We start from the raw sequence: 125,784 nt of genomic DNA on the forward strand, positions 1-125,784 counted from the left end.
AGCGCAGCACTCGGGGACAACCCCCTCTAAGGTATAGGGAGTCTACTGTATAAAGTAAAGAGTACTTATTAGAGTGTAAATAGTTATGCAAAATGTCTGTCATGTTGTGTACAAAATGTTTTCTTTTTCTTTGATTGCGAAAATGGACAATTGGGCCACTGGACTATGGGTGGCCAACACCTAAATTGTTCATAGTTAGCACCAGTGTGCTCAAACACCCCTGAAGGAAAACCCGTCCGGTGTGCATAGAGTGGGGTCATCAACGCTCTGACGCACGCCCAGAGCCTACGTTGGGGGTTTGATCGCGGCGGGTCCCCCATGGAGCAGTGTAATGGACACCCGGCAGGGAGCCACACTGGACTCTCATAGAAATGTTTAAGATTGTAACGTTAAAGAGAATGTGCCTCCCATATTGGGATGAAATGTATGACATGTTATGTTTTGTTTCTACAGTCCGGGAGTACTGAATTTAACTAAGGGGGAGTGTGGCGCCCTAGGACCTGGTCGCCACAACGGCATTGCCCTCCTGAGGGTTAATGCTGAGCCTGGAGGTAATGGGGAAATCTACTGGCCAGTAAGTTAACATCCACCGCAGTTTCTCCCTCAGGCCAGTAGGGGGAGCTCTGAACCTGAAGTTTCAGGGAGCTTCCTTAAGCCTGACCTGGGGGAGGAGTTAGTTAGTCTGTAGGGAGCAGTAGAAGTGAACAGACGCAGAGTGAGCTGTCCTGTGAATCTGGGGCCTAGAGCTGGAGCAGTTTGGCCCAGAGAAGCAGGAGTAGCTGAGAGGCAGCGGAGAGACTCAGACATCGGAGTCTGTGGTTGCCAGGGTATAAAATCCGTCCCTGGTAGCCGAATCCGAAGGGCAGGAGAGCTGCAAGCCCCTGGCCCAGACACATCCAAGGTACAGCTGCAGCCTCAGGGCCCGGTGTGGACCCCAGCGGGGAAGCACCAGAGAGTGGGCCTGCGCAGCCACCTACAGAGGGAAGGGACGTGCCGTTGGTCCCAGCAGCGAAGAGGGCCATTGCTGGATTCAGAGAAGCAGGGTCCTATCATCACCAAGAAAGGTACAGGAGTAGGCCTCATACTCAGCTGGCCAGAAAGATCACCCCAAGTACTTCCAGGCCGACTGGATCCCCATCACCACTGTGAGGTAGCGCGGTCGGCTGCGCAGCAGAAGACACGGGATCCAGGCATCAAGGTTCACAGCACACGGTGTTTAATGTCCAAACAAAAAGTCCATAACAAAATACATGTGCCTCTCCAGCAGAGGGCTCAGGAAGTTCTGGTCACTTCCCCCACACCCGGCACACCTGCCCTCGTTCCTGTTTCCTTTTAACCCTTCCTTAAGCCTGTAGGGAAACAGCATTAACCCTATAGTGGATTTACTTTCTATCATGGAGTGAGCACAACCTGGGCGAGACATACCGGCCGTCATAGATAACCCCGGTCACAGTCTCACATACCCCCCCCCTCAGTTCAAGCGTGCGGGGTTGAACTCCAGCCATCAAGCACGGGCCGCGGGACAAGGCATCGGCGTTGCCCTGCAACCTACCGGCCCGGTGTTCAACCGTAAACCGGAAGTTCTGCAGAGAAAGGAACCACCGGGTAACCCGGGCATTCCGTTCCTTGGCGGACCTCATCCAGACCAGTGGAGAGTGATCCGTCACCAAGCGAAACTGCCGTCCCAGCAGGTAATAGCGTAGGGACTCCAAGGCCCACTTGATCGCCAGGCACTCCTTCTCCACTACGCTATAATTCCGCTCGGGAGGGGTGAGCTTCCTACTCAAGAAGGTGACGGGGTGTTCCTCCCCCTGAACCACCTGAGACAGCACTGCCCCCAGGCCGACCTCCGAGGCGTCAGTCTGTACTATGAACTCTTTCCGGAAATCAGGGTGTACAAGAACGGGCTGTCCGCACAGGACCCCCTTCAGGGCCCGGAAGGAGTCCTCGGCCTGCGGAGTCCATCGCACCATGACGGACTTCTTGCCTTTGAGAAGGTCCGTCAAGGGGGCTGATAGTCCCGCAAAATCCTTTACAAACCTCCTGTAGTACCCCACGATACCCAGGAAGGCCCTAACCTGCTTCGTGGTCAGGGGTCTAGGCCACTTCTGGATCGCCTCAACCTTGTTAATTTGGGGCTTAATCACTCCTTGGCCTATCACGTAGCCCAAGTAGCGGGCTTCCGTGAGTCCCAATGCACATTTCTTGGGATTGGCTGTCAATCCGGCTGTTCGAAGCGCGTCCACCACCGCTTGTACCTGTTCCAAGTGGGTCTGCCAATCGGAGCTGTAAATAATGATGTCATCCAGGTACGCTGATGCATACGCCTGGTGGGGTTCCAGCACTAAGTCCATCAACCTCTGGAACGTGGCCGGAGCGCCATGTAACCCAAAAGGCAAGACAACATAGTGGAAGAGACCCTCCGGCGTAACAAAAGCTGTTTTCTCCTTGGCGGACTCCGTTAGTGGCACCTGCCAGTACCCTTTGGTCAGGTCGAGCGTGGTAAAATATCGCGCCTGTCCCAGCCTATCAATCAGCTCATCCACCCGGGGCATGGGGTAGAGATCAAACTTGGATATTTCGTTCAATCTCCTAAAGTCATTGCAGAACCTTAAGGAGCCATCGGGTTTTGGTATTAGGACAATCGGACTAGCCCATTCACTCCGGGATTTTTCGATGACCCCCAGGCGTAACATTGTCTTTACTTCCTCCGATATGGCTTGTCGTCGAGCCTCCGGCACCCGGTATGACTTCAGGCGTACCTTCAGGTGGGGTTCGGTGACAATATCATGTCGTATCAGACTGGTCCTACCGGGCAGCTCGGAGAAGACATCGGGGTTCTGCTGAACCAACCGTCTGGCCTCTCGCCTCTGTTGCTTAGTGAGGGCTTCTCCAATCCTTACTTCCGGTTCGTCCTCTCCGGAGGTCGCTGGAGCCGGATGTGCACGACCCGAAGAGGAGGGAGGTGGGGAAAAAACAGCCATCAGGCTTTCCCGTTCCTGCCAAGGTTTTAATAGGTTGACATGGTATATTTGTTCAGGTTTCCGCCTACCGGGCTGCAATACTTTATAGTTAAGCACCCCTACTCTTTCCTTTATCTCGTAGGGGCCTTGCCACTGAGCCAGGAATTTGCTCTCCGCCGTGGGGATCAATACCAACACCCGATCCCCGGGTTTAAAGGTCCGCACGGTGGCTTGTCTATTGTAGCGGCCGCTTTGCGCGGCCTGAGCCTCCTGTAAGTGCTCCTTCACAATTGGCATGACCGCGCTTATGCGGTTCTGCATACCCAAAATGTGTTCAATCACACTTTTATGGGGGGTGGGCTCTTGTTCCCATGTTTCCTTTGCCAGGTCCAACAATCCCCGGGGATGTCGCCCGTATAACAATTCAAAAGGCGAAAACCCCGTGGATGCCTGTGGCACCTCTCGTATGGCAAACATCAAATAGGGAAGCATCATATCCCAGTCTTTCCCGTCTTTGGAAATCACCCTTCTTAGCATGGTTTTCAGGGTTTTATTGAAACGCTCGACTAAACCGTCCGTTTGCGGATGATACACAGACGTACGCAACTGCTTGATCTGGAGTAGCCGGCATAGCTCTTTGGTCACTTTAGACATGAATGGGGTCCCCTGATCCGTAAGGATCTCCTTGGGCAATCCCACCCGGCAGAACACAGCAAACAACTCCCGAGCTATAAGCTTTGCTGCAGTATGTCTGAGAGGTATCGCCTCGGGATACCGGGTGGCATAGTCAACGATCACTAGGATGTGTTGGTGCCCTCGAGCGGACTTTACGAGGGGCCCCACCAGATCCATCCCTATCCGTTCAAAAGGGACTTCTATAATGGGTAACGGTACCAACGGACTGCGAAAATGGGTCAGGGGTGCAGTAAGCTGACACTCCGGGCAGGTTTCGCAGAACCGTTTTACCTCCCCAAAGACCCCGGGCCAATAGAACCTTTGCAATATTCGCTCCTGCGTTTTCTTGACCCCTAGGTGGCCACTCATCAGGTGTTTATGAGCCAAGTCGAGGACCCGCCGGCGATGCGGCTGGGGCACCACCAACTGTTCTACCCCTACGCCCCGTATTTCATCTACCCGGTAGAGTAAATCCTGCTTAAGAGCGAAATGGGGGTACCTTACCTGGGCACTGGGCAGCTGTGCCACCCCGTCAACTACTGTCACCCGACTCCGGGCATGTATTAACGTAGGGTCCTGGAGTTGGGCTGTCCCAAACGTATCCGGGGACGCCTCCAACTCCGGGATGGGCTCGACCGTCTCAGCCTCTCCTGCCAATACCTCTAGGGGTGACCTATCGGGTTCACACTCTGTCCCTATCATCGTGACCCCTACGGCAGGTGTCCCGGATTCAGGATTGTAGGGCTCAGGTCCCGGACCGACCAATATCTGAGGGGACGTAGGGGGTCCCCTCCATAAAGTCCAAAAATAGGGCAGATCCCTTCCTAGGATCACGTCATAAGGAAGAGTGTTAAGAAGTCCCACCTCATGTTGCACCTGACCGCAAGGTGCTGTGATGGTGACAATCCCCGTGGGATAGTCGTGGCGGTCCCCATGTATGCAAACCACCCCCACAGTGCGTCCTGTGGCCTTTACTTTAGCTCTCAAGGTGGATCGCACAAGGGTCACTAAGCTTCCGGAATCCAACAATCCTGTAACCGGACATCCATTCACCTGTATTTGGCACAAGTGGGGCTCTGTCTCTGGGGAGACCAGGTCAGCGGTACACACCACCTGAGCATACATTGAACCCCGCCGGGTAACCCCACAATCCATGGGCTCCGTGGTGAGTGGACACTGGGCTTCCATATGTCCCACCCGCTGGCACCGCCAACATCTAATAGGGAAGGAAACCCCCTTGACAAGTTGTCGTTTAGGGTACATGGCCTTCCGGACCTCAGGAATGGCGGGCGCGGCCTCAGCCAGGATGGTAGCGGACTCCTGTACCGGTGTCGGCGGTGGGTCCTTGGCCCTAGGCTTGGAGGGGCCGGACCGACGGGCGGTACGCAAAGTCTCAGTGTCCCGTATCAAGTCCTGCGTAGCCACATGCCGCTCTACCAGGGACACTAATTGGTCCAGGGTACTCGGGTCACCCTGTCCTACCCACCGTTGAACGGTGACGGGTAAAGTGCGCACAAAACGATCCACTACTACCCTTTCCACCATTTGCGCCGGGCTCAGAGTGTCAGGCTGCAACCACTTTTTTACAAGATGTAATAAGTCATAGGCCTGGGAGCGTACGGGTTTGGCTTCCTCATAGAACCACTGATTTACCCGCTGAGCCCGTACATAGGTATTCACCCCCAACCGAGCCAGTATTTCGGCTTTCAGGGTCACATAGTCAATGGCGTCCTCGGTACCGAGGTCCAGGTACGCTTTTTGGGGTTCCCCCGTCAGATAGGGCGACAATACCTCAGCCCACTGCGGGGTCGGCAGCTTTTCCCGCTCGGCCACCCGCTCAAACACCGCCAGGAACGCTTCCACATCATCACCCGGGGTCATCTTTTGCAACGCTTGTCTCACCGCTTTCCGGACGCTGCCGTCGTCACCCGGTCCCGGGGTTGTTGCTGCCGGTCCGGCACGGATCGACTTGGCCAGGAGAACCATCTGTTCTTGGTGCCTTTTTTCCTGCGCTTGTAAGGCTTGCTGCTGACGTGCATTGGCCTGCTCCATCTGTTCTTGGTGCATTTTGACCTGCACTTGCAAGGATTGCTGCTGACGTGCATTGGCCTGATCCAACTGTTCTTGGAGTTTTTTTTCCTGCACTTGCAAGGATTGGAGCAGGTGTGCATTGGTCTGTTGCTGCTGTGCATTAGCCTGAGCCAAATGCTTTAGTATGTCCTCCATGGCGTCGCCGGGTTTGGGCTGTAGTATAGCCGCTCGAATCCAGGACATGCGCAGCTGGGTCACCAGGGATGGATGCTACACCTCACCGGCTGTCATGCCCGCCGATTCTCCACCATATGTGAGGTAGCGCGGTCGGCTGCGCAGCAGAAGACACGGGATCCAGGCATCAAGGTTCACAGCACACGGTGTTTAATGTCCAAACAAAAAGTCCATAACAAAATACATGTGCCTCTCCAGCAGAGGGCTCAGGAAGTTCTGGTCACTTCCCCCACACCCGGCACACCTGCCCTCGTTCCTGTTTCCTTTTAACCCTTCCTTAAGCCTGTAGGGAAACAGCATTAACCCTATAGTGGATTTACTTTCTATCATGGAGTGAGCACAACCTGGGCGAGACATACCGGCCGTCATAGATAACCCCGGTCACAGTCTCACACCACCTGTAACGGTCTCCCAGGACTGGACTGTTCCCAGAGTAAAAGAGGAAAAGGTAAAGAGACTGTTGTTTGTGCCTGGTTCTTTCCTCGCCTGTCGGCCCTGCACCGTGTTAGTCACACAGCACCATAGACTTTCACAAGCACCAACTGTGCCCCGGGCATTGCTCCACCTGTGGGGAGCAGTACTACCATAGCTGCTATATCATCATCCCGGAGGCCTCACACAGCAGCGGCGGCTTAATAGCCGCATGCCACAGGTGGCGTCACGAACACAACCATTAACAAGCAAGCCACATAAGCTACTGACACCCACCAGGGCCACGGAGCCGGGCCCAGCCACCACTGACTACCACCGGACTAGTCCGGCCCGGCACCGGGTGTCCCATAGCCCTGGGGTGGGCGAGTCATGTGCCTGACAGGTGTGATGCAAGGTGTATCTAGGATTTGTGAATGCTGATGGAGGCAGTACTGCAGGATTGAGACCAGAACCATGGGAGGTTGAATCCTGCATGGGGAGGGCAGTTTGTGCAGTACCCTGTGATGACCTGAATAAACCAGGGGCGTCACAGCGACAAGGTGCACCCAATTCAGGACAGTACTTAACACTTTCTAGTATTAAAACCTTACTATGTGTCAAAACAGACCTCAATCTGAATAAGGGCAGAGAGTGACTGGGTCCCGACTATGGACACGCAGCCATGGGAGGCACTATAGATGAAATACCCATATCAGTGAAAAGAGGGCCACACCCTATATGTATTGGCACCACACCATCCCTTTAACACTGACAGTAACGACCAGGGGGAGTGGGGTGCGGGACATGGCCCTGCACTTTAAGCCAGAGTGCAGTACTCAGGTAACCGGAGGTAATGCCGTGGGAACCTGGATATAACCTCCGTGAACCGAGTGACGTCATTGCTTCCAGCTGGGTCCCCCTTGTCAGTGTTTCCCAGAGCCTAGAGAGATCAGACATGTTTTCGGTCTCCCCCAGGCTCAGATATAGCATAGCCAGGACCGTCGTGGGATATCGGGTGGATTACGGCGGAACTTCAAGAGTCTTTCCGGGGTTAATAAAGAGGGAAAAGTGGGTGCTGTATTTTATTTCAAATAAAGTATTTTTCTTTGTGTTTGTGTTTATTTCTTTTTACTTATAGGATTAGTGATGTGGGGTCTCATAATGACAGTTGTGCGCTGTCATTAACGTTTTATTACTCCGATTACCCCTGCACCAGGGCAATTGGTAAGAGCCGGGTAAAGCATTGGGATTGTCACATCTAATGGATACAACAATTCTGGGGCAGATGCAGTCTGCTATTCTTAGACTGGGCGATCCCAATAATCATGGGCTTCCCCAACTTGAGAATACGCGCCCCCAGCTGTTGGCTGTATCTTGGCTGAGCATCAACATTGGGGGGACCGCTCGTCTTTTTTTAAAAATGTATTTAAATCTTTTTTTAAAAAAAATCCTCATGTGGTTCCTCTTATTTTGATACACAGCCAAGATAAACCCACAGCTGGGGCTGGCAGCCTGTAGCCGTGGCTTTATCTATGCTGGTATCACTATAGTGGGGACCCTACGCCATTTTATTTATTTATTTTACACTCCACTATAAGCACGCAGACAGTGCCTGTGATTTCAACCAATCACAGGCGCTGCTAGAGGGGGTGGGGCATGGTCTACTGGTAGCAAACCAGAGCAGCTGGTGGGGGAAAAAGCAGTGAATATGTATGAGGACTGATGAGCGGACCAGGAGGTAGCGTTACAGCTGCTTGGGAGGCTCGATAAGTATATTCTCTAGCTTTAACCCTTTTTTTTTTTACAGGTAATGTTTGGGTCCCCATAGCCTTATATGGGGATCGGCATCTGGGCAGATGTTCAGGTTCAAGATTTAGACCAGACAACCCCTTTAAAGATAAGCACAGTATCAGATGGAAGGGAGAGTGAGTAATATGACTGCAGAAGAACGATATTGTAATGAACACTCTTAACAAAGTTAGTGAACTTTTTTTTCATTGAGATTCAATGAAATAATAAAAACTTATAAAAAAGCTTTATAAACTCCTTGCAGTTTTCAATAAATATAATAAATGGCCATGAAGTTTCTAGTATTCATCTAATGTCCATAAAACTTTCCTAACAGGTCAGCAATAAATTATTCCAGCCTTGCAGATAAATTGTGCTAAGTCTCCCCCTTTCCCTCCTCCTCTCCTATGAATCATCATCATCCTACTGCATCCCGTCTGACTCAGTTCCTGCTGCCTTTGCTTTATGAAATTTTAGAAGGGCAGATTATTTATTGTGAAATTAGTGAGTATAGTGGGAGGTGAAACAAGGATTAACTAATGGCCCTAGTTCTTTTTGGTCCAGTTGAATGCACTAGACTGCTAAGGACGTAAAAACTCCACAAATGCGCTTCTAAGTAGAGTTGAGTGAATCAAGTTTGAGTCAAATTTTATGAAATTCGAAGGTTCCCCTTGAATTATAAAAGTTTGCATTGAATTATTGAAAATAATGCCTCCACTTCTTTACACATTGCAGGATATTGCGTGAGCCACAGAACGCTGATGTCAGGCGCAAGGTTCACCATAGCCTGTCTAAAAGCCGAGGCAGGCTATGCAGAAGCCAAGTTATGGTGATTTAGAATAGTGATATGGCATTAGAGCTCACACTTCTGAAAATAGAGAGAGTGAGTAAAAGCCCTAAAACAGTGGACAAATACTCCACACAGTAATGTGTTGTATAACTGAAGCAGTGAAGAAAATGAGTGTAGTGGTCTGTGAATATTACTGTGATGACTTTCACAAGGTGGCACTAGACACTACTTATATGCAGTAAATGTAGAGGTAGATAGACAGGCCAAGATCATAAACCATGAGGTCACGACAGTACAGGGGGAGCAGATAGAGACGAGGTCAAGATACAAACCTTAAGGTCAGTGTTCCAGGAGAGTATGTAGAAAATATAGTGAGCAGGCGGGGACGTGGTCAGGAGGAAGTCCAAAATCAGAAGCCGTAAGTCACAACGGAAGCAGGGGAGGACAGGCAGAGATGGTAAACAGCAGTCCGGAGTCCAAGATCTGAACACTGAGCACCATGGGAGTTAATGGCACAAATGTAAACAAGAAGTACGACTGGCAGTGTCCTGAGCTAACACGCTCCTTAATGAAGCAGAGCAATCACCGGGAACGAGAAGCATCTGCAAGAGCACCTTCCAGGACCAGTGTGAAACCCAGTGCTTGTGAAAACAACCAGCAGAGCATTCATCCTGCAAAATGCTCTGCACTATAAGCAATACATACCAGCTCAGCAGGGGACCATAGCAGAACAATACAAAATGTTCTGCACATCGGAATCGCGACAAGTACAGTGTGACTTATCAGTGATATGATATAGCTGGCATCTATCCTGCTACATTTGAATTACACATTTTATCTTCTTTTTCTTAATGCACTGGAAAGCAACAGCAAGCCACAGAAAAAAATAAATCTGAAATTGGTGTTAGACAATGATAGTGTACGTACTTGAGTGAGACGTGTGCAAATGTCTTCCTCAAAAAATTTATGTGCAGCAAACTATTTTTTTCTGCACATATGTTTCACTAACCAAATTTTACCTCCATACATGCCACATAAATATGGTTACTGGTTGCAGTTGCTGCCTTTTGAGTGTTTACCTATATAGCAATTCTTATTTCCTTTGGGAAGGGGTTTGAATTTTGTTAAAAAAAAATGTTTAAAAATTGTAAACCTTTATCTGTGCATGTCTGTTATTGCACACATGTTTTACAATTCCAATTTCAAAACCATACATGCCACACCTATACTGCAGCCTTCCGTCACATTTTGCTTTGTATGCTTGTACCTACTTGCTTAGCATTCCCATAACTTTTTTGGCGAAGGTGAAAAAATTGGGGTTGAAAAGATTGTCAAACGTTAATTATAGTGTTATACAAAATGTATGGTTAAAATAAAGTGCCAACAGATATTGTAGGGTAGAAGAAAAAGAACCCCATGCCAAGACTAAGAATGTGCCTCACAGCCTAAGTACCCCACAATCACTGGGACCGGGCATCTGGGAAGAAATACTACATTGTGGAAGATATGGTACATCAATCTTCTCACTAACAGCAAGATGTTTCCTCTGACAGCAACACTGTGTGAGTTTTAGTTAGTGCTCTGCACAGAATGGTCTGTCTGGTCAGAAATTACTAAAGAGATAAGTTTTGGACCATGCGTGTCATCTGGCCTGCAATGCTCCCAGCTCTGGTCACTCCCACTGACCTGCAGTAGTCTAATTCTTGTCTGACCTTCCTGACAGTGTACGTTTTGAGGAATGTTTTCTTTGAAACCCGAAAAGTCACGTTGTACACCATTTTTGCCACATTGAAATTTTTGACTCACTTGTGCAAAATGTTAGTGCCGGATTCTTTGTTTTGTTTGTACTACGGAGTTGGATCCTATCCGGGCACCTCACAAAACCAGCAATGCCGTATTTTGTATTTGTACAAAGCTGTCTGTTACTGGAGGTGTATGATCTATGTATTTTATATGGGAAGCGCCTTGTGTATTGCTTTTTTTTCACCTTAAAGTTGACTTTTTCCAGGTTTAAAATGGACTTTTCATTGGGGTTTTTTAGTATAACATGAGTACGTCCTCCAACTGGGAGCTGCTCCATCTGTTCTGAAACCATTTTTCTTTTTCTTCTGTGTCCTCCATTCCATAGTTATGCCCCCTAATAATAAAGATGGATTTTTTTTCCTTCAACCAACTGGGTATACTGGGTATTCCTGAGGATATTATGATGAAACCTGTGGATAAGATATTGAAGTGTTCTTCTCACCTGAATGAGATATCCTCTAATCTGGCAAACAAATTGGCTTACAACTATTTACACTGTGTGCACAATTATTAGGCAAATGAGTATTTTGATCACATAATACTTTTTATACATGTTGTCCTACTCCAAGCTGTATAGGCTTGAGAGCCAACTACCAATTAAGTAAATCAGATGATGTGCATCTCTGTAATGAGGAGGGGTGTGGTGTAATGACATCAACACCCTATATAAGGTGTGCTTAATTATTAGACATCGTCCTTTCCTTTGGCAAAATGTGTCAGAAGAGAGATTTGACGGGCTCTGAAAAGTCCAAAATTGTGAGACGTCTTGCAGAGGGATGCAGCAATCTTGAAATTGCCAAACGTTTGAAGTGTGATCACCGAACAATCAAGCATTTCATGGCAAATAGCCAACAGGGTCGCAAGAAGCGTGTTGGGCAAAAAAGAAACAAAATAACTGCCCATGAATTGAGGAAAATCAAGCGTGAAGCTGCCGACTTGCCATTTGCCACCAGTTTAGCCATATTACAGATTTGCAACGTTACTGGAGTATCAAAAACCACAAGGTGTGCCATACTCAGGGACATGGCCAAGGTAAGGAAGGCTGAAAAACAACCACCTTTGAGCAAGAAACATAAGATAAAACGACAAGACTGGGCCAAGAAATATATTAAGACTGATTTTTCAAAAGATTTATGGACTGATGAAATGAGAGTGACTCTTGATGGGCCAGATGGATGGTCAGAGGCTGGATCAGTAAAGGGCAGAGAGCTCCACTCTGACTCAGATGCCAGCAAGGTGGTACTGGTATGGGCTGGTATCATCAAAGATGAACTTGTGGGACCTTTTTGGGTTGAAATGGAATGAAGCTCAACTCCCAGACCTACTGCCAGTTTCTGGAAGACAACTTCTTCAAGCAGCGGTACAGGAAGAAGTTGGTATCGTTCAAGAAAAACATGATTTTCATGCAAAACAATGCTCCATCACATGCATCCAACTACTCCACAGTGTGGCTGTCCAGTAAAGGTCTAAAAGATTACAAAATAATGACATGGCCCCCTTGTTCACCTGATCTGAACCCCATAGAGAACCTGTGGTCCCTCATAAAATGTGAGATCTACAAGAAGGGAAAACAGTACACCTCTCTGAACAGTGTCTGGGAGGCTGTGGTGGCTGCTGCACACAATGTTGATCGTAAACAGATCAAGCAACTGACAGAATCTATGGATGGTAGGTTGTTGAGTGTCATCATAAAGAAAGGTGGCTATATTGGTCATTAATGGGGTTTTGTTTTTGCATGTCAGAAATGTTTATTTGTAAATTTTGTGCGGTTATATTTGTTTACATGGTGAAAATAAAAAAAGTTAGATGGGAATATATTTGGTTTTTATTAAGTTGCCTAATAATTCTGCACTGTAATAGTTACCTGCACAAACAGATATCCTCCGAAGATAGCCAAATCGAAAAAAAAACCACTTCAACTTCCAAAAATATTAAGCTTTGATATTTATGAGTCTTTTGGGTTGATTGAGAACATAATTGTTGATCAATAATAAAAGAAATCCTCTAAAATACAACTTGCCTAACAATTCTGCACACGGTGTATTAACTTTTAGTATAGACATAGGTTTGGACTGGTGCTGATTGGAGAAGAAAAGTTTTTGTCACCTCGATGTGATGTATTGGGACCCCCCACTAATCAAACGTTAACGGCATTCCTAGCTAATCTGCTATCAATATTTGTGAATGTGAATCTATCCTAATGAGTAATTACACAAACACACACACACAGTCACAAATTATTTAATCATTAGAATTTGTACTGTATAAATTATATCCTGTTTGGACAATTATTTCTTCTCTGTTTGGTGACAATACGATATCCATCTGTTCTTTTGGCTAAAAACTGTGAACAGATGCCTTGTCAACTCCTCAGTAAGGATATTCATATGGGAATACATCACCACCAACGTACTTTTTCAAAAGCAGAACTGAACATTCCCCATTGATTGTGAGAGCAGCCCCTGCAGGCAAACACACTGCTGTGTGTGTTTCCCTGCAGTGACCTGGACCTCATAAGGTCAGCCCAGGTCACTGCAGGGGCACCCTCAGCAGTGTGTGTGTGGGCGCGGCAGTGAAATCATGGGTTCATCAGAGTATCCAAAGAACTTGGATGACCTCTTGATGACACCCCAGCAACACCCCCGCTACCGCAGGTGTCGTGGCAGTAACGTCACGAGTTCATCGGAGTTCCCAATGAAGTCTGATGAACCCTTAAAGTCACTGTCGCAACAGCCACGGTGTTGCAGGGGTGTTGTCAGGAGGTCACCTGAATTCATTGGATACTGTGATGACCTCCTGATGTCACTGCACACACACTGCTTGCTGGACACTCACCTGTGCCCGGTGCTGCTGACCCCGATGCTGATATCTCCGGCAATGCTGCTGCTTCCAGGTCCTTGGTGGAGTGAATATGCATGAGCATAATGAGCGGGGTTCGAAAGCAAGTGTCAGCTGTGCCAAAGACAGCAGCACTGGAGACAGGTGAGTATAGAAAATCATTTTATTACAAAGACAAGTTTTTTCTCCGGTACATGTCACACTGGTGTCACATGGATCACATCAGTGTGTGATCTGTGTGACACCGTGCTGCCGGAGAGAAAACGGACATGTCTCCGTGTGTATTTGCGGGGCCACACGGTCCATGTGAAAACACGGACGTGTGAGTTAGCCCATAGAATGACATGGGTATGTGTGGCATCCGTATAAAAAATGGATGTTACACATGCCAGAAACACGAACATCTGATAGGGGTCCAAGTTAATTTGATTTACCTTCTTATTGTGGTTGGAAAAGTATTTGAACCAAATACGTCAGTAAACGTTTCTGACAAATTTGGTGTTGGCTGCTTTCTTCGTTATAACCATGGCAGACCACCCCGGTACATCATTTACATTGATTCTATATACATATTTTGAGTAGGTTGCTATTCTTAGTAGTCTTGGGCTTGTATAAAAAATTTGGAAGTAATTACTTGGATATACAACATTTTATTTATGAGGCTGTTGTTGAGTGTATATACTGTGTATGGTACCTTCTTTGCCAATGATACGCTGTTTTAGGGTCCTTTCTTTATTCCCCTAACATAAATACATACTACTGCACTGATACGGATTGAGTTATGTAAAAAAAAATAAAATCCAATAACTCTGGAAACCTGGCTGCATTAGAAAGCGGCAACACTCTCTGGGTATTTTTCTTCCTAACAAGCGAATGCTAATATATGAAGATCCCAATACCCCCAAGGTAGACTGGGCATCTCCGATCTATACCAGGGACATCACATGGCACAATAGAAATCTCACATTGATCATATTCTGATTTCAAGATAATCAACAGACACATCTGTGATAGGTGACAAAATCACTTTTGTGGTTCCGAGCATCAGGGTACATCTTTTGCTTTAGGGAAAATAAATTTATTGTAGGATGGCGTGGTTGTGTCTTATTGGATTGGAAGCTTTTGAAGCACTATTTTCTTCTTTACTAAAGGGGGCGATATCGTTAATAATTTATCGTCGGGGTCACGTCGTAACTAGTGACGCACATCCGGCGTCATTAATGATATTGCAGCTTGTGACACTTATGTGTGACCTAAAACGATCGCAAAAGCGGCCAAAATCGTTTGCCGCAGAGAGGTCGTCCTAAAACAAAAAATTGTTTACCTCTCATTAGCGATGTTGTTCCTCGTTTCTGCGGCAGCACACATCGCAATATGTGACACCGCAGGAGCGAGGAACATCTCCTTACCTGCCTCCATCGGCAATTGCGGAAGGAAGGAGGTGGGCGGGATGTTATGTCCCGCTCATCTCCGCCCCTCCGCTTCTATTGGACGCCTGCCGTGTGACGTCACTGTGATGCCGAATGACCAGCTCCCTTAGAAAGGAGGCGGATCGCCGGCCAGAGTGATGTCGCAGGGCAGGTAAGTCGTGTGACAGGGGAGCATGATTTTGTGCGCGACGGGCAGCGATATGCCCGTGTCGCACAAACGATGGGGGAGGGTACGCACGCTAGCGATATCGGTACCGATATCGCTAGCGTGTAAAGCCCCCTTAAGGCACATGGATTTGATTGAAGTTGGCAGTATGTGTTTTTTAGTTTTTGATACAAATTAGTTTGATTATTTTTTTGTTTTTGCAGTGTAGTCTTGTTCCTCCCTCTCTCCTCAGGGCAGACGCTTCTCTGGGATTTTATCCCAGGTGGAGTTATGTCTTTTAGCATTGTCTGCCAATTCATGCAGCAATCTACATGACCATTGAGGAAGGATTCTCCAGTCGTGCTGTATGTGTGTTACCCACCAATACCATCTGTAAATAATACACGAACTGCATGTGACTTGGTTTAAAATTGGCCACAGCAGCCTTTATTACCTATTATTTACATACTAACACAAGGGGGCGCCGTCCAACGGGCGACCCCAACAAATAACAATAGGTAACACAGTAACCAATACAGTAAATATACAACCCTGAGTAGGCCCAGTCCAGGAACCACTTCTCACCCCAGTATCCCTGGCCGCAACACACCGACCCAGAGATGAGGTATTAATCACCTACGGATTAACCCTCCAACTTTGCAGAACCCCGTGCCTGCAACATCCCGGAACCTGGAGCCACCATACCAAGATGGTGTCTCTCTGTCCAGTTACCATTGCCTTCAACCGCCTCTGGACCAGACCTACCCCCCGCTGCTGTGACAAAGAAACAACCCAGACAAAATTCCCCTCGGTATTAAACACAAGGGAGGGTGGGCGGGGATCGTTCCATATCCGGAAGTCAAGAGAGAGGGGGTAAGTCAAAGTCCTTTACTTACACCCCTCAACTGTCCCACCTCTTCCTCCAGGGAACTCCTCCTACCCACCAATCCCTTTTATTCTGCCTTATAAACAAACCATTCCTGTTTCCATTAACCCCATCACTCCTTCCCTTCCCTCTAGTCATGTCGCCCCTCCACCCTATGGGTTCCATGGCTTTCTTGACCATTGAGGAAGGATTCTCCAGTCGTGCTGTATGTGTGTTACCCACCAATACCATCTGTAAATAATACACGAACTGCATGTGACTTGGTTTAAAATTGGCCACAGCAGCCTTTATTACCTATTATTTACATACTAACACAAGGGGGCGCCGTCCAACGGGCGACCCCAACAAATAACAATAGGTAACACAGTAACCAATACAGTAAATATACAACCCTGAGTAGGCCCAGTCCAGGAACCACTTCTCACCCCAGTATCCCTGGCCGCAACACACCGACCCAGAGATGAGGTATTAATCACCTACGGATTAACCCTCCAACTTTGCAGAACCCCGTGCCTGCAACATCCCGGAACCTGGAGCCACCATACCAAGATGGTGTCTCTCTGTCCAGTTACCATTGCCTTCAACCGCCTCTGGACCAGACCTACCCCCCGCCACAGGACAGGGCACGTGACTCCTTACGTGGCCTGGACCCGCCACACACCAAAAGCTTGTACCACACCTCCACGCAATCCCAGCGTCCACAAACAGCACCAAGAACGTTAAGATGCACCCCCATCGCATCACCAAAACCACCAGTTCAGCGCCACCAACTTTAGGCGCCGCCCCCCAATAAAGGCTCGATTGATACTGCCTACCGCACAAGCCACACGCCATTCCAAACCGGTCACACTATCAAAAACTACCCCACGATTAAGCCCGGGTATGTCTTCCACAATGCAACAAACCAACAATTTTTTTTATTTTTTTTTTTTTAAAACATTCATAAATAACTTCTCGAGATACCTAATCGCTGCCTCCCACTCACTGGACCAGTACCATCGACCCGTCCAGACCCCACTGGCAAAATTTGGGCGAGCCTCAGACCGTCGAGGCCCCGAGAACCAACGAATGCCCAAATATCCAAATGAGGCACACCCTCACCACAAAACCCAGAGGTTATAAACCCACAGATAACACCAACCTGTTACGCCAACCCATTCCACTCCCAAAAGACTCAAACGCCCCCATTGGCCTTAACCCGATAACAACTGAGGCCAACGTAACACCGAAACAAGAGGACTCCCACCTCCCAATACTTCTCACCACCCCTTTTCTGAGCCCACCGAGGGGCCTCCGTGGAAGCCCAATCCAGAAGGAAGACGACCCGTAGTATTCCGGGCGCCCACCCCCGCCACCTGCAATCCAGTCTGCAGCGCTGCCACAAAATGGTACCTTAACAAACGCGACACAATAATGATCCTGGGCGTCCTCACAACATAAATTCCGCACCCGGGACCGCGTATAACAACACCAACCTTCACCACCCGCCTAATCTGATTCGGTGAGCGACAAAGCCGGCGCTCAACCCACTGCACCACCTCGGACACATCCTCCAACATCCAACCTCCGCTCCTAACCGTAGATGGGCTGACCAACCCCACAATCTCAAAGCCTCCCAAAAGGCTAAGACAAACCGTTTTGGACAAGGGAAACAAAACCTGCTCGTGCTCAGATGAACATAGCCACCACAAACCACTCACCAAACGCTGCCACAAAACAACGGAGACGGACCCTTGTATCCCGCTGCCTCACACCCTTACGACCAAACCCTTCAAGGCCTGCCGCGCACTAAGATCCTGCGAAAACATCTCTCCACATCTAATCCTCAACAAGACAGCCACAGCCGCCACCCTCTGCTCCACTGCTGACGCCGGCCTAGCAGCCTGAAAACCGTTAATCACCACTGCCAACGCCCCCACCAAATACTCCACCGGGCCTTCCTCACACATTGTCCCAAACAACGTTATCCGCGCCACCCACACTTCTGGATATCAGCCCCAAATAACCTCAGTCACTGGGCACCGAGCCGCTCCCCAACACAGCCACACCAGACTCCACAAGCCCTCAGGACACACCGTGCCCACCTCGTCTGTTACGCGGCCTCAACTCCCGAGACCTGCAGAACTGGAAGGAAACAAAGCAGCTGCTATTCCCTTGGCGAACCCCAGTACTGGTTGCGCCACGCATACCATTTTTTTTTTAAACGCATACAATTGCGAAACCAACTGTCGCAAGTACGCCACCCTTGGCCCCAGGATTATCAAACCAACTATTAATCGAATTCTCCACCAACTGATAGTCAGAATGACAGCACACCTTCCTCTTGGAAAAACTGCCAACCTCCCCAACCCGACTACTACCACCGATTGGAAGCGCTACCCCACAATGCCCAACCAGAAAACCAACTGGACCCGCTGCATCCGAGTACCGCAGCTACGTTCCATCAGGCACCACCTTACCCAGCCACAATCCGCGGCCACTAAATCGCCGTAAGAAAAAACCTCCTACACCATCAGATCGTCATTGATCTCCTTCGTGACCACACACAAATGATCCGATGGCTGCACCCTTGGCGCAGCCATCGCCAGCCGTCCAGCAGACACGCCCCCCAGCGGCGTAACTCTGCACCCGTGGTTCGACCGCCCCTGCAAAGACTGCACCGCCTGAAACCGCACCGTCTTAGCTGACCTAACTGCCTCTATCGCAGCCCATAGGACCACACCATTACCCACGAATCCTACCTCTCTGACCATAACATCAAACTTTATCCCCCACAAACTGTATCACTGGCGTTGGACCCTCAGTCTTCGCCTGCGCCAACAGGCCCAAAAGAGTATCCACCACCATCTGCAATGAAATAAACAACCTTAACGAATCATCAACCCGCCAACCCGATGTAAAGAGAATCAACCTATAATGAATAAGAGGTGTAAGCTGGGACACACCACGCACAAACCACTCCACAAAGAAATAACCGCCCCCAACGGAACATAAAATGGGACAAAACCCATTAGCCCCCACCGATCAGCATAATAATAACTCCCCTCCCCACCGCAGCACCAGAACTGCTAGCTAGCAGGGTGGACCAGTAACAACCTAAATGCCGCCTCCAAATCCACCTTTGCCATCAATGCTCCACGGCTCACCGCCTTTACCAAATCCCACCCTCTGTCCAACGACACATAATAAACCGCCGACAATTCTGGAGCCAAGCAGGCATACACCGATGACTCCTCCAGATAAGATACGTTTTGAACAAGCCGAAATATATACATCTATATACAGCTCATTTCCGGCACTACCCACCAACAGAGAAACCCAATCATGACAAGGAGGGCCCCGAATGGCCCACCCATCCTGCCCAAAGCCACGTCCTGACCCCTCTTTCCACTGACAACCACCAGGTGTCCCCTAGCCCAGCACAAACTTCCAATAAGGAGGCAAAGATCCACCAATATAAATAGAAAGACGCAGAATTACTATGTTCCTTACCACAACCCAACACGTATGCTTAAGACAACCGTCCGCGCCAAATCTGCACCACCCATCATTCTATTCCCCCCAAAAAACCCTCATCGACCGTGTCGCCGGGGTTCCACGCCCCGAACAGCCAACTACCCCCCAAAAGGGGGGGGGGGCTGACTAGGAGCCGCCATCCACTGCAGCCATAAGGATGTGCCCGTATGCTCCTACCGCATACTGGCACGCAACACCTTCCCTTGCTGAAATTACACGGCGTACTGAAGCCAGACTAAACCGCCATATGACCTAAACAAGCCACCCCAAATGGATCCATATAACCGAACCATGCCGAACCAATTACCCAATTCCTTCCCCCGATACCCTTGCCAAAAACGCAAATGCCCGCAGCCACGTTGCAAATGTACGAGGGGTGAGCCTCCACCGGCGCTCCCCTCCCTCTACTTATCCTTCCTGGAATCACTTGGCTTAACCTAATCCAGGTGAAACTGTTCCAGGGGGAGCAGCGAAACTATTGCTAAATGTTCCCCCATTCAAATCTTATCCCTCACATCCTCCAGCAAGTGAGCCCCCCCCCAGCGGGCCTTTGAAGCACCCATAACTCTCACACTTGACCACTGTCAGCCCAATGCACCACCTCATCCCCCTCTTCGCTCCTCACCACTCACTCTGTCACAGCCCTTGCCGCCTCTGCCCGAAAATGCTCCCCTGCCGCCTCATGCGCCCTCACTCTGCCTGCCGCACCTGCGCCTACTAACCACCGATCCCGTCCATGCCGCCGGCGGTGCATGCGCACTCTCCACAACCGTATACACCACTGCAGTAAACCCCATACCTTGTCAAAACACAAACCCACTCGGCGCTGCCGTGTCCGCAGCCGCCCCCCCCACCAACTGCGCCCCAACCCTGCCAAATCCACGGCCGTCTCACCCGACCGCGACCCGGCGTATCCTGGAATAAAAGTCACGCCATCCAGACGTCTGATTCTTCCGTCGCTGCTTCCTCCTCCTCCTCGCTGGAGCCGACCGCCTCTGGCTCATGTAATGCAGACGCCGCCGAAGCGCTGCCACCACCACGGCCGTCCTCCTGGTACGCCGCGTGGGCACCATCCTCCACGCTCCATCTTCTGTCCCGCGGCGACAACCCCGGAAACCGTCCCGACCCATGGGCTGCCACCGCGGGCCTCATCTTCTGGCCCGACCCCCCCCTGCTGCCTGCAAGGACAGGGGGTACCTGTGGCCCGACCCGCTGCCAGCAGACTCCCATCCAGAGCCGCCAGCCTCCTGCCCACCTGGGCCCAGAAGGCATCCGTCCGCCGGGTCCTCGCCCCCCTGGGGGAGACCGCCGCTGCCGGGAGCTGCACGCCTGCTCTGGGTGACCAGGCGGGGACCGCAGGGTCCCCGCCGTCACCCCCACGTACCGACGCCTCCCGGGCATCCGTCGCACCAGGCTCGCCTGCCCTGGTGCCGGACCCCTTGCTGGCTGCAGCCCCCCGGCCACTCCCCCTCCACCCACGGGGGGGGGGGGGGTAACGCTGGCCTCCGTCCTCGCCGGGCGCTCTCCTGGCCAGGAGCCGCCGCATCCAGCCCTCCTGGGCCCCATGAAAGCCTCTGTCCGCTGGGCCCTCCCCCTCCTGGGGGAGACCGCCGCGGCCGGGAGCTGCAACCTGATCTGGGTGACCAAGCAGAAACCGCAGGGCCCCTGCCGTCACCCCCACTCACCGACACCTCCTGGGCACCCGTCGCCCCAGGCCCGCCTGCCCTGGTGCCGGACCCACCACTGGCTGCAGCTCCGCGGCCCCCCCCACCGTCCGCGAGGGGTAAAGCTGGCCTCTGTCACCGCCGGGCGCTCTCCCCGTCCGGGAGCCGCCGCATCCAGCAATCCAGGCCGCGGCTCGGACCGGAAATAGGCCGCAGACAAGCCACGCCCCCCTCCCGGCTGCCGCGGCCCGGACGGAGATTCCTCCCGCGGCCGGAGCAGCAGCTGAGTACTGCCCTGCCCACGTCCTACCGCGGAGGGTCCCCGAAGGGGCTCTCACATCTCCTCCTCGCTCCCCCCGCACACGGCAAGTACCTGAGATATGAGGGAGGGGGGACGCCGCCCGCAGCTGACAGGGGAGCGAGGGGAAAGTGCCAACGGGTTAACCCCCAGCAGCCAAGGCGTGGGACCGCGCTGCCAGGGGCCCGTGCACTGCCATGATGAATCCGCTGGTCCCGGGTAGCAGCCATCCTGTCGCACGTCCGGATCGTTCCATATCCGGAAGTCTGGTGATGTGAGGGGCTGGGGAACCTCCATTATGACGTCCTTGTACAGATCTTTGTGTCCTTCTAAATACTCCCACTCCTCCATGGAGAAATAGAAGGTGACGTCCTGACACCTTATAGGAACCTCTCCAGTCAGATCGTTCCATATCCGGAAGTCAAGAGAGAGGGGGTAAGTCAAAGTCCTTTACTTACACCCCTCAACTGTCCCACCTCTTCCTCCAGGGAACTCCTCCTACCCACCAATCCCTTTTATTCTGCCTTATAAACAAACCATTCCTGTTTCCATTAACCCCATCACTCCTTCCCTTCCCTCTAGTCATGTCGCCCCTCCACCCTATGGGTTCCATGGCTTTCTGGAATGTTACAAGTTTACTTGCTAGCACACATGTAACATTCAGGAAAATTGCTTTAGAAAATTTGTACTTGGAAATAAAATGTAATTTTTCTCATGGCTGATGACAGCTGACTTATATTTATTAACCAAAGATGCCAAATTGTGAAAAGTAGGTATTTATATGGCAACAGTGGAACCATGCACGGTAACTGGTTTGGCACTGACTAGTGTGAGTGTTAAAGGGAACCTGTCATCAGAAATTTAGCTTGAAACCTAAAAGTTTCCCCCTCTTCAGCTCCTGGGCTGGATTCTAGCAAGGTTCCTGTTGTTTATGTGCCCCCTTTATGACCAAAATAAAGACTTTGTAAAGTAGTACCTTTTCGTATTCAGATCTTGATAATGGTACACGGGGGCGGGCTCTCTGGTGGCCGTTAGTCTGCCTCCTGACGCTTTAGGCCGTCCCCCATCGCTCCATTCCATACTTCAGGACGCCGCCCACTGCGCCCGAGGTCCCGTGCACGCGAGGACTGCTGGTCACGTGTGCACAGGCATGAGGTTATGGGCGGTGCTGTGATTGCATCACAAGTGCCCGCCCATCATCTCGTGGCCACGCTCTCCCCTCTGCCTCCAGCGTTCTGCGCAAGCGCTGGCCAGATGACCCGACGTTGGAACGTTCTGCGCAGAATGCTGGAGGCAGAGAGGAAAGGGTGGGCACGAGATGATGGGCGGGCACTTGCGATGCAATCACAGCGCCGCCCATAGTCTCATGCCTGCGACACACGTGACCAGCAGTCCTTGCGTGCACGGGACCTCGGGCGCAGTGGGCGGCGTCCTGAAGTATGGAATGGAGCGATGGGGGACGGCCTAAAGCGACAGGAGACAGAATAACGGCCACCAGAGAGCCCGCCCCCGTGTACCATTATCAAGATCTGAATGCAAAAAGGTACCACCTTATAAAGTCTTTATTTTGGTCAGAAAGGTGGCACATAAACAACAGGAACATTGCTAGAATGCAGCCCAGGAGCTGCAGAGGGGGAAACTTTTAGGTTTCAAGCTAAATTTCTGATGACAGGTTCCCTTTAAGAGCCTGCCTACACATTAGATTAATGCAATCCAAACACATCGATATGGAGTGAGAGGCCGACAGTCTAATATGTATGTCCCAATATGTCCTCACTCTCCCCCTACACATGATCTTGAGGGACTCAAGGATTCAGTATTATGGATTTCCAAAGGTCGATACGTTTATGTTCCAATAGCTAAGACACTGTGAAATGAGTCTGGCATCGGCTCTCTCATGGAGAACACAGGAGAAATCACCAAGGAAAGTGTTTCCGGTTGTAGAGGACTGAAGAGAGATAGCTGTGGGACTAAAGTGTCATGGCGACTCCAGACTCTATTCACATTGCAGAGTCTGGCAGGCAACCCGATGCATCTTAGTTGCTCAGTCAGAGTCGTGTATCAACTGTTTTGTGCTCTCTGCTCTTTGATTAAGCAGGAGTTAATTCCTGCTGGCTGGTGAATGGCTGCTGGGGTCACAGGTTGCTGATGTCCTATCACAGCCGCCTCGCCATTTAAAAGATGGTGGAACCTAGCCTCACATGCTGAAGATAGCTCTAGCTTTGCTCCAGCATTATCAGTCTTTGTGGTAGTGACCCAGTTGTTGGTGAACGGTTGTATGCTATTTGGTGTGCTGTGGAAATATCCTTGTTGTTTGTTTATTTCCTCCTTGTACTTTATTTCTAACTGAAAACTTATTGTTGTTTCCCCTGTGTGTGCTTGCAGTGAGTTTGAGCTGTGGTTTTCTCCTCTCTTTTGGTATTTGTGGGATTCTTTGTCCAGGTCCCAGCCCTCCTCATGGGGTGTTAGACCAGGGCCACTCAGGAGTCATAGTCACATTGGCGGTCCAGACCTGGCTACCATTGAGCTTACCCCTGGAATCAGGAACAGTTTAGAGCCCCCTTGTCTGAGAGTCAGTCTAGGTACCCATACCATAGGTTACCATGTCATACACGTGACATAAAGGGATCCTCCAGATCTTCACTAGGAGACCATCATTCTATGAAAATACACTTCTGTTTTTGGATGTAATGTGAAAAAATGTGGAAATGTTTATGGGGTATTGAGGTATTAAAACGCTTTCAAGGCACTATATTTTGAACGTGAGGACCTGCAATGGAACGCATGGGGGATGTGAGGTGGAATGCATTGTTGCGTTCCACCGCAGGTCCTCTATGCGTTCCAAAGCAGGTCCTCGCTCCCCACTGCACTGCGTCCCAGTTTCCTCTGCCAGCCACAAGCAATAGATATCGCCAGATGTGGTGTGTGTGTAATTGTGTATGCAATCTGATGTGTGTGAGTATGATCTGATGTGTGTCGGCCAGAAGCAGGGGAGGACCACGTGAAGCATACGTGCTGAGAGCACCCACCGAACATCGAAGGAGGACCTGGGAGCGAAGTATATGCCCAGGGTCTGGTATGTATGATTCTCATGGGAAGTGAGGTCTGCATTTTTTGGGGGGTAAACTTTCCCCTAACCGTATTTCCCAAGAACAAATCCTACCCTGAAAATAAGCCCTAGTGCATTTTATGGGGCAAAAACTGAGATAAAACAGTGTTTTATTTTTGGGGAAACATGGTATTTCCATAATTTATCCTTGTACTGTCAACATATATATTTATTGTCAATGGTCAGTACAAGTTATTATTATTACACTAAAAATTGCATGTTTAATTAATGATTGGTTCATTCATCCATCATACTATACCTAATTATTGCTTGGAATATGTATCTAAATGCAAACTTTGCAAAACCATTTTTTAATTTGCTTAATTTGTTGCCGTCAACACATGACCCCACCATGCTCTTCTAAATGTATAACATAGACCATGGGTCCCTGTGAGGTAAATCCGGAGATATGACGATAAATCATGATATTCAAGTATGTCAGGAAGCCCTCTCCTGGTGTCACCCCCCCTTTCCTTCACACAACTGGTTTAGCAACAAATCCCATGGCCATGTCCTGTGATATGGAAATGAGGTGGTGTGGGAACAATGGACACAGGATGACTCCCTGCCGTCACCCTGTAGTAGGAGCTGCTAGCTAGTTAGCAAGGCTATGGAAATAGCCAGACAGAACGACTCCAGTAAAAAATGGTTCATATCTCGCAAGCCATATTTCCGATAAATATGGCAACCATAAAAATGGTGTCTCCGCATGTGGACGATGCCGGCACCCCCTTTTTATGGGGGCAGGACATTGGGAAATGCCCCAGGCGTGATATCAGCCAATGGGGAACTGGCAGACAGGTCATGAGTCCCCTCGTTCTGTAGCTAAATTCATAACTGTCACAATGAGAGCATTGGCGTCTGCCTACGACGCTCCCAGGCAAAGTTATGGCCAATATCCCCTTTGCTGGATAATTCTGATCCATGCAGGGGGAGTGGCAGTGCTTCCCTGTGAGGTCACTAAGGTAGGAGGGGACCTGGATCTGCCCAGGTTGATAACCCTACTTCGGCCATTTTCCAGCGTTCTTCTGCTCGGGGGCCTGGTTGGGAAAGACCTGTGAGGGAGTTCCTGGAAACCTGGTCTACAGCGCCCCCCTGTGGCCAGACGCAACAAGGTAACTGCTGGAACTGTGTATGCCTGTTTGTAACCCATGCTTTGATTGTAACTGTACTCTGACATATGTATATTCTGTAGATTCCCTATTGTATATATTGTAGTTTCTAGTGTGCTTTAGGCTGATTAAATTATATAATTAATCTTGGGCTGTTCTGTTATCTCGATCTTGAATCCCACGTCTGTGTGTTCGGCTAATAGTTACCGTGAAGCGGTTGGTGGCAGCGAGTTGTGCCAAGGATTATTGTGGGGAGGCCAGTGAGATTCAGGGAGGTTTTATATATTCCGCCCGCGGAGGTCGGGGGAATATATACCTTACTCTCACCGGGGACCCTTCAATAATCGGCATAAGTAGTATAGCGGCCTCCTTGCTTATTGTCGGGCAATTCCATAATTGGCCTGACTATAAGAGGGGCGCTAGAGAGCGCGTCACGTGCTCTGTCTGTCGGTCGGGAGGTATAAAGGAGGGGTGACCCCCACTTGTTACCCCCCGATTGTGACGTACTGGTAGCCAGCGCGGGGGATTTCTGAGTGACCCTCCGGTGGTTTGTGACATATTGGTGGCATAGCGGTGGGATCGAGATAATAGTGTGTGTGAGTGTGAGACCCATACTCCCAGACACTAAAGACTGCCTGCAGCAGCTGTGGCTGCTGGGGTCTTCAGACTAGCTCAACACTAGAGTGTCAGAGTGCAGATACTGTAAGGTGTGTGGAGGCATCAGGTGTCAGTTCTGTGTCAGTGACCAAAAGTCTGCAAGAATGGCTGATGGCACCAGGAGCAGAGCTATGCAACTGGCCAATGCTAAAGCAGGAGCCGAAGAGAGGGAGGACGGTGCTGTGGGCAGTAATGAGGAGGTTGCCCACGAGTCCTCCAGGAGCTCGACGCCAGAAAACCGTTCTGCAGAGGACAGCGCACAAGCTGGCAATTATGGACAAGATGAGGAGCAGCTCACCCAAGGGTCCTCAACGAGCCAGATGCCAGCCCTCCGCTCTGCAAGGGACAGTGAATCACCAGGCTCCGCAGCGGGCCGCAGATCACCACGTGCCATTCCACCGAGCCTGGGAGGCTCGGATAGCCTTCTTCAAATGGCTATGGCCCTTCTCCAGGCTGGAGACCAGGAGGGCTACAAGGGACTCCTGGCAGAGCGCAGGGCAGAGCGGCAAGCAGCGCGTGAGGCTGAGGCTGCGGAGCGGCAGGCAGCGCGTGAAGAGCGCCAGGCAGAGCGTGACTACCAGCTGCAGCTAGCTCAGCTCCGGCCCTCATCAGCCACACGTGACCTTCAAGACACCAAACTTCCAAAGGTCTGTGTTGAGGACTTCCCAGTGCTGGAGAAGGATGGAGACTTGGACTCTTTCTTGACTGCTTTTGAACGGACTTGCTTGCAGCACCATCTGGACAAGGACCAGTGGGCCAAATACCTGACCCCCCGTTTAAGGGGTAAGGCCCTGGATGTCCTTGGGGACTTGCCTGCTGAGGCAGATCAGGGCTACGACACCATCAAGCGGGCCCTGATCCAACAGTACAACCTCACTCCAGAGTCCTACCGCAAGAAGTTCCGGAGCCTACAGAAGGGACCAAAGGACTCCTGGGCTGACCACCGGCGGGCACTTGCCCGAGCTGCCGACCACTGGACCCAAGGCCTGCAGCTTTCCACCGGACCGGAGATCCTGGACTTGTTCATCACGGAGCAACTCTTGTGGAACTGCCCTGAGGATCTCCGCCAGTTCATCCGAGACCAGAAGCCAAAGGGGTCCACGGCTACAGCTGCCCTTGCCGATGACTACACCAACAACCGGGCCCCTGAGGCCAGGAGAGCGGCCACCAGCAGCACCTGGAGAGGGGGTAAGATGAATTCTGCGACTGCCCCACCTGCCCCTAGACTGCAGGGGGTGTCCCCCTCAACTCCCCTCTCCAGGCCCGTGGCGGAACCAAGACGGTGCCACCAGTGCAACCTACCTGGACACTTCAAGGCCATGTGCCCTCAGCGTCCCAAGGCCCCGGCTCCGTCCCCGTCCCAAGGGCCGCCCAAGGTGTATTGTGTGGGTGGGGGTGGTGGTAGGTCCCTGGACAGCTTCCAACCTGTCACCGTCGGCCGGTCTGTGACCATAGGACTGCGAGACAGCGCCTCGGAGGTGACTCTGGTGCGGCCTGAGATGGTGTCCCCCCAAGACTTGATCCCTGGAAAAACCCTCGCTGTCTCCGGGATTGGAGGCATTGACCCGGCGCTGCCTGTTGCTGACATTTATGTGGACTGGGGCGCAGGGCGAGGGGTGAGGGAGGTGGGGGTAACTGATCGGATCCCTGCAAACGTGCTACTTGGGACAGATTTGGGGCAGATAACCTCCCAGTTTGGGCCCCCCCCAAGGGCTGAACCTTCAGCCCGTACTGACATGACTCCTAACAATGTTAATGTGTTATCTATGAATGATGTAAGGGAGGAGGGAGTGAACTCTGATATTTCTGCTTGCATAGACACCATAGACACACACTCAGCTGCAGCTGTGACAGGGGAGGGGGTCAGAGAAAGGTGTGACAATGCCTCTACAAGTAATCAGCCTGTGAGCTGGGATCTGTTGCCCTCTGCAGGGATAAGCAGAGAGCAGGGTGCTGCAGGGGGAGGACCAGTGTGTGGGGTGGGGGCTACCACAGCAAATGTGGGGTCCCCAGAGATTTCACAGCGGGGTTCTGTTGCTGCAGGAGGGGAACAGGCAGGTGAGATTGGGGCCGGTCCAGGAGCGGAAGTGCTCCCAGGTAAGATCTCGGTGCATGGTTCCCCCACAACCGGGGTGTCAGGAAGCCAGGTAGGTCTGCCTGAACCGGCGACTTGGTCAGGAACGGAGGAGGAGCAGGCACGACCCACGGTCGCAGCGGCTGTGGCCGCTGTCACCCGCAGTGGGAGTGCTGGAAGCCAAGGGGCCTCCCGGAGGTCCGATAGCTCTTCCCCTTCTGACCAAGTGGCAGCCGAGTCAGGTGGAGGCCAGGACACAGGTCCCGGGGTACTGACTGAAGATGTGACAGTCTCGTCGATTCTGGCCACATCTAGTCAGGGGTTTCAGCCAGCGTTAGAAGCTGACGACAGCCTGAAAGCTCTTAAGGAGCAGGCGGCACAGCCTCCCTCGGACTCGGACCCGGAGCGAGTGGTCTGGGACCAAGGACGGCTGTACCGGGCCACGGTCCAGCAGGGTTCACCGGAGGCGTGGCCCAGGGACCGACAGTTGGTGGTACCCTATCCGTTCCGGACGGAGTTGTTGCGGATCGCACATGAGATTCCGATGGCCGGACACCTAGGGATCGCTAAGACCAAGGCCAGGTTAAACCAGCATTTCTACTGGCCAAAAATGGGGGCCGATGTGGCTGCCTACTGCCGTTCGTGTGAAACCTGTCAGAGAGTGGGGAAGGCGGGGCCACGCCCCAAAGCCCCACTGGTATCTCTGCCCATCATCGATGAGCCTTTCAGGAGGGTGGCTGTGGATCTGGTCGGCCCGCTGGCCATCCCCAGCAGCTCCGGGAAACGCTTCATACTGACGGTAGTGGACTATGCCACCCGGTACCCGGAAGCAGTGGCCTTGTCGTCCATTCGGGCTGACAAGGTGGCCACCGCATTGCTGGAGATTTTCTCCCGAGTGGGTTTTCCCCAGGAAATGCTCACTGACCGGGGGACCCAATTCATGTCCCAGCTGATGGAGGCCCTCTGTAAGCAAGTCCAGGTGCGACATCTGGTGGCCAGCCCGTACCATCCACAGACTAATGGCCTGTGCGAGCGGTTCAATGGCACCTTAAAGCAGATGCTTAAGATGTTGGTCGACTCCCATGGGCGTGACTGGGAGCGGTATCTCCCACACCTGTTATTTGCTTACTGGGAGGTTCCACAGGCCTCAACAGGATTCTCACCGTTTGAGCTCCTGTACGGGCGACGTGTGCGGGGCCCCCTGGCTCTGGTGAAAGAGGCTTGGGAAGGGGATTTGGCCACCCCTGGAGTGTCGGTTATCGAGTATGTCATGCGCTTCCGGGACAAAATGCAGGCCTTGACGCAACTGGTACACGACAATATGGCTCAAGCCCAGGCCGATCAGAAGCGTTGGTACGACCAGAACGCTTGTGAGAGGACCTACCAAGTGGGTCAAAAGGTGTGGGTACTGGTCCCCGTACCACAGGACAAGCTTCAGGCAGCCTGGGAAGGCCCATACCTCGTGTACCAGCAGCTCAACCCTGTAACGTACCTGGTCACCCTGGACCCTGCCCGTGGAAGGCGGAAGCCCTTCCATGTGAACATGATGAAGGCACATCATGAGTGGGAGGCATGTGCGCTCCCCGTGTGCAACCTGCCCGAGGAGGGAGAAGCGGAAACCCTCTTGGATATGCTAGCCCAGGTTAGGGCAGGCGGATCCATTGAGGATGTGGAGGTTGGCCACCAGCTCTTGGAAGACCAACGGTCCCAGCTGTGGGCCACCCTCCTCCCCTTCCGGGGGTTGTTTACCAACCAGCCCGGAAGGACTGACTTGGCTGTCCATCACGTGGACACTGGGGATCATCCCCCGATCCGGCGTTCAGCATATCGGGTCTCCCTGGAGGTGCAGCAACACATGCGCCAGGAGATTGACGAGATGCTGAAGCTGGGGGTGATCCAGGCATCCAACAGCGCTTGGGCCTCGCCTGTAGTCCTCGTCCCTAAGAAGGACCGAACCACTCGGTTCTGCGTGGACTACAGGGGGCTCAATGCGGTCACGGTCGCCGATGCGTACCCAATGCCACGCATCGATGACCTGCTCGATCAGTTGGCCGGGGCTCAGTACCTGACCATCATGGATCTGAGCCGGGGATATTGGCAGATCCCCCTGACTCGCAAGGCCAGGGAACGCTCTGCCTTTATTACCCCATTTGGACTGTACGAGTCCACGGTGATGCCATTCGGGATGAGGAATGCCCCTGCCACTTTCCAGCGGATGGTCAACACCCTGCTCAAGGGACTTGAAGGGTACGCGGCCGCGTACCTGGATGACATTGCCGTCTTCAGTCCCACCTGGGAGGACCACCTAGAGCATCTAGCACAGGTGCTCAGGCGGATCCACCGGGCAGGTTTGACCATCAAGCCGGGAAAGTGTCAGCTGGCCATGAGCGAGGTCCAGTACCTCGGTCACCGGGTAGGTGGGAGAACACTGAAGCCCGAGCCTGAGAAAGTGGAAGCCATCGCATCCTGGCCCACCCCCAGGACCAAGAAGCAGGTGATGTCCTTCTTGGGGACCGCTGGGTACTATAGGAGGTTTGTTCCATGCTATAGTAGCCTGGCAAAGCCCTTGACGGACCTCACCAAGAAGAAGCTGCCCTCTGCAGTCGATTGGACAATGGACTGCGAGACAGCCTTCCGGGCCCTAAAGGACGCCCTGTCCAGCCCGCCCGTGCTACAGGCAGCCGACTTCACGCGGCCGTTTGTAGTACAGACCGACGCCAGTGACTTCGGCCTCGGTGCGGTGCTCAGCCAGGTGGACTCTGCGAGCCAAGAGCACCCAGTCTTGTACCTGAGCAGGAAGCTGTTACCAAGGGAAGTTGCCTATTCCACGATGGAGAAGGAGTGCCTGGCCATAGTGTGGGCCCTGCAGCGTCTGCAACCCTATCTATACGGGCGCCACTTCATCGCGGAGACGGACCACAATCCCCTCAGCTGGTTGCACACCGTCTCTGGGACGAATGGGCGATTGTTGCGATGGAGCCTTGCGCTCCAGCAATACAACTTCACCATTCGCCACAAAAGGGGCCGTGACCACGGTAACGCAGACGGGCTGTCCCGACAAGGAGAGGTCGCGGACGGGCGCACGGGGGAACACCGGAGTGTGCTGCCCCCTAGCGCCCTCAAAAGGGGGGAGGTGTGAGGTAAATCCGGAGATATGACGATAAATCATGATATTCAAGTATGTCAGGAAGCCCTCTCCTGGTGTCACCCCCCCTTTCCTTCACACAACTGGTTTAGCAACAAATCCCATGGCCATGTCCTGTGATATGGAAATGAGGTGGTGTGGGAACAATGGACACAGGATGACTCCCTGCCGTCACCCTGTAGTAGGAGCTGCTAGCTAGTTAGCAAGGCTATGGAAATAGCCAGACAGAACGACTCCAGTAAAAAATGGTTCATATCTCGCAAGCCATATTTCCGATAAATATGGCAACCATAAAAATGGTGTCTCCGCATGTGGACGATGCCGGCACCCCCTTTTTATGGGGGCAGGACATTGGGAAATGCCCCAGGCGTGATATCAGCCAATGGGGAACTGGCAGACAGGTCATGAGTCCCCTCGTTCTGTAGCTAAATTCATAACTGTCACAATGAGAGCATTGGCGTCTGCCTACGACGCTCCCAGGCAAAGTTATGGCCAATATCCCCTTTGCTGGATAATTCTGATCCATGCAGGGGGAGTGGCAGTGCTTCCCTGTGAGGTCACTAAGGTAGGAGGGGACCTGGATCTGCCCAGGTTGATAACCCTACTTCGGCCATTTTCCAGCGTTCTTCTGCTCGGGGGCCTGGTTGGGAAAGACCTGTGAGGGAGTTCCTGGAAACCTGGTCTACAGCGCCCCCCTGTGGCCAGACGCAACAAGGTAACTGCTGGAACTGTGTATGCCTGTTTGTAACCCATGCTTTGATTGTAACTGTACTCTGACATATGTATATTCTGTAGATTCCCTATTGTATATATTGTAGTTTCTAGTGTGCTTTAGGCTGATTAAATTATATAATTAATCTTGGGCTGTTCTGTTATCTCGATCTTGAATCCCACGTCTGTGTGTTCGGCTAATAGTTACCGTGAAGCGGTTGGTGGCAGCGAGTTGTGCCAAGGATTATTGTGGGGAGGCCAGTGAGATTCAGGGAGGTTTTATATATTCCGCCCGCGGAGGTCGGGGGAATATATACCTTACTCTCACCGGGGACCCTTCAATAATCGGCATAAGTAGTATAGCGGCCTCCTTGCTTATTGTCGGGCAATTCCATAATTGGCCTGACTATAAGAGGGGCGCTAGAGAGCGCGTCACGTGCTCTGTCTGTCGGTCGGGAGGTATAAAGGAGGGGTGACCCCCACTTGTTACCCCCCGATTGTGACGTACTGGTAGCCAGCGCGGGGGATTTCTGAGTGACCCCCCGGTGGTTTGTGACAGTCCCCAATTCCAGTCATCAAGGGCCGCCAACAGTGCATGTTTTCAGGATTTCCTTAGTATTGCACAGGTGATAATTTAATCACCTGCACAGGTGATGATTCCAAACACCCATGCAATGCTAAGGAAATCCTGAAAACATGCACTGTTGGCGGCCCTCGAGGACTGGAGTTGGGGAACCCTGACATAGATGGACGCTTCTTCACCGCATCTATTTGCCTCCTCTGGTTCTGGTGTCATATAAGGTTTATACTGTATTTCAAAAATCTCCGTTGCACAGTGAAATTCCTATGACAGTATGTGCAGTCAGCGCTCGTATTTACAGGCCCCTCTGCAGCTGCGTAGCCTGGGGGCTCTCATTGTTTTACAGAATGGTAAAAAGTCACAAGTTGGGGGAAAAGTTTTTGTTCTAAGTCATTAATCACATAGTAAACATTCCCTACAAATTATACACCATTAAGGTGATAGTTCTGATGTATGAAAGACTTTGCGATTATAAAAAAAGCATAAGTAAATATTCTTTCAGACCGCGCTGGTGTGAAGCAATGAAGACTTGAATGATACAATTCTTAGTCACGTTAGTAAGAGTCACAAGAAAAAAGAAATTTGTTAATCTGTCAAAATAATTCTGTGCATAAGTTTCATGACTCATAGTGGAGACATAAGGGTTTATAGACAATCTGTCACGGCAGACAGATTTCTCTCAATGTGGATGTCTGCTTGCTGAGTTTTCATTCACAGTGTGCAACATTAGAGAAACAGCCGGGATCTGCAACAGAGAACAGATCCTGACCTAGTAGCAATCACTTCTACAAAGGCCCAGGTTAATTACTTTGCCGTATACCAGGGATTCTGCTGCCTTTGGTTTTTAGTGACTCCCCACAGTCATACCAGATGTTCTTAACATGGAATATGGTCTACAGGGCTGATGGAAGCATGTGCAGTAGTGATGAGCGAGTACTAAAATGCTCGGGAGCTCGAGGCTCGGGCCGAGCATCTCAAAATACTCGTGTACTCGGCCCGAGCACCGAGCCCAATGTTATCCTATGGGAGACCCGAGTATTATTCTGAAATGACCCCCGGCAGCATGTAGAAACCATAAAACTGTAAATTAAAAAAAAACGTGCGTGTGTGTGTAAGCGTGCATATATATATATACATGTGGCGCCCTAGGACCTGGTCGCCACAGCAGCATTGCCCTCCCAAAGGGTTAATGCTGAGCCTGGAGGTAATTGGGAGATCCATTGGCCAGCAGGTTTAACACCCAACACAGTTCTCCCTCCGGCCAGCAGGGGGAGCTCTGAACCTGGAATTCCAGGGAGCCTTCCTCTACCTGACCAGAGGGAGGAAGTGCAGCCAGTCTGTAGGGAGTAGTGGAAGTGAACAGACGCAGAGTGAGCTGTCCTGTGAATCTGGGGCCTAGAGCTGGAGCAGCTTGGCCCAGAGAAGCAGGAATAGCTGAGAGGCAGCAGAGAGACTCAGACATCGGAGTCTGTGGTTGCCAGGGTATAAAATCCGCCCCTGGTAGCCGAGTCCGAAGGGCAGGAGAGCTGCAAGCCCCTGGCCCAGAAACATCCAAGGTACAGCTGCAGCATCAGGGCCCGGTGTGGACTCCAGCGGAGAAGCACCAGAGAGAGGGTCTGCGCAGCCACCTACAGAAAGAAGGGACGTGCCATCGGTCCCAGCAGCAAAGAGGGCCATTGCTGGATTCAGAGAAGCAGGGTCCTATCATCACAAAGCAAAGTACAGGAGTAGGCCTCATACTCAGCTGGCCAGAAAGATCATCCCAAGTACTTCCAGGCCGACCGGATCCCCATCACCACCTGTAACGGTCTCCCAGGACTGGACTGTTCCCAGAGTAAAAGAGGAGAAGGTAAAGAGACTGTTGTTTGTGCCTGGTTCTTTCCTCGCCTGTCGGCCCTGCACCGTGTTAGCCACACAACACCATAGACTTCCACGGGCACCAACTGTATCCCGGGGCATCGCTCCACCTGTGGGGAGCAGTAACATCATAGCTGCCATAACATCACCCCGGAGTTCTCCCATAGCAGCGGCGGCTTAATAGCCGCATACCACAGGTGGCGTCACGAACATTAACTTCAACTCATCAGCCACATATTCAACTTTCACCCACCAGGGCCACGGAGCCGGGCCCAGCCACCACTGACTACCACCGGACTAGTCCGGCCCGGCACCGGGTGTCCCACAGCCCTGGGGTGGGCGAGTCAATTTTGGCGTCACGAACAGGATTTCGTGCCCGGTTCCACCGGGTACTGTGCGCCTGAATAATTGCGCTTTAAAGACTGTATTACTGCGTGTTTCACTGTTTGAAAGCTGCCGCCGCCATTATCCTCACTGAGCGCAGGAAGAAGGGGGGCGTGCCTGACAAAGAGCGCGAAGGGAGCGCGCCATCAGAGCAGAGCGCTGTTAACCCCGCGCGACCCGGAAGGAAATTTGAAAAGTGAACGGAGCCTGGTAAGGTTCACTAAGGGGGAGGAAGATGTCCGACGCAGAGGGAGGGCAGGTGGCTGCCATAGCCCGAGACGCCGCAGCGCCCGCCGAAGCGATCCCTGTCGCCGTCGCCCCATCCCCCGCTGTAGCGCCGGTAATGCCGATCACCATGCCGTACATACCGGGCGCAGAATGGCTGCCGCAGTACTCCGGGGAGTCCCATACCTTGAGCGACTTCAGAGAAAGCCTGCACAGCTTATTCCGGGTGTATCCGCTGACTGAGAGCCAGAAGGTGGGCATATTAATGGGACAGCTAGCCGGCGCAGCCCAGCGTGAAGTGAAGTCCTGGCCTGATACAGATAAAGGGACAGTAACCCAGATACTGGCCAAGCTAAAGAGTACTTTTGACACCCGCACCGCAGCAGAGATAAAGATGAGATTCTTTGGGTGCAAGCAGCGGCCCACCGACAGCATAAGGGACTATGCCTTAAACCTGCAGGAGGCCCTGAAAGCGGTTAAACAAGTGGACCCAGAGAGTGTACGTGAAGAACACAAACTCCTAACTGAGCAGTTCATAGAGGGGCTCCTGTCAGATGCCCACAGGACCCAGCTGCGTATCATGGTCCTGCAGAACCCTGCTCTGGACTTTGCAAAGTTTAAGGACCAGGCCATCCGGGTACTGAGAGAATCTACACCGAATGACCCAGTACCCCTCCGGCCTCTTGCTATCACGTACCCCGGGGTGGTGCCTGCAACACGAGCCACTGCAGGGGCTGAGGCGCAGTCCCTGGATAAGGATCCCACTGCAGAGCTCAGACAGCAGTTCCAGGAGCTGACCAAGACTGTAGCTGCCCTTGCCAAGATAGTGCAGTCCCTACAAGTGACCCCATCGCCTGTAAAAATCGAGTTGGCCTCCAGCCCAGATGACGTCCCATGGATGCGACAGAGGAGGGTTCCGCCGACCCGAGGCAGAGACACAGACCGGTATGATTCAACGGGACAACCGATTTGCCGCCGCTGCAGCCAGGCGGGCCACATTGCACGATACTGTCCTTTAAATGGGCCGAGCCTGGGGCCAGGAGCCGACCCCCAGGTGTAAGGAAGCCCGGCTCAACCCCCAGCCGCAGCAAGTATGTGGGAGGACGACCGGTCCTTCCTATTGTGCTGGATGGGATCCCTTTGAATGCCCTCCTGGATACTGGGTCCCAGGTAACGACCATCCCCTATAAACTGTACAAAAGATATTGGGCTGATTCAGACATTGACCATGGCCCAGATGATGATTTAACAATTGTGGCCAGTAATGGTCAGCCCTTACCTCAAATTGGGTATAAAGAAGTAACCATTAAAGTGGGGCGGGTGGAATTGCCATGTCAGGGGATGATAATTGTAGATATTGATCGCAAAGAATCTGACCCGCTGGTAACCATTGGTACAAATGTGATAGAAAATTGTATTGCCGAAGTGATAATTTTGTTGCAGCAGGCGTCTGAAACTGCCAGCTCCGGGCAGCAGCGTGCCCTACAGAGGGAGATCAGAGCCCTGATGAGGAGGCAGCAGGTGGAGCTGGCCGGAGGAGAAATTGGCAGTGTGAGGGTAAGTGACCCCCTACCCATTGCAATACCCCCAAGAAGTGAAATGTTGATATGGTGTCGGGCAGCAATAGGCCTCAAGGGTCAGGATTACCATGCCTTGGTAGAACCGGTGTATTCAGACAGTAGGCCTGGAGTCCTGATAGCCAGAGGGGTAGCAGACGTCCGCAAGGGGAGAGTGCCCATCCGTGTCCTGAATTGTGGGGAGGAGGAAGCCAAATTGCCCCGGTACGCCACTGTAGCAAAACTGTACACTGTCAGCAACAACACCATCAAAGCAGTGGAACCCTTGATCCCGTCCGACCAGGCGGAAGACAAGGGCTCCAAGGGGCAGCTGGAAGACTGGTGCCAAAACTTACATGTGGGCACCGACTCCACCCCCTCACACCAAAAGAATGGGGTTTACCGGGTGGTACAGGAGTACGAGCGGGTCTTCAGCAAACACCCCCTAGATTTTGGGCAGGTGAAAGGGGTTAAACATCAAATCCCCACGGGTGATCATCCTCCCGTTAAAGAGAGATACCGCCCTGTACCCCCCCGCACAGTATCAGCGTGCCAAAGAAATGTTACGGGAAATGAAGGAGGCTGGGGTTATCAGAGATAGTTGTAGCCCCTGGGCAGCTCCACTAGTGCTCGTAAAGAAAAAGGATGGTACAATGAGAATGTGTGTAGATTACAGGCAAATTAACCGCATTACACATAAAGATGCTTATCCCCTACCCAGAATAGAGGAGTCACTAACAGCCTTAAAGTCAGCTAACTATTTCTCCACCTTGGATCTCACCAGTGGGTATTGGCAGGTTCCCGTGGCAGAGGCGGACAAGGAGAAGACTGCATTCACGACGCCGATGGGCCTCTGCGAGTTCAACTGCATGCCATTCGGGCTCTGCAACGCCCCAGGGACATTCCAACGGTTGATGGAGTGCTGCTTGGGCCACCACAACTTCGAAACCGTGCTGTTGTACCTGGATGACGTCATAGTCTACTCCAAGACTTATGAAGACCACCTGAAGCACTTAGCAGAAGTGTTCGAGTCTTTGTCAAAATATGGCCTGAAGATCAAGCCGTCCAAATGTCACCTCTTGAAGCCAAAGGTACAGTACCTGGGTCATGTGGTCAGCGCAGAAGGTGTGGCACCAGATCCGGAGAAAGTCACCGTAATCAAGGACTGGCCAAGACCCACCACGGTAAAGGAGGTGCGGCAGTTCCTTGGGCTGGTGGGCTACTACCGAAGGTTCATTGATGGTTTCACCAAGATAGCAGCGCCCCTTCAAGATCTCCTGGTGGGCCAGCCAAAGCAGGCTAAGAAGCAGAGCCCTCCATTTGAATGGAGCAGCCAACTAGAAACCTCCTTTGTCCAGCTGAAAGGGGCTCTCACGGGAGAAGAAATTCTGGCCTACCCTGACTATAGCCAGCCGTTTGTACTGTATACAGACGCCAGCAACGTGGGCCTGGGAGCCGTTTTGTCCCAGGTGCAGGGAGGCAGGGAGAAGGTGATAGCGTACGCCAGTAGGAAGCTTCGGCCCACAGAAAGGAATCCAGAAAATTACAGTTCCTTCAAGCTGGAGTTCCTCGCTATTGTTTGGGCAGTGACTGAACGCTTCAAACACTATCTGGCGTCGGCCAAGTTCACCATCTTCACGGACAACAATCCGTTGACACACCTGGCAACAGCCAAGTTAGGGGCGTTGGAACAGCGATGGATGGCCCGGCTGTCTAACTTTGACTTTACCATCAAGTACCGGGCTGGCAAGAAGAATAACAATGCTGATGCGCTGTCCAGAATGCCTCACTTACCCGAATCTGGAGAAGACCTGGATGAACTCGAAGAGATAGAGTTACCGGCTTTCCATCATCAGGGCGTTTCCCAGTGTGAGCATGCTGTGGGAGTGAAGCGCTCGAGCCAACACGAGGTCCCGGTTAACCCATTACTCCACCATAATTGGGAAGAGACACAGAACGGTGACCCGGCGGTGCGATTGGTCAAAGAAAAGCTAGCACAAGCTGAGACTCATCTTGGTCCAGATGCTCCAGAAGAAGCCCAGCAGTTGTGGAAAGAGAGGGGACGACTGTTCACCTACCAAGGCAAGCTCTGCAAGAGACACGTCAACTGGCGAACAAATGAACTTGTCTGGCAGATCGTGGTTCCGCAGAGGGATGCTCCAATGGTCCTAGCAGCTTATCATGATAACGCAGGCCACTTTGGGTGGAAGAAGTTGGAGGCCCTACTCCGTGATCGGTTCTATTGGGTGCACATGAGAAAGGTGATCGAGAAGTGGTGCCGAGACTGTGGCCCGTGTAACCTGAGGCGGAAGGATGATGCCAGCCAAAGGTCTCCCCTACAGCCAATTGTTACGAAGCAGCCCCTGGAGTTGGTGGCCCTGGACCACGTGAAGTTAACACCAAGCCGGTCAGGCTATGTGTACGCCCTCACAATTGTGGACCATTACTCTCGTTTCCTGGTAGTAGTGCCTGTGAAGGACCAGACAGCCAGAACAGCAGCTAAAGCGTTCCAGGCATCCTTTTGCCGGCCTCACGGTTATCCGGAAAGGGTACTGACCGATCAAGGTCCTGCGTTCGAGGCGGAGGTGTTCCAAGAGTTTTGTAACATGTACGGTTGTAAGAAAATCAGAACAACACCGTACCACCCCCAAACCAATGGACTGTGCGAGAAAATGAACCATGTGGTTATTGATATGCTGAAGACTCTACCTCTGGAAGAAAGGAACCAATGGCCAGAGAAGCTGCCAGATCTGGTCGACCTGTACAACCATATCCCAGTAAATTCGACCAACTGCAGCCCCGCTTACCTGATGCGAGCCAGACCTGGCAGGTTGCCTGTAGACTTTGAGATGGGGACTGTGTCGCCTGAGGCGGTTCAAGAAATAGAGGATTGGGATACAGAACGGCAGCAGCAGTACCGTAAGGTCCAGGAATGCGTAGAGAGGAGCCTGTCTCAAGCCAGAACAAGACAAGAGCAGCAGTACAATCAAACGGCCCCAGCAACTCCCTTAGCACCTGGAGAACAAGTCCTCAAGAAGAAGCGGAGGACGCATAAATTGGATGATCAGTGGGAGAACGAGCCCTACACCATTATCCCCTCCAACTTTGACAACAGTAAGGTGTGCCTCATAAGCAAGGACGAAGGCAAGACTTGTCAAGCAATATCCAGAGACCGCCTGAAGACGTGCCCTGAGCGATGCAAAGTTCAAAGGGAAGTGGAGGAAGTTCGAGAAGAAGGGGAAGAGATGATACAAACGATCCTCGGCAAATTCCCCAAGACTTGGACCCGCATAAATGGTGCCGTAGTGGTACCGGTCCTGACGTTCCCACAGTTGGTCGAGCCAGAAACAGAACAGGTTCCGGATCCACCCAAAGAACCGTCCGCCCCGACATGCGGTGACACGCCAGCAGTGGAACAGGAGGATCAACCCCCTGTCAGTGGTGAACCTGTCATACCCTTGGCGACTCCTAGACCACATAGGCAATCATCATGCATACCTATTGGGGTTAGGCCTACCGGTAGTGCTGAGATAGGAGACACACTAAGTAGTCAGGGACAAACACCAGAGCTACGCAGGTCTCAACGCAGCACTCGGGGACAACCCCCTCTAAGGTATAGGGAATCAACTATATAAAGAAAGAGTATTTATTAGAATGTAAATAGTTATGTGAAAAGTCTGTAATGTCGTGTACAAAATGTTTTTTTTTGTGATTGCGAAACTGGACAATTGGGCCACTGGACTATGGGTGGCCAACACCTAAATTGTTTATAGTTAGCACCAGTGTGCTCAACACCCCTGAAGAAAAACCCGTCCGGCGTGCATAGAGTGGGGTCATCAATGCTCTGACGCACGCCCAGAGCCTACGTTGGGGGTTTGATCGCGGCGGGTCCCCCATGGAGCAGTGTAATGGACACCCGGCAGGGAGCCACACTGGACTCTTATAGTACTGTTTGAAGTTGTAACGTTAAAAATAATGTGCCTCCCATATTGGGATGAAATGTATGACATGTTATGTTTTGTTTCCACAGTCCGGGAGTACTGAATTTAACTAAGGGGGAGTGTGGCGCCCTAGGACCTGGTCGCCACAGCAGCATTGCCCTCCCAAAGGGTTAATGCTGAGCCTGGAGGTAATTGGGAGATCCATTGGCCAGCAGGTTTAACACCCAACACAGTTCTCCCTCCGGCCAGCAGGGGGAGCTCTGAACCTGGAATTCCAGGGAGCCTTCCTCTACCTGACCAGAGGGAGGAAGTGCAGCCAGTCTGTAGGGAGTAGTGGAAGTGAACAGACGCAGAGTGAGCTGTCCTGTGAATCTGGGGCCTAGAGCTGGAGCAGCTTGGCCCAGAGAAGCAGGAATAGCTGAGAGGCAGCAGAGAGACTCAGACATCGGAGTCTGTGGTTGCCAGGGTATAAAATCCGCCCCTGGTAGCCGAGTCCGAAGGGCAGGAGAGCTGCAAGCCCCTGGCCCAGAAACATCCAAGGTACAGCTGCAGCATCAGGGCCCGGTGTGGACTCCAGCGGAGAAGCACCAGAGAGAGGGTCTGCGCAGCCACCTACAGAAAGAAGGGACATGCCATCGGTCCCAGCAGCAAAGAGGGCCATTGCTGGATTCAGAGAAGCAGGGTCCTATCATCACAAAGCAAAGTACAGGAGTAGGCCTCATACTCAGCTGGCCAGAAAGATCATCCCAAGTACTTCCAGGCCGACCGGATCCCCATCACCACCTGTAACGGTCTCCCAGGACTGGACTGTTCCCAGAGTAAAAGAGGAGAAGGTAAAGAGACTGTTGTTTGTGCCTGGTTCTTTCCTCGCCTGTCGGCCCTGCACCGTGTTAGCCACACAACACCATAGACTTCCACGGGCACCAACTGTATCCCGGGGCATCGCTCCACCTGTGGGGAGCAGTAACATCATAGCTGCCATAACATCACCCCGGAGTTCTCCCATAGCAGCGGCGGCTTAATAGCCGCATACCACAGGTGGCGTCACGAACATTAACTTCAACTCATCAGCCACATATTCAACTGACACCCACCAGGGCCACGGAGCCGGGCCCAGCCACCACTGACTACCACCGGACTAGTCCGGCCCGGCACCGGGTGTCCCACAGCCCTGGGGTGGGCGAGTCATACACGCGGAGTGGAGTGCGGGAGGGGCCGTAGCCGAGCGGGGAAGTGTCGGGCTAAAGGCACGGTCACGCTGTGCGGGCTGGCCAATCACTGCAATTCCACAACAGGGCTGTGGCATTGCAGTGGTTTGCCAGCCAATCCCTGCATAAGGGATGGCTGTAAAAAGAGCGCCAACATGAAGACCACGAGTACAGCACGAGTATCGCGAGATTACTCGTTCCCCGCCGAGTAGCCCGAGTACATTGATACTCGTGCGAGTACCGAGTAGTAACAAGCATACTCGCTCATCACTAATGTGCAGTCATTAAATGTCAGAATTGGCATTTATGACTTTTGTTTACTATGAATTGGAAATGTGAAATATGAAACACATACAGAATTGTGCAAAATGTTTAGATAATGCTTTCATAAAAGAAGTGTTATGGCTTTATATTTATCAATTAACAAAAAAGCAAAGTGAATTAACAAAAGAGAAATCTAAATCGAATCAATATTTGGTGTAACTATTCTTTTGACTTAAAAGCAGTATCAGTTTTTCTAGGTATGTGATGCCCTGGCCTATCAAGTCGTCACAGGGTATTGTGCAATCTGCCCTTCTGTGCAATATCCATCTCCTCCTTGGTTATGGGTCCCCAACCAATGGTGTTGCCAACAGCAGCTAATTAAAATCCTAGGAACACTCTGCACCACACCCACCAGACACACCAGTGGATGGCCTGAGTGGAATAGGGTCACCCACTTGGGGGGTTGGTTAGGGGGAGGTCAGGAGTGTCAGGAGTCAGAGAGAGAGAGTCGCAGTCAGTGTGAGGAAGTGAGAGGAGGTCAGGAGCTGGGCTCCTCGGAAGTAACTAGGTAGCTGACGGTTTCCTAGGCCTAGTAGGAGCTGGACGCCCGGTCGCAGGGGATCGTGACAAGGGGCACGGAACTGTCGAGGAGGAAAGCCGGCGGCCTTGTACCATCACCGGGCTGGGACCAGGAAACGACGGGGTATGTGGACCCTAGGTCAGGGAGTAGCTTCAGGCAACCTGATAATTGACTCGACGAGAACGGAGCCTTCAAGATCCGTTCTCCACCAGCTCCATATCAGGGTAATAGCGCAACGAGGGGGATTGCACTTTCCACTAAAACGGTCCAGGAAATCCCAGGTGTGAACCCTGAGAGCAAGCTCCCTCGGTTAGCCATACTGGGGAGTGGGACCCGACTAGTTTCAAGCTAAAGGGGCCAACTAGCAAGAGAACAAGGTGACAAGGGAAAAGTCACAGATCAGCAGGCAACACCAGCGGGAACGGGACCCAAACGTGCTCCCCTTAGCGGCAGCGGTGTCCAATACTTTGGTTTACCAAGTTGTCGGTGTCAGCTTTATGGACTGAGTGAGTACACAAGTGACCCTTACATCCCCAATGGCACGTCCCCCTCACCATCACCGAGTCCCGGGGCATTCCCCCTACCCGTGGAGGAGTTAAACACCCAGCTGCACACTCCAACGCCGCCGGGTACTCCCAACTGCAGCGGTGGTACTCCACCTTACCACACACCACGGGTGGCATCACGAACTTTAAAGACACAATCCCCTGTAAATACCCCCTTCTTATTTGAGTGGCCGCATGACCCCGACCCCCGGGTCCGACGCCCCTCAAGCCATCGCGGATCCAGATCCGAGCAGCCCGGCTGCTGACGCGGGGGCGACACAGGAACACTTGTCACTTGCACACAGTTTTTGAAGGAAGTCAACAGGGAAGTTGTTCAAAACATCTTGGAGAACTAACCGCAGATCTGTATATGTAGGATTGTGCAAATCCTTTGGTCTCTTCATGTAATCCCAGAAAGACTCAATGATGATGAGATCAGAGCTCTGTGGGCACGATATTATTATTATTTATTATTATAGCTCCATTTATTCCATGGCGCTTTACAAGTGAAAAGAATATACATAAAACAAGTACAAAAACAGACTGGTACAGGAGGAGAGAGGACCCTGCACGCGATGGCTCAGTCCATAGGGGATGGATGAGGGTACAGTAGGTGAGGGCAGAGCTGGTTGCAGAGTGGTGTACTGGTCTGAGAATTATTGTAGATTGTAGACTTGTCAGAAGAGGTGGGTCTTCAGGTTCCTTTTGAAGCTTTCCATGGTAGGTGATAGTCTGAGATGCTGGGGTAGAGCATTCCAGAGTATGGGGGATGCACGGGAGAAATCTTGTATGCGATTGTGGGAAGAGGAGATAAACGGGGAGGAGAAAAGGAGATCTTATGAGGAACTGAGGTTTTGTGCAGGTAGGTATCGGGAGACTAGGTCACAGATGTAGGGAGGAGACAGGTTGTGGATGGCTGTGTATGTCATGGTTAGTGTTTTGAACTAGAGCCTTTGGGCAGTGGGAAGTCAGTGAAGGGATTGGCAGAGAGGAGAGGTCGGGGAATAGTGAGGGGAGAGTTGGATTAATCAGGTCGCAGAGTTTAGGATAGAATGGAGGGGTGCAAGAGTGTTGGAAGGAAGGTCACAGAGCAGGAGGTTGCAGTAGTTACTTCGTTCTTCTTGATACTGAAACTCATTCTTAATGACATTGGCTGTATAGTTGGGGTCATTGTCCTGACGCAGAATAAATTTGGAGCCAAAGAGATGCCCCCCTAATGGTACTGCATGATTGATAAGTATCTACTTGTATTTCTTAGCATTGAGAATAGCAAGAAATGGTTAACATTGATGACAGTAGTCAGCAAAGGAAATTTAGTGGAGCAGAAAGACACATCATGTTCACTACACTTCAAAATCATGTGTCATCAGCTCAGAACTAGCAGCAGCCAGTTGGACCACCTTATTCCCATTTACTGTTCAGAGAATACTGCCCAAAGTAGTCTATATGGAAGAATTGGGCCATAAAGCCATACAATTGACATGGAACAAGGCCAAGGTGCTCAACTATGAACATTCACATAGGAACTGGAGTGCAGAATAATGGTAGCAGGTGCTCTGGACTGATGAGTCAAAAGTTTAATTAACTCTGAGAATGCAGAATTTTTGCTGAGGGCATGAAGAGAGATACAAAAAGTAGTGTCTTCAGCAACAATGAAGCATGGTAGAAGATTCTTGCATGTTGAGGATGCATTTCAGAAAATGGAGATAGGGATTTGGTCAAGATTAATTGTGTATTGAATTAAGAGAAATACAGGCCACACATGCTTTTCACTTTAGCAAAAGCAACATACAGCCTGGCATTAGTGTTGAAAAATGGTTTTTGGAGCACTTTGGAAAAATGGCCGTACCTTTCATTTCACGATTGGAAAGTGAATCTCTTCCAGCTATGAGTCTCGTTTTTGTCTTTGACACAATAGTAGCTGGACAATATCGTTAGTCCCCGTCACACATACTTACCTGCCTAGCGACGTCGCTGTTGCCGGCAAACCGCCTCCTTTCTAAGGGGGCGGTTCGTTCGGTGTCACAGCGGCGTCACTAAGTGGCCGCCCAATAGAAGTGGACGGGCGGAGATGAGAGTCCCGAACATTCCGCCCACCTCTTCCTTCCTCATTGCGGGCGGGCGCAGGTAAGGTGATGCTCCTCGTTACTGCGGTGTCCCACGTAGCGATGTGTGCTGCCGCAGGAACGACGAACAACCTGCATCCTGCAACAGCAACGATAATCGGGAAAGGAACGGCGCGTCAACGATCAACGATTAGGTAAGTAATTTTGATCGTTAACGGTCGTTCGTGCGTTTCACACGCAACGACGTCACTAACGAGGCCGGATGTGCGTCACGAATTCCATGACCCCCAATGACATCTCATTAGCGATGTCGTTGCGTGTAAAGCGGCCTTTAGGGGATGTATTTCTAAGCATGAAGCTAATACCTAACACTGAATATATCGATATGTTTTGAAAATCTTGCGACGGAGCAGAAGTCCTGCGACTTCTGCTCTGATCGCCAGATGACGCCATGTTCCCACCATGGATTGTGCTGGTGATGGGAGAGGAGTCGGTGCCTGTGGTTCTGCGGAGCACAGTGTCACGTCCCCACCGGAGTCCACTCCTGCGACTTCTGCTCCGATCGCCAGACGACGCCATGTTCCCACCATGGATAGTGGTAGTGATGGGAGAGGAGTCGGTGCCCGTGGATCTGCGGAGCACAGGCTCCGCTCATCCACTAGGCTGAGTTTCCCTGGAACCTGCAGTACCACTGGCTGACTGTAGGTGGCGTGCGTGTCTCCCGGCTGAAGTGGCCAACATTCACCTGCAGCCTATGGGAAGACACCACACCCTTCTTATTCCCTCTCCTGTCACATGATCACTGCCAGTGATAGTTCTGTTCTCCTGGCTCATGTGCTGTTTGTATTGTATTGTGATTCCTGTGCGCTGACCTTGCTTGTGTTTGACTACCCTCCTGCCTGTCGTTTTTGTACCTTGCTGCCAGTTCCGGATTTGACCCCTGCTTTGTCTCCTTACTACGCCCTTGCCTGCCGATTCTGTTCCTGTTTTGCATCTCCTGGATTTTGACCCTGCCTGACCACCACGGACTACAGTCTACCACAGGTAGCGATCTCTGAGGCTCTGTGTAATTCCAAATCCCTGTACAGGGGTTAAAGGGTTGCAGAGTTCTTGGGGTCCTGCTTTGTGAGCGGCTTTTCACTAGATTCCCCTTACAGCCAGTCTGAGTCTGTGGCTCCTATCAGGCATTACAATTACATGAAGAGCCCAAAGGATTTGCATAATCCTACATCCACATAAGTTAGTGCGGTTAGTTCTCCAAAATGTTTAGAGCAACCTCCCTGCTATGTCCCTTCAAAAACTGTGCAAGCGTATCTAGGAGAACTAAGGCTTTAATGTCAATGTCATGCCTCAGATTTGATTCGGCGGGCTCCTGTGCTGTGGTCTGTTTGCCTCTCCGCTGAGCTCACACTCAGTTTCAGTTGCTGTCCTTGTTCTGAACACTTTGTCTTTGTGTGGACACTTTGTGTGTTCATTGCCTTTCTGCGAACATGTGTTTCCTATGCTGTAATTTAGTCTACCCTATCACCCGGCGGTTGTAATTTTGATCGTTAACGGTCGTTCGTGCGTTTCACACGCAATAACGTCACCAACGAGGCCAGATGTGCGTCACGAATTCCATGACCCCCAATGATATCTCATTAGCGATGTCGTTGCGTGTAAAGCGGCCTTAAGGGGATGTATTTCTAAGCATGAAGCTAATACCTAACACTGAATATATCGATATGTTTTAAAAATCTTGTTTCCACTTTTTGATGATCTGCCTAACATTAACATGTCCATGTCTGTGCTTAAAATTTATTCTGTATCAGAAAAACAATCCTAAATATACACCCAATGTCATTAAGAATTATCCTAAATGAGTGTAGCTGGGTCCCATTGGCTGCTGCTAGTTCTGAGCTGATGACAAAGATGGACATCTTCTGATTTTGAGGGGAAGTGAGCATCATATGACTTCAATAGTGATGAGCGATCCCGAACTGTGAAGTTTGGCATTCGTACCTAACACATAATGATCGTGTACACGATCCTGAACACAAGCTTTTCTGGGAAGCTCGTGTTATAGTTCGGGTCCAGAAAAAAAAAGCACATTATTAAAAAAGTTATGAACATACTTACAGGTCACACAACACGTCCTGCAGACTCTGTTTCCTGGCCGCTTCTGCTTCCGCATTCAATCATTGCTGTGGCCCCCGGTAAGCACCACTGCCTAAATGACCTTCCAAGACGTCATAGCCATGTGATCAGTTTCGTGTGAATGTTGTACAGATATTGGCTTACAGACTGGTTACATGACTATGACGTCATCAAAGGTCCTGTTAACTGAACTTTGACTGTCACTATGCAAGTGTCGCATTGGCATCACCCCACACGGACTGACACTCTCCGGACACGAGCGCCTCAGCTGCATGGAATACATGCAGCCGTCCGCTCCTGTCACGAGAGTGTGCGGCCATACCGGGTGATGTCGATGTGACACTCGCACAGTGACAGTCAAAGGTCAGTTAACAGGACCTCCGATGATGTCATAGTCATATGACCAGTCTGTAAGCCAATGTCTGTACAACATTCACACCAGACTGGTCACATGGCTATGACGTCATGGAAGGTCCTTTAAGCAGTGGTGTTTACCGGGGGGGGGCATAGCATAACAGCGGCCGGGAGATAAAGTCTGCAGGACGCGTCGCGGGACCTGTAAGTATAATGACAATGTTTATTATTAACTATATTCTTTATTTTACACCCCCCCGCCCCATTCCATAACTGTAAAGCCTGAGTTTGGTGTTCGGATGCAAGTTCGAGTTATCTCGATCCCAAACTCGATCTTTAAAAAACGTTCAGGAGAGGCTCCTGATCCCGAACATCGGGGGGATCGCCCATCACTAGTCTTTAATCTGCTCCACTGAATATCTTGCTGTTCTCAATGCTGCGAAATGTAGGCAGATACTTATCCATCATGCAATACCATCAGGGAGGTGAGTGAATGTACGTATTCGGCAGCGGAACAACGATCCCAAACATACAGCTAATGTCATTAACACTAGAAGTGCCAGAAATTGCGAGCTCCCCCCTAAAGTTCTGAAAGAGGGTCAAATGACCCTTAAGGCCTCGTCACACTAAGCAACATCGCTAGCAACATCACTGCTGAGGCACGACTTTTGTGACGTAGCGGCGATGTTGCTAGTGATGTCGCTGTGTGTGACATCCAGCAACATCCTGGCCCCTGCTGTGAGGTCGCTGGTTGTTGCTGAATGTCCTGGACCATTTTTTAGTTGTTGCTCTCCCGCTGTGAAGCACACATCGCTGTGTGTGACAGCGAGAGAGCAACAACTGAATGTGCAGGCAGCAGGAGCCGGCTTCTGCGGACGCTGGTAACCATGGTAAACATTGGGTAACCAAGAAGCCCTTACCTTGGTTACCCGATATTTACCTTCGTTACCAGCGTCCGCTGCTCTCACGCTGTCAGTGCCGGCTCCCTGCTCTCTGCACACGTAGTTGGAGTACACATCGGGTAATTAACCCGATGTGTACTGTGGCTAGGTGTGCAGGGAGCCAGCGCTAAGCGGTGTGCGCTGGCAACCAAGGTAAATATCTGGTTGGTTACCCCATGTTTACCTTAGTTACCAAGCGCAGCATCGCTTCCATGCGTCGCTGCTGGCTGGGGGCTGGTCACTGGTTGCTGGTGAGATCTGCCTGTGTGACAGCTCACCAGCAACCTGTGTAGCGACGCTCCAGCGATCCATGTCAGGTCAGGTTGCTGCTGGGATTGCTGGAGCGTCACTTAAGCTGGGTTTACACACTGCAACATCTCAAACGACATCGCTGTAACGTCACCGGTTTTGTGACGCAATAGCGATGTTGTTTGCGATGTTGCAGTGTGTGAAACCTATCAGCGACCCGGCCCCTGCTGTGAAGTTGTAATCGTTACAAATCGTTCAGGACCATTCCTAGGTCCTTTGTTTCCCGCTGTGCAGCAAGCATCGCTGGAAAGTTTCAGTGTGTGAAAGACTTTGCAGCGACTTTGTTAGCAACTTCCCTTTCAAAAGGCTGCTTATCAACGTCCCCAACAACCAGCTAGGTCGCTCTGCAGGTCCGGATCGCTGTTGCGTTGTTGGCCAGGTTTGCCTGTTTGACTGCTCACCAGCGACTTAGCAGAGACTTAGGGAGGTCGCTGTTACGTCACAAAACCGGTGACGTTACAGCGATGTCCTTTGCGATGTTGCAGTGTGTAAACCCAGCTTTAGTGTGACGGTACCTTTAGTCCAAACTGACAACTCTGATGGCTCCAATTAGCATCCTTTCATTTGTAAATGCCATTGCTTGAGGAATCTGCAGGGGGCAATTGATCCACCTCAACAAAGGTCTTGTAAGAGAGTGTAAACAAAAGAATGTGATTCAACCCCTCTCTGGGTTCCAAAGGTAGAAATGTTAACCCCTCTCTGGGACTTCTAGTGTTAAGAGCTATTTCCTGAGTTCAAGAACAAGGTATCCTGGAAGTGATGATTTGCTCCCCACAGAGCTGTGATGTCAACACTATTGAGTCTGTCTGGGATTACTGTCACGTCCCCATCGGAGTCCGCTCCTGCGACTTCTGCTCCGATCGCCAGACGACGCCATGTTCCCACCATGGATAGTGGTGGTGATGGGAGAGGAGTCGGTGCCCGTGGCTCTGCGGAGCACAGGCTTCGCTCATCCACTAGGCTGAGTTTCCCTGGAACCTGCAGTACCACTGGCTGACTGTAGGTGGCGTGTGCCTCACGGCTGAAGTGGCCAACATTCACCTGCAGCCTATGGGAAGACACCACACCCTTCTTATTCCCTCTCCTGTCACATGATCACTGCCAGTGATAGTTCTGTTCTCCTGGCTCATGTGCTGTTTGTATTGAGATTCCTGTGCGCTGACCTTGCTTGTGTTTGACTACCCTCCTGCCTGTCGTTTTTGTACCTTGCTGCCAGTTCCGGATTTGACCCCTGCTTTGTCTCCTTACTACATCCTTGCCTGCCGATTCTGTTCCTGTTTTGCATCTCCTGGTTTTTGACCCTGCCTGACGACCACGAACTATCACCCGGCGGTTGTAACTATTTACAGCTTCCCCGGCCTCGGGCTTCCATTTCCCCCTGGTGATATTTCTAAAGTGGACCCTGCTTGGAACTACAGCCTGTTTGTCTTGTGTTTCTCCTGGCAGATTATAACTTTCGGTTCACTTTATTTTACTCTACACCTTCCCCCAGATTCTTAAGGAGGTACTTCGAACCCTCAATGTCCGCTTAGGAAGCAAATGGTCTGATTGCTCATCTGAGTCATCCAGTTAGGCTACTTTCACACATCCGGCTTGAGCTCTGCGGCTCAATCCGGCTGTGCAAGCTGTGCAACGGATGCGGTGAAAACACCGCATCCTTTGCATAAGTTTTTCCTTTGCGGCCAGTCCGGTTTTTGCCGCTTGCGGCAGGCTACTGAGCATGCGCAGTGGCAAAAAACGCATGCGGCGGCCGGATGCGGTTATTGCCGCATCGTGCCGCATCCGGCCGCCATAGGCATGCATTGAAAAATGCGCCGCATCGGCCGAATGCGGCGCGATGCGTTTTTTTTTGCTGCACGAAAAAACGTGCCAGGCAACGTTCCATCCGGCCGCCGCATCGGCTAAATCTGCCGCATGCGGCAAAAACCGGATGGAACGCAAGGCCATGCGGCACAATGCGGCACTAATTAAAGTCTATGCAGGAAAATCGCAACCGGCAGCAAAAAAAACCGGTTGCGATTTTCCTGCAAAGTGCCGGATTGTGCTGCATTGCAGAAACCGGAGGTGTGAAAGCAGCCTTAGGGTTGTTTCAGTCTGCGAAGAGGCCTTTAGGGACTGCACAGCTTGGACCTCTAGTCTGTACAAGAACCGGGCAGTCATGTGCAGTAGTTATATGTAAGACCTTATTTTACGTTATGTACCATGTGTGGACTTAGTACGCATAACAGCTGGATTGAAAGTGAAGGGTGGTCACAGCATATATTGATTTGATTTAGATTTCTGTTTGGTTCATTCACATTGTACTTTGTGAATTGATAAAAAGAATTCTTGTTTTGCAGCAATTTTACACCTTCCTGAATCTCTTGTACAATACTAAAATAAAATATATACACTTTACCGATGTCTATATACATGAAGAGCCAGGTGCAGTCAGATGAGAATAGTGTAGATAGGATACAGAAACTAAAACAACAGTCAAATACAATAAGCAATAAACACGAGGAGCTAACTGTGTTGCTTTAACAAGTTAAATACAATAATATGACACAGAAATAGTTTGCTGAAGAAACTAGTTTTTAACTTGCTGTGTACATATTTTCATCTCTGGAATGATCCTGGGGGCATAGAACAGGATTGTGGGAGTGAGAGAGGTGTTACAAGCGGGTTTTGTTTGAACAAGTGAGATTTCAGAGCAATTATATACTTAGTGCTACAGAAAGTCACAAGATACCATTAAATTTAACCATTTCTTTTGCAATATAATTTTTGAAATATTAATGCTGGTCTGGTAAGATGTCTTATCTTAAATCGCCATTTTATTAACTGAAAATTTCACTTTTCTTGGAACATATGCAGTCAACATAACTGGTGGTTTTCTCAAGATGCCTCCTGTCCTGACACCTATCCTCCATTCTGAAGCTCTTTCCTCTACTTAAAAAAAAAGGACGACCAGTTCCTTAACGTGATCCATGAAATTACCTTCACTTTGCTCTGCCCTCCTGTGTAGGTCTGTGTATCAATTGCATAGGCTCAAAATTTGCAACACTGGGTGGATGAGAAAGGAGACATCTTCCGCATCCATCAAAACAGGAGGCCCAAGAGAAGAAACACCCATCGGACCAGATAGCGCTGATTAGCATACGGTGCGGGAGAATTATAAAAGGTATTGTCATTGCTTTGTGGGGAAAGTGGGGTTTATGCACAGATTGCTGGAAAGATATATAAGGCGGGCTTTGCACGTTGCGACATCGCAAGCCGATGCTGCGATGTCGCACACGATAGTCCCCGCCCCCGTCGCAGGTACGATATCTTGTGATAGCTGGCGTAGCGAACATTATCGCTACGCCAGCTTCACATCCACTCACCTGCCCTGCGACTGTGGCGCCCCTGAGGCTTCCGTCGCCACAGGTCATTGCACCCCATCCAGCGGTGTGATGCCCCATTCTGGGAGAGGAAAGGAGTGAACTCCGGTCCCCTGGTAAATCCACACTACACCCATTGCTAGGAACACATTGGGACCAGGGAAAGTGGCAGAAAACCTCCCATGCTGCATGCTGGGAGGGGCCGTAAGACCCATCCCTGCTCCTATAGGGTAGAACAGAGCAACTGGGGAGGTGGGAGGAGCCATCTGAGAGCAGTCAAAGAGAGGAAGGTCTAGTTTAGTCGGTTGGAGAACGAGAGAGAGTGGGGAAGGAGGAGGAGGCCTGCTGGAGGCAGGCAAGGAGGAGAAAAGAAAGGAAAGATAGCTCCAAGTCAGTCAGGAGCTGAAAGGAAAGAAAGAGACGCTTCCTGGTGAAGATCCTGGGACTCAGAGGGTCCAGGTGACACCAAGCAGAGAACAGAAGGGGTCCCAGGGCCACGGGTAGCTGTAGAGCTGCGGTGGCCTGTTCCACAAGAACATCGGTGGAGGGATCAAGCTGCAACAGGGGACGGTCCCTAGAAACCGGAGGAGTGCAAAAATCATCTCCAGACAGTAAAAACCGAGGCCCAGGGAAAGTTGTAAACTCCCCGGGCCACAGCCCACAGCAGTACCTCTAGAAAAGGGATAATCAGCCGACAGGTGACTCCCCAGCCTGGAGGCTGTTGTGGAGGCCAATCCAGGTTCAACCTACCAAGGCAAGGCTAAGGAAGACAGCTGAAGGCAGAGACACTTAAGAGAAGGGTACCGGCTTTTACTCTCAGAATCACCCAGAAACGGCGGAGGTCCCTGACAATGGTCCCAGCAGTCCAAGGGTCCCTGCAGGACTGTGACAAGAATTGTGAGTAAAGAACTTGAAACTGTACCCTTGAAGTTGCCTCTGTTATTTAATCTGCATAGACACTCACAAGCACCAACTGTGCCCCGGGGCATTGCTCCACCTGTGGGGAGTAGTACCACCACTGCTGCCATATCATCCCCCGGAGGCCTCATACAGCAGCGGCGGCTTATTAGCCGCATGCCACAGGTGGCGTCACAAACATATACTTTAATTGCTCCCAAGTCACCAGCCCTATTACAACTGACACCCACCAGGGCCACGGAGTCGGGCCCCGCCTCCACTGACGTCCCCCGGACTAGTCCGGCCCGGCACCGGGTGTCCCATAGCCCTGGGGTGGGCGAGTCAACTTTGGCGTCACGAACAGGATTTCGTGCCCGGTCACACTGGGTACTGTGCGCCTGAAGAATCGTGAAATAGCCTGTGTTTTACTGTGAGAAACTGCCGCCATTGAAGCCACTGAGCGCGGGAAGAAGGGGGGCGTGCCAGAAGAAAGGGCGCGAAGAGAAGCCCCGCCCCCTTGTCCAAGAAAAGAGCGCGAAGCGGTGCCCGCCATGGAAGGCGGAGAAAGAAGAAATGGCGCCTAGAAAAGCTGGCCGGCTGGCAGAACAAGTCTAAATGCCAGACCAGCAGAGAGAGAAAATGGCTCCTGTAAGCGGAGGCCAGGGGGAGCTCACCTGGATCAGGCCTGTGACCGCCGCTGAGCTGGAGGCTGAGGTCGGAAGGATGGCTGATGGGATGAAGAAGCAGAGCGGACGGGAGACAGCCGTGTGGGGGAAGGAGATGGTGCTGGCCATGAGGAGTCTGCAGAAGTCTGTGCAGCAAGGCCTGCGTGTGGGTGATGCCCACGTCCATCCAAAGTCCACGCCACCGATGCCGATCCTGCTGCAGAGCATCTCCAGCCTAGATCTGGGTGAGTCCCATGCTGCCCCTGCCGGCGCGAGTGCCCCAACCCCCGCTGCCATTCCCGCGGTCCCTGGAGAGACGCCCGGCACGGCGACGCCGATCCAGGCCGCAGCCACGCCAGGTGCGGCCATCCAAGATTTCGCCGCCGGAGCGGCACCCATCCACACCGCAGCAGCGACGCCAAGCCCGGCCCGTCCAGCACAGGCCCCAGCAGCGATACCCCGCTTGGACAAGCAAGATCCCGCCGCAGCGGCGACGTTAATCCTTGCCGCAGATGCGGCCCGCCAAGCCCACGCCGCAGCCACGCCAGGTGCGGCCCGTCAAGAATCGGTCACAGCAGCGACTCCAATACAGGCCGCCGCCATGCCAGGCGCGGCCCGCCAAGACCAGCAGACGCAGACTGTGCTGACCGCTGTCTACCTGCTGCCAGGTGGGGAGCCGGAGAAGAATCCCTACATGTAAAGAAGTAAGAAAAGATGCTGAACTGTACATAGCCCCTGTCTGCCCCTTATGCTTTGTGAAGATGTCCCTTTTGTGCTGCCCTAATGTTCTTTTTGAAGATGACACCCTTTCCTGCCTTACTGCCCCTTGTACTTTTTGAAGAAGTCACCCCCCTGTGTATGTGTACCGGGCCACTAGACTGGAATGTGGTCCCTGGTAAATGTGATGTGTGAAGTGTCCTGTGTAACCAGGCCACTGGACTTAGTGGCTGGTATTGTTTTCCACTTTGTCGATTGAGAGAAACGAACTGCCAGGCTACTGGACTTGTAGTAGCCAAAAATGTAATTAGTTGCACCCGTTGTGCCCCCTACCAGAATTATGGGGGATGTGCCCGAACCGTGCAATGGACTGGAAGTGCACACTTAGAGTTTTCTTTATAAGCAGTTCGCAACGTTTACTTATATGTGCCTCCCATAAAGGGAAGAAATGTTTTATTGTTTTTCTTTCTACACACGTGTAAAAATGTTTTTACAGTTTCTCCACATTTTCTGTTGTTTTTCAGCCCGAGGATGTGCTGGGATTTGCTGTGGGGGAGTGTGGCGCCCCTGAGGCTTCCATCGCCACAGGTCATTGCACCCCATCCAGTGGTGTGATGCCCCATTCTGGGAGAGGAAAGGAGTGAACTCCGGTCCCCTGGTAAATCCACACTACACCCATTGCTAGGAACACACTGGGACCAGGGAAAGAGGCAGAAAACCTCCCATGCTGCATGCTGGGAGGGGCCGTAAGACCCATCCCTGCTCCTATAGGGTAGAACAGAGCAACTGGGGAGGTGGGAGGAGCCATCTGAGAGCAGTCAAAGAGAGGAAGGTCTAGTTTAGTCGGTTGGAGAACGAGAGAGAGTGGGGAAGGAGGAGGAGGCCTGCTGGAGGCAGGCAAGGAGGAGAAGAGAAAGGAAAGAAAGCTCCAAGTCAGTCAGGAGCTGAAAGGAAAGAAAGAGACGCTTCCTGGTAAAGATCCCTAGAAACCGGAGGAGTGCAAAAATCATCTCCAGACAGTAAAAACCGAGGCCCAGGGAATGTTGTAAACTCCCCGGGCCACAGCCCACAGCAGTACCTCTAGAACAGGGGTAATCAGCCGACAGGTGACTCCCCAGCCTGGAGGCTGTTGTGGAGGCCAAGCCAGGTTCAACCTACCAAGGCAAGGCTAAGGAAGACAGCTGAAGGCAGAGACACTTAAGAGAAGGGTACCGGCTTTTACTCTCAGAATCACCCAGAAACGGCGGAGGTCCCTGACAGTGGTCCCAGCAGTCCAAGGGTCCCTGCAGGACTGTGACAAGAATTGTGAGTAAAGAACTTGAAACTGTACCCTTGAAGTTGCCTCTGTTATTTCATCTGCATAGACACTCACAAACACCAACTGTGCCCCGGGGCATTGCTCCACCTGTGGGGAGTAGTACCACCACTGCTGCCATATCATCCCCCGGAGGCCTCATACAGCAGCGGCGGCTAATTAGCCGCATGCCACAGGTGGCGTCACGAACACAAACTTTAATTCAAGCCACATATTTTACTGACACCCACCAGGGCCACGGAGCTGGGCCCAGCCACCACTGACTACCACCGGACTAGTCCGGCCCGGCACCGGGTGTCCCACAGCCCTGGGGTGGGCGAGTCACGACCGTCGCTCTGCCCGGTGACCCACCTCCTTCCTAAGGGGGCGGGTCGTGCGGCGTCATAGCGACGTCACACGGCAGGCGGCCAATAGCGGTGGAGGGGCGGAGATGAGCAGGATGTAAACATCCCACCCACCTCCTTCCTTCCTCATTGCAGGCGGGACGCAGGTAGGAAATGTTCCTCGCTCCTGCGGCTTCATACACAGCGATGTGTGCTGCCGCAGGAACAACGAACAACATCGTACCTGTCGCTGCACCGGCATTATAGAAATGTCGGAGAATACACCGATGATACGATAACGACGCTTTTGCACTGGTTAATCGTATCATCTAGGATTTACACACTACGACATCGCAAGTGACACCGGATGTGCGTCACTTTCGATTTGACCCCACCGACATCGCACCTGCGATGTCATAGTCTGCACAGCCGCCCTAAGATGTCTTAAAGATGGTGCTTTTCGTTATATGTGGAAAACCTGGTAATAAGTTTCCATCAAACATTGCTAGGAGGACTACTACTAGCAGACATGTGTCCACTACTCAGCATCCATACACGCTGAGCAGAGTCCTCCCCTTCCCAGGAGAATCATACTTACCAGACTCCAGATGTCTGCATTGCTCGGCTTTGCACGTTGCGACATCGGTAACAATGTGTTACCGATGCTGCAGCGATAGTCCCGCCCCCGTCGCACGTGCAATATCTAGTGAAAGCTGCCGTAGCGATTATTATCGCTACGGCAGTTTCACACGCACATACCTGCCGTGCGACGTCCCTCTGGCCGGCGACCCGCCTCCTTCCTAAGGGGGCGGGTCGTGTGGCGTCACAGCGACGTCACACGGCAGGCGGCCAATTGAAGTGGAGTTGCGGAGATGAGCAGGATGTAAACATCCCGCCCACCTCCGTCCTTCTCATTACAGCCGGCGGCAGGTAAGATGTTCCTCGCTCCTGCGGCTTCATACACAGCGATGTGTGCTGCCGCAGGAGCGAGGAACAACATCGCACCTGTCGCTGCACCGGCATTATGGAAATGTCGGAGGCTGCAGCGATGATACGATAACGACACTTTTGAGCTCGTTCATCGTATCAAAAAGGATTTGCACGTTGCGATATCGACTGCGATGCCGGATGTGCGTCACTTTCGATTTGACCCCATCGACATCGCACGTGCAATGTCGCAACGTGCAAAGCCGCCCTAAGTCCATCTAGTTCAACCTGTAGCCTAACATGTTGATCCAGAGGAAGGCAAAAAAAACCCCAATGTGGCAAACAAGTTCCAATGGGGAAATAATTTCCTTCCTGACTCCACATCTGGCAATCAGACTGTCACGCTCCCCGGGTCCTCTGCTCCGCTCCCCGGGTCCTCTGCTCCGCTCCCCGGGTCCTCTGCTCCGCTCCCCGGCTCACCTGCCACGCTCCCCGCGCTTCCCAGGCCTCCTGGTCCCCGCTCCCGGCGCCCGTCGGCTTCCCAGTCCCTGGCCGGCTCTGCTGCGTCCTCCTCTCAGCCTCCTGCCCTGGCTTCTGGCACCCGGGCCGCGCGCATGCGCATTAGGGCGCGCGCGCGGTCACTGACCCTTTCTTAAAGGGCCAGTGTCCACTGACAGGAAATGATGCACGCAGGTACAGGGTATAAAGGGGGTTAATGTCCAAGGGAGCGGGGCCTGTTCTTCGTGTTTTCCCAAGCTAGGAGTCAGGTCTCCTTGTGTTCTGTGAGATACTTACCTCTCTGTCTTCTAGAGCCGATCCTGCATCGCCATCCGGTCCTGCTGTATCTCGAACCCCGAACGCTGCCCATCTGCCATCCTGACAGTCCGTACCATCTCGGTTCCCTGCGGTGACCCGTCATCTCGCTCCAACGGTTCCGGACCCCGCCTGACATCATCACGGCTTCCGAACCTGAGCTCCGTCACCCGGACCACCATCAGTGACCTCGTGGTCCCAGGGACTTCTCCATTGTGTTCCAGTGCACGGACTGTCCTGCTACCTAAAGTGCTCCGGCTACCGGACTCCTTTCCCTCATCGGGGAGTTCGGCCCAGTGGATCCACCTCCCGGGTCTGCCCGTCCATCTGGCCCTAACAGTAAGAACAGGCCATGGATCCCGCCGAAGCACTAGCGGCCTTGCATGAGGAACTCCAACGCCAGCGTGAAGTCCAGACCCGCATGCTGTACTTTATGACTTCCGTGGACACCCGCCTGACCACGCTACAAGCGGCAGTCACGTCTTCAACATCCCGAGCCTCCACTAGTCAATCCACGGCTCCCGCTCCCGTGGCAGCCTCCTCGGATGCTTCCAGACTGCGTTTGGCCTCACCACCCCGGTACGCCGGAGATCCCAAGACCTGCAGGGGGTTTATAAACCAATGCTCCCTCCATTTCACGCAGCTGCCACATTTGTTTGCCTCCGACCAAGCCAAGGTCGCCTTCATCATGTCTCACCTAGAGGGCGAGGCACTGGCGTGGATGAACCCCTTGTGGGAGAAGGAGGACCCTATGACCAAGAACGTCCAGGAGTTCCTGCAGGCCTTTCGCAGCACCTTTGACGAACCCAGACGCGCCTCCGCGTCTGCTTCATCTCTTCTCCGGTTACGTCAGGGAACTCTGACGGTGGGTCAATACGCCATCCGTTTCCGCACCTTGGCTTCAGAACTCGGGTGGAATAACGAGGCCCTAACCGCCGCCTTCTGGGAAGGACTCTCGGGTCGAATCAAAGATGAGCTGGCTGGACGTGACGTACCCTCCACCCTGGACGCCCTGATTACCCTAGCGACTCGAGTGGACATACGCTTTCAGGAGCGGTCCAAAGAGGTGTCCCGTGAGAGACGTCCGGTAAGGCATTCCTCTCCTCCACAGAAGCCCGCCGTACTCCAGTCAACGGCCTCTGGTGTCTCCGTCCATGAGCCCATGCAGATCGACCGTGTGCGACAGTCTGAACAACGTCGAGCAGAGCGGCTCGCCAAGGGTCTCTGCTTCTACTGCGGAGAGGGCACACACCTGCTACGCGCCTGTCCAGAGAGGCCGGGAAACTTCAAAGCCTAGGGTTGGTAGGAGAGGCCACCCTAGGTGCTGGGACTCTCTCAGACCCAGTTACATGGACTGTGCAAGTGACAATGGGAGAGACGCGGTTTACGGCTGAGGCGTACCTCGATTCGGGGGCAGCAGGCAATTTCATCCAGCAGGCCACGGTGGACAAGTACCAGGTGCCTGTTACTCCACTCGCCAAACCTCTTGTGATTGCCTCTGTGGATGGGAGACCCCTCTCTGACACCATCTCCTGGATCACCAAGCCGCTTGAACTGCGTATCGGTGCTCTGCACACCGAGAACATCACTCTCTACGTCCTCCCACATATGTCACATCAAATCCTGCTGGGCCTTCCTTGGTTGCGGACACACGAGCCTTCAGTCAGCTGGGGCACTGGTGATATCACTCGATGGGGGTCTTCTTGCCATGAGAACTGTCTGAAGACCATACAACCTATCCGGCGACCTCCGGTTCCCGAGTCCCTACCGGGACTGCCCTCAGCCTATTGGTCCTTCGTGGACGTCTTTGATAAGAAGGAGTCCGAAGTACTTCCGCCACATCGTCCTTACGATTGTGCCATTGACCTGCTCCCGGGAACTACGCCACCTCGAGGACGGATATATCCACTGTCTCCAGCCGAAACAAGGGCCATGTCTACGTACATCACAGAGAGCTTGGCTAAGGGATTTATTCGGAGATCCTCCTCTCCTGCTGGAGCAGGCTTCTTCTTCGTAAAGAAGAAAGAGGGCGACCTACGCCCATGTATAGACTACCGGGGATTGAACCTAATCACCGTAAAAAACAAGTACCCCCTGCCGCTCATCCCCGAATTGTTTGATCGGCTCAGAGGAGCTCGTGTGTTCACCAAGTTGGATCTTCGGGGTGCCTACAACCTGGTCCGTATCCGCTCAGGGGATGAATGGAAGACCGCGTTCAACACTCGCGATGGGCACTATGAATACTGCGTGATGCCCTTCGGCCTGTGTAACGCACCAGCAGTTTTCCAAGAATTAGTGAACGATGTGTTCCGAGACCTTCTCTACGTCTGTGTGGTGGTATATCTGGATGACATCCTTGTCTTCTCTCCGGACCTCCAGACCCACCGAAAGAACGTACAACTGGTTCTACAAAGACTGAGAGAGAATCGTCTGTACGCCAAGTACGGGAAGTGCGTCTTCTAACAGTCTTCTCTCCCCTTCCTGGGTTACCTCATCACAGATACCGGACTGCAGATGGATCCAAAGAAGGTCTCTTCCGTTCTCAACTGGCCTCCTCCTTCTGGACTGAAGGCAATCCAACGCTTTCTAGGATTCGCCAACTATTACCGCCAGTTTATTCCTCACTTCTCGGCCCTGACTGCTCCTCTTTCCGCCTTGACCAAGAAGGGGGCTAATCCAAAGGACTGGTCACCTGCGGCCGACGCCGCGTTTGGCTCTCTAAAGCGAGCCTTTGCCTCCTCTCCTGTACTCCACCGTCCAGAGTTAAACCGCCAGTTCACCTTGGAGGTAGATGCCTCCTCCTCGGGAGCCGGAGCAGTGCTCATGCAGAAGTCCTCCTCCGGGAAGATGGTGACATGCGGTTTCTTCTCCAAGAGCTTCTCAGCGCCTGAACGCAACTACACCATCGGTGACCGAGAGCTATTGGCAGTCAAACTGGCTCTGGAGGAATGGCGCTATCTTCTGGAAGGAGCAGTTTACCCAGTCATTATTTACACGGACCACAAAAACCTGGAATACCTGCGGACTGCTCAGCGACTGAACCCACGGCAAGCCAGGTGGTCCTTGTTCTTTGCCCGGTTCGACTTCCAGCTCCATTTCCGACCCGCGAACAAGAATGTACGCGCTGATGCCTTGTCTAGGTCTTTCATGCCCATGGAGCAGGAGGAAGAGACATCCCAACCCATCATCTGCCCTAGCAAGATCATTCCGGTGGCTCCTGTCACCCTGGCCCAGATACCGCCTGGGAAGACTTATGTCTCTGAGACTGACAGGAGAAAAGTGTTACACTGGGGCCATGCCTCGAAAACAGCCGGTCATGCAGGTCAGAAGAGAACATGGGGTGCGATTGCACGTCATTACTGGTGGCCATCTCTTCGCACGGACGTCGCCTCTTTTATCTCTGCCTGCTCCTCCTGTGCCAGGAACAAGACTCCCAAACACCTGCCATATGGCCGTCTTCTGCCTCTGCCCATACCCTCAGTTCCCTGGCAACACATAGCGATGGACTTTATTACGGACTTGCCATTGTCCTCCGGACACACAGTCATATGGGTCGTGGTGGATCGGTTCTCTAAAATGGCCCATTTCGTTCATATGGCTGCACTACCCTCTGCCCAGGAACTCGCGGACGCCTATATACATCACATCTTCCGCTTGCATGGCTTTCCATCACACATAGTGTCCGACAGAGGAACTCAGTTCACCTCCCGCTTCTGGAGGGCTCTCTGTAAACATCTGGGAGTGACTCTGGACTTTTCTTCGGCCTACCATCCTCAGTCGAACGGCCAAGTGGAACGGGTCAATCAGATATTGACCTCTTTCTTACGTCACTACGTCAACGCCCATCATGACGATTGGTCCACGCTTCTTCCTTGGGCTGAATTCTCCCATAATCACCACGTCAGTGAGTCCTCCTCCAGTTCTCCCTTCCATGTCGTCTACGGACTTCAGCCGTCTGTCCCATTGCCTGTATCCTCTTCCTCGGACATCCCTGCTGCTGATGCAGTACTCCGTGACTTTACAACCATTTGGGACTCAGTTAAGGCCTCCCTTGCACGTGCATCCCTGCGGATGAAGAGACACGCGGACAAGAGACGTCTGGATCCTCCGTGTTTCTCTCCGGGAGATCTCGTCTGGCTTGCTTCCAAATACATCCGACTGAAGATACCATCCTACAAGCTGGGACGTCGCTACATCGGACCGTTTAAAGTCCTCGGCAAGATCAATGAGGTCTCCTACAAACTACAGCTCCCGGCCACGATGAGGATACCCAACTCCTTCCACGTCTCTCTGCTCAAGCCGGTTGTCCTTGGTCCCTTCTCCGCTGCCGCCAGTCCGGCTCCTCCTCCTATTGCTGAGGACGACATCTATGCGGTAAGGGATATCGTGGCCATGAAGACCGTACGAGGTCGACAGTTCTTCCTGGTGGACTGGGAAGGGTATGGTCCTGAGGATAGGTCCTGGGAGCCCAGGGAGAATGTGGGCACTCCTCTGATCCGTGCCTTCCTGTCCCGGTTGCGGGGAGGGGGGCGTGGGGGGGGTACTGTCACGCTCCCCGGGTCCTCTGCTCCGCTCCCCGGGTCCTCTGCTCCGCTCCCCGGGTCCTCTGCTCCGCTCCCCGGCTCACCTGCCACGCTCCCCGCGCTTCCCAGGCCTCCTGGTCCCCGCTCCCGGCGCCCGTCGGCTTCCCAGTCCCTGGCCGGCTCTGCTGCGTCCTCCTCTCAGCCTCCTGCCCTGGCTTCTGGCACCCGGGCCGCGCGCATGTGCATTAGGGCGCGCGCGCGGTCACTGACCCTTTCTTAAAGGGCCAGTGTCCACTGACAGGAAATGATGCACGCAGGTACAGGGTATAAAGGGGGTTAATGTCCAAGGGAGCGGGGCCTGTTCTTCGTGTTTTCCCAAGCTAGGAGTCAGGTCTCCTTGTGTTCTGTGAGATACTTACCTCTCTGTCTTCTAGAGCCGATCCTGCATCGCCATCCGGTCCTGCTGTATCTCGAACCCCGAACGCTGCCCATCTGCCATCCTGACAGTCCGTACCATCTCGGTTCCCTGCGGTGACCCGTCATCTCGCTCCAACGGTTCCGGACCCCGCCTGACATCATCACGGCTTCCGAACCTGAGCTCTGTCACCCGGACCACCATCAGTGACCTCGTGGTCCCAGGGACTTCTCCATTGTGTTCCAGTGCACGGACTGTCCTGCTACCTAAAGTGCTCCGGCTACCGGACTCCTTTCCCTCATCGGGGAGTTCGGCCCAGTGGATCCACCTCCCGGGTCTGCCCGTCCATCTGGCCCTAACACAGACTAGTTCCCTGGATCAACACCCTGTCATAAAATCTAATATACATAACTGGTAATATTAAATTTTTCAAGAAAGGCATCCAGGCTCTGCTTAAATGTTAGTAATGAATCACTCATTGCAACATCATGCGGCAGAGAGTTCCATAGTCTCACTGGTCGTACAGTAAAGAATCCTCGTCTGTGATTATGATTAAACCTTCTTTCCTCAAGACGTAGCGGATGCCCCCGTGTTCCAGTCGCAGGCCTAGGTGTAGAGAGATCTTTGGAAAGGTCTCTGTACTGTCCCCTCATATATTTATACATTGTGATTAGATCCCCCCTAAGCCTTCGTTTTTCCAAACTAAATAACCCCAAGTTTAATAACCTGTCTTGGTATTGCAGCCCACCCATTCCTCTAATAATCTTGGTGGCTCTTCTCTGCACCCTCTCCAGTTCAGCTATGTCCTTCTTATATATCGGTGACCAGAATTGTACACAGTATTCTAAGTGCGGTCGCACTAGTGACTTGTACAGAGGTAGAACTATATTTTTTTCATGAACACTTATACCTCTTTTAATACATTCCATTATTTTATTAGCCCTGGCAGCAGTTGCCTGACACTGTCCACTAAAGTGAAGTTTACCATCCACCCATACACCCAAGTCTTTTTCTGTGTCTGTTTTACCCAGTGTTCTACAATTAAGTACATAATCATAAATGTTATTTCCTCTACCCAAGTGCATGACCTTACATTTATCTACATTAAACTTCAATTGCCACTTCTCAGCCCAATCCTCCAATTTACATAAATCTCCCTGTAATATAAAATTATCCTCCTCTGTATTGATTACCCTGCAGAGTTTAGTATCATCTGCAAATATTGAAATTCTACTCCGCATGCCCCCAACAAGGTCATTTATAAATATGTTGAAAAGAAGCGGGCCCAATACTGACCCCTGTGGTACCCCACTATGAACTGAGACCCAGTCCGAGTACGTACCATTAATAACCACCCTTTGTTTCCTATCACTGAGCCAGTTTTGAAACCCAGTTACACATATTTTCCCCTATCCCCATTATTCTCATTTTATGTACCAACCTTTTGTGTGGCACCGTATCAAAAGCTTTTGAAAAGTCCATATACACAACATCCACTGCATTTCCCTGGTCCAGGCTTGAACTTACCTCTTCATAGAAGCTGATCAAATTAGTTTGACAGGATCAATCCCTCATAAACCCATGTTGATACTCTGTCATAAGGTTATTTTTCTTGAGATACTCCAGTATAGCATCTCTCAAGAAACCCTCAAGGATTTTACCAACCGCAGAGGTTAAACTTACCGGCTTATAATTTCCCGGCTCAGTTTTTGTCCCCTTTTTGAATATTGGCACCACATTTGCTATGCGCCAGTCCTGCGGTACCGACCCTGTTATTAAGGAATCTGAGAAGATTAAAAATAATGGTCTATCTATCACAGAACTCAATTCCTGTAGTACTCTGGGGTGTATGCCATCCGGGCCCGGAGATTTGTCAACCTTAGTGATTTCGAGGCGGCGGCGTACTTCCTGCTGGGTTAAGCAGGTAATATTCAAGGGTGAATTTATGGTATCACTGGTCATGTCATCTGCCATGGCATTTTCTTGTATAAAAACCGTAGAAAAAAAGTCATTCAGCAGGTTGGCTTTACCCTCATCCCCTTCCACCATTTCACCAAGACTATTTTTAAGGGGGCCAACACTATCGCTTTTCAGTTTTTTACTGTTTATGTAGTTAAAGAATATTTTAGGATTATTTTTACTTTCTCTCGCAATGAGTCTCTCTGTCTCAAACTTAGCTAACTTAATTTGATTTTTACATATTTTATTTAATTTTCTATAATTATATAATGCCTCATCACTACCTACCCTCTTTAATTCTTTTAAGGCTTTCTGTTTTTCTTTTATTGCTTCCCATACAGCTCTATTTAGCCATAGGGGTTTCCTCCTATTTCTAGCATGTTTGTTCCCATAGGGTATATTTTCTGCACAAGCCCTATTCAGGATGCTCATAAAAGTCTCCCATTTGCTTTGTGTACTTTTATTACTTAGTACATCATCCCAGTTTATTGCACTAAGATCATCTCTCAACCGTTTAAAATTTGCTTTCCTGAAGTTTAGTGTCCTTGTAGCCCCTCTACTAGACATCTTACTAAAGAATACATGAAAACTTATTATTTTGTGATCACTATTCCCCAAGTAACCCCCAACTTGTATATTTGATATGCGGTCTGGCCTATTGGTTAGTACAAGGTCTAGTAGTGCTCCCCCTCTTGTGGGGTCCTGTACCATTTGTGAAAGGTAATTATCTTTCATTGTTATCAAAAATCTATTTCCTTTGCTGGAACTGCAAGTTTCTGTTCCCCAATTTATATCAGGATAGTTAAAGTCCCCCATAATAATTACCTCTCCGAGACTCGCTGCTTTATCAATTTGCTTTATGAGGAGATTCTCTACCTCTTCCATAATATTCGGCGTCTTATAACACACCCCTATCAGTATTTTATTATTCATTCTCCCCCCCTTATCTCCACCCATAGGGACTCTACATTCTCAGTACCCTCACATATGTTGTCACGCAGGATGGGTTTTAAGGATGATTTTACATATAGACACACACCTCCCCCTCGCTTATTTGTACGGTCATTCCTGAATAGGCTATAACCCTGTAAATTAACAGCCCAGTCATAGCTCTCATCCAGCCATGTCTCTGATATCCCCACTATATCATAATTTTCTTCCAACAATATTAATTCTAATTCCTCCACCTTATTTGTGAGGCTTCGGGCATTAGTGTACATGCCCATGCTCCATCCATACATGGTATGCTCCATGCAGTTCTCCAGTGCTTCTTGCTGACACATACTCATACACGCACACATCAGATCACACACACAATCACACATCAGATCACTCACACACACACTCACCACATCTGGCAATACGGATTTCTTCCGGCCAGCAGGGGAAGATGGGACGCAGTGCAGTGGAATGCATGGTGGATTCAGCGGTGGAATGCATCAACGCACCGCAGGCCCTCTATGCGTTCCACCGCACTGCATCCCAGGATTCTCTGCTGGCCAGAAGAAATCGATTTTGCTGGATATGATGAGTGTGTGTGTGATCTGATGTATGATTGTGTGTGATCTAATGTTGGTGTGCGATCTGATGTGTGCGATCTGATACGTGTGGAGGTGCGTTCCACTGCAGGTCTTCCCATTCAGCATACTGTAAGTATGATTGCGGGGTCTTCTGTCTTTATTTTGGGGGTGTCTGCTTTCTATAATGAAGTGTCCTGCATTATTATTTAACTTTTTTTTATCTGTAAGGACACTTCATTATTGAAGGGCTTATTTTCGGTTTAGGGCTTATGTAGCGCCCCATGGGGCAGGTGGGATTAACCTACTCATCGCTGGGCCGTCGACTGTCGTGGTCACAGGCAGCCTAGCCCGGCTTCGTTGCCCCGAAGATGGCAGGGGAGAGATGTTGGGGTAATAGTGAGGTGTTTGTCATGACGCCACCTGTGGTATGCGGCCAGGGAATGGCCCGCCGCTGCTGTCGCCCTCCTCTGGGGCAGATGGTAGTAGCAGCCAGGGATGGTGGCGCTCTCCACAGGTAGAGCGGGCCCTGAGGAGTATGATGAGGGGAGTAGTTATGGCGGCGGGGAGCGGCAGTACGGGTAATAAAGAGTCAGAGTCTATGGCTGCAGTTCCAGGTTGTTTTACTCACTTTTGCACAATGCCGCTCACCCAGGTAATACCGGTCACTTGCTATGATGGGCTATGTCAAACCTGAATCCCTTTAGAGGTCAGCCCGGTTTTGGTGTTCGGTGGATTTCCCCTTGTAACGCCTGTCTGTGGATCTCCTGGCTTGAAGCTACGAGGGAACTCTGGGTTTCACGAGATGTACTCTTGTCCCTATTTTTTTGTTTTATTTTTTTTTTTTTTTTTTAAGGATGTCTTTTACCTGCAGCAGCGGGGCACTGCCATGGGCGTGGCTTGTGCGCCTTCGTACGCCGGCCTCTTTCTGGGATACTGGGAGAGGCTAGTTTTCGGTGACGGAGGCCCTGAGCTTTGCGCCCATGTGCAGTGTTGGCTGCGATACATAGATGACATCCTTTTTGTGTGGCAGCTCAATAGGTTCATGGGACAATTGAATACTAATAAATTTAATATTAAGTTAACCTACAAAAGCAGCAGATGCAGGATCGATTTCCTGGATATACTAATTACTGTTGATGATAGGAGATCGATCCAAACGGACGTCTTCCGCAAGGAGACGTCTGTAAATGCACTGCTGCATGCGTCCTCAGCCCATAATCCATCAGTAATTCGCGCCGTCCCGACCGGGCAATACCTGAGGATGCGACGGATATGCTCATCTGACATCATGTTCGAAGCACAATCTGTGGACCTTAGAGATCGCTTTCGTGATAGGGGGTACAGTATGAGGAGTATAAAATCTGGATATAACCGTGCGAAAAAAACCTCTAGAGCACAGTTGTTGATTAATACCTCAAAGCCAAAAAAACAGGATGGTATAGTGAGGTTCATTGGGACGTACAACCAAGAGTGGGAGACTATGTGCCAGATCATGAAGAAACACTGGCCGGTACTCTTCACTGATCCAGCACTTGCAGAGGTATTGACCCAAAATCCCATGATGACCTCTAGGAGGGCCAGAAATCTCAAAGATATTCTGGTACGGAGCCACTATATTCCGCCCAGGACCAATCCATTCGGCTCCAGTGCGCCCATACAGGGATGTTTTCCGTGTGGGCATTGTGTGGCCTGCAGCAATGTTCTACGTAGCTCATCCTTTTATTCATCAGATGGATCTAAGAACTTCCAAATTAAACAATACATCACGTGTGGGACCACACACGTGATATATTTTGCTACGTGTACGTGCCCCCTGACCTATGTGGGACTCACCTCCCGTGAGCTCCGCGTTAGGGTCAGGGAGCACGTCAGGGATATTGCTGCGGCCAAATCAGAGGTAGATCCTAGTGTTTTAAAAACACTACCGCAACATTTTAGATCTCACCACTCCTGTGATCCCTCCAAACTTAAAGTTAGGGGCATTGACGCCATAGTGGGAGGAATCAGGGGTGGTGACCTGAGGAAACGCTTAGCACAATGTGAGACGAAGTGGATTGTGACCCTGGATACTGTGGCTCCTAGAGGTCTCAATGAGGCCGTGAGTTACTCTCCCTTTCTGTAACGCCTAGATATATGCCTATATATATGAGAATGCACATAGCCCTGTGGACGATTTCTGCAGGGACAGATAACCTGTAAATATCTTGCTCTGTCTCACCTATTTGTTGTGGCACCACCACTCTCTCCTAACCACCTACAATCTGATCATCTTTTAATACTCTTTTAAATATTTTCACTATTCTGCCCGCCCTTCCCTGAGTTCTCATTCATGCACTTTGTGATTGCAGGATGATCTAATAAATACTGCCATTGGTGGAAGTGTGACAGGACACCCACATGGACTACTAGAGATGTGAAAGGATGTCTTTTTGTGGAACAAGATATAAGCAATGTCACTACGCCTGCCATTTCTCTGCACCTGTGGATTCTGTATTCCTGCAATACGATGTTCTGTACATTCTGTTATGCTGATGACGAGTCCCGGGGGTTTCTGTGCGCGTGCGCCTGCTCGCATGCTCGTCCCTGCCTGATCGCCGCCGTCTGGTCGTCTCGTGCTCGCGCGCTAGTCATGGAGACGCGTCCGTGCTCCCGCGCGTGCGCGGTTGTGACGTGACGGCGGCGGTCTCGCGGGACTTGCCTGCCGGCCGGCGCATGCGCCGCGTGCGAACTTCCGGGCCGGACTCAGCGCGTACATTTAAAAACCGGAGCTCAGGGATGGAGGGTCAGAACACCTCCACCCTGATGAAGATTTTAAACATATCGTGATTCGAAACGTACGTCGCTTCTGTGAGGTCTTTCCTGAGACCAGGCTGGGCAATACCACCCCACCACTGACCGGTAGATATACCAAAGACAGTATGGCATTCGCCTTAATATGATGGGGTCCTGAGGGGCATTTGTATTGATGGGTTGACATTGAACTGAATTGTATTAATAACATGCACCAGATTGGGTGCACTACTATGTTATATTATTGTCACCTAAGATTTTGCCCTGATATGGTGTATATCCCAGCTTTGGGCTCTGTAAAGTGTGGTTTTTATGTGATTTTATGATTACTCACCTTCTGTATTTAATAAAATTGTCTACTTTTTGCACATGAAAAACTCTTGGTTCTCTTGTATACATATCTTGTCCCTATATGCAGGAGCCGCGGTTCCGTTGTGGGGTCCGGATTGAAGCGAGGCCCCAGATCCTATGTGGCACTGTGCTGTCGGGCACTGTGTGGTCACGGAGGCTTGAAACCGTCCCCATCCAGGCAGATTCTGGAAAACCAACGTGAAGTGTGATCTTCCCTAGGGTCCTGCTGCCCTGAGTGGCGTTGGTTCCATGAGGAGCAGAGATCCCTCTGCCTGCGGCAACCGTGGTGAACTTCTCCTCCTTCCCACCAGAGCACCTGTTGATGCGACTGCTCCGCTGCTGGAGAACTCTCTCTAACTGTTGTGTTGGCTCCTGCCTCCCCCTGCTCTCTCCACCTCCCCCCTCCCAGGTTCTAAGCCAGTGGGACTGGGGCCCCTGTTGAGGGCATCCTGTAAATGCTTCCTTTGTCGGCAACCCCTTGATTACCCGACGCTAGCCCAGTCCCCAGTGGGAACAGGGCAACCAGGTGTGTATTTGAGTGTGTAATGTGGTGAAACCGTGACTGACCTCCTCAGGAACCAGGTTTAGCATTACACCCAATGTTGCGTACAATACTATGTGGCGACTGAAGCTTCAGGGGCGCCACACTTGTATTTAAGCCTTGCTCCAAAAAGGCTAAAAATTCCTTGTAGGGCTTATTTTTGGAAAAACACATTATATGTGTGTATAAATGGTTATAATTGAGGACTACGATGTGCATAAACACTTACACAACGCTCTGAAATATATTAACAAGTAGAATAATGTAAAATTAATGAAAGAAAAACTGATGTGCAAAGTTTCACAGAATTTTTGACTACGCAAGGGCTTCATAGTGTAAAATTAGGACCAGTTTTCAGACTATATGTATAAAAAGCTTATGCTGAAATCAGCCAATTTAAGGTTTTTACTGCCAGGGCCCTTGTTCGGTATTTATACTCTTGTCGCTCAGGGTGACAGATCCCAGTGCTATTCATGTGCCTCTTTCCCAATACTGGTCAACGTCAGGCCTCACTACCCCTTTCTCAGCATTACCATTCCTCTTCTTCTCACTGTCACCAAGGAAACAGTGGTGATTAGCATGCACCAGAAGCATCCAGACAACCAAGGCGATGGGGAGGGGGCTGCCAACCTTCTCCCTGCAATCACCCCCCAGTAAGTGCAACATGGATTTCAGCAAACCTAGGTGTTAGATGTAAGCTCTGGGAGATCTGAAGAAATAGAGCTTAACTGCGTACAATGAATCTACAGCAAGTAATTCACCGCTGCATAGTGACCTGCCAAATACGCCGAAGTGATGGCTCTTATTAGGAGACAAAGAAAACTATTTCGAAATGCGTCTGGGATTCCTCATTCAGAAACACTTTCTCCTCTCGTGTAATATTGTCAGATGAGAGCAGAAAATAAATTATCACATTGTCACGTTTCAGAGTGTGAACTGACACCTACTATCAAGAAGGAAGGCTGCTCTCGTAGAATCCTTTGTTTCTGCTAACATGACACTTATTTCATGAAGATGATAACATTTATTAGATTTTAGACTTTTTTATTATCTATTTGTCACTTATGATGTATAATTGTGAGGGAATCACGAGGCCATAGACACCAAAATCGGATCTACAAAAGAAAGATTGTAAGGTTTAAATAAATAGCAAGGATTAAAAAATCAGGAAGATACTATAAAAAATATGGCAGTCAGTTTATTCATCACACAGTTACAAGAAGTACACCTTGTTTAAATTCTATGGTTTTACTTATCAGGACAGAATGATAAACATATCGTTAGAAGATCTTAAAGGGAACAATCAGCAGGATTTTCATATATAAAGTAAAGCCAGTGTTATACTGGCGCTAGGATGCTGAATGTAAGCATAGCTTTTGTTCAGAGATTGGATGCTTTATTTCAGAAATATGTGAAAGTAAAGTTCCAGCAATGCACTGCTATTTGATTGACAGGTGCAACAGGAAGGGAATATTTGGGTCAGGTCTTGCTATCTATCTCTGCACCTGTCTGCATGCCTGGCCTTCCTCCCCCTGTCGCCGTCATAGATGTTGCTTTAGTTCATTGAGGTTTGTGGACATTCGTTATACACAGTTCTCTTAAAGTACCATCACAGCAATTCAATTGGGTTGGAATCTGGACTTTGGGCCAGTGCACCCTGATTCATTTCTTTTTCAGCCATTCTGATGTACACTTGCTGGTGTACTTTGGAACATTGTGTTGTTTGACCCATTTTCGGCAAATCTTTATCTTTTGGATAAATGATCTCATAACTGACTTTACAAAATTTTGGAAAACAGAGGAGTTCATGGTTGTCTCAACGACTGTCCAGGTTCTATGACTGCAAAACAAGCTCAAATTATCACCCCTCCTCCATTGTGCTCGACATTTCTTATACGTTGTTGGTTTTGATAAGCTGTACATGGTTTCCACAAAATGTGGCACTGGGCTTTATGGCCATGTATCTCAGTTTTGGTCATGACTGTCTAACTTTGTAAATTTTAGCCTTGTTGCCATGTTCTTCCAGACCAATCACCAGCTACCATTGCATCCGAGACAAAAGCTGGATATATATACGGTATTTACTGTGTATACACAAATATACAACGGTAAAATAAGTATTTAACGTCACAATGACATGAGGCTGGGTAGGCTGGGTAGTCAAGAGGTAAGAGGTCAGATAACAAGGAGGGCTCGTAATCACCAACAAGGGTAAGACAAAGGCGTAGTCAGTCACGTTTAAAGTCTGAGGTCAAAATTCCAGGAAAATAGCAGATCAAGAGAAAGGGGCTAGTTAAACAGTTAGTCAGAAGTGAGGTCAGAGGTCAGGCAACAACAGATCAGAGACTGAGCACAGGAACAAGGCACGAAGACACCACCAAGCTTAAAGCTAAAACTGGCAGTGATCTGACCACTGCCAGACGGCTTAATACCAGGTAATCACCCTAACTGGCGACACTTGGAGGAAGCAACTGCAAGGCAATCTTCAATTTTCATGGGAACGGCCCAGCCCAGTCCAGGCCCAGATTGGGAGGCTTTGCTGTAATTCAGAATCTTGACAGCACAGCATACCCCTGACATCTTTTGGGCGGCTGAGCTGTCACTCACAGCATCCATATGAGAAAGTGAGTGGCTGATTCCTGATAGTTAAAGTTGTTGCAGACGGGGGCTGTGCCGCTGCAGGGGATGCTCGGATCCGGGTTCGTTACTGCGGCTCGAGTGGTAGCAGGACCCGGGCTCGTACAGCTGTCCGTCCTCACAACCGTAGGAAAGGGGGATACTTACAGGGGAGAAAGTTTTTGTCAGTGACACCACCCGTGGGTTGCGGTGAGAGTTGGTAGCACCGCCGCTGCGTGGTGATGGGACGCCCGGAGCTGAAGGAGCAGGGCAGCAGAATGGAATCCCCTCCACGGGTAGGGAAGGTGTAGTCCCGGGGCCCAGGGGTGTACAGGAGCAATAACTGCTGAGAATGACGTGCAGGGTTGGACCGGGGATGGGTGGTGTACTCACAGTTCCAAAGAATTGCACACAAAGTCCAGTGGCAAACCAAATTGCCAGTGACCGGTCGCCTCCGGCGGGTGTATTCGGGTGCCACACCCGGGTGTAGCAAACAGGGGTCCCTTCCTCCTGCACTCAGTGTTTGTGTCTTCAATGGGACAACTCCGCTTGGAACAGGGAAGTCCACTCCCGGTACTGTGTATGTTGGGAGCTGTGGCCCGCAAAATCTGACACTTGGCATCTCTGTGGGTTCTGGCAGACACCCTATCCCCCACGTTGAGCTTCCGTTTCGCTCTCTGGGCTTCTGTAGAACAAGGCCTGAAACCTCGTCCCCGGCTGGTCAATTGACAAGGATATAGAAATTACAGGCTTCAACACATATGCTAAAGGTGCTTAAGGGATCAAGAATCATATAGTAAAGAGAATCCCAGCACTCAAATTGAAGACAAGAGGGGAATTATGCAAAAGTGAATTTATTGACTAGTACACTGCAAAAGGAACCTAACCAGAGCAACAGCACCAACGTTTCGGCATAGAGCCTTTCTCAAGGTCGTTGCATCACTGGTCAGAGTACGGAAATACGGGTCTCGGAGGACAACCGGAGGTTTGCAAAAAATGGTAAGGTTCCACACGTTTTTGCAGAGTATGCTCATGGGTGAAGGGGTGACAGGATCACAATGTGAGGTGAGAGTCACGCCGCTGCAGCCTCTCTCCCTGCCACTGATGCCAGTCCCGGACCTCCACTGCAGGCGTCCTCTCACCTCACATTGTGATCCTGTCACCCCTTCACCCATGAGCATACTCTGCAAAAACGTGTGGAACCTTACCATTTTTTGCAAACCTCCGGTTGTCCTCCGAGACCCGTATTTCCGTACTCTGACCAGTGATGCAACGACCTTGAGAAAGGCTCTATGCCGAAACGTTGGTGCTGTTGCTCTGGTTAGGTTCCTTTTGCAGTGTACTAGTCAATAAATTCACTTTTGCATAATTCCCCTCTTGTCTTCAATTTGAGTGCTGGGATTCTCTTTACTATATGGTCAATTGACAAGGGGCTTGCAACCTTCCTCACCCTTGGGTCCAGGTACCCCGTCTGTGCACGGCCTCCGGACCAGATTCCCGCTGTCGGAACTGGCAGGCTACGACCCTGCCCTGGTCCACTTTAGGTCTCCCACGACCGGATCTCCATCGCCTGTGGTCCTACTTGCCATCTGCCACCTAGTCCGGTAGTCCAGGGGCCCCAACCCCTGACTCTGCTGCACTTCACACTCCTCCACTGTCAACTGTCTGAACTGTTCTGTTGTCTGGACTGTTCTGTCTTGTTCCCTCCCAGAACACCTCACAACCCCTAGGTGGGCGCTCCCATCCGCCTGGTCCCGCCCACTGGTGTGTCCCTATTGTCATGGGGGGTGAGTAGGCCATACTGGTGTTGTGCACTTGGGTGTGAGTTTTGTATCGGACTGCCAATGAGGATGGAGTTTTGTACCTGAGAGATTTGTACAACCTCTGTGACTACCTGGTTTTGCCAGGGCGTCACAAAGTAACTAATTATTAACTACAATTTTAACACAAAAGATTTCCTTAAAGGGGTTGTCCAGTTTAAATCCACAAGTCTGTGTGATGCCCTGGGCAAGCCAGGGGTCACAGGTCATGACACCACCACACCCTACACCCCGGATAGGTACACCAAACTACATTAGAAATCCTTGTTGCCTTCCTCCAGGGGCTGATGCCCACACCAGGGGGTGGGTCAGGCGGTTGGCTCCGCCCACCGAGGAGTTCACAGCCCTGGAGGCGGGAAAACCAGGCAGTTAAGCTAGGGAAGTGAAGGAGTGTAGACAGAACAGGTAGTGAAGTTGAAGTGAAGTGGTAGAGGAGAAAGGAGTAAAAGGTGGAAGAGAAAGTGACAGTTGAGGAAGCCTGAAGTTGGTCCGGGTGTGTGCCCCGGACTGAGAACAGCAAGGTTAGCAGACGGCGGTGACCGTCTGCAGGAGAGGCTGCTTGGAGGTTGCCGAAAGGACCGTGGACGGGTGGTGGCCCCGCGGTACCGGAGCGGTATACGAAGAGAAGCCAGCACCATTGGCAGGGGCCTTTCGGACCCTGGCAAGGCTAGGAGTCGCCGTGAATTTGCCAAATCCGTCAGTGAAGGGGACCTCTGGGTCTCCCAACAACCAAGTCCCGATTGAAGGCAACAGTCCAACCGTTAGAGAGAGACACCGCCACCGCCAAGGCACCAGTTTCTCAGGGCCAGCGCCTGCGGGCAGAGAGGGGCTCCTCCGGCCCATATCCAAGCCGGGGAGCGGGTTACCGGTGGGAATCCATCGCTACCAACATCATCTTAGGTGCAGGAAAAGGGACCGTCACCGTCAACTACTGGGGAAAAGCAACAGCAGCCGTCCGTGGGAACCGTCTTTCCAGCCATGTGTTTTACCGAGAACTGTGTCCCCGTCTCAGGTTGAGTGAGCACCACAGTGCCGTGAGGCACAGCGCTGCCCCCGCGTCCCTGCACCCCACCAAGCCCTGCCTCGGCCCCACCATCCCTCATCACCCACCTCATCACTGGGCTCCGGGACAACTACCCCCTACCCACGGAGGGGAGAACCAACAACTTTGCTGCTCCCTGTCACCGCTCCCGGGATCCCCATACAGAGCAGCGGTGGTGTCCACACAATCACCACAACCGTGGGTGGCGTCACGGACAATAAACAATCCCCAAAACCATTCCCCTTTTCACTCACGGGTGAGGAGCGCCGCTCGAGTCCCCGGGATCCGGCCCATCGCTCGAGCCACCGAGCAGCAGCAGGCCGCAGCAGCAGCGGCAGCCGGACCCGAGCAGTGGGAGAGCGCAGCGTCCCCTCCTCCGCCCGTGACATCTGCAGTCCCTCTGTATCACTCTACATGACTGCAGATTTGAGAATCTTCACATCGCACGCACTGTGTACTGTGAGGATTTGCTGGTGTCAGAATCAGGATTCTCCGGTTTCAGAGCCGGGAATGATTGTCACATGGCCATAAGTATGCGATATGCAGACTCCTGACCAGAATGTGACTAGAGGGCGACAGCCTCACTCAGTACACTTGCATTGAGTGAGGCTAAGGCCCTTTAGTCAGAATGTGTCATGAGCTGCGCCTATGCTCTGGAACACACTACCAAGAGCAATCCGATTAATTCCCAACATCCACACCTTTAAGCGGGCCCTAAAAACGCATTTCTTTAGACTATCCTATCACCTCACTGCCCTGATCTAATCTAGTCTCTTTCTGACCTTCATAACAAAAAATTTACTTCCAATTCTTGTCCCCTGTACCGGTATAAATTCTGGCCAATGACGGGTTCATGCAGCTGCTTTTGAATACCCTATTAAATCAATGGCTGGACCATATATGACAAGCTTTTCTCCCCCCCATTCACCTTTTGTGCCTCCCCTATTTCCTTATAGACTGTAAGCTTACGAGCAAGGCCCTCACTCCTCCTGGTATGTTAATTTAGTTCTTTTGTATTGTCTCAAATTGTCTGTACATGTCCCCTCTGAATTGTAAAGCGCTGCGGAATATGTTGGGGCTATAGAAATAAAACTTTATTAATGTGGCAGGGAGTCTGCATATCACATACTTGCTGCCCTGTGACCGGCATTCCTGACTTTGACACAGACATATCCGTGCAGTGCACAGTGCGTGCGATGGGAGGCTTTACAAGTCTGCAATCACAGAGTCTCTGCACACTTGTAGATTTACACCTGAAAACCCCGTTAAGACAGAACAATTTTCTCTGGAAAACAATTTAAATTCTGAATGAAGTGTTGGACGACTTTTTCACCTTTAATAATTTCTTCTTAATTTCTTCTGGTTCACAATATTCCATGGTACTACCAAGCAAAAATAATGCCCTGTCCTCTTATGTTTTGTACAAGACCACACAGCCCTTATGCCAAGTGTATTAAACCCCTACTGCACGTCCTTCACCAGCTTAAAGGTAACTAGTCATGCGAAAAAATGCTATTAACCTGCATGTATGGGGTTAATCTAGAGCAGAGGTCTCAAACACGCATGTGACCCCCTAGGCTGCCTTTTGCGGCCAACAGACCCTGTGTTAATTGCGGCCCGATTCAGGGGGTCGGAGCTGGCAGGGCTTTACTACTTTTGAATCATTTGCGGCGCCTAAACCAATGGCAGCCGCCAGTGTATGACGTCACCTGCTTGCCAGTGATTGGCCGATTGCTTGTCATTGGTATAGTGCTTAGAGCTCCGTAACGCCACAAATTTCTTTTGCGGATATGAAGAGAGGCATAATAGGGGACCAGGATGAGGACATTACTAAAAGATGGACACATTAGTACAGGGCACAAGGTTGGGGGACATTACTACAGGGCAAAAGGATGGGCAAAGTACTAGAGGAACAAGGATGGTGGACATTACTACAGGACACAAGGATGAGAACATTACTACAAGGCACAAGGATGGGGAACATTACTACAGGACACAAGGATGGGGAGCATTACTACAGGACACAAGGATGGGGAGCATTACTACAGGACACAAGGATGGGGAACATTACTACAGGACACAAGGATGGGGATCATTACTACAGGACACAAGGATGGGGAACATTACTACAGGACACAAGGATGGGGAACATTACTACAGGACACAAGGATGGGGATCATTACTACAGGACACAAGGATGGGGAGCATTACTACAGGACATAAGGATGGTGGACATTACTACAGGACACAAGGATGGGGAACATTACTACAGGACATAAGGATGGGGAAGATTACTACAGGGCACAAGGATGGGGGACATTACTAAAGGACACAAGAATGGGGAGCATTACTACAGGACACAAGAATGGGGGACATTAGTACAAGATGTTGGCCAAGATTACTATACAATGCTGCTAATTGTAAAAGAATACCACCTTCAAAAAGGGGATAAAATGTAAAAAAATATTCAAAATAAAGCATGATTTTTTTTTTACAATTAAAAATGCTTTTTTATTTATAAACGTAAACAAAATGTGAAAATTTGTTATATTAAACAAGCAAAAAATGTTCAAGAAAGTGATCCAAAGATGTACCGTATATAAAAAAAAATATGGTATCACTAAAAATGTCACTTTGTTCTGCAAAGAATGTGGCCCATGCAAATTTTTTTTATATGTGCGGCCCTTATACCCAGCCGAGTTTGAGACCCCTGATCTAGAGGTTAATGATCTGATGCCGTGCGACCGCCGCACTGAGAGCCCCGCTGCCAGGAGGAAATTAACTTTCTTCCTCTTGGTAGTATTGGGCTTTCAGCCATAGAGGCTCAGCTGGTGCAGGTTCAGTCACCTCTTAATACATAGTGAGCAGTGGCTGTAACCACACACCCGCACTGACTGACAGCCAGCTATACAGTGCATCAGTACAGAATTGGCTGTCAGTCAATGCTGAGGGTGCGATTACAGCTGCCATGCACTATGCACAAAGTGGTGACTGAAACCACGCCATCCGCACCCCTATAACTGAAAGCCCAAGGCTGCCTGGAGGTATAAAATTAATTTCCTCCCATCAGTGGAGCACTCAGTGCACAAGCCAGACAGCATCTGAATGCTGCTAAGTTGCAAATTAACCCCATGTTTGCAGGAAAATAGTATTTTTTTTTTTTACATGACAAGTTCCCTTTAACATTCTGCTTAGGTGCAGGTGCAGTTGTGGAGCAGCCAATGATGTCTTTATGCCAAGAAATCATGAAGAAAGGCAGCCACATTGCACAATATACCTGTTCCATATTGTCTGTTAATGCCACGTTTGGCCAGTAGCATTTTATCTATGTCTACAGTGATGTGTCCTCTTGTAGCTTATGATGCAACAGAGCAGACAGTTTTCGTGCCACAGATACTGTGAGGCATTGGAGTAATACAGTGCCGATCCTAGCCACATTGCACTTCCCTTGTTAACAGACAGACCTGATACAATGCCATGGATACAAAAAGACCATGTTATTGTCATGTAACCACCATCACTTATGTTACCATGTCACTTCAGAATATAGTAAAGGAAGTGGCAAAATTGCATATAAATATAATTTACCACTAATAGTGATCTATAGGTGTAGCAAATTTGCAACCCCCTCAAAGGTCCACAAGTTGTATATTGATTATTGTTCATTTATCTTCCTTTTACCTATGAAAAGCTTGCTGCATTCCGGAACATCAAGTGTCACAGCAACTGTGGAGCCACGCGCTGCTTATCAGTGCTATGGAATATTAATCCTGACGGTAGACAAAACATATCCATAAAACTAACATATTACAAGCTGCATCCTGGACTAGGCCTACACTAGACTTTTTGTAGTAAGACATTTTCCTATTGAGTAAATAAAACCATATAATCAGGGCCGTATTTACCATTAGGCACCCGTGGTCCGGTGCCTAGGGCGGCAGATTGTGAGGGGCGGCACCTTCTGGCAGCAAAAAAAAAAAAAAAAAAAATTTTTTTTTTTTTTTTTTTTTTACATTTTTTTTTTTTGTGGCCGCCGAGCACAGGGAGCTGATTGACCCCGGAACTGCCGGCGCCTGCACTTCCGGGGTCACAGGCGCGCGCCAATCAGCTCCTTCCTCTGTGCTGCGTCCACTGCTGTGTGGACGTCACATGCAGAGCTCACAGCAGGACGCCGCGGAGGACGCCGTGATGGAAGCCGGTGTCAGAAGAGGATACTCACGTGAGCCAGGAAGATGGCGGCGGGCACTGGAGCAGGTAAGTGGATTCATAAGGAGCGTGGGAGTGTCTCTAATGCAGACCAGAGATCTGCGCATGCGGGGGGGGGGGGGGGGGGCGGCAAAGGCAGATACTGGAGGGAGGCAGAGGCTGAGACTGGGGGGAGGCTGGAGGGAGGCAGAGGCTGAGACTGGGGGGAGGCTGGAGGGAGGCAGAGGCTGTGACTGGGGGGAGGCTGGAGGGAGGCAGAGGCTGAGACTGGAGGGAGGCAGTGGCTGAGACTGGGGGGAGGCTGGAGGGAGGCAGAGGCTGAGACTGGAGAGAGGCAGAGGCTGAGACTGGGGGGAGGCTGGAGGGAGGCAGAGGCTGAGACTGTGGGGAGGCTGGAGGGAGGCAGAGGCTGAGACTGGGGGAGGCTGGAGGGAGGCAGAGGCAGAGACTGGGGGGGGGGCTGGAGGGAGGCAGAGGCAGAGACTGGGGGGAGGCTGGAGGGAGGCAGAGGCTGAGACTGGGGGAGGCTGGAGAGAGGCAGAGGCTGAGACTGGGGGGAGGCTGGAGGGAGGCAGAGGCAGAGACTGGGGGGAGGCTGGAGGGAGGCAGAGTCAGAGACTGGGGGCAGGCTGGAGGGAGGCAGAGGCAGAGACTGGGGGGAGGCTGGAGGGAGGCAGAGGCTGAGACTGGAGGGAGGCTGAGACTGGGGGGAGGCTGGAGGGAGACTGAGGCTGAGACTGGGGGGAGGCTGGAGGGAGGCTGAGGCTGAGACTGGAGGGAGGCTGAGGCTGAGACTGGGGGGAGGCTGGAGGGAGGCAGAGACTGGGGGGAGGCTGGAGGGAGGCAGAGACTGGGGGGAGGCTGGAGGGAGGCTGAGGCTGAGACTGGAGGGAGGCAGAGGCTGAGACTGGAGAGAGGCAGAGGCTGAGACTGGGGGGAGGCTGGAGGGAGGCAGAGGCTGAGACTGGAGAGAGGCAGAGGCTGAGACTGGGGGGAGGTTGGAGGGAGGCAGAGGCTGAGACTGGAGGGAGGCAGAGGCTGAGACTGTGGGGAGGCTGGAGGGAGGCAGAGGCTGAGACTGGGGGAGGCTGGAGGGAGGCAGAGGCAGAGACTGGGGGGAGGCTGGAGGGAGGCAGAGGCAGAGACTGGGAAGAGGCTGGAGGGAGGCAGAGGCTGAGACTGGGGGGAGGCTGGAGAGAGGCAGAGGCTGAGACTGGGGGAGGCTGGAGGGAGGCAGAGGCAGAGACTGGGGGGAGGCTGGAGGGAGGCAGAGGCAGAGACTGGGGGGAGGCTGGAGGGAGGCAGAGGCAGAGACTGGGGGGAGGCTGGAGGGAGGCAGAGGCAGAGACTGGGGGGAGGCTGGAGGGAGGCAGAGGCAGAGACTGGGGGGAGGCTGGAGGGAGGCAGAGGCAGAGACTGGGGGGAGGCTGGAGGGAGGCAGAGGCAGAGACTGGGGGGAGGCTGGAGGGAGGCAGAGGCAGAGACTGGGGGGAGGCTGGAGGGAGGCAGAGGCAGAGACTGGGGGGAGGCTGGAGGGAGGCAGAGGCTGAGACTGGGGGGAGGTTGGAGGGAGGCAGAGGCTGAGACTGGAGGGAGGCAGAGGCTGAGACTGTGGGGAGGCTGGAGGGAGGCAGAGGCTGAGACTGGGGGAGGCTGGAGGGAGGCAGAGGCAGAGACTGGGGGGAGGCTGGAGGGAGGCAGAGGCAGAGACTGGGGGGAGGCTGGAGAGAGGCAGAGGCTGAGACTGGGGGGAGGCTGGAGAGAAGCAGAGGCTGAGACTGGGGGGAGGCTGGAGGGAGGCAGAGGCAGAGACTGGGGGAGGCTGGAGGGAGGCAGAGGCAGAGACTGGGGGGAGGCTGGAGGGAGGCAGAGGCAGAGACTGGGGGGAGGCTGGAGGGAGGCAGAGGCAGAGACTGGGGGGAGGCTGGAGGGAGGCAGAGGCAGAGACTGGGGGGAGGCTGGAGGGAGGCAGAGGCAGAGACTGGAGGGAGGCAGAGGCTGAGACTGGAGGGAGGCAGAGGCTGAGACTGGGGGGAGGCTGGAGGGAGGCAGAGGCTGAGACTGGAGAGAGGCAGAGGCTGAGACTGGGGGGAGGTTGGAGGGAGGCAGAGGCTGAGACTGGAGGGAGGCAGAGGCTGAGACTGTGGGGAGGCTGGAGGGAGGCAGAGGCTGAGACTGGAGAGAGGCAGAGGCTGAGACTGGGGGGAGGCTGGAGGGAGGCAGAGGCTGAGACTGGAGAGAGGCAGAGGCTGAGACTGTGGGGAGGCTGGAGGGAGGCAGAGGCTGAGACTGGGGGAGGCTGGAGGGAGGCAGAGGCAGAGACTGGGGGGAGGCTGGAGGGAGGCAGAGGCAGAGACTGGGAAGAGGCTGGAGGGAGGCAGAGGCTGAGACTGGGGGGAGGCTGGAGAGAGGCAGAGGCTGAGACTGGGGGAGGCTGGAGGGAGGCAGAGGCAGAGACTGGGGGGAGGCTGGAGGGAGGCAGAGGCAGAGACTGGGGGGAGGCTGGAGGGAGGCAGAGGCAGAGACTGGGGGGAGGCTGGAGGGAGGCAGAGGCAGAGACTGGGGGGAGGCTGGAGGGAGGCAGAGGCTGAGACTGGGGGGAGGTTGGAGGGAGGCAGAGGCTGAGACTGGAGGGAGGCAGAGGCTGAGACTGTGGGGAGGCTGGAGGGAGGCAGAGGCTGAGACTGGGGGAGGCTGGAGGGAGGCAGAGGCAGAGACTGGGGGGAGGCTGGAGGGAGGCAGAGGCAGAGACTGGGGGGAGGCTGGAGGGAGGCAGAGGCTGAGACTGGGGGGAGGCAGAGGCTGAGACTGGGGGGAAGCTGGAGGGAGGCAGAGGCAGAGACTGGGGGGAGGCTGGAGGGAGGCAGAGGCAGAGACTGGGGGGGAGGCTGGAGGGAGGCAGAGGCAGAGACTGGGGGGAGGCTGGAGGGAGGCAGAGTCAGAGACTGGGGGCAGGCTGGAGGGAGGCAGAGGCAGAGACTGGGGGGAGGCTGGAGGGAGGCAGAGGCTGAGACTGGAGGGAGGCTGAGACTGGGGGGAGGCTGGAGGGAGACTGAGGCTGAGACTGGGGGGAGGCTGGAGGGAGGCTGAGGCTGAGACTGGAGGGAGGCTGAGGCTGAGACTGGGGGGAGGCTGGAGGGAGGCAGAGACTAGGGGGAGGCTGGAGGGAGGCAGAGGCAGAGACTGGTGGGAGGCTGGAGGGAGGCTGAGGCTGAGACTGGAGGGAGGCTGAGGCTGAGACTTGAGGGAGGCTGAGGCTGAGACTGGAGGGAGGCTGGAGGGAGGCTGAGGCGGAGACTGGGGCAGGCTGAGGCTGGGGGGAGGCAAAGGCTGAGACTGGGGAAGAGAGGCTGATGCTGAGGGAAGATAGAGGCTGATGCTGGGGGAGAGAGGCTGATGCTGGGGGAGTGGGAGAGAGGGGCTAATGCTAGAGACAGAGGACAAGGGATGAGGGATAGTGCAATGACAAAATCGATTGGGTGGGGGGAGTGTAAGGACTCAGAATAAGAGGGGGCAGCATTGGGAGCTCATTGTGAAGAAGGGGCAGCATGTGTGGGATCAGTATGGAGTGGAGCAATGTAGGGGAGTCAATATCAAGAGTGGGGTAGTGTGTGTGGGGGGGGGTCTCAGCATAAGCGTTAGTGTGGTGGTCTTAGCATGAGTGGGGCAACATGAAGGTCTCATTATGGAAAAGAGGAAGGCAGCATTAGGAGCTCATGGAGAGGGACAGCATGCATGGGACATTGTGAGAAGGGGGCAGCATGCATGGGACACTGAGGAGGGGGCAGCATGCATGAGACATTGTGAGAAGGGGGCAGCATGCATGGGACACTGAGGAGGGGGCAGCATGCATGAGACATTGTGAGGAGGGAGCAGCATGCATGGGACATTGTGAGGAAGGAGCAGCATGCATGGGACATTGTGAGGAGGGAGCATCAAGCATGAGACATTGTGCGGAGGGAGCAGCATGCATGGGACATTGTGAGGAGGGAGCAGCATGCATGGGACATTGTGAGGCGGGAGTGTGGCGCCCCTGACCTGGTCAGGCACCACAGAGTATTGCACCCATGCGGGAGCAATGCTTCCAGGTAATCTCCAAAGGCCAGGATGAGGTGCACACACAAACATATAGTGACCAGGCCTCCCACATTACCAGAGGGGACCCTTGGGTAGCCAGAAGGAGTTAACTTTCAATTCCCAGCTGGGGGTGTGTTCAGGGGCTGGTTGCTAGGAAGCAGGGCAGAGAGAGAGAGGAAGAGAAAAGTGGAGAGGAAGAAGTTGAAGTGTATGGAGGGGGAGCAGAGAAGCTCTCGTGCAGACAGGTCCTGAGGAGTGCTGTAGCTGAAAGCGGAGGAGAACGGAGTACTGTGGGTCGGCCTGAAGAGCATCCAGAGAAAGAGGGGTGGCTGAGTACGGAGATCCCGGTATCCGAGCACCCAAGGGGAACTAGATCCCCAGTACAGGCAGCAAACCAGTCAGAGCTGCTCAATCTACAGGTGGGGATACTCCATGCCCTCACCACTACTACGCAGCGCTCGGGCCAAGCAGCAATCAGCAGGCCCATAAGGGGACAGGGCCAGAAGCCATCCCACCAAGGCTACGCTGCCGGCAGACGAGCCAGAGAGAGGGGAGCAGGGTGGTAACAGCTTCCCTGGAGGGGTCCTACCACGCTTCAAGCAAAGGACCCTCCCAAAACAGAAGGGGTGCAAGGAAGGCGAGTGGACAGCTACCCTCAGAACGGCCTCCTGGAATTCCTGGTTCCACCTGGTTATCACAGTGTCGCCCGGGCATCTCACCGTGACCTCCCAACAGTGAGTAAACACATTGAAAGACTTTTAGACTGTGTTTGAGTTATTCTGCGACTTGTGGTACTACAAACCCACACCGGGCCCTGGGGCTTGCCTCACTCTCAGGAGGCTACTACATCCGACTGCACCCACCATCAGCCCCAGGCGTCCCCTAACCTGCAGTGGCGGTCCCCACTGACCGCAATACTGAGAGTGGCGTCACGATCAAAACCGAAGATTCCCTACCTGTGACCAGACTGTTCCATCCACGTGGAGTCCCTGAAGGTACTGCACCGACACATACTAGCGGGGCTTCACAACTTCTGGCGTCACGAACAGGATAAGGACTAGACCTGTTCAGACAGGTGACCGTGTGCTTCAGAGGTCCGACCGCAAAAATTGAACCGCCGCCATATTGCCATCTTCAAAAGCGCGCGCTGCAGCCCGCGCGAGGGAGAAGAGCACCGCCCACGAAGAGGTGTGGCCGCCCCAGAATCCCCACAATTCAGAGAGCGTTCTGACCCAGGAAGTGGAAAGGGAGCGCGCAGATTTCTGAAGAAAAATGGACGCTGCAGGAGGTAATGCCCCTGGTCAGGGCGACGCAGCCCAAGCGATGCCAGCCCCTGTCGCGCTGGACGCCGCAGCGCCTGGTGCCGGTGCCGCGGTCGCAGCTGCGCCGGCCGAGGTCGCCCCCATAATGCCAGTGTCCTTGTTGTATGCCCCAGGGGCGCAATGGCTGCCTCAATACGCCGGTAAAATAGACACGCTGACCGGGTTTAAGAAAAAGATCAACACCCTGCTAGACATGCACGCGATGACTGGTAAACAGAGGGCCGCTGTGGTGCTGGGACAATTGACTGGAGCAGCAGAATTGGAAGCTGAGTCCTGGGCCAATGATGACCGGAGCTCTGTTGAGACCATCTTTGCCAAACTAGCAGCTGCTTTTGAACACCGCACGGAGGGAGAGCTGAGAACGGACTTCTATCACTGCCGTCAGAAGCCCCAAGATAGTATAAGAGACTATGCCCTCAGGCTGCAGGCTGCACTACGGGCTCTCAAGCTGGTGGACCCTGTCAGTGATCAGGAAGGAAACCGGATGATGAAGGAACAATTCTTGCGGGGCCTGCGCTCTCCTGAGGATGGGAAGCAGATGAAGCTGTGGTCCCTGGAACACCCTGACGTGGACTTTGCCATTCTGAAAGACCGGGCAGTGAAAGCACTCCAACCCCCTGTGGACACAGACCCTGCCAGTTCCACGGCTGCAGGAGCAGAATCCTCCACGCAGGCCCTGATGACTGCAAAAGGACTCAACGCGCCAGCAGAGACCATAAGTACGCTATCCTCCCAAGTGCAGCAGCTCACTAAGGACGTCGCACAAATCCTGAAAGCAATGCAGTTGCCCTCAGAGACCAAAGTCCCTCATCAGATCCTGCTAGCCGACAACCCAGAGGACGTCCCTTGGATGCGGAGGAGAAGGGGTCCCCCAACTCGAGGCAGGAGCAGTGATCGCTATGACTCAGCTGGACAACCCATCTGTCGTCGTTGCCAGAAGGCAGGTCACTATGCAAGGGCCTGTCCTTTAAACGAGTCAAACCTGGGGCCGAGGGCCAGTCCTCAGGATTAAGAAGATCAGGCCCAAGTCGCTGCTGTGGTCAGTACGTGGGTGGACGTCCTGTCCTGTCCATCGTCTTGGACGGGATCCCTACCCCGGCATTATTGGACACCGGCTCTCAGGTCACCACGATCCCGCATGTCCTTTATCGGAGGTTTTGGTCGGACGGCGATCTCCGACCACCGGACCCCTCCCTTACCATCTATGCTGCCAACGGACAACCTATAGACCAGATCGGGGTCAAAGAGGTAACCATAAAGGTGGGAAGGCAGGAAATGAAGGGACAAGGACTGATTGTTGTGGACACTGATGTTAGAGAAAGGAACCCGCAAATGATTTTAGGCACTAATGTCATAGAAAATTGCCTAGGGGAAGTGTTGTTGTTGCTTCACCAGATTGTTGAAGGTGCTGACGGCAGGTCGCAAAGAGCCTTGCAAAAGGAGATCCGAATCATTCTGAGGAAGCAACAGGTAAAACAGACTGGCGGTGAGATTGGTAGTGTACGGGTGATGGATGCTAACCCCATTGTGATACCCCCACGGAGTGAAATGATGATGTGGTGTAGAGCAGCGGTAGGTCTCAGAGGACAAGATTACCAGGCTGTACTAGAGCCCACTCATTCAGACCACTGGCCCACGATTCTGACAGCCAGGGGGGTAGTTGATGTACACAAGGGACGAGTGCCTGTACGAGTGTTGAACTGTGGGGAGGAGGAAGCCAGACTCCCAAGGTACGCTACCATAGCCAAACTGTTTACATGCTCAGATGACGCCATAACACCTGTAGGTCCCCTGACACAAGCTGACTCAAAAGAGGGCGAGACCTCCCAAAAGCAGTTAGAGGACTGGTGCCAGAAACTACACGTGGGGACTGACTCTACACCCGACTACCAGAAACATGGGGTTTACAGGGTCGTGCAGGAATACGAGCAGGTCTTTAGTAAGAACCCACTAGACTTTGGTAGGATCAAAGGGGTGCAACATCACATACCCACAGGCAGTCATCCTCCCATTAAGGAAAGACATAGGCCTATTCCACCAGCCCATTACCAGCGCACAAAGGACATGCTGAAGGACATGAAGGAGGCAGGAGTCATAAGGGACAGTTGCAGCCCCTGGGCAGCTCCCCTAGTCCTGGTAAGAAAGAAGGATGGCACGATGAGGATGTGTGTGGATTACAGACGGATAAATCAGATAACACACAAGGATGCCTACCCTTTGCCAAGGATAGAGGAATCCCTCGCTGCCTTGAAAGCCTCTAACTACTTTTCTACCCTAGATCTTACTAGTGGCTACTGGCAAGTATCTGTAGCAGAAGAAGATCGGGAGAAGACGGCCTTCACCACCCCAATGGGCCTCTGTGAGTTCAATAGCATGCCATTTGGACTCTGCAATGCCCCCGGGACCTTCCAGAGGCTTATGGAATGCTGCCTAGGGCACCTCAACTTTGAAACCGTCCTGCTCTACCTGGATGATGTCATCGTGTACTCCAAGACCTATGAGGACCACCTGAAACACCTGGCTGAAGTCTTTGAAGCACTATCCCGATATGGAATGAAGCTGAAACCATCCAAGTGCCATTTACTGAAGCCAAAGGTCCAGTAGCTAGGTCACGTGGTCAGTGCAGAAGGAGTAGCACCGGACCCAGAGAAGGTCACAGTCATCCAGGAATGGCCCACACCTACTACCGTCCGGGAGGTACGTCAGTTCCTTGGCTTGGTAGGCTACTACAGAAGGTTCATCAAGGGCTACACGAAAATGGCAGCGCCTTTGCAAGAGCTCCTGGTAGGCCACCCAAAGAAGAGAGGAAAGATCTCCGGCCCGCCATTTCACTGGGGAGAAGCAGAAGAACACTCCTTCAGACAGATGAAAGGGGCCTTGACGGGTGAAGAGATCCTAGCCTATCCTGACTACGGTCTGACATTTGTACTGTACACAGATGCCAGTAATGTGGGACTGGGAGCAGTGCTTTCACAGGTGCAGGGAGGCAAAGAGCGTGTGATTGCTTACGCCAGCAGGAAGCTCAGGCCTACCGAAAGAAACCCAGAGAATTATAGCTCATTCAAGCTGGAGTTCCTGGCCATGGTATGGGCTATCACAGAGCGGTTCAAGCACTACTTGGCAGCCACCAAATTCACTGTCTTCACGGACAACAACCCCCTGACCCACTTGGATACTGCTAAATTGGGTGCCATGGAGCAGCGTTGGGTAGCCCGACTGGCGAATTATGACTTTACTGTCAAGTATCGAGCTGGCCGCAAGAACGGCAACGCAGATGCTCTGTCCAGGATGCCTCACCTAGCAGACGAGGGTGAAGATGAAGATGATCTGGAAGAGATTGAGCTGCCAGCGTTCCATCGCCATGGAGCAAAACAGTGTCGGCAGTCGCGTGCCAACCGCCAAGAGGTGACCCTGAACCCACTACCTCACTACAACTGGAAGGAGACCCAGGAAAATGATCCAGCGGTAGGCTTGGTAAAGAAACTGATCAGCCAGCCTGGCGCCAGCCTTGACAAAGGAGCCCCACCTGAGGCACAGTACCTATGGAAGGAGAGGGGTCGATTATTCATCTATCAAGACAAACTTTACAGGAGCATCATTGACCCGAGGACGCATGAGAAGGTGTGGCAAGTGATTGTACCACAGAAGGATACGAGGATGGTGCTAGAAGCCTATCACAATGGTGCAGGCCACTTTGGTTGGAAGAAACTGGAGGCCCTACTTAAAGTAAGATTCTACTGGGTGGGCATGAGATCTGCCCTAGAGAAGTGGTGTCGAAACTGCGGGCCTTGCAATCTTAGAAGAAAAGACCAGCACCGCCAGAGAGCACCACTCCAGCCCATCCAAACTAAACGGCCCCTGGAGATCGTGGCCCTGGACCATGTAAAGTTGGCACCCAGCAGACAAGGCTACAACTACGCTCTCACTATGGTTGACCACTACTCCAGATTCCTGGTGGTAGTACCAGTCAAGGACTTGACAGGTCAAACTGCAGCCAAAGCTTTCCAGACACACTTCTGTCGACCACATGGCTATCCAGATCAAGTGCTCACTGACCAAGGACCAGCCTTTGAAGCTGAAGTGTTTAAGGAGTTTTGTAACCTATACGGCTGCCAGAAGATCCGTACTACGCCTTACCATCCTCAGACCAATGGCATGTGTGAGAAGATGAACCACATCATTCTCGATCTTCTGAAGACGCTCCCATTGGAGGAACGAAGTCAGTGGCCAGAAAAACTACCCGATCTAGTGGACATGTATAACAACATCCCTGTGAGTTCCACGAACTGCACACCGGCATACCTGATGAGGGCCAGACCAGGGAGATTGCCAGTAGATCTGGAAATGGGAGTTGAGACCCCTGAAGACCATCAACAAGGTGCTGATTGGGATTCCAACCGCCAAGCCCAATACAAGAAAGTACAAGAGTGTGTGGAGCGAAGCCTGACTCAGCAGCGTGAGAAACAAGAAAAGGCCTACAATCGAAAAGCACCTGCTGTTCCTTTGATGCCAGGAGATATAGTTCTCAAGGGAAAGAGAAGGCGTCATAAACTTGACAATCACTGGGAAGAAGAACCCTATACTGTGTTACCATCAACGCTTAGCAATGAAAAGACATGCCTTATCAGCAAAGATGGAGGAAAAACAACAGCTGTCGTTTCTAGAGATCGCCTAAAGAAATGTCCTGAACAACTAAGAATCCCTGAAGAAATTCCCAACCCTTTGCCAGTTCAGGAACCAAAAGAAAGGATGATCCATACTGCGCTTGGAGATTTTCCAGCAAGTTGGCCTCAATACAATGGAGCAGTTGTTATTCCAGTCATTACATTCACTCAATCTAGAGAAGTAGGAGACCTAGAAGCACCTGTTCAGAACCTAGAAGTGCCAAATGTAGCTGAAGCAGAAAACCACGCATTGGTATCAGTACCCAGTACACCCAGAATTCACATTGAGACACATACATCGGGTGGGAGGACACAACCTCAGACAGATGACAGTATAGTACTGCGTAGATCAACCCGCAGCAACTTTGGTCAGCTCCCATTACGCTATAGACAAAGTACAGTTTAGTTGAAAGTGACGGTATGAAGTGTAATGTTTAACCTGTTATAGTTAAGCAACGTTTAAGCGAAATGTGCCCACAAGGACTATTGTGAGACCTCCTTAAAATGTTAGACCACTGGTTATGAACTGGCTTTAACCACAAACTTTTGCATTGTACAAAGTTGCCTTCTTGGTACCAACCACAGGGTCTGCCTGTTGAGGGGCATGGCTCTGCACCAACAAGGGGGCACGCCTGTTTATGGGGCCTGCCCTCCAACACTCGGAAGCGGGTACGCCTGTTTATGGGGCCTACCTTACACCACTCCCCTCAGGAGAGGAAGATTGGAGGAAAGGTCTGGGGAATGTGATGGCCCAGACCTGGTTACCAAAAGGACCGGTGACCTACCTCCTGGAGGTTTTTGGGTGGGTTCGGACATGTGGGTGGTTGGTAGTGGAATGGTACCTGGCATGTTTAAATGTAAATAATTGCCCCTGTGTGGGAAAAGTTTGTAATTACCTTTTTCTTTCTCTTGTCTTTGCAGCCCGAGGACGTGCTGATGATAACTAAGGGGGAATGTGGCGCCCCTGACCTGGTCAGGCACCACAGAGTATTGCACCCATGCGGGAGCAATGCTTCCAGGTAATCTCCAAAGGCCAGGATGAGGTGCACACACAAACATATAGTGACCAGGCCTCCCACATTACCAGAGGGGACCCTTGGGTAGCCAGAAGGAGTTAACTTTAAATTCCCAGCTGGGGGTGTGTTCAGGGGCTGGTTGCTAGGAAGCAGGGCAGAGAGAGAGAGGAAGAGAAAAGTGGAGAGGAAGAAGTTGAAGTGTATGGAGGGGGAGCAGAGAAGCTCTCGTGCAGACAGGTCCTGAGGAGTGCTGTAGCTGAAAGCGGAGGAGAACGGAGTACTGTGGGTCGGCCTGAAGAGCATCCAGAGAAAGAGGGGTGGCTGAGTACGGAGATCCCGGTATCCGAGCACCCAAGGGGAACTAGATCCCCAGTACAGGCAGCAAACCAGTCAGAGCTGCTCAATCTACAGGTGGGGATACTCCATGCCCTCACCACTACTACGCAGCGCTCGGGCCAAGCAGCAATCAGCAGGCCCATAAGGGGACAGGGCCAGAAGCCATCCCACCAAGGCTACGCTGCCGGCAGACGAGCCAGAGAGAGGGGAGCAGGGTGGTAACAGCTTCCCTGGAGGGGTCCTACCACGCTTCAAGCAAAGGACCCTCCCAAAACAGAAGGGGTGCAAGGAAGGCGAGTGGACAGCTACCCTCAGAACGGCCTCCTGGAATTCCTGGTTCCACCTGGTTATCACAGTGTCACCCGGGCATCTCACCGTGACCTCCCAACAGTGAGTAAACACATTGAAAGACTTTTAGACTGTGTTTGAGTTATTCTGCGACTTGTGGTACTACAAACCCACACCGGGCCCTGGGGCTTGCCTCACTCTCAGGAGGCTACTACATCCGACTGCACCCACCATCAGCCCCAGGCGTCCCCTAACCTGCAGTGGCGGTCCCCACTGACCGCAATACTGAGAGTGGCGTCACGATCAAAACCGAAGATTCCCTACCTGTGACCAGACTGTTCCATCCACGTGGAGTCCCTGAAGGTACTGCACCGACACATACTAGCGGGGCTTCACAGGAGCAGCATACATGAGACATTGTGAGGAGGGGGCAGCATGCATGAGACATTGTGAGGAGGGAGCAGCATTCATGGGACATTGTGAGGAGGGAGCAGCATGCATGGGACATTGTGAGGAGGGGCAGCATGCATGGGACACTGTGAGGAGGGGGCAGCATGCATGGGACATTGTGAGGAGGGAGCAGCATGCATGGGACATTGTGAGGAGGGGGCAGCATGCATGGGACATTGTGAGGAGGGGGCAGCATGCATGGGACATTGTGAGGAGGGAGCAGCATGCATGGGACATTGTGAAGAGGGGGCAGCATGCATGGGACATTGTGAGGAGAGAGCAGCATGCATGGGACATTGTGAGGAGGGGGGCAGCATGCATGGGACATTGTGAGGAGGGGGCAGCATGCATGGGACATTGTGAGGAGGGGGCAGCATGCATAAGACATTGTGAGGAGGGGGCAGCATGCAAGGGACATTGTGAGGAGGGGGCAGCATGCAAGGGACATTGTGAGGAGGGAGCAGCATGCATGGGACATTGTGAGGAGGGGGCAGCATGCATGGGACATTGTGAGGAGGGGGCAGCATGCAAGGGACATTGTGAGGAGGGGGAAGCATTCATGGGACATTGTGAGGAGGGGGCAGCATGCATGGGACATTGTGAGGAGGGGGCAGCATGCATAAGACATTGTGAGGAGGGGGCAGCATGCAAGGGACATTGTGAGGAGGGGGCAGCATGCAAGGGACATTGTGAGGAGGGAGCAGCATGCATGGGACATTGTGAGGAGGGGGCAGCATGCATGGGACATTGTGAGGAGGGGGCAGCATGCAAGGGACATTGTGAGGAGGGGGAAGCATTCATGGGACATTGTGAGGAGGGGGCAGCATGCATGGGACATTGTGAGGAGGGGGCAGCAAGCATGGGACATTCTGAGTAGGGAGCAGCATGCATGGGACATTGTGAGGAGGGGGCAGCATGCATGGGACATTGTGAGGAGGGGGCAGCATGCATGGGACATTGTCCTCACATCATGCTGCTCCCTCCTCACAATGTACAGATCATATTTCATAATCGAGGAAGGTGTGGTGGATATACAGTAGTTTATAAGGGAGGGCAGTGTGGTGTTTATTAGGGGCAGTGTCACAGTCACAGTATATAAGTGGGGACGGTGTGGTGGGAATATTTTATACTCATGCTATGTTTTGATGTGCCTGTGGTGATTCCCATTGGGGGGGGGTTCGTTTCTTATTGATACTTTTTAAAGTGTGCTACAGAGTAGATCTGCCTTAAACAGATGTCGTGTGCGAAAACTCAGTTTTACGTTGTCACTAAGGGGCGCGACCACTTAAAGTGCCTAGGGCAGCACGAAGGCAAAATACAGCCCTGCATATAATCAGCAATTTGCACGAGATCTTAAAGTGATTTTCATGAACTGAATAGCATCGTTATTGGAGACAACGGCCTTTTTCACAAATGGATCTTGGTAATCAGACATGTGACCCAGGAATGTAGAACAAGACAAAAAAGCAACGTTTTTGTGCACCATTAAGCAAAAAAGGATCACATGGATGTAAGTGATTTGTTGATAAAGTTCAGCAGAGGATGGCAAGAGGTTTCCTTGCTTCCGTGGCCTTTACAGTCCCTAGATATTAATCCTATAGAGCAGGGGTCTCAAGCTCAGCTGGGTATAAGGGCCTCATTTGGGGGGCCACATTCTTTTCAGGACAATGTGACATTTTTATTGGTACCATATTTTTTCTCTATACACCTTTTGGATCACTGTTTTTGACATTTTTTCATATATATAAATATGCAATTTGGCTAGTAACACAGGTGTACCAAAAGAAATAAATTACGGGACACGCACAGTTTGTTACACCTCTTTCACCAGTCTGTGGAAAACCACACACTTTTTGTAAAAGGTGCTTATGGCCCTCTGTGTGCCTGATTTTGGCACATGAGTGTTCTCCGTGTGCTATCTGTGATAATACATGGAGAACTGGAACTTTATGCTCTCTTGTCCCTGGTGCTGCTGTTCGTGATGCTCATGTCTTCCGCTCTGTGGTCTCCGGCCCTGCTGGCTCCCCGCTGCTGCTACCGTTCCTCAATGAATATGCGATGAGCCTAATGAGCGGGGGTCAGAAGCAAGTGAGTGTAGAAATTAAATTTATTTCACAGAAATGTGGTCTTCTCCGGTACGTGTCGCACTGATGTCACACAGATCACATCCGTGCAGTCTGTGTGACACCCGTGCTGCCAGAGAAAAAAAGGACATATATACATGTGGAGCACATGGATACACATATGCTCCCCACGGACACATGGTCCATGTGAAAACACGCACGTGTGCATAGTAGACCTATTGATTTTAAAGGGTCTACGTGTGTAAGTGTCTCCAGTACATGTGAAAACGGACATCACACGTACCGGAGACACGGACATGTGAAGGAGGCCTTAGGTAGACAGTATCAGTTAAATATCTATATGTTGGGGAATTTTCCTTCATATTTTTTAAAAAACAAATATTGTAAAAGGAATGTAAAAACTCAATACAATCGCTTGTGCCAAGCAAACACACCTTCTTTCACTGTCATATTTTTTTTCTGTAAAATATCTTGCGCTGGCATGCACTTACTCTCAGTGCATTGAAAATGAAGAAAAAGAAGTGTAATTCAAATACAGTCTGACCGATACTACACCAGATCACTGATCAATCACTCTGAGCCTTGTACTACTGCAGGCATATGTGGCGCCCTGGACTAGCCAGGTCGTCACAGGTACTGCAACACACACCCCCACCCCGAGACAGGCACATCAGCCAGACACAAAATCCTTGTTGCCTCCCTCCAGGGGCTGATGTCCACCCCAATTGAGGTGGAGCCAGGCAGTTGGCCCCACCCACTGAGGAGTTCACAGTCCTGGTGGCGGGAAAAGGAAGTCAGTCAGTAGGAGTCAGTAGGAGTCAGTAGGAGTCAGGAGAAGAGTGCAGTAGTAGTGGAGGAGCAAACTGACCGTGTCCGGATGTGTGGCCCGGGCACTAAGAGCAAGATTGGCAGACGGTGGTGGCCGTCTGCAGGAGAGGCGAATCAACGCGGAACCGTAGGACCGGGGACGGGCGGTGGCCCGCCGGTACCGAACCGGGGAGCGAAGTGAAGCCAGCACACTCAAGCAGGGCCTGCGGACCATCCAGACGTTTGGTATACTAGAGACTTTGCGTACATTTGTGGCTGAGTGAGTACAACCGTGCCATCCGGCACCGCGCTGCGCAGTCCAGGCGACCCTGCACCCTGCCAACCCTGTCTCCCCAGACACCTCACCAGGCCCCGGGACCACCAAACCCTACCCACGGAGGGGACGACATCCTAGCTGCACCCTAGCATCGCTCACAGGATCCCCGTCACCAGCAGCGGTGGTGCCCAACCTCACCACAACCCAAAAATGCATAAACTGTTGATGTTTGTTTTATATTTTTACAGTTAAAAAGAAAAATAAAACCGGTGATGGACGGGCAGCCCGCGGACGGTCTGCATTTAACCAAGGGGGAATGTGGCACCCTGGACTAGCCAGGTCGTCACAGGTACTGCAACACACACCCCCACCCCGAGACAGGCAGGCCTGCGGACCCTGACCAGGCTTGGAGCCGCTATTAGAGGTCAAATCCGTTAGTGACCGGAACCCCAGGGGTTTCTTAACAGCCAAGACCCAACTGAAGGCAACCGTCCAACCAGCAAAAGGAAATACAGCTACCGCCACAGCTAGAGTTCCAAGGGCCAGAGCCTGCGGGCAAAAGGGCTCCTCCGGCACATATCTACGCTGGGGAGCGGGTTACCGGTGGGAATCCATCGGGACCGAACATACACACAGGTGCAGGGAAAGGCAGCCACCACCAACCGTCCGGGAGAAACTACAGCAGTCGGCTGCGGGACCCGTCCATCCAGCCGTTTGGTTTACCAGAGACTTTGCGTACATTTGTGGCTGAGTGAGTACAACTGTGCCATCTGGTACCGCGCTGCACAGTCCAGGCGACCCTGCACCCTGCCAACCCTGTCTCCCCAGACACCTCACCGGGCCCCGGGACCACCAACCCCTACCCACGGAGGGGACAACATCCTAGCTGCACCCTACCGTCACTCCCGGGATCCCCGTCACCAGCAGCGGTGGTGCCCAACCTCACCACAACCCGTGGGTGGCGTCACGGACCAAATCCCCAAACCAAACTACTCCCTTTCACTCACGGGCGAGGAGCGCCGCTCGAGTCCCCGGATCCGGCCCACTGCTCGAGCCACCGAGCAGCCGTCGCAGCAGTGCCGGACCCGAGCGTTAGCGAGCGCGGCACCCTCCCCGCCCGCGACACATACTGCAGGCATATCTCTTATCTCTCTCCCCAACATCATTTGAATCTCTGTACTATTTGCATACTACTACTCTTATCTTCTTCACTGCTGCAATTGTAGAACACATTACCATCTAGGACATTTATCAGACATTTTAGTGTTTTCTCTTCCTATCTCTATTGCTGAAGTGTGAGCTGTGATGTCTTCTAACTATGATGAATCATCCAAAAATGGCTGCTGCATTCCCCACCACAGCTTTTATAGGAGCTCTGATAATCCCTCCTATTTGTGCTATACCATAGGATTGGATTGCTGAAAGGCATCATGTCAACCTATATAGTATAGTCATTGATCACCACAGCCACTTCTTCTATGTCCAAACTTATGCCAGCTCCAAGGCCTAATAATATAAGAAAAAAAGTTTACCCTCACCTAATCCTGGTTTCCTGCATCCTCTGTCTCCTCTCCTACTTAGTCTAGCAGTGGTCCGCTGCAGGCAGCGCAATGCAATGACGCCATATTGCTGCCAAATGTTCACAGCATGGTGCTAGCCTCTTATTGGCTGCAGACCAGAAACTGCCATAATAAGTGGAAGACCAGTATGGAGCCAATTGCTTTCTGCTCCTCTACAGCTGTTAATAGCATCAGTGTCCTGAGGAAGCCGATACTGGTAAAAGCTCCACAATTCATACAAACCTTTTTCACCTTCCACATAAAGATAATGTAGAGCTTTTTCTCAACCCCTTCAGGACCGGGCAATTTTTCATTTTTTCAAGTTTGCTTTTTTCTCCCTTACTTCCAAGAGCCATAATGTTAGATCGACATAGCCGTATAATCACTGTTTTTTTGCTTGATAAGAGTTAGGCCATGTGCGCACGCTACAGATTAGGTGCAAAAATTTTCTGCACCAAAAAACTCACGCATGCATTTTTTTGTGCATTTTCAGTGTGTTTTTTTGTTATGCGTTTTTTGTGAAATTAATGACTGGAAGAGCTGAACAAATGCAGGAAACAACGCACCAACAATTGACACGTTGCAGACTTTTTCTGCACATAAAACTGCAAGGAAAAAAATAAGCAACGTTCGCACAGGACTTCAGAGTTCTCATTGACTTTGCTGGCATAAGGATAGACATGGAGATTTCGGCAACAAACTGCACAATAAACTGCAAAAAATCTGCAACAAAAACACACAGCTTTAATTTTAAATGACTCCATTAATTTTACCATGAAATGTATTGAAAAAAATAAAAACTCCACGTGGGATGAAACGGTAAGAAAAATGTAATTCCCCCATCGATCTTTGGGTTTTGTTTTTACGGTGTTCATTATGGTGAAAATGACCATAATTATCCTGGTCAGTACAATTATATAGATGCCAAACTTACAGACTTTATTTTTATTTTACTAGTGAAATATAATTTAAAACTTTGTAAAAAAATATTTTTGTGTTGCCATTTTGCAAGACCTATTTTTATTTTTCCATGTGAGTTCTTGTTATTTGTGTCTAAGGGGAAAACTTTTCCCCTTGCGGAGTCTGACAAACCAATCTGCTGCCAGTGAGGAGTCTTATAGCTGCAATGCTCCTCTGGGAAATATTCAAATTGTCTCTTCAGGGAGGAAGGAGATGACCTCTAGTGCCACCTATTGGAAGTCAATCCTAAAAGTCCAAAAGTGACCCTTTAACAAGACTTTTCATATGAGTTAGGATTTATGCCAGATCAGAACCTCCATTTGCAGACACAGTGTTCCGGGGTGATTGCCCCTCGTCAGTGCAAAGTATGAGATCTGATATGGCTCTATGAGAAGCTGTAGTGGAGTCTAATATTTCCCAGGAGGAGCATTCCAGCTATAAGGCTTCTCACTGGCAGCCAGATTGGTGGGAGGGAGGAAGGAGAGTCTAGTGAGAGCCCTCAAAGAGAGAGGAACTGGGGAGTGTTAGCTCCCGGGGAGCTAGAAGGACTGAGGTTGGGTCGCAGATGGTGGTCCGGGACCAGAGGAGTCTGGGACTGGTAGCAGTGACATTGGATAAGGGTGCGACAGACAGTCTTGGAGGACTGTCGGCACCAGAAAGCCCAAAAGTAGTGACCGGTACCTAGTATGACGGGGTACAGGACCCTAGGTCAGGAGCCAATTCAACATCCTGGCAATTAACCTGCAGAGGAAGGAGACCTTCAGGGACCTTCCCAGAGAGCTCAGAGACTGAGGGAATCAGCACACCGCGGGGGTCAGTGTTTTCCAGAGAAAGCAACCCACTAAAGTCCCAAGTGCCAGCCCTTGGGAGCAAATCTTCACTTAAAAACTGAAGAGAGGGACCTTATAGTTTCAAGCTAGAGGGACCCACACGGACAAGAAACTGTGCACGGAGGCAGGCTCCGGATTACTATGTGACAACGGTGGGACTGGGTACTTGGACGGGCTCCCCGTAGTGACTGTGGCACACAGAGAATTTGGTTTACCTGCAGCGTGTGTGTCTCCTTTATAATCCTCATCCAGCACCACGACAACCCATAGTGAGTACCTTGTCCCCTGCACCCTGCTCTCCTAAATAACTACCAACACCCTGAGCCCGGGGCTTTCCCTACCTGTGGATGGACTAACATCAGGCTGCTTAACTCCATCTGCCCCGGTACTCCTTACAGCAGCGGCGGTACTCCCCTTACCGCAACCCACAGGTGGCGTCACAAACTTATCCCCTGTAAATACCCCCTTTATATGGATCAATGTGTCCGCCAAGCCGGGTCCGGACGACCCCCTTGAGCCACGATCTCGGATCCAAGCAACCCGACTAACACCGGGGCAGCACACAATCACCCCGAAACACCATGTCTGCAAATTGAGGTTTTGATCTGGCATAAATCCTAAGGGCGGCTTTGCACGTTGCGACATTGCACGTGCGATGTCGATGGGGTCAAATCGAAAGTGACGCACATCCGGCGTCGCAGTCGATATCGCAACATGTAAAACCTTTCTGATACGATGAACGAGCGCAAAAGCGTCGTTATCGTATCATCGCTGCAGCCTTCGACATTTCCATAATGTCGATGGTGCGACTGGTACGATGTTGTTCCTCGCTCCAGCGGCAGCACACATCGCTGTGTGTGAAGCCGCAGGAGCGAGGAACATCACCTTACCTGCTGCCGGCTGCAATGAGAAGGACGGAGGTGGGCGGGATGTTTACATCCTGCTCATCTCCGCCCCTCCGCTTCAATTGGCCGCCTGCAGTGTGACGTCGCTGTGACGCCGCACGACCCGCCCCCCTAAGGAAGGAGGCGGGTCGCCGGCCAGAGGGCGTCGCACGGCAGGTATGTGCGTGTGAAGCTGCCGTAGCGATAATAATCGCTACGGCAGCTTTCACTAGATATCGCACGTGCGACGGGGGCGGGACTATCGCTGCAGCATCGGTAACACATTGTTACCGATGTCGCAACGTGCAAAGCCCGCCTAAGTCATATGAAAAGGCTTGTGAAAGGGACACTTTTGACTTTTAGGATTGCTACAGTGTTGGCCAAAAGTATTGGTACCCTTGCAATTCTGTCAGAGAATACTCAGTTTCTTCTTGAAAATGATTGCAATCACAAATTCTTTGGTATTATTATCTTCATTTAATTTGTCTTCAATGAAAAGAAAAAAAAAAATTGTCATAAAGCCAAATTGGATATAATTCCACACCAAACATAAAGGGGGTGGACAAAAGTATTGGCACTGTTTGAAAAATCATGTGATGCTTCTCTAATTTGTGTAATTAACAGCTCCTGTAACTTACCTGTGGCACCTAACAGGTGTTGGCAATAACTAAATCACACTTGCAGCCAGTTGATATGGATTAAAGTTGACTCAACCTCTGTCCTGTGTCCTTGTGTGTACCACATTGAGCATGGAGAAAAGAAAGAAGACCAAAGAATTGTCTGAGGACTTGAGAATCCAAATTTTGAGGAAGTATGAGCAATCTCAAGGCTACAAGTCCATCTCCAAAGATTTGAAAGTTCATGTGTCTACGGTGCGCAGTGTCATCAAGAAGTTTAAAGCCCATGGCACTGTGGCTAACCTCCCTAGATGTGGAAGGAAAATTAAAATTGATGAGAGATTTCAACGCAAGATTAAGCAGATGGTGGATAAAGAACCTCGACTAGCATCCAAACAAGTTCAAGCTGCCCTGCAGTCCGAGGGTACAACAGTGCCAACCCGTACTATCCATCGGCGTCTGAATGAAAAGGGTCTGTATGGTAGGATACCCAGGAAGACCCCACTTCTTACCCCGAGACATAAAAAAGCCAGGCTGAAGTTTGCAAAAAGTTACCTGAGAAAGCCTAAAACATTTTGGAAGAATTTTCTATGGTCAGATGAGACAAAAGTAGAGCTTTTTGGGAAAAGCCATCAACATAGAGTTTACAGGAAAAAAAAAGAGGCATTCAAAAAAAAGAACTTGGTCCCTACAGTCAAACATGGCGGAGGTTCCCTGATGTTTTGGGGTTGCTTTGCTGCCTCTGGCATTGGACTGCTTGACCGTGTGCATGGCATTATGAAGTCTGAAGACTACCAACAAATTTTGCAGCATAATGTAGGGCCCATTGTGAGAAAGCTGGGTCTTCCTCAGAGGTCATGGGTCTTCCAGCAGGACAATGACCCAAAACACACTTCAAAAAGCACTAGAAAATGGTTTGAGAGAAAGCACTGGAGACTAGTAAAGTGGCCAGCAATGAGTCCAGACCTGAATCCCATAGAACACCTGTGGAGAGATCTCAAAATGGCAGTTTGGAGAAGGCCCCCTTCAAATCTCAGGGACCTGGAGCAGTTTGCCCAAGAAGAATGGTCTAAAATTCCAGGAGAGCATTGTAAGAAACTCATTGATGGTTACCGGAAGCGGTTGTTCGCAGTTATTTTGGCTAAAGGTTGTGCAACCAAGTATTAGGCTAAGGGTGCCAATACTTTTGTCTGGCCCATTTTTGGAGTTTTGTGTGAAATGATCAATGATTTGATTTTTGTTTCATTCTGTTTTGTGTTTATTCATTGCAAACAAAATAAATGAAGATAATAATACCAAAGAATTTGTGATTGCAATCATTTTCAAGAAAAAACTGAGAATTATCTGACAGAATTGCAGGGGTGCCAATACTTTTGGCCAGCACTGTACCTCCAATAGTTAGCAGAGTTCGACTCCTTCCTCCCTGGAGAGACAATTGTTATTTGTGTGGCACGCTAATGTTTTCATGGATACCATTTTATGGTACAAACAACATTTTAATTGCTTTTTATTTTGTTTTTTCAAGCAAATAAATATTTCAAAAAATAATTATAATTGTATTTTTTTTTCTAGGAAGACCCCATCATAAATTGTGAGTAACATGTAAAATAATAAAACTATTTGTCACTATTTCCAAAACAAGTGTAACACAATCCATACCTCACACAATATTTTTTCAGCCTGATTAAACTGCAAGGAAGCGATTGAGGGAGGCGAGTCTTTTAATTTCCATCTCTTTCATCTCAGAAAGCTGTAGGAGCAGAATCATTACGTTAAAGAGGACACATCTCATGGGACCCCAGAGGCCCCAAAGACACAATTAGAGGATAAACTCAGTACGAACACATTATCAAGAACTTTACCAATGACAAAGTTATCAACTTGAAAAAGTTTAGTGCTTTCTGTAAACTACTTAACTCCTCACAACGTGTTTTCGTGTAGAAATAATTGTGGTCATTTGTTTTGCTTCTCCTCAGATTTAAATATCAACAGTCACCATAAATACTTCTAGAAATGTACAGTATATATATGTATATATATATATATATATATATATATAATATATGTATTGTTGTGACGCCCTGGACTAGCCAGGTAGTCACAGGTAGACCCCCGCACTACACCTGTCCCCCAATAAGGTAACACCAGCCAACCACAAAAACTCTAGTCACCTCCCTCAGTGCTTGATGGACACACCAGGGGGGCGGAGGCAGGTGGTTGGCCACGCCCACCGAGGAGTTCTGAGGGCCTGAGGCGGGAAAACAAGAGGAGATCAGTTTGAGAGTTGAGGAGAGTGGAGTTGAGTGGAGTGAAGGAGTCTGACAGATGCCGGGGTTGGAGCCCGGGCACCTTTGGCTAGGAAGCATACGGTGGCCATAGCCTGCAGGAGCCGGGAAGACAGCTTGATGGAACCATGGTGGACCAGGGCAGGGTAGTGGCCCACTGGTACCGACCCGGGGAACCGACTTGGAAACCGGAGCACACAGGGGGGTACTCAGACCCTGAAACGAGGTCCAGAATCCACTGGACTAAGTTAATTGACTGATTGCGGTCTGGACTATCGGTCCTTTCCCACCCAAGTCCCGACTGAAGACAACAGCCCACCGAGGGGGATAGAAAGCCACCGCACAGGCAGAGAGATCCCACGGGCCAGCGTCTGCGGGCAAACGAGCTCTCCCGACATACACACAGCCGGGGAGCGGACTCCCGTCGCTGAAGTGCAGGCAGTCTACACATACACTACACGGTGCAGAAGAAAGGCAAAGACCACCAAACCGGGTGGGGGACCAGACGCAGCCGGCTGCGGGCACCGACCACCATCAACTTTGTGTACCAGAGACTTGTGTGTGTCAATAACAATGAGTACAACAGTGCCACCCGGCCGCGCACCGCCCTGCACCGCCCAGCTACCCCCCAACGGGTCCTGGGGGCCATCATCCCTGCCCACGGAGGGGTTAACATCTTGCTGCACTACCATCTCCCTCGGGTGCTCGTAACTGCAGCGGTGGTATCTACACCTTCACCACATCCCGTGGGTGGCGTCACGAACTCAAGCGCGGCTACGGCCGTGCACCTACCTAACCCCCACCAAAAGCGCCACGTCCCCTTACAGAGCGAAGTGACCCCGGGTCTGGAGGCGCTTGAGCCACCTACCAACGAGCCCGGATCTGAGCGGCTCGGCTGCAGCCAAGCGCGGGGCGGTACATATCGGTACTAGTATTATTAAGATTCACAAAGCTAAGGCATAACTTCTCTCCAGACCATATCCTTGAGTACTGTGGCTTCTAAAATGCCAAAAATACTCTGAGTTATAGCCAATGGAAAAAACTAACATCAGGTAGGACGGTGCCTCAGTGGTTAGCACTGCAGCCTTAATAATAAAAAAGTTTATTTGTATACTGCCAACATATTCCGTGGCACTTTTCAATTACTCGGGGGCATTTACAGACAAAAACAAAATTATCACATAGTTCAACAGTTACACGAGGAGTGAGGATCCGGCTCGCAAGCTTACAATCTAGGGGGAAATAGGGGGACACAATAGGTAGAAAACCTTGCAGTGCTCGGGTCCTGGGTTCAAGTCCCACCAAGTACAACATCTGCTAGGAGTTTGTATGTTCTCTCTGTGTTTGCATGGGTTTCCTCCAGGGTCTCAGATTTCCTCCCTCACGCCAAAGACTGATAGGGAATTTAGATTGTGAGCCCCAATGGGGACAGTGTCACTGAGGTATATAAAGCGCAGTGGAATTAATGGTGCTTTTATATATATATATATATATATATATATATATATGTGTATATATATATATATATATATATATATATAGTGACTAAATATTATTGTTTGTAAGAGGGGACCCTTCTGAAAAATCAAAAAAGGACAAACTTTCCTGAATATTCAAAGACACAGAAATTTTGAAGTCTGGAATGTCACCATTCTTCCAAATTGCCTAACATTCCCTATATCCAATTATTAGGTTGGTCATGTCACCTGCACCTCAAAAATATCTCAAGAATTTGACCTTTCCTTACCTTTGACACTATACAAACTCTTACTGTTGCACTTATTCATTCTCAGCTACACTACTACAACTCTTTACTAGTCAGTCTCCTTCTTACTAATCCCCCCACTAATCTATCCTGAATGCAGCAGCCAGGGTCAAATTGCTGTCCAACCATGGTTAAAGGGCCTGACTGCTATGATTCCATACTCCACCTCCTATCATCTGGGGCTAATTTGTTCAAGGAACGGCCTTTAGTCACAATGCTGGTCACACCCTGAGTCTCTGCTCACGCTTGAGATTCACGCTATGTTGCCTCCTGTCTCCTCTCCTTCCTTGCCACAAACCACTCACTATACACAACCTTCATGACTGACCTACCACACGTTCTTCACTTTCGCTCACTAGGTCTTCACTGACTCTTCTAGAACCATCACTTTGCCTTTTACTTGAACCCTCCCAGGGTGGGCTATTCCCACCATTTAATTGTCTCTGACCCTGCTGTCTGTTGCTGGGCAGAACTTCCTTACTAAACATCACATTAACATTCCTACCCATAACACTGATAAACATTATACCTCCTTACATATTCCTATACATTACACAAGCAAACTTCACATCACATTGCGCAATATTTACAACAGACACAAGACACTATTCACATTACCATACATGACGCGATTGGTGTCTTCAGGGCTAGAAATGAAGTAGTCATTTCCAGCACTCTTAGGCTATGTGCGCACGTTGCGTACAAGCCCTGCAGATATTTCTGCAGCGATCTGAAGAGCACATGTGCGCTTTAGATCGCTGCAGAAATGTCCGTAGTGAGCGCCGATTCCATGCGCTCTGCCTGCAGCTCCTGCCATAGACAGAGCAGGAGCTGCCGGCAAAGCGCAGGAAAGAAGTGACATGTCACTTCTTTTTGCGCAGCGCTTCGGCAGTAGCCGAAGCGCTGCGCTCTTAGACGCCACGTGCGCACGGCCCCTGCACAATCTCCATAGACTGTGCAGGGGCCGCAGGACGCATGCAGTTACGCTGCGCTACAAAGCGCAGCGTAACTGCATGTTTTTACGCAACGTGCGCACATAGCCTTACACCTTCCATGCACTTAATAACACTGTATTTGTTCTTATACACATACTGGATGGTGATGGGTTCACACAACTTTATTTGTTTCCCACTATTTATTATAATGATGACTGGACCATACATGACAAGCACTTCTTACCTTTTTTTTGTCTCCCCTACTTCCTTAGAAAATGTGGTCTTGTCAGCAGGGCCCTTACACCTTTTTGTAAGTGTTGAATTATAAGTAACTCTGTAATGTCTGATACTGTCTGTACATATCCCCTCTGATTGGTAAAGCATACCTCCCAACCATCCCGGATTCAGCTGGACTGTCCCGATTTGAGAGCTCTCTCTCACAGTCCCGTGGCTCAGATTTCTTCTCCTGACTCCTGCAGTGAATAAATTAACTCAAGAAAAGCAGTACATAAATTAAATTCTCATCTTCCCTGATTACACAGGACAGGGTTCGAACGCATCACCTTGTGAGCTCATTGTCCATAGGGCAGCAGTTCTACCATTGAGCTTCTGCCTGTACTGACTGTATTGAAAGGCATAGGAGCATTTGGTAATCTTAACTTGTATTGCAAGCAGAGAAGCCAGGAGCAAATTATTCAGCAACATAGATAGATGTACACTGCACCTCTATGTAGGTGAAGTAAGAAGTCAGATTATTTTTTGTTACTATAAATCTATTGTATAAAGAAATGAGAAAAAAGTTACAAATATATATATATATATATATATATATATATATATATATATATATATGCACATAAAATAAAATCTTTTCACAAGCCTCTTGGAATCAAACCTGCAACTTTAAAACATGACCCTGTAGGCCGCAGCTATTGAGCCACAAGCTCTGATGATATCAGAAGAAGGATTTTATGATTTTATGTAAATGAACCTATATTATAGCCTCTTACACAACAGATTACATAGTACACAAAGCTCCATTGTACAGTGCAGCATCTCTATGTCCTGTATTCTAGAAGGAGAGGAAAAGTCATTTTATTTATTCTTATAAAGTTCCTAAAAATAATAAAATTATTTAAAAAAATAGAACAATCTAATTTTGATTGCATTTTTTTATAAAATAATAAACATCACAAATCCAATATGGACATATTTGATGTCACTGTAATCGTAACTATACATTAGGATAAAGAGTTGCACACAAGTCACAATGTATATGGGAATGATGAAGAGCAAAACTGCTATGGGAATACTAGACTGAAAAATACAATGAACTATCTGAAAAAGTGAAAAATTGAATATGCATAACTGCTATGACTAATAGGAATATAAGAGATGTTTAGTAGTGATGAGCGAGTACTAAAAAGCTCGGGTGCTCGAAGCTCGGGCCGAGCCTCCCAAGATACTCGTGTACTCGGGCCGAGCAACGAGCCCAATGTTATCCTATGGGAGACCCGAGTATTTTTGTGAAATGACCCCCCGGCAGCATGGAGAATCCCTAAAAATGTCACAAAAGTCTCAGAAGAGTGCTCAAATGACATGGCAACAGCATGGGGAAGACCCCTTGAAGCATTTATCACTGAAAAGTCACAGCTGTGAACAATTTTGTCCGCGTTTTACGCCATTTTTACGGACTCACCAGAAAACCTTCCAAAATGACCCCAAAATGATTTTTCATGGCGGAAATGTTAAGGGCACATACCCAATAGTGAGATAGAGCTGGTGTATGTTACTTTTTGAGATTAATACATGAAAGATTTTACGTGAAAACATTGTGTGGCACTCCGATGTCCCTGAGAAGAGACGTACATGAAGGCCTCTTGAGTCTAATGTGCCCATTTTGAGGAAGTGAGTCTTTGTAGTATTTTCCTTTGCCAGGGCAGTCCAAAATTGTGAGGTTCACCAATGCCCCTGCATACAGACGTGCATGAGGGCCTGTAAACCTGAAGTGCCCATTGGAAGGAAGTGGGTCTATTGTAGTATAGCCCTTAGGCAGGGCAGCCAAAAATTGGGAGGCTCCACGTTGTCCCTGGGTAGAGACGTGCATGATGGCCTGTAAACCTGAAGTGCCCATTGTAAGGAAGTGGGTCTATTTCAGTATAGCCCTTTGCCAGGGCAGCCAAAAATTGGGAGGCTCCATATTGTCCCTGGATAGAGACGTGCATGATGGCCTGTAAACCTGAAGTGCCCATTGTAAGGAAGTGGGTCTATTTCAGTATAGCCCTTTGCCAGGGCAGCCAAAAATTGGGAGGCTCCACATTGTCCCTGGATAGAGACGTGCATGATGGCCTTTAAACCTGAAGTGCCCATTGTAAGGAAGTGGGTCTATTTCAGTATAGCCCTTTGCCAGGGCAGCCAAAAATTGGGAGGCTCCACATTGTCCCTGGATAGAGACGTGCATGATGGCCTGTAAACCTGAAGTGCCCATTGTAAGGAAGTGGGCCTATTTCAGTATAGCCCTTTGCCAGGGCAGCCAAAAATTGGGAGGCTCCACATTGTCCCTGGGTAGAGACGTGCATGAGGGCCTCAAAACATTAAGTGTCCATTTTAAGGAAGTGGGTGTATTATAGTATAGCCCTTAGGCAGGGCAGCCAAAAATTGGGAGGCTCCACGTTGTCCCTGGGTAGAGACGTGCATGATGGCCTGTAAACCTGAAGTGTCCATTTTAAGGAAGTGGGTGTATTATAGTATAGCCCTTAGGCAGGGCAGCCAAAAATTGGGAGGCTCCACGTTGTCCCTGGGTAGAAACGTGCATGAGGGCCTCAAAACATTGTTCCCATTGCAAAGGAGCGGGTCTCCTGTCGTTGTAATGTCCATTCTGCAAAGAATGGGCGAAAAAATTTACCACTGGGGGTATACCTGAAACAAAGGCCTAAGTATTGCAATTTGTAACGGTCATCATCATGGTGGCGCATGAGGAGAAGGAGGAGGAGTCCAGCGATTATCCAAAGTCCAGAAGTGTGTACCCATGGGTGAGTGGAGGTACATGGCAAACTTTAAATTCCGCTCTCATTTGCTGGTGGTGTGGTGAAGTCTGGCCCAATCCAACCCTTGTTCATCTTGATCAGAGTCAGCCTGTCAGCATTTTCAGTTGACAGGCGGGTGCGTTTATCTGTAATGATTCCACCTGCGGCACTAAAAACACGCTCTGACAAAACGCTAGCAGCAGGGCAGGCCAGGACTTCCAAGGCGTAGAGAGCCAATTCATGCCACGTGTCCAGCTTGGATACCCAATAATTGTAAGGCACAGAGGAATGTCGGAGTACTGTTGTTCGATCTGCAAGGTACTCCTTCAGCATCTGGGCAAACTTAGGATTTCTTGTGGCACTACCCCGCACCTCAGGGGCTGTGGTACGTGAGGGGCTGAGAAAACTGTCCCACATCTTAAAGACTGTTCCCCTACCTCTGGCGGATTGGACTTGTGCCTCTCTCGGCTGTACGCCTCGGTTGTCCACTGATTCATGACCTATGCCGCTAGCGTTTTGTGAGGGGAATGCTTTGCCTACTTCCGTGAGTATGGCCTTCCGAAACTGCTGCATTTTGGTTGACCTCTCCTCCACGGGAATAAGAGACAAAAAGTTCTCCTTGTAGCGTGGGTCTAACAGTGTTACCAACCAGTAATGATTGTCGGCCAAGATGTTCTTAACGCGAGGGTCACGAGACAGGCAGCTTACCATAAAGTCAGCCATGTGCGCCAGACTCTTAACAGCCAGGACTTCAGTAGCCTGACCAACAAGATGACTGAACATGCTGTCCTCCTCCTCCTCCTCCTCCTCCTCCTCATCTACCCTGTCCTCTGGCCAGCCACGCTGAACCGAGGATATGACTGGTGTGCATGTCATATCCTCAATTTGGCCGGAGAGTTGCTCCATGTCTTCATCCTCCTCCTCGTCATAGTCCTCCACTGCACGTTGTGATGAGACGAGGCTGGGCTGTGTGTTATCACCCACACCCACTACTGTTTCTTGCTGCAACTCATCGCGCTCCGCCTGCAATGCATCATGTTTGTTTTTCAGCAGAGACCGTTTTAGAAGGCAGAGTAGCGGTATGGTGACGCTAATAATGGCGTCATCACCACTCACCATCTTGGTGGAGTCCTCAAAGTTTTGGAGGATGGTACATAGGTCTGACATCCATCTCCACTCCTCAGGTGTTATGTGTGGAGTTTGACCCATTTCCCGACGGCTTAGGTGATGCAGGTACTCAACAACTGCCCTCTTCTGCTCACATATCCTGACCAACATGTGCATAGTTGAATTCCAACGCGTGGGGACATCACACACCAGTCTGTGAGCCGGAAGATGCAAACGGCGCTGAAAGCCGGCAAGGCCGGCTGAAGCAGTAGGTGACTTTCGAAAATGTGCAGACAGGCGGCGAACTTTTACCAGCAGATCAGACAGCTCTGGGTATGACTTTATAAACCGCTGAACCACGAGGTTGAGCACATGGGCCACGCATGGAACATGTGTCAGCTGGCCTCGCCTCAAAGCCGCCACCAGGTTCCGGCCATTGTCACACACGACCTTTCCTGGCTTTAGGTTCAGAGGTGTGAGCCAGTGATCTGCCTGCTGTTTCAGAGCTGTCCACAGATCTTCTGCATTGTGGGGTTTGTCACCTATGCAGATTAGCTTCAGCACAGCCTGTTGCCGCTTCGCCGAGGCAGTGCTGCAGTGCTTCCAGTTTGTGACTGGTGTGGAGGGCACAGTGGATGAGGATGCGCAGGAGGAGGAGGAGGCTGAAGAGCATGACATTCCGGAGCTGTAGAGTGTGGGTGAAACACTGACTGAGGTAGGGCCTGCAAACCTTGGTGTGGGAAGGACGTGTTCCGTCCCTCGCTCAGACTGGGTCCCAGCTTCCACAATATTAACCCAGTGTGCCGTCAACGAGATGTAGCGGCCTTGCCCACAAGCACTTGTCCACGTGTCTGTGGTTAGGTGGACCTTGGGTGAAACAGCGTTGTTCAGGGCACGTGTGATGTTTTGTGACACGTGGTTATGCAACGCGGGGACGGCACACCGGGAGAAATAGTGGCGGCTGGGGACCGAGTAACGTGGGACAGCTGCCGCCATCAGGTCACGGAATGCTTCAGTCTCCACCAGCCTAAAAGGCAACATTTCCAGCGCAAGCAGTCGCGAAATGTTAGCATTTAGAACTGTGGCATGTGGGGTGTTGGCAGTGTATTTGCGCCTGCGTTCAAAGGTTTGCTGAATGGATAACTGAACGCTGCGCTGGGACAAGGACGTGCTTGATGATGGTGTTCTTTCTGCGTAGGCAACTGCAGGTGCAGGAGTGGAGGAGGCTTGTTCGCAGGCAGCATGGACAGAGGATTGGCTCGCATGCACAACCAGCGAAGACGTAGCAGTGACATCAGCAAGCACTGCTCCTCGACTCTGTTGTACTTCCCACAAAGTCGGGTGCTTGGCTGACATGTGCCTGATCATGCTGGTGGTGGTCAGGCTGCTAGTTTTGGTACCCCTGCTGATGCTGGCACGGCAGGTGTTGCAAATGGCCTTTTTTGAATCATCTGGATCCAACTTAAAAAACTGCCAGACTCGGGAAGACCTAACATTTGTACAGGCACCTTGTGTCGTCGTGTTGTTCCGGGGAACGGTTGCCTGACTTCTGCCTGGGGCCACCACCCTGCTTCTTACTGCCTGTTGTGATGCTACGCCTCCCTCCCCCTGTGCACTGCTGTCCTCGCTCTGCATATCCTCCTGCCAGGTTGGGTCAGTTACTGGATCATCCACCACGTCGTCTTCCTCTTCCGCACCCTGCTCCTCCTCCTGACTTGCTGACAATTGTGTCTCATCATCGTCCACCACTTGTTGAGACACGTTGCCAACTTCGTGAGAACGTGGCTGCTCAAATATTTGGCCATCTGTACAGACGATCTCCTCATGACCCACTTCAATATGAGCTGGCGAGAGGCCAGAATGTGTGAATGGAAACGTGAACAGCTCTTCCGAGTGTCCAAGTGTGGGATCATTAATGTCCGAGGAGGACGTGTACTCAGCCTGGTGGTAGGAAGGAGGATCAGGTTCAGAAATGTGCGGTGCAGTATCATGGCTACTGACACTTGACCGTGTGGAAGACAGAGTGTTTGTGGTGGTGCCAATCTGACTGGAAGCATTATCTGCTATCCAACTAACAACCTGTTGACACTGGTCTTGGTTCAAGAGCGGTGTACTGCTGCGGTCCCCAAGAATTTGGGACAGGACGTGCGAGCGACTAGATGTGGCCCTTTGTTGTGGCGAAATTAGAGCTTGCCCACGACCTCGGCCTCTGCCTGCACCACCATCACGTCCACTTCCTTGTTCCTTGCCAATGCCCTTGCGCATTTTGCAATGCTGTGCACTGCTGACGTGTATATTCACTACTTGTGCGTTATATCAAAGTGTGTGGAAATTGCACACAAGTGCACCTGTACGCTGCCACCAACAGGCACACACGTGCGGTTTTAAAAACCAAGCACGGACGCAATAATAACCTAACAGGTTTTTTTGGGGAGCGACAATTACAGACAAGTCAGACACTATCTGGACTGTTTTACACTGTGTACACCAGCCCCAGATATGATGAAGGCTGGTATACGGTCACCACTACCCTGCCTGCCTGCCTGCCTGTATACTGGTACAATAGTCCTGACAAGGACTCTTTTGGTCACTAGCCTGTATTCAGACCTGGCTATACCCTGCCTGTATATGTCACGGCCGGGCGGTCGGGCAGACCCAGGAGGTGGATCCACTGGACCGAACTCTCTGAGATGGTGGTAGGGAGTCCGGCAGCTGAAGCACTGATGGGCAGTAGAACAGTCCGTGCAAGAGAAGGCAGCGGAGGAGTCCCAGGGACCACGGAGTCACAGAAGGTGGTCTTGGTGACGTAGCTCAGGTTCGGAGGCCGAGGTGATATCAGGCGGGGTCCGGAACCTCTGGAGCAAGATGACGGGTCACCGCAGGGATCCGGGATGGTACGGACTGTCAGATGGCAGACGGACAGCGTGCGGGGATCAGGACACGGCAGACTGGATGGCGAGGCAGGTACGGCTCTACAAAGACAGATAGGTGAGTACAGGCACATAAACACCAAGAGACCTGACTCCTAGCTCAGGGAACACGAAGATCAGGCCCCGCCCCCTTGGACAATGACCCCCTATATACCCTGTACCTGTGCAACCTCATTTCCTGTTAATGGACGCTGGCCCTTTAAGAAAGGGTCAGTGACCGCGCGCGCGCCCTAATGCGCATGCGCGCCGCCCGGGTGCCAGAAGCCAGGGAAGGAGGCTGCGAGGAGGACGCAGGGGAGCCGGCCAGGTCCAGGGAAGCTGTCGGGCGCCGGGATCGGGGGCCCGGAGCCCTGGGACGGACGGAATCCGGTGACTGGGGAGCGGAGAGCGTGGCAGGTGAGCCGGGGAACGGGGGTGAGGACCCGGGGAGCGTGACAGTACCCCCCCCCCCACGCCCCCCTCCCCGCAACCGGGACATGAAGGCACGGATAAGAGGAGTGCCCACGTTCTCCCTGGGCTCCCAAGACCTATCCTCAGGACCATACCCTTCCCAGTCCACCAGGAAGAACTGTCGACCTCGTACGGTCTTCATGGCCACGATATCCCTTACCGCATAGATGTCATCATCGGCAATAGGAGGAGGGGCCGGACTGGCAGCAGCGGAGAAGGGACCAAGGACAACCGGCTTGAGCAGAGAGACGTGGAAGGAGTTGGGTATCCTCATCGTGGCCGGGAGCTGTAGCTTGTAGGATACCTCATTGATCTTGCTGAGGACCTTAAACGGCCCGATGTAGCGAGGACCCAGCTTGTAGGAAGGTATCTTCAATCGGATGTACTGGGAAGCAAGCCAGACCAGGTCACCAGGAGAGAAACACGGAGGATCCAGACGTCTCTTGTCAGCGTGTTTCTTCATCCGCTGGGAAGCGCGCCCAAGGGACGCTTTGACAGAGTCCCAAATGGTAGCAAAGTCACGAACTGCAGTATCAGCAGCCGGAACATCCGATGAAGGGGATATAGGCAATGGGACGGCGGGCTGGAGTCCATAAACAACATGGAAGGGAGATTCGGAGGATGACTCACTGACGTGGTGGTTATGGGAGAATTCAGCCCAAGGCAGAAGCGAGGACCAGTCGTCGTGATGGGCGTTGACATAGTGACGTAGGTATGAGGTCACGATTTGATTGACCCTCTCCACTTGGCCGTTAGACTGAGGATGGTAAGAAGAAGAAAAGTCCAGAGTCACTCCCAGATGTTTGCATAGAGCCCTCCAGAAGCGGGAGGTGAACTGAGTTCCTCTGTCGGACACTATGTGGGATGGAAAGCCATGCAAGCGGAAGATGTGATGTATATAGGCTTCCGCGAGTTCCTGAGCAGAGGGCAGTCCGGCCATAGGAACGAAGTGGGCCATTTTGGAGAATCGATCAACCACGACCCATATGACTGTGTGCCCGGAGGATAATGGCAAGTCCGTAATAAAGTCCATTGCTATGTGTTGCCACGGGACTGAGGGTATCGGTAAAGGCAGAAGACGGCCATGGGGCAAGTGTTTGGGCGTCTTGTTCCTGGCACAGGAGGAGCAGGCAGAGACAAAAGCAGCGACGTCCGTGCGAAGGGATGGCCACCAGTAATGGCGTACAATCGCACCCCATGTTCTCTTCTGACCAGCATGCCCGGCTGTTTTTGAGGCATGACCCCAGTGTAACACTTTTTGCCTGTCGGTATCGGAGACATAGGTCTTCCCGGGCGGTATCTGGGCTAGGGTAACAGGGGCCACCGGAATGATGTTGCTAGGACAGATGATGGGTTGGGTAGTCTCTTCCTCCTGCTCCATGGGCATGAAAGACCTGGACAAGGCATCAGCGCGTACATTCTTGTCCGCGGGTCGGAAGTGAAGCTGAAAGTCGAACCTGGCAAAGAATAAGGACCACCTGGCTTGCCGTGGGTTCAGTCGCTGAGCGGACCGCAGGTATTCTAGGTTCTTGTGGTCCGTGTAGATGATCACGGGATACACTGCACCTTCCAGGAGGTAGCGCCATTCCTCCAGTGCCAGTTTGACTGCCAAGAGCTCTCGGTCCCCGATGGTATAGTTGCGTTCAGGCGCTGAGAAGCCCTTGGAGAAGAATCCGCAAGTCACCATCTTCCCGGAGGAGGACTTCTGCATGAGCACTGCTCCGGCTCCTGAGGAGGAGGCATCCACCTCCAAGGTGAACTGGCGGTTCAACTCCGGACGGTGAAGTACAGGCGAGGAAGCAAAAGCCCGCTTCAAAGAGCCAAACGCGGCGTCGGCCGCAGGCGACCAGTCCTTTGGATTTGCCTCTTTCTTAGTCAAAGCGGAAAGTGGAGCAGTCAGAGCAGAGAAGTGAGGGACGAATTGGCGGTAGTAGTTGGCGAATCCCAGGAAGCGTTGGATTGCCTTCAGTCCAGAAGGGGGAGGCCAGTTGAGAATGGCGGAGACCTTCTTGGGATCCATCTGCAGTCCAGTCTCAGAGATGATGTACCCCAGAAAGGGGAGAGAAGACTGCTCAAAGACACACTTCTCATACTTTGCGTACAGACGGTTCTCTCTTAGTCGTCGTAGAACCAGCTGTACGTGCTCTCTGTGGGTTGGGAGGTCCGGAGAGAAGACAAGGATGTCATCTAGATATACTACCACACAGGTGTAGAGGAGGTCTCGGAACACGTCGTTCACCAGTTCTTGGAAGACGGCAGGGGCGTTACACAGGCCGAAGGGCATCACGCAGTACTCATAATGTCCATCACGCGTATTAAACGCGGTCTTCCATTCGTCACCAGAGCGGATGCGCACCAGATTGTAAGCACCCCGAAGATCCAGCTTGGTGAACAGACGAGCTCCTCTAAGCCGGTCAAACAATTCGGGGATGAGCGGCAGAGGGTACTTGTTCTTAACAGTGATCTGATTCAGACCCCGGTAGTCGATGCAGGGACGTAAATCGCCCTCTTTTTTCTTGACAAAGAAGAAACCTGCTCCAGCAGGAGAGGAGGATCTCCGAATGAATCCCCTAGCCAGGCTCTCTGAGATGTAAGTCGACATAGCCCTTGTTTCGGCTGGAGATAAAGGATATATCCGTCCTCGTGGTGGCGTTGTTCCAGGGAGCAGGTCGATGGCACAATCGTAGGGGCGATGTGGCGGCAGTACCTCGGATTCTTTTTTATCAAAGACATCAGCAAAGGACCAATAAGCCGAGGGCAGCCCCGGTAGGTTCTCAGGAACCGGAGGTCGTCGGATGGGTTGTGTGGATTTTAGGCATCTCTCATGACACGAAGCACCCCAGCGGGTGATTTCGCCAGTGCCCCAGCTGACTGATGGTTCGTGAGTCCGTAACCATGGAAGGCCCAGCAGGATCTGATGGGACATGTGCGGTAGGACGTAGAAGGCGATGTTCTCGGTGTGAAGAGCACCGATGCGCAGTTCAACCGGCCTGGTGGTCCAGGAGATGGTGTCAGAAAGGGGTCTCCCATCCACAGAGGCAATCACCAGGGGCTTGTTGAGTGGGATAACAGGCACCTGGTATTTGTCCACGGTGGCTTGCTGGATGAAATTGCCTGCTGCCCCGGAATCAAGATAGGCCTCAGCCGTGAACCGCGTCTCTCCCGTTGTCACTTGCACGGTCCATGTGACCGGATCGGAGAGAGTCCCAGCACCTAGGGTGGCCTCTCCTACCAACCCTAGGCTTTGGAGTTTCCCGGCCTTTCCGGACAGGAACGGAGGAGGTGTGTGCCCTCACCGCAGTAAAAGCAGAGACCCTGGGCAAGCCGCTCTGCTCTACGTTGTGCAGACTGACGCACTCGGTCAATCTGCATGGGCTCGTGGACGGGACTCCCAGCTGTTGATGACTGAGGTACGGAGGGCTTCTGAGGAGGAGATGAATGCCGTAACGGGCGTCTCTCACGAGATAGCTCTTTGGAGCGCTCCTGAAAACGTATGTCCACACGAGTTGCTAGGGCAATCAGGGCATCTAGGGTGGAGGGCACGTCCCGACCCGCCAACTCATCCTTGATGCGACTCGAGAGTCCCTCCCAGAAGGCGGCTGTTAGGGCCTCATTATTCCACCCGAGTTCTGAAGCCAAAGTGCGAAAACGGATGGCGTATTGGCCCACCGTCAGTGTTCCTTGACGTAGGCGGAGGAGTGATGAAGCAGAGGCAGAAGCGCGTCCCGGCTCGTCAAAGGTGCTGCGGAATGCCTGCAGGAACTGTTGAAGATCCTTGGTCATGGGGTCCTCCTTCTCCCACAAGGGGTTCATCCACGCCAGCGCCTCGCCCTCTAGGTGGGACATTATAAAGGCGACCTTGGCTTGGTCGGAGGCGAACAGATGTGGCAGCTGCGTGAAATGAAGGGAACATTGATTTATGAAGCCCCTGCAGGTCTTGGGATCTCCAGCATAACGAGGAGGTGACGCCAAACGGAGTCGGGAAGCATCTGACGAGGTTGCCACTGGTGCGGGGGCCATGGCTTGCCTGGCGGGGGACCTGGGTGCCGCAGGCGTCATTGATGCTTGTAATGTGTACAGGCGGGTGTCCACGGAGGTCATGAATTGCAGCATGCGGGTCTGGACTTCACGCTGGCGTTGGAGTTCCTCTTGCAGAGCCATTAGTGCTGCAGCGGGATCCATGGCCTGATCTTACTGTCACGGCCGGGCGGTCGGGCAGACCCAGGAGGTGGATCCACTGGACCGAACTCTCTGAGATGGTGGTAGGGAGTCCGGCAGCTGAAGCACTGATGGGCAGTAGAACAGTCCGTGCAAGAGAAGGCAGCGGAGGAGTCCCAGGGACCACGGAGTCACAGAAGGTGGTCTTGGTGACGTAGCTCAGGTTCGGAGGCCGAGGTGATATCAGGCGGGGTCCGGAACCTCTGGAGCAAGATGACGGGTCACCGCAGGGATCCGGGATGGTACGGACTGTCAGATGGCAGACGGACAGCGTGCGGGGATCAGGACACGGCAGACTGGATGGCGAGGCAGGTACGGCTCTACAAAGACAGATAGGTGAGTACAGGCACATAAACACCAAGAGACCTGACTCCTAGCTCAGGGAACACGAAGATCAGGCCCCGCCCCCTTGGACAATGACCCCCTATATACCCTGTACCTGTGCAACCTCATTTCCTGTTAATGGACGCTGGCCCTTTAAGAAAGGGTCAGTGACCGCGCGCGCGCCCTAATGCGCATGCGCGCCGCCCGGGTGCCAGAAGCCAGGGAAGGAGGCTGCGAGGAGGACGCAGGGGAGCCGGCCAGGTCCAGGGAAGCTGTCGGGCGCCGGGATCGGGGGCCCGGAGCCCTGGGACGGACGGAATCCGGTGACTGGGGAGCGGAGAGCGTGGCAGGTGAGCCGGGGAACGGGGGTGAGGACCCGGGGAGCGTGACAGTATATAGCAACAATAGTCCTGAGAAGGACTCTGCTACTGTACTCCGACCTGGCTATACCCTGCCTGCCTGTATACAACTAGAATAGTCCTGAGAAGGACTTTTGGTCACACTGTTTGCAGCCCTGCAACTGAAAAAGCTATAAAGGGCCGCAAAGCTTTCCCTGAATCAGCGACACTCTCCCTACACTGACTGTCTGAATAGCTGTGAGCAGAGCACAGCGCGCCGGCCGATATAAAGGCTCGGTCACGCTGTGCAGGCCGGCCAATCACTGCAATTCCACAACTAACAGGGCTGTGGCATTGCAGTGGTCTGCCAGCCAATCCCTGCATGAGGGCTGGCTCTCAAAAGAGCGCCAACATGCAGAAATGAAGACCACGAGTACAGCACGAGTATCGCGAGATTACTCGGTCCCCGCCGAGCAGCCCGAGTACAGCGATACTCGTGCGAGTACCGAGTAGTGACAAGCATGCTCGCTCATCACTAATGTTTAGCCATTGTATTGATCAATGCAAAAGATCCTGAAAACCAACGCCAAAGTAATCTCTATTTTTGGGGTCCCTAGCCTATATGTAACCTCAACTGCAGTTAAAAAACTTGCTCTGTATGGGAAGCAAAGGACCAAGCTACATATGTGAAGTGAAACAAATGGCTGTGGGTGGGGCAGGGTTCTCAGACAAAAAAGGGCATGCTAACTAAAGAATGTACTGTATGTCTGGAACACCAATGGTGTGAACATGGTGCAAGACTCAAAAAACATAACTATACAATAGGATAAAGAGTTGCGCACAAGTCACAATGTATATGGGAATGATGATACTATAATCGTAAGGACCTCCACAATACAGCAATCAGATTATTTATGGGGATCAGTAAATGGCATAAAAACATGGCGCAATTGATTATTTTTTTCTATGAAACCCATAAAAAATGTAATAAAAATGTATCACTAAGGCTGTATTCACACATAGCGTAACTGCTGCGTTTTTTCTGCAGGTGTCGACACCACACAACAAAATAACAATCCTCTTTAATTATTGCATGCTTGCGGTATTTTTTATGCGTTTTCCCCAATATTTCATACATGTTTGGAGCAAATAAAAAGGTTTTTAATGAATTTTAACACTACAGAAAAGCTTTGATTCTGCGTTTAAGAATTCAACAGCACTTTTCTCGCTTGCTTTTCTCTTCAGGTTCCATAAAGACGTCTATAAAGAAAAAAAACACCATATGCACACAGTTCAGCTGTGCTTTTAGACGCTCCGAGGGTGGAGATTTCATAATTTCTCATCCACTTTTCTTGGACATTTAGTCCATGTTCATATGTAGTGTAAATGCTGCATTTCTTTCTGCTGGTCGTGGATGTGATTTCATGAACTCTGCGGTTTTGATGCTTTAAGGGTATGTGCGCACGTTGCTTTTTACCTGCTTTTTACCTGCTTTTTTGCTGCTTTTTCTTCTGCGCTGTTTAATGCCAAAATGGATGTGTTCTTCTATTCAAGCAAAGTCTATGGGAATTTGGGTTTCTTGTTCACACTATGTTGTTCAAAATGCTGCCTTTTTGTGGCAGAACTTTGGTCAAAAACTCAGCTTTGCAGTGCAAAACCCAAATGGCAAAAACAATTGACATGTTGCTTCTTTGAAAAGCTGAGTTTTTTACCAAAGTTCTGCCACAAAAAGGCTGCATTTTGAACAACATAGTGTGAACAAGAAACCCAAATTCCCATAGACTTTGCTTGAATAGAAGAACACATCCATTTTGGCATTAAACAGCGCAGAAGAAAAAGCAGCAAAAAAGCAGGTAAAAAGCAGGTAAAAAGCAACGTGCGCACATACCCTTATTCTCTAGAGGATTCTATGTGGAACTTAAAAAAAAATGCATGGAGAAAACTGCAGTTTCTTTTCTATGTGCAGAATTAAAGCTTTTCTGTTATAAAAAACCCTTAAAAATGCGGCTTCACATCTGCACCAAAAATGCCCGAAATGGGGAAGAGATACAGTGCCTACAAGTAGTATTCAACCCCCTGCAGATTTAGCAGGTTTACACATTCGGAATTAACTTGGCATTGTGACATTTGGACTGTAGATCAGCCTGGAAGTGTGAAATGCACTGCAGCAAAAAAGAATGTTATTTCTTTTTTTATTTTTTTTTTTTAAATTGTGAAAAGTTTATTCAGAGGGTCATTTATTATTCAACCCCTCAAACCACCAGAATTCTGTTTGGTTCCCCTAAAGTATTAAGAAGTATTTCAGGCACAAAGAACAATGAGCTTCACATGTTTGGATTAATTATCTCTTTTTCCAGCCTTTTCTGACTAATTAAGACCCTCCCCAAACTTGTGAACAGCCCTCATACTTGGTCAACATGGGAAAGACAAAGGAGCATTCCAAGGCCATCAGAGACAAGATCGTGGAGGGTCACAAGGCTGGCAAGGGGTACAAAACCCTTTCCAAGGAGTTGGGCCTACCTGTCTCCACTGTTGGGAGCATCATCCGGAAGTGGAAGGCTTATGGAACTACTGTTAGCCTTCCACGGCCTGGACAGCCTTTGAAAGTTTCCACCCGTGCCGAGGCCAGGCTTGTCCGAAGAGTCAAGGCTAACCCAAGGACAACAAGGAAGGAGCTCCGGGAAGATCTCATGGCAGTGGGGACATTGGTTTCAGTCAATACCATAAGTAACGTACTCCACCTCAATGGTCTCCGTTCCAGACGAGCCCGTAAGGTACCTTTACTTTCAAAGCGTCATGTCAAGGCTCGTCTACAGTTTGCTCATGATCACTTGGAGGACTCTGAGACAGACTGGTTCAAGGTTCTCTGGTCTGATGAGACCAAGATCGAGATCTTTGGTGCCAACCACACACGTGACGTTTGGAGACTGGATGGCACTGCATACGACCCTAAGAATACCATCCCTACAGTCAAGCATAGTGGTGGCAGCATCATGCTGTGGGGCTGTTTCTCAGCCAAAGGGCCTGGCCATCTGGTCCGCATCCATGGGAAGATGGATAGCACGGCCTACCTGGAGATTTTGGCCAAGAACCTCCACTCCTCCATCAAGGATCTTAAGATGGGTCGTCATTTCATCTTCCAACAAGACAACGACCCAAAGCACACAGCCAAGAAAACCAAGGCCTGGTTCAAGAGGGAAAAAATCAAGGTGTTGCAGTGGCCTAGTCAGTCTCCTGACCTTAACCCAATTGAAAACTTGTGGAAGGAGCTCAAGATTAAAGTCCACATGAGACACCCAAAGAACCTAGATAACTTGGAGAAGATCTGCATGGAGGAGTGGGCCAAGATAACTCCAGAGACCTGTGCCGGCCTGATCAGGTCTTATAAAAGACGATTATTAGCTGTAATTGCAAACAAGGGTTATTCCACAAAATATTAAACCTAGGGGTTGAATAATAATTGACCCACACTTTTATGTTGAAAATTTATTAAAATTTAACTGAGCAACATAACTTGTTGGTTTGTAAGATTTATGCATCTGTTAATAAATCCTGCTCTTGTTTGAAGTTTGCAGGCTCTAACTTATTTGCATCTTATCAAACCTGCTAAATCTGCAGGGGGTTGAATACTACTTGTAGGCACTGTATAAAAAATGCAGCAACAATGGAATAATCAGAGAAGATTGTTAATGTGTAGTTTGGTGACGACACCTCCAGAAAACAGAAAAAACAGGATTTCTGCAACGTGTGAATATGGCCTTACAGACACAAAAAAGGAATATATCATACAGTGAAGCTTATATAAATATGAGAAGGTTCTGGCTGCTATGAATGAATGAACAGTCTGGGGCATCTGCTAAATGTCCCTTACTGCCAAATGGGTGTGGCTTGGGGGGTGGCTAAAGGGTGTGGTCAAAAGTTGCACACGCCGCATACTTTGCCCCTGTTCTCTTCTTCAAAAGTTGTGAAATATTGTAAAGTGCTGCTTAATATGTTGGCACTATAGGAATAAAATGATTATTACAACCATACTGCCAGTTATACCTATAAAACGTAGGAATACAATGAAAACAGAGGAAAGCAACATGTAGCCTATCATAGATTGTGGCAAAAACAAGCATTCTTTAAAATATCCAAAACTTAATAATGTGTTAGTGGAGAGCTACAAAGGTCATTTGCCGTATTGATCCCTATGCAGGTTATGCCAAACAAACTCCTAGTGTTCCATTTTAATTATGGTTGCAATCCTAATTCATTGTGACATTTTGCTCTTTCGTGGGTGATTACCAATTATTGGGTACAAGCATTTCTACAATACTCGTTTGCCGAATTTGCTCACGTAAAGGAGCCATTACACGCTGAGAATTAAAGCTGTACTGACAGTCATTACAAGGTTAAGTAATCCTAATCTAATCCTTCAATAATACAGATTATTATGACGTTATTACCAGACTAGTGCCGCAGCCATATTTAGATTTCTTTCACTTTTGTTCTTTTATCAGCACTATCCAAGAACCATGACTTTTATTTATTTACGGTAACATTACTCTTTGAAGTTCTGATTTTTATTTTATGTCAGATACGTTTTACATTTACTAGCAGTAAAAGGGAAGTCAAATTCTATGTGTTGGAAGATAAAAACTTTCCACGATTGGTTTTGGGTTTCATTCTAATGAGGGCGTCACACGGTACGATCTATTGTGCTATCACACGAGCGATCGTACCTGCCCCCGTTGTTTGTGCGTCACGGGCAAATCATTGCCCGTGTCGCACAAAGTCGTTAAACCGCCATCACACATACTTACCTGCAGAGTGACCTCGCTGTGGGTTGCGAACATCCTCTTCCTGAAGGGGGAGGGACGTTCAGCGTCACAGCGACGTCACACAGCTGCCGGCCAATAGAAGCGGAGGGGCGGAGATGAGCGGGACGTAAACATCCCGCCCACCTCCTTCCCTCCACATAGCCGGCGGGTGCCGTGGGACGCAGGTAAGCTGTGTTCATCGTTCCGATGTGTTCTACCCCGGGTACGATGAACATCCGGCGCCATGAAAAATAAACAATTTTTTAAAAATAAGCGACGTGTACACGACTCACGATTTGTGACCGATTCTGCGTCGCTCGGAGGTGTAACACAAGACGACGTCGTGAATGATGCCAGATGTGCGTCAAGAAAACCGTGACCCCTGACGATGCATCGCACGATAGATCGTCTCGTGTGACACCCACATTACTGTGTTAACTCTGTTGAAAATTGTCTTTAATTTCATTCGAATGATCAATATTCCAAATTTTGAGATCCAGAACTGTTTTTTTTTTTGCAATGTAGTTTTCTGTGTGAGAACTTGTTTTTTTAAAGGACAGGATGCAGATATTATTGGTACCATAAAATATGATACGGTATATAGGAGTTTTTGATTTACTTATTGATTGAAAGGCAAGATAACGAATAAACCAATAATTCTATCACTTTTTTTTTTTTCCAGCATTCTCAGTGGGGATAAATAGTATAGTATTTTAGTATTTTACAGATATTATGAGTAAAAATTATAGCCCCAAATCATTAAAGGGAACCTGTCACCAGCTTTGGGGCCTATGAGCTGTGGTCACCACCAGTGGGCTTATATACAACATTCTAACATGCTATATATAAACAGGGCAGATCAAAGTATTGTAGTGTTCCTGCGCAGGACCTCAATGACGGCACGTTTGCATGACGTAGGACGCGTCATGCACCCCGGCTTCAGAAGAAGGAGAACAAACATGGCCAAAAGAGGAGGCACCGCACATCTGACCAGTCTGCATCGTACCGACCGTTTAGGTAATTATTATAAAAGTCATTTTTACGTTCTACACAGCGGCCTGGGCTCTTATATACAGCATGTTAGAATACTGTATATAAGAGTACACTGGTGGTGGTGTCGCGGGCGGAGGAGGGGACGCTGCGCTCTCCCACTGCTCGGATCCGGCTGCCGCTGCTGCTGCGGCCGCTGCTGCTCTGTGGCTCGAGCGATGGGCCGGATCCCGGGGACTCGAGCGGCGCTCCTCGCCCGTGAGTGAAAAGGGGATTGGTTTTGGGGATTTATTGTCCGTGACGCCACCCACGGTTGTGGTGATTGTGTGGACACCACCGCTGCTCTGTATGGGGATCCAGGGAGCGGTGACAGGGAGCAGCTTTGTTGTTATTTCTCCCCTCCGTGGGTAGGGGGTTGGTTGTCCCGGGGCCCGGTGATGGGGTAGGGGTGCTTGGCAGGCCGGGTGCGGGGCCTTGTGAGGTGAAGGGTCGCGGGGGCAGAGCTGTGCCGTACGGCACGGTGGTACTCACTCCGCTTGAGACGTTGACACAGTTCTCGGTAAAACACACGGCTGGAAAGACGGTTCCCACGGGCGGCTGCTGTTGCTTTTCCCCGGTAGTTAACGGTGACTTTCTCTTTCCCTGCACCTTGTGTAATGTTGGTAGCAATGGGTTCCCACCGGTAACCCGTTCCCCGACTTGGATATGGGCCGGAGGAGCCCCTCTTTGCCCGCAGGCGCTGGCCCTGAGAAACTGGTGCCTTGGCGGTGGCGGTGTCTCTCTCATACGGTTGGACTGTTGCCTTCAATCGGGAATAAGTTGTTTGGAGACCCGGAGGTCCCCTTCACTGACGGATTTGGCAAATTCACGGCGACTCCTAGCCTTGCCGGGATCCAAAAGGCCCCTGCCAATGGTGCTGGCTTCTCCTTGTGTACCGGTCCGGTACCGCCGGGCCATCACCCGTCCACGGTCCTTACGGCACCTCCGATAGGCCACTCCTGCAGACGGTCACCGCCGTCTGCTAACCTTGCTGCCTCGGTCCGGGGCACACACTCGGACCAACTTCAGGCTTTCAAACTGTCACTTTTCCTCTTTCACTACTTTCCCTCCTTCTACTTCAAACCCAAACCTAATCTGCCCGGTTTTCCCGCCTCCAGGACTGTGAACTCCTTGGTGGGCGGAGCCAACTGCCTGGCCCACCCCCTGGTGTGGACATCAGCCCCTGGAGGAAGGCAACAAGGATTTCTGGTCTAGCTTAGGTGTACCTAACCGGGGTGTAGGGTGTGGTGATGTCAATACCTGTGACCCCTGGCTTGCCCAGGGCGTCACAGTGGCCTCAGCTTATAGGCCCCAAATCTGGTGACAGGTTCCGTAGTTGGTACATCAGTTATAATGCGGGGCATGCAGGAATAAGATGCTCTAAATTAATTAAGAGGCACACACTAGAGATGAGCGGACCTCTAGAAGTTTGGATTTTGCTGGTTCAACTGAACTTTTTTAACCTGGACTTGAGCTGAACCTCATTTGAAGTCACTGATTGGCAATTCAAGTTTCTGCCCATATGTAGTCAGCCATAAACAGATCACTTCCTGGGAGGGTGGACAAGATTTTTCTTTTTTGGGGGCACACTACATCTGATCACGCTGTTGTTACCCCCAGTGCGAGTTGTTCAAACACTGCACGTGGCTCACACGAGGCTGAGCACCGAGTGTATCTGAACATAGTGATGCGTACACTATTGGTTTGCATTGGAAAAGTCTGAATTCGTACCGAACACCAAACTTCAGGTTCGCTAATCTCTTGCACACACCACTTATTGAATTTGGTGCATCTTCTCAGTGACGTATACCTCTGTGCACATCACAAGAAATTTAACTTCAGTCAAGACTAGAATAACATTTCTAGTGTAAAAAAAAACCACTGCCACTTTGGAAACATTTGAAAGGTGGACATAGCCACAACCTGTCCTACCTCTTCCAGCTCTGCCCAGTTTGGTGGAGCTGCTCAAAAACAGAGTGAAAATGCCAAAAGACTCAACATTTTTGCACAATTTTTTGTTGTGAAAACATTTTGTGACTTTTCAAATTGTTGTACTCCAATTTTTGGCATAATAACTTTCATGAATTGAGGTCTATATGTTTTTATTTATTTATTTATGACAAGGAGAGGCATGACTTCATCTTTTGTGGCTTCTTTTTAAGTTGTTAGGGGACTTGAACCTTCAATCCACCATCATTAGTACAATACAATACTTCAACATACATATGTTTCAGTTAGTACTCCCTACTAAAGGGACTGTCAGCACCGAATGACTTCTCAAACCAAGCACAGGCGCTCAGTGCATCATGGATAGGCTAATCATTCAAATACACCTGCCCACCCACTTGTATTTCCTAAATCTTCACCCTCCCCTTT

General features: G+C 51.0%; 1 long non-coding RNA gene across 1 annotated transcript; it reads left to right on the top strand.

Moving 5' to 3' along the window:
* Window positions 1–31,992: 31,992 nt before the first annotated feature.
* On the top strand, window positions 31,993–69,596 carry LOC142245924 (uncharacterized). The gene is made up of 3 exons (XR_012724817.1): window positions 31,993–32,284; window positions 52,234–52,389; window positions 69,011–69,596. It is a non-coding gene; the product is annotated as an uncharacterized LOC142245924 (long non-coding RNA).
* The last annotated feature ends 56,188 nt before the right edge of the window (window positions 69,597–125,784 follow it).

The sequence above is a fragment of the Anomaloglossus baeobatrachus genome, chromosome 7 (genome assembly GCF_048569485.1).
Source record: "Anomaloglossus baeobatrachus isolate aAnoBae1 chromosome 7, aAnoBae1.hap1, whole genome shotgun sequence".
NCBI lineage: Eukaryota > Metazoa > Chordata > Amphibia > Anura > Aromobatidae > Anomaloglossus > Anomaloglossus baeobatrachus.